General features: G+C 59.4%; 4 protein-coding genes and 3 long non-coding RNA genes across 8 annotated transcripts; 3 read left to right on the plus strand and 4 right to left on the minus strand.

Annotated features, from left to right (window-relative positions):
• The first annotated feature begins 8,135 nt into the window (after positions 1 to 8,135).
• RADIL (Rap associating with DIL domain) lies at positions 8,136 to 45,621 on the plus strand. The gene is given in 14 exon segments (XM_090288672.1): positions 8,136 to 8,727; positions 30,257 to 30,480; positions 31,402 to 31,992; positions 32,898 to 32,935; positions 35,076 to 35,236; positions 37,941 to 38,053; positions 38,339 to 38,576; positions 39,326 to 39,498; positions 41,338 to 41,488; positions 42,410 to 42,751; positions 42,753 to 43,013; positions 43,945 to 44,072; positions 44,425 to 44,564; positions 45,320 to 45,621. Coding segments are annotated over 14 exon segments (3,201 nt in total). The 5' UTR covers positions 8,136 to 8,192; the 3' UTR covers positions 45,426 to 45,621.
• On the plus strand, positions 16,140 to 18,843 carry PAPOLB (poly(A) polymerase beta). The gene has a single exon (XM_090289932.1). It carries the CDS (start codon positions 16,299 to 16,301, stop codon positions 18,210 to 18,212), a length of 1,914 nt encoding a protein of 637 aa, XP_090146058.1. The 5' UTR covers positions 16,140 to 16,298; the 3' UTR covers positions 18,213 to 18,843.
• A 1,855-nt stretch (positions 45,622 to 47,476) lies between the features above and the next one.
• On the minus strand, positions 47,477 to 57,342 carry AP5Z1 (adaptor related protein complex 5 subunit zeta 1). The gene is made up of 17 exons (XM_090288673.1): positions 57,277 to 57,342; positions 54,403 to 54,540; positions 54,035 to 54,221; positions 53,471 to 53,612; positions 53,171 to 53,283; positions 52,607 to 52,775; positions 52,263 to 52,403; positions 51,914 to 51,951; positions 51,668 to 51,830; positions 51,136 to 51,314; positions 50,348 to 50,490; positions 49,870 to 50,010; positions 49,275 to 49,386; positions 49,088 to 49,185; positions 48,608 to 48,740; positions 48,326 to 48,540; positions 47,477 to 48,078 (listed from the first exon to the last, which is right to left on the minus strand). The coding sequence occupies exons 1-17, from the start codon at positions 57,315 to 57,317 to the stop codon at positions 47,754 to 47,756; spliced, it is 2,478 nt and encodes an 825-aa protein (XP_090144799.1). The 5' UTR covers positions 57,318 to 57,342; the 3' UTR covers positions 47,477 to 47,753.
• Positions 57,343 to 65,359: 8,017 nt separating this feature from the next.
• FOXK1 (forkhead box K1) lies at positions 65,360 to 98,132 on the minus strand. Its single transcript, XM_090288674.1, has 9 exons — positions 97,572 to 98,132; positions 78,608 to 78,793; positions 70,083 to 70,239; positions 69,151 to 69,297; positions 68,481 to 68,674; positions 67,757 to 67,923; positions 67,396 to 67,680; positions 66,425 to 66,649; positions 65,360 to 65,883 (listed from the first exon to the last, which is right to left on the minus strand). The coding sequence occupies exons 1-9, from the start codon at positions 98,096 to 98,098 to the stop codon at positions 65,609 to 65,611; spliced, it is 2,163 nt and encodes a 720-aa protein (XP_090144800.1). The 5' UTR covers positions 98,099 to 98,132; the 3' UTR covers positions 65,360 to 65,608.
• A 2,198-nt stretch (positions 98,133 to 100,330) lies between these two features.
• On the minus strand, positions 100,331 to 103,009 carry LOC150001091 (uncharacterized). The gene is made up of 3 exons (XR_016513639.1): positions 102,965 to 103,009; positions 101,690 to 102,009; positions 100,331 to 101,386 (listed from the first exon to the last, which is right to left on the minus strand). It is a non-coding gene; the product is annotated as an uncharacterized LOC150001091 (long non-coding RNA).
• A 3,116-nt stretch (positions 103,010 to 106,125) lies between these two features.
• Positions 106,126 to 108,091, minus strand: LOC150001092 (uncharacterized). 2 transcript variants are annotated; one of them, XR_016513640.1, is made up of 3 exons: positions 107,501 to 108,091; positions 106,641 to 107,270; positions 106,126 to 106,543 (listed from the first exon to the last, which is right to left on the minus strand). It is a non-coding gene; the product is annotated as an uncharacterized LOC150001092 (long non-coding RNA). The 2 variants fall into 2 exon arrangements; XR_016513641.1 differs by having other exon boundaries at positions 106,641 to 107,273.
• Positions 108,092 to 116,921: 8,830 nt separating this feature from the next.
• LOC150001093 (uncharacterized) lies at positions 116,922 to 123,784 on the plus strand. Its single transcript, XR_016513642.1, has 3 exons — positions 116,922 to 117,035; positions 122,436 to 122,607; positions 123,705 to 123,784. It is a non-coding gene; the product is annotated as an uncharacterized LOC150001093 (long non-coding RNA).
• Positions 123,785 to 138,094: the final 14,310 nt, after the last annotated feature.

A 138,094-nucleotide genomic window follows, 5' to 3' on the forward strand; every position in this document is an offset into this window, starting at 1 on the left:
CGCCGTGTTTTCTCACTCTTGATCATTTTTCTCATGCATATACATCATAAACCGAGTGGTATCATCTAACGAATGCTCACAGGCAACAGAGCAAGTAAACAAACAAAGGAATGGTGTTCCTGGACGCGTCAGACCCGGCCAAGCACATCTGGCTCTTTGGCAACGTGGCGTCCTCGGGCACGTGTGCTCATGTTTGTGATTTTATGCTCTGCCCGTCGCGCATGGTCGTGTTTTCAGCCAATGAAGGTGATCCTAACCCCTCCAAGGCTTCCAGTGCAGCTTTTCAAATGTTCCCAGTCCCGAGAGCACGAGACTGTCCACACAAATAGTCTAATGACCACTGCGGAAGGTGATTTCCTCAGTCTCACCCGGCCGGAATTGTTTCTTTTTTATAGAAGTTACGGGGTGACACAGGCTAACAAAATCATACAGGCGGCAGGTGCTCAGTTCCATAACACGTTAACTGCACACGGCACATTGTGTGTCCACCAGCCCAAGTCAAGTCTCCTCCCATCACCAGTTGCCCCCCCACACCCCCTGCCCCTCTCCTTCCCCTGCCCCCAGGAAGCCTAACATTTTTGACAGTTACGTGAACGTAGTTCAACTTTTCTAGAACAGGCCAGACACTCAAGAGCGACGTAATTTGACGTGACCTGTTTGAATGGTATTGCAACCTTCGTCAGCTTGTTTGTTTCAGTGAACGTGGCCACGCGCCGCCCCGGCTCGGTTCCCTGTCTATGTGCGGATGGCTTGGAATCAGCATCTTCCCGTCCGTCCGTGTCTCGCCTGAGCCGCAGCTCCCTGGGCGCCTTGCCTCCCGCCGCAGCAGAATACACAGAGAAACGTCACACGGACTCAACCAACTGTCACGCCTCTGGGGTCCTGCTGGTTTCACTCCGGGCCCCCACCCAAGACCAGTGCCCGGACATACTACATTGTTGACTGAAAGTTGCTCAGGATATGACGTGGGAAGAGAAGGAACGATTGCTGTGTGTGGCTGACGAGTCTAGGGGGGAATGAAGGAACCCAGAGCGCTGCTATTTATAGGTCACGGTGCTGAGTTCCTCCAGAGTGGGACCGGAGAGTTAAATCGTGTGTTTGCCAGCCCCTCTAGTGAGGCGGGCGAAACGGTTTCTGAAAGAGAGGCTGGGACCTACGGCTGTCTCTGTGCCCGCACCCCCCCTTCCTCTCCTCTGGTCCCCAAACCCCGCTCTCTCTGTCCCTGCTCCCGCCATCCCTGGGCACCCAAACTTGGATCTAAACCAGACGCTTTTCCTTTGGGCTCATGTGGGCCTTTCCCAGGGCAGAGTCCCGGGACGCTGCCACCCTCTGGTGGCCCCGGAAGGCAGCTCACCCTTCCTTGTTGCCCAGGGGCTTTCCAAAGATCATCAGCCCTGGAGTTCAAAAACGGGTTTTGCTCCCCTGCACAAGGGCCCAGTGCTGGATACAAAAATGAGTAAAAGTCAGTTCCTGCCCCTGAGAAGCTTCCAGCGGAGGGAGAGGGTGAGAGGTGAGACGGGCGGATATCTATTCATCCCTTTGTTAACTGAGCACCTGCTTTCTGGGGCACAGATCCTAGTGTGTGTTAAATGCACAGATAGTAATGCAGTCCTATAACTAAACAAAGGAGGTGATGAGATGGAGCAGGGGTGACCGTCCAGACAATGGTCAGGGGACAGCGGTGGGGCTGAGCGTTGTCCAGAGGATGGTGCCAGCGTGCAAACCCCACAGGGAGAGCGTTTAGGGGGAGGATGCAGCCAGGGGAAATGTTTTAGAGGAGGGGGTGGGCTTAGGGTTGGAAAGCAGGAGTCCGGGGCTAGAGCCTTGTGGCAGAGAGCAGTTGGGACAGTCAGTGGGGGCCAAGCTCGGGGGGGAGGGGCTTGCAAGCCTAATTTATTCCAAGTGCCATAAGAGAGGATTCTAGGCAAGGAGTGACAACATGTAATTTGCATTTAAGCAACATAGTTTGATAGAATGCTGACTTGGTCAGTAAAGAGATTAAAAATAAAAAAAAGCCTGTGGCAGCCCAGAAGAGGGGCGTGGAGCCAAGCCCTGGGTCGGGGAGTCCTTCCCGGATAAGGTGTATTATCCATTGCTGCAGAACAAACCTCCTCAAAGCACGGGGGCTTAAGTCAACCACGAACATTTATCCCACACATAGTGGCTCATACCAGTAACAAACACTTATCGTCTCCCACAGTTTCTGAGGGTTGGAGATTTGGGCGCCGCGTTGCTAGATGGTTCTGGCACAAGGTGCCTCACTGGATGTGGTCGGGGTGCCGGTCAGGGCTGCATCCTATGAAGTCTCCTGCCTCTTAGATGGCTCACCCACATGGGTGGTGAGTGGTGCTGGCTGTTGATGGGAGGCCCTATTTTCTCTCCAGTGGGGGTGGCTTCCCCAGAGTGAGTAGTCCAAGAGAGAGCAAAGGCAGAAGTCACATCTTTTATAATGTAGCTCCGGAAGTCACACTGCCATTTGGACAATATCAGCCCTATTTAACAAGGCAAGGGACCCCACAGGGGTATGAAAACCAGCAGGCGTGGACTATGCGGGCCATCTTGGAGGTTGGCTACCATGTGAGCAAAACTTCATCTGGGTCTTAGTGAGTAGAAATTGGCCAGGTGATGAAGTTGGTGTGATGGGCTGACCTGTGTCCACCTAAAATCCGTATGTTGAAGTCCTGACCTCCAGCAACTCAGAATGTGACTGTTATGTGGAGATGGGGACTTTAAAGGGAGGATGAGGGTAAACTGAGGTCGTTAGCGGGGGTGCTAACCCAATATGATCGGTGTCCTTATAAGAAGGAGAGATTAGGACGCAGGGACAACCATGCCAGGCCACAGAGAGAGGACAGCTGTCTACCAGCCAGGGAGCGAGGCCTCAGGAGAAACGCACCCTGCTGGCACCTTGACCTTGAACTTTTAGCCTCCAAGACTATGAAGCAGTCAAGTTCCGTTGTTAAAGCCACCTGGTCCCCGGTATTTTGTTATGGCAGCCTGAGCCGACTAACACGGTTGGGAAAGGAGTTTCGGGGCTGAGGGAAAGGCCTGAGCAAGGATGTAGAGGTGTGAAGTGGTGGAGTCATACCAAATAGCTGGCATTACTAGATCCTAAAGGTTGGGGGGGGGGGAGCAAATGTTTTCTGTAAAGGGCCAGATAGTAAATATTTTAAGCTATTTGGCCTGTCAAGTCTGTTGTGTGAAAACAGTTATAGACAACATGTAAACAAATGGATGTAGCTCTGCTCCAATAAAACTTTACTTATAAAAACAGCAGCTCAGGATTGGTCCCCGGGTCATAGTTTGCCAACCCTCGCTTCAGGGTGTGAGGAGGGAGGGCTGGTGAGCCTGAGTCATGGTGAGAAATATTATTCCTTACAAGGAAAACACAGGCCGAAACCCAGCCCCCCGCCCCTGATATTTGCCTCTTCAGGGTCTGGGTGAAGGGAGGTTGTGTATGGATATGGGGAGCCCCATAAAGGTTCCTGTGTGTATGTGTACGTGGGGAGCCCTCTAAAGGGAGTTATTTAAACACACAGTCCCAGGCTCAATTCTTGGCTCTATCTCCAGCTGACCTCTCTGAGCCTCTATTTCCTCAGCAGTGAAGTGGAGTAACCATCTGCCTCACAGGGTTGATGTGAGCTGTATGTAAATGGGATGACCTAGGGGAAGCCCCTAGCATAGGGTCTTTTCCCTCTTTCCACTTTCCCTTAGCCAATATGGGGTTCACACTGCACTAGCCGCCAACACAAAGGGTCAGAATTCTGCATCTTTATATCTGAGGCCACGTGACGCCCCCAGGCATAGTGATACAAAGGGACCTGTCTGTGAGAAGTCTTTCTCCAAGGTGAAACCCCAGCCGGAGGGCTAGTGCCAAAGTGAGCTCTAAGGACACGAGCTTCTTTTAAAACCCGGTCACCCAAAGAGGGTGTTGGGCCAGAGCCTCGGAGCTGACCTGGCCCAGTTTTGCATTGTTTTCAGCACAAGAGTGCCATGATCTGATTTGCCTTTTAACACTCTGGCTGCTGGGTGGGAGGCAGATTGTAGGGGAGGCGGAACCAGCCACCCTCATCCCCTTCTCTAGCCTTAGATGTTTATATATTGGGCTGCCTCTTTCGGTGAGAGCTTGCCTTAGCCTGCTCCCTTCTTTCTTGGCCCCGTCCACTGCAGGACTAATAAACAGGTGGGGATAAAAACACAGCCAGTCCACTTGCCCCCCAGAGCACTTGGCCCCTGAGCTTAGCCCTGGCCCCGCTCCTCCTGCCGAGGCCCCTCCCCTTGAACTGTAGGAGGGGGTGCATTGCACAGCCCCGCCTCTCTAAAACTAGCCCCGCCCCAACCCTAGAGATCCCGCCCCTACCTTCGAGGCCACGCCCACACAATTAATTGGTCGGCAAGTAGCGCGGGTGGTCAGAACAACCTCTCACCGGCTCCGGTCTTTCCCTTGAGGCCCCGCCCCCTGGAGGGCTCGGTTCTGTCCATTGGATGGCTGGCAGCAAGAACCAGCACCGTGCCCTAGTCCTGCGGTCACCGGCCCCGCCCCGAGGAGGCCCCGCCCCAAAGAAGCCCCGCCTCGCGGCCCACCCCCTTGAGGCTCCGCCCCGCCCGTCCGTTGAGCTGCCGGCAGGAGGCGCCGCGCGGGTCACGGCAGGGACCCAGGGTAACGGCGGGTGTGGGCGCCACGCGGGAACGCTGCTGCGCCGGCAGCAGGCTGGGCTGGAGGTGAGTGCTGGGTGCGCGAGGAGAGGTGGTGGACCTGGGGCGCTTCGCGGCAGCCGGGGCTCCGGGACGCAGAGGCCGAGCGGGCAGGGAGGCCGAGGGACGCGCGCTCGGGCAGCGCGGCCCTCACGGGGCATCTCCCGGGCCTCCCAGGCAAGGCTTGTCCTGTTGCCATGGAAACAGGCCAGCTCTAGGCGCCCGCCGGCGCGGCATTTGGGGTCGGGACCCGAAGGCTGGCCACTCGGGTGAGGGCGGCCCAGCGTTTAGGTTCCAGGGGGTCTGCTGCGGCCATTGCCTCCTGGACCTCGGGCCTCCCACGCAGAGGACCCCCGGGCCTTGGAGGGGAGTCTGGCAGCGCGGGCGCCGCGGGGGAGCGGGGCCCAGGGGTCCACACGCTCCCTCCAGGTCTGCGTGACACCCCCCACGCCTCCCTCCCGCAGCCCGTCCTGGTTCTCCTGTTCGCACGCCGCGCGTCCCCCACTCGTGTGCCAGCTGAGAGCGCTGTCTCCCAGCGCCTTCTGTGCCGTCGCCAGCCCCTCCGCGAGCTCTGCATCTAAGCCAGCTGAGCCGGGGCCCCTGGGCCCTCGGGAGGGGCCGGCTTCTTCCCCTCGGCGGGCCGTCGGCCGGGCGGCTCAGGCCCCAGCGCCCCGTCAAGTGTTTGGTTAACCTGAATTGCCGAAAAGAATTTTCCAAGTCCCCGGTGATTACAGGTGTCTCCGGTTAGCCCGGGCCACCGCTCGTGCATTCCAGAGAGGAGCCAGCCCCGAACCCCATTGGTGGAAAGAGAAAAGTCAGTCCCGTCTTAAGAGGCTGGCGTGTCAGAATTAAATCTGATTAAGTTATTTTGTACTGAAAAGCACCGCTCTGGCGGGAGCTGTCGGGACAGGGTTTACGGGCAGTGGAGATAAAGCAGAGCCTGCGCGGCTACCCTCTTCCTTTCCTGTCCTGGTGGAAACGCTAATGGATCCCACATTGCGGGGCCCGGCCTCCACCCATTTCGTCAGCCTCGCGCTGACCTCGCTCGCTGCACCCGCCGGTGTGACTTGAGCTTGTTTTCATCAGAACTTGGACGCTTCTGGGAGAATGAGACCAAAGCCAGCCTCTAGAAGTGACAGCCAGCAACGCCCTCGGCCCGCGTCCCCCCCGAGTATTAACGTGAAAGGCGAGAGAACCGCGTAGGAAAGGGTCAGGCCTCCCCACACGGGATCTGGTTACTGGGGGGTGCGCCCCCCTCTGGAGGGTATTCCTCCACTCTTGGCCTCTCTAAGAACGAGCCTGTCCCATTTTGACAAACCGGCTGCATTTGCCTTTGGTGACTGTGAAGGAAGGTGACCGTCATGGCTGCACGCTGAAAGTGGCCTCGGAGAGTGGCCACGAGAATAAGCTTCCTGATAAAACTGATCAGGGTCTGTGTTTACGGGGACCCCTGGGGCTTACGAAGGGGTTACCCCTCCTCCTGACAGTTTCCGCCCTCTTTCCCCATATGGCTGACTTTGCGTCAGAATCTAGCTCTGGGGGCTGCTGGAAGGAGGGAGTGGCGCTCACTTCCAAGATCCTGCGAGTGTATCTGTAATGTTTTTAATCTCTTTTTTATTCAAGCAGAATTGTATTTGCTTCAGATGTTACAGAACCTAGATCCACCACGGTGCAAAATAGCAGTTCACTTCCCCATTGCATCGGGGGGCCTTTTAAGCCCCCGTGTTTACTTCACGGCTTTTCTGGGATGGTTTCTGCAGTTTTCAGCATCGTATTTAAATTCATATTCAGACACTCTCTCGAAAGGCAGAGGTTTGAGTTCCAAGCTGCTACTTTGGGTTTGGGTTGGGACCCTGGGCTCTGCCTGAAGGAGGAGGCCCGGTCAGGCACGTGCTGGTGGCAGGGGCATCCCGGAGGCAGGTGCCGGCAGTGTCGGAGGCCGGCTCGTGCCTTTCAGAAGGCGGGTCTGAAGCTGCCCCTGCGGTGTGCGAAGCCGTGCGCTGGTCATGCGTCTGCTCTCCGAAACGCGTTGCTGCAAATGAAATCAAAGCCTTTGACAGGCACAGGGGGCAGGGCATTGCCAGCTCTGGCCTCCCCAGGACTGACAGGGGGAGGAGAAAGGAAGCCTTTGACACACTCATTTGTTACAGCCCCTGAGTGCCTTTCGGGCGCGTCCCGCTCAGGGCACTGACTGCTTCATCTTCAGAAGGTGGCTCCCAATAGAAGCTTGGCTGCGGCACAGCGTGGGCCGTAGGCTGTCAGACCGGGGGCATATCCCCGCTCCACCCCCAAAGCCTCTTCCAGCCTGTGGAGACATGAGTGGCTTGGGACTGGGGGTGCTCACCTTCGCTGAGTTTAGTGCTGACATTTGTCAGAGTGGCAGGTGCCCAGTGCTGCCAGGTCCTCCCTGGGACCTGGACACTGTTTCCAGAGGCTTCTAGAAGATGAGCTTTTCTTCTGTGGTCCGTCTGCTCTTGTCACTGGTGGGGAGGGGGCACAGCCGTGGGGGTGCTTGGTCAGGCGGTGTGTGTGCTGTCCGGTCCTCCTCCAACTTGCCGTGGAGCAGAGGCGGCCCCGTGGCCATGCCTCCCGCCCCCAGCGAGCTCAGGGGAGCCTGATAACCCGTCTCTTTAGAACCAGGGCCCTCGGAGCACTGAGTGCGCGGAGGGCGCTGGGTTGGTGATTGCATGACGCACCAAAGCGCCCGGGAGCGGTTTCCTAACCCCCACCGGGACGGCCTCTGGGGCCTGGACGGGCCGGGTACCGGACGGGGTGGGAGGAATGCGTACATTCCAGTCATGCCTTCCCCAGTTCTGGAGGAGCCCTTGTGTGCACCGTGGTCGTACGGACGCCTGAGTGCTGCTGTCCCAGGGACGCGGCCAGGACCGGCCATGGCCCGCTCGCCTCGTCCCACTCGTGTTTGCGATGAGGCTCCTGCCACAGGCTGCGGCGGAGGAGAGGCTGGGGGGAGGGAGGCCGGGCGTTCACGCCCTCCGTTGTTTACAGCTTCTCTTTGGGGGCGATGCGGTGGGTGGGGGGCTGCCTCGGGGAGGGGGGCCGCCCTGCCAGGACTCTGCACATACCGCCCCTGGCCATGGCCACGGCGCACTGTGTCCCGGCTGCACCCTGCGGTCTGCCCGAGCCTAGCACTTGCCAGGGGGATGCTGGGACCCTACAGTGGAGCGTGTCTGCCTCTTGATGACGTCATCATGCTTTCTAGTAGTGGCTTTGCCTGATGGGCTCTTGAGCCCACTCACACCTGCATTGCCCACTGTGGTCCCCACTGTGGGGACTTGGCCGAGGGTAGCACATCTGCTGCTGTGTCGGGGCGCTAGGCCCCGGACGGACTGTGAAGTCTGTTAAGTACACGTGGGCCTCGTTTGCTTTGGCTGCTCCTGGTGATGAGTGCTGACCCGCCTTGTCTCGCCTCTCAGGATACGGCCGCTTTCCCACCGCAGGCAGCGCCTGCAGTCCTCACCCATGAAGGCCAGCCCACCATGTTCTATGGGACCCACTTCATCATGTCTCCGCCCACCAAGAGCAAGCTGAAGCGGCAGGGCCAGCTGCTGTCCAGCGTGCTGTCCCGGACGCTGAGCTACAAGTACCGCGACCTGGACGCCACCTTCGCCAGCCTGGGTGCCAGCGATGACCCCGCGGAGCTGTCCACCCAGCTCTCAGCCCCCGGGGTCTTGAAGGTGTTTGGGGACAGTGTCTGCACAGGCACCCACTACAAGAGTGTTTTGGCCACTGGCACGTCCAGCGCCCAGGAGCTGGTGAAAGAGGCCCTGGAGCGCTACTCCCTGAGCCCTGAGTGCGCCAACCAGTATGTGCTATGTGACGTGGTGGGCCAGGCCGGCGACTCCGGGAGACAGTGGCAGGCTGAATGCTTTCGGGTGTTTGGGGACAACGAGAAGCCCCTCTTAATTCAGGAATTATGGAAACCCCGAGAAGGCCTGTCCCGGAGGTTTGAGCTAAGAAAGAGATCAGACGTGGAAGAGCTGGCAGCCAAGGACGTTGACACCATGACCGCAGGTAAGCAGGAGACGTGGTGGCAGGGGCTGGTCAGGGGAGGGCGGAGAGGCGAAGAGCGGCCGGTGGGGGCGGAGGTGTCTCTTCTCGAATGGGGCCTCCGCCTGCGTTTGAGGACTGCAGCTTACACTCCCCCCTTTCGCGGCGGCCTTCTGGAGGCTGGCGTGCTTGGTGGCAGCAGTACCAAGGGTGTTGCAAGCAGACCGCTCCTCTTGAATAAGGATTGTTGTCCCTGGCCCTGGCTGTCCTGCCATTAGCTGCAGTGACACCGTGTCCACTGTGGTGCAGGCGCGCTACAAGAAGTCCTGTGCCCGAGGCCCTGGGTGGCTCTTAGAGACAGCCCAAAGGGAAGATGGAGAAGCCGGCCCTCCAGGTCTGCGGGGTGCATTTGGGTGTGTGCGGGTCAGTGGGTGCCGGACAGCGGGGCCGGTGCTGGAGGGAGGCCCAGCCTAGAAGCAGTTGGTCATTGTCCACGTGAGGTGCGCAGGCAGCTGCGGCAACTCTGGGCGCGGCCATGGGGGGGGCGGGGTGGGGGGCTCTGTGGTCACAGCCCTGGGTCTGGCTAGTATTCAGTTGGGGGAAAGAGTTGATTATCTTAATAGGTAAATGAAACAAAAAGTAACTTCTCAAACGTCAAAGGCTCTTAGATCATATTTGACTTTTTCTTAGTGTTCCCTAGAAAATGGTGGCTTTATGTGAGTCTTATCTTATGTCGCCCAGAGTGGAGGGACAGTAAATGGCCCCAGGAGATCTGGCATGCGGTTCTGGGGTTCTCTGGGGAGGAAAGGGGCCTTTGAGCTTTTGCGGAGGAGTTGTGCGTGTCCCCGAGCTGTGCGTGTCCCTGAGGGGTGGTGATTGCTCTTTGCTCCAGCTTTGCCTCTGGGGCGGGTGTGGAGCCCTCGTGGCAACTTTGGGCTGTGAAGACGGAGGTGTGGGGGGACTCCCAGGGGCGGGTCCCCCTCGAGCCTGGCCGGGACCGCCGCGTCACACAGCGACAGTGGCGCCACAGTTGCAGGGGCCCTCTGTCACCTTAGGAGGATGGCTTCGCCTCTTTGGGCCTCAGTTCCGCTCCCTGATCCGGGGAATGGGGTTCACGGAGTACTGTGTGCGTGGCACTGGCAGAGCATTCAGCGTGGCGCTCGGGAGAGCCCGGGTGGTGGCGGTGCCATGGCGAGCACTCCCGCGCGTGGGAGCAGGCTCGCGCCCCACAGGCCAAGGGCGCCTCTGGCAGGCAGCAGGGCTTTGTCACCGAGTGCGCAGTGCCGGCCCGCGGGGTAACAGAGCCAGCCTGCAGGATGTCGTTGTTGTTTCAGTCCTGCAGGCCAGGCCTTCTGACTCCCGCCCCCACAGGCCTCGGTGTCTCGTCCTGACCCCCCTCATTCTAGCAGCGGTCCTGTGAGGCCAGCTGTGTGGTGTGGGTGGGGGACCCGGCATTCCGCCTGAGGCCATTATCCTGCCCTGTGTTTTCTCTGCTGCAAAGACATGCGGGCCAGGGGCCAGGCCTGCCTGTCCTGAGGTCGCTGGGCTCTGGGGACCTGGGCAGCGTCTTGGAAAACCTGCTCCATGTCGCACAGCTGATTCTTGGAGGGGAACCCTGGAGGCCAGACACCGCCTGTAGGAAGTGGCACTTGGTCTTCTGCTCACTGACCCCTCAGAGACCCGTTCCTTTCACAGCAGTTGAGGCAAGAGCGGGCCTGTTGCTCACAGCCTGTTCAACGTGGTGGTGGTTTTGCAAAACCTTTCAAATAAAGAGTCTATTGAGCTGGCCTGGTCTCACTGACACACTTCTCGGGCGGGACGCGGGTTGTGTTACCTGCCCGGAGCAGGCCTCCCAGGCCCCGGGGAGGTGGCCTTCCTCGCCAGCCTTCCACGCGGGGTGTAGCCCAGGGCAGTCTGCGCCTCCTGGCCTTGCCAACCCCGTCGCCAGTGACAGTGAAGGGGGTGTGGTGACAGACGGTGTTCCAGGGCAGGCATGCTTGCTCCTGTCATCAGAGACATGGATGGGCCAGCCGGTGCCAGCTGAGGACGGCCCGGGACAGACGCGAACGGCTGGGAGCCCTGCTCCGAAGCCTGACCGGAGTCCAGGACCCCCCAGTTAGCGTCTGTGTTTGGTTACTCCGTGATGCGTGCATAAGCAGACACAGTGATGGGGTGCACACTCCCACGTGTGCACGTGCGGCACGCACACGCCCTGTGCTGCAGCTTCTGTGGCTCTGCCGGCGGCTGTCGTGCCACTCGACCGCACTTCTGAGCCCTTCCGCCGTCTCGCAGAAGTCTGACCCGAGGGAGCTGAGACACCATCTAGCCCCACTGCCTGAGACCCTGAGACCTGCTCGGTGGCAGCTGCGCAGCCCAAGGTCCCCCGTGCCATCCTCACCAACAGTGGGGACCACCGAGAGACTCAGTCACTGTGGAGGCGAGGAAGGAGAGGGTGTCGGTCCAGGCTTGGTGACTGTGTGTTTGATGAGAAGGGATCTCGGGCTCATTCGTCTCCCCTGGGAGGGGCCTTCGTCCCAGCTTCTAACACTTGTGGCCGTGATCCCTCGTGGGGAGGGGAAGGCCTGCCTTGTTCGTGTGCGTGCCTGCACGGGCACGTATGTGCGGCACTGATGCCAGCCTTCCTGAACACTAGTAATTTTCACTATCCCAGTTATTGTCCCCACGGTAAAGGACTCACTGCCTGTTAGTGACTGGGGCTCACTGGTTGTACTGGCTTCCAAGCGGGCCTTCAGCCAGAGCCCCCAGCGCGCATCTGAGGAGCAGCTGCGTGTGGGCGCTGGGAGCTCCCGCAGCCTGGCCTGCTGCACACGGACCGGGATTCCCCAGGAGACTCCACGGGAAAGTGGGTGTGCCAGACACTTCCGCGGGCACTGCCAGCAGAATCCGGCCCATCCCCCCGCACCGTGCACTCAGCCACTCTGGCACTGGTTTTCCATAAATATTACCTTTCCGCAGCTGCCACTTCCCCTGATTTCCAGGGGATCAAAATATTGTGCACTGGCGTGGGAGCCGAGGCTGGTGCAGCCAGGGTTGCAGAGCGGACCTGCCGGCATTTCCCCGCAGGCGGGCACTCAGGGCGGGGAGCTCGGGATCCTGTCCCTGCGATAAAGGCGATCAACTCCTTCGGGGAGGGGTGGCGGCCAGGCCATGTGGTTGTCGTCAGCGGCTTGGGGAGGCCAGAGAAGGGTTTATTGTGCCTCCAGGATGGCAGAGGGGATTAGACTGCAGTTCTCAGCCTTGGCCCCGTTGGCAGTTCGGGTCAGTGGGTCTTTGCCGCGGGGCAAAGGCTGTTTAGCCGCGTCCCCTCCCACCCCCCCCCACCCCCAGCTGCCAGCCGTACGCCTACCAGTTGTGGCAAACAACAGTTTCCGAGGCCAGTGCCCTGAGGGGGAACTCGCCCTGGACTGGGAACCATGGGTTTGGACCCCGGGCCTGGACTCAGTTTGGATGAGCTCAGTTTCAGCCACACCGAGCCCCTCCCCGATGGGGCCAGGGTCACGTGCCCTTTGACCATCTGGCACGCTGCCCCGCTTGCGGCACTTTCTGCGGGGGCCGTGAAAGCCCGGAGTCCCGAGAAGGGTGACGTGTGGTGCTTCTTTTTGTGCCTGTGGGTGCCTCTCTGTGTGGCCTTCCTGGGCCCCGGAGGTGGTGTGTGAGTTGGCTCCTGGGAAGTAGGACTTGCTCGCTTTGGTGCCCTCTTTGGAGAACGGCCAGCTTACAGCGTTTCAAAAGCCACTGCCACTTGAGGTTCTCTCTGCAGGTCCCACAGTTCCAGGGACATCTCTGCTTCAGACACTGAAGGCTGGGACTCGCTGCCCTTTGAATGTCTGTGTGGTGTCTGGCGTACAGTAGGTGCTCATTAAACGCCCGGTGAAGGGCTGATGCTAAGTATAAGAATAAGCTCCTCTTGGATTCCCTGTGCATTCAGGACTCTGGAGCGAGAATTCGTTTTCTTTGCGGTGGGCCAGGGCCAGGGAGCATGGTGGCATGCCAGTGGTATGGCCGTCCACTTTTGCAAATTGTGGCTTCAGTGACCAGGAGTGTGCTGCTCTGGCACCTGGTAGTGTGACCTGCTAGCCTCCCCTCTCTTCCAAGCCCAGCTGAGTGGCTGGTGGAGGCAGAGGTGTCCTCTTTGAGCACCCAACTTTGGGTGTGTGTTTGTCCTCCTACCTTGTCATCCACAGATGGGCAGATGGGGCCTGACCCCTGGTGACAGACAGGGATGTTGAGGCTCCATCTGCTAACGGTGCACCGCAAATCCTATTCTCACATGTCCCCCAGCCTTGCTGCAGTCAGTTGCTTTTGACGTTCGCTATGAATCTGAGTTTTAACCCTTTGAGTGCCAACATCGCTTGAGCGACACTGACAAATTTTCCCCAAAGTGCCAGCGTCACTCCCAGCGACTCTTTCTTCGATGGCTATAAATGTAAATCGCAACAGAATAATTTGTATTTTGTTTTATTCTTTTTTTTTGTACCTCAGGTTATATATTGATATAACTTTTTCTCATGTTGATCCAAATTTCGAATTATGCATGGCACTCAAAGGATTAATAACTCTTATCTCAGGATGGGGGAGGGAATTGGGTTGTTCTCTCCGTTTATTTAGGAATAACTGCCTCTTGAGTGGTGAGTAAGGCTTGTTTTCACCGTATTCTGCATGTGGAGAATGTCTGCTTTATGCAGTTTTGTGAAAAGCAAAACAACCCCCAACTTTTTTTCACCAGTCTAAAACTGGAAAAGTAATTGAATTTAAAAGACATTTAAGGATTTTTAATTCAAAAAGGACATAAAGGTGAATGGTCCGTTGCTCACAGCCAGTTTCATCCTTTGATTCACTGCTTAGAGTTTTAGAAAAATTCACAGCCTTCAGTTTCACATAAGACTGGCAGTGTCAGGAGGAGGCTTAACTGCCTCTTCTCGCGGGCTGGGCGGTGCCCACGTAGGGCCTGGCTGGCAGCATCCACCCTCCTCTGGGAGACTTCCGGCCATGCTCTGTGACGAGCCTCTGAAGGGAGATGCTCAGCGCTTAACACAGAAAATGGGCGATCACGGCGGGACACATTTGCTGGTCTCTGTAGCCATGAAACTTGTTCAGTATTGACAGCTGTGTAAGGAGGAGGCACAGAGTCCTGGGCCTACAGGGGTAGGGAGCTGGAACTGAGGCCCCCAAATACAGCTGGAACCCTTGGAGGGCGGCGCATTGAATGAAAAGATGGAGCAAGAAGAGTCTGTTACCTGGTAAAGGAGATCACAAAGACTTACCTTTCCTGACCTGGGCTCTGGGTGGGGGAGACGAAAGACTCTTCCCTAGAGTTGAAAACTACCCTTCTTCTCATGTGTTTGGGGTTTAAAATCAGACTACTGATGTGGCCTGGATAACCCCTGGATTAGAAATTAAATTGCAGTGCCCGTAGTGTGATAGTATACGAGGACATATGAGAGAAACAAAGCGCATCCTCTTTGGAAGGACACATCCTTCACACAGTCATCCCAAGCCTCGCCAGAGGTGAGCTCATAATCCAAAATTACGAGACCCATGAAGTGATGCTACTCTAAGTGAGTCAGCAGAAAACAAGCTACAAGTCGGATTCTCAAGAACATTAGGAGTTGTGAAAGACAAACACCATATGATCTCACCTAATGAGCAAAACAAACAAATGAGCAAAACAGAACCAGAGGCGTGGAAACAAGGAGCAGACTGACAGCGACCAGAGGGGAGGGGCAGGGGGAGAAGGGGAGAAGGGGAAGGGTCTAGTCAAGGAACAGGTTTAAAGGACCCATGGCCATGGACAACAGGGAGGGGACGGACTGCGGGAGAGGGAGGAGGTGGCGGGGCAGGGGAGAGCAATGGGGGGAAAATGGGGCAACTGTAATAGAACCACGGTAAAAAAATGGAAAAAAATAAAAAAAAAATAAAAAAGAACGTTAGGAATTGGGACCACTACATAACATTGAATAAATAAACCTGTTTAAAATGTTTAAAGAAATAAGAGGTAGAAGAAAAACAGGTGAAAAAGAATGTCATCTAAAAAGGCAGGAAAAGTTTGGAAAAGAACAAAATAACGCTTCTAGTAATAAAAATGTAAGCATTTAAAATGGGTGTTTCCGTGATGGCGTCACCAGCCGACTAAACGCAACTGAGAGAGGCTCGGAGCGCTGAGAGGTGGCTCTGCCATCACCCTGAAGGGACAGGGAAGGACACGGAGAACAGGACGCGAAGGTCTATCACGTCCGTGTCTGCCCGAGGAGAAGCAAGAGCACAGCGGGAAGTACATGTCCCAGGGACACCTAAAGATGTCCCGGAGGTCACGATGAAAAGCATGAACTTCAGGCATCCCAGTGTGTCCTGCGTAAGATAGACAAAAAGGAATTTACCTCGACACCTAGGGGTGGTACCGCACGTGTGGAAGTAAGTAAAGGAAACCACATTGGAAATGGAGTTGGGAAGCCCTGGGGGGAGCTCCCTGGCCCTGCCACTGCCCACATGTTGCACATTCTCCTCCGATAGGAGGAGGCTGCCCTTGCACTTCCGGACAGCAAGCTCACGCTCCTACAGCAGGACGGAAGGTTTTCTCCTCGCCTAGCAACAGGCCCGGCCAATGAGAAACTGCCGCGACTCAGCCAGTGGGCAGTCACTACACTTCCAACGGCCACTCCGGTTTCCTCCAATGGATACTGTGTTTATAACAATCCCTTCCGATCCAAGCCCTCCTTTTTCTCTCGAGGTTCCCTCCTCTGTTCTGCAGACCTGCCTATGGTTTGCTATAGCTTGCGTGTCCGGAGTTGTAATTCCTCTGCCAACGCGAATAAATTCATTTTCTGTGGGCAAAGTAACTACTTTATTTTTAACGTTGACACAGGGCACTAAGGACAGAGAAGGTCTTTACAGCTGCCAGAAATAAAAGGCAAGCGTTAGCCTGATCGCAGACTTCGCAGCAGGAATCGTAGAAACCAGCAGGCACCCGCTGGGGCCTTCAGAGCAGGGAGAGAACAGAACGGCTAGCTGGAGGTGCCAGCCCGGCTGAACACGCATCCAGGCACCAGCCGCAGCGGCTTCAGCCCGGGCTGCTTCCCTCCAGCAGACCCTCACTGCGAAGGGGTTTCTAAAGGATGGGCCTTGGGTGGAAGGCCAGCTGAAGATACCCCCGGAGAGGAAGTAGATCTGAGGTGTAAGAAGAAACGGTGAGCAAGGAAGCAGATGGTAGGTCAAGCTAAACACAAACACAGTAAAAAAGCCAAAAACCAAGGCTCCGCCCCGCCCATCCACCGCCGCAAGCCTTGAGCCTGACGCGCTAATCGGTGGTGGACCCCTGGAAACTACAACTCCCGTGAGGCTCTGCGCGACACGCATGCGCTTTCATGTGCGTCCGTGCGTGGCAGTTCCAGAACGCCGCGTCGAGGGCCTGGGCGCCATGTTGGGGCTCAGGGAACCGCGGAGAGACGCTTGAAGCGGCGGAAGCGGTAGGACCTGGTGGGAGCCCCGCCCCTCCCGCCTCAGCGGATCATGACCCGGGCAGCGGCCGAGGGGGTCGCGGTGGCGGGGGCCGTGGCGTGGCTGGGCCAGCGCTAGAGATGACAACGCCGGGATCACAGCAGGCCCCGCCGTGCCCCAGGCTCTGCGGCATCTCCTCCCCCATCAGCTTGGCTGCCCCCAAGGAGACGGACTGCGTGCTCACCCAGAAATTAATCGAAGCCCTGAAGCCCTTCGGGGTTCTGGAAGAGGAAGAGGAACTGCAGCGCAGGATTTTAATTTTGGAGAAATTAAATAATCTGGTAAAGGAGTGGATACGCGAAATCAGCGAAAGCAAAAGCCTTCCTCCAGCCGTAATCGAAAGCGTCGGCGGCAGGATCTTCACCTTCGGCTCGTACCGGCTGGGCGTGCACACCAGGGGCGCGGACATAGATGCGCTGTGCGTCGCGCCCAGGCATGTCGAGCGCAGCGACTTCTTCACCTCGTTCTATGATAAACTGAAGCTCCATGAAGAAGTCAGAGACTTAAGGGCTGTGGAGGAGGCATTTGTGCCAGTCATCAGGCTGTGTTTTGATGGCATAGAGATAGATATTTTGTTTGCGAGATTAGCACTGCAGACTATTCCAGAAGATTTGGACCTAAGAGATGACAGTCTGCTTAAAAATTTAGATATTAGATGCATAAGAAGCCTTAACGGTTGCCGGGTAACCGATGAAATATTACACCTAGTACCAAACATCGACAACTTCAGGTTGACCCTCAGAGCTATCAAGTTGTGGGCCAAATGCCACAACATCTATTCCAACATATTGGGGTTCCTGGGCGGTGTCTCCTGGGCCATGCTAGTAGCAAGAACTTGCCAGCTTTATCCAAATGCAGTAGCATCAACTCTTGTACGTAAGTTTTTCTTGGTATTTTCTGAGTGGGAGTGGCCAAATCCAGTGCTGCTGAAAGAGCCTGAAGAGCGAAATCTGAACTTGCCTGTATGGGACCCAAGAGTAAACCCCAGTGACAGGTACCATCTTATGCCCATAATCACACCGGCGTACCCACAGCAGAACTCCACCTACAATGTGTCGGTCTCAACAAGGATGGTCATGATTGAGGAGTTCAAACACGGGCTTGCTATCACACATGAGATTTTGCTGAGTAAGGCAGAGTGGTCCAAACTCTTTGAAGCTCCAAGCTTCTTTCAGAAGTACAAGCATTATATCGTACTTCTAGCAAGTGCACCAACAGAAAAACAACATCTAGAGTGGGTGGGCTTGGTGGAGTCAAAAATCCGAATCCTGGTTGGAAGTTTGGAGAAGAATGATTTCATCACACTGGCACATGTTAATCCTCAGTCATTTCCAGCACCCAAAGAGAATCCTGACAAGGAAGAATTTTGTACAATGTGGGTCATTGGGTTAGTGTTAAAAAAGCCAGAGAGTTCTGAAGTGCTCAGTATTGATCTCACCTATGATATCCAGTCTTTCACAGACACAGTGTATAGGCAAGCAGTAAACAGTAAGATGTTTGAGATGGATATGAAAATCGATGCAATGCATTTAAGGAAAAAGGAACTTCATCAGCTACTACCTAATCACGTGCTTCAGAAAAAGAAAACACATTCCATGGAAGATGTCAGATTGACAGCTTTGAATGACAGCAGTCTGGACTTGTCTGCAGGCGGTGAAAACAGCACATCTGTCCCTTCATCTACAAGTGCTATGAAGACTGGCCCAGTAACTGGCACCTGTCAGGGCAGAAACAGCCCCACACTGGCTGTAATGGCATCGTCTGTGACCAACGTACAGGTCACTGAAGTTTCCTTGCAGCAAGTGAGTCCCAGTGAGGGCTCAGGGGCTGCACTGAGCGAAAGCATTCTGCAGACTGCCCCACAGCCAGCCATTTCTCCACCACTGAAGCCCACGATAGCTAGAGTTGTTTCTTCAACACTTTTGGTAAACCATCCATCCAGGCCTTCAGGGAGCACAGCAACAAACATAGCTAATCCTATAGTAGGAGTCTAGAGGACATTCTCCCCTCATAAAGAAGAAAGGACCAAGGAAACCAGAACAGAAGAGGAACGATTTTGAAAAGAGACAGTACAACTCAATTTGGAACTATTCAGACAGCAGCGTCTCTGTTGGGCTGGCAGGAGACATCCCATACAGACCTTTCCAATATCCCTACCCTCCCTGCAAAGCCTATTCCTGTTAGCAAGAATTCAATAAAACAGATTGAACTGATAAAATTAACCTCAAGGATTCATAAATAATGTCTGCCAACTCAATCTGTTGTCTTCAAATGCTGAAGGAGGAGAGTGAAGGGTACGAAACTAGACAAGACTCAAAATAGATTTAGGCTTATTTGGTAACTTCCTTTGCTGGGCTAATCTTGATCAGAAGTCCAGGTTAGTACATGAAGCTAAATGTACTGTTATTAATGTGTAGATTATTAATGTGTCAGCAACAGTTATATTAACTTTTCAAAGGATTACTTCCCTTAAAGAGAAAACAAGAAAAAAACAAACAACCCTCCAGCTATATGTGTACCCATGACTGACATCTGGACTGGATTTATGTTTGTGCACTGTTGGGGGAAACTTGCAATACACATTGGTATCAGATATCCTTATGTTGATGATGTAGTGTATGTGTATTATTAGAGAGTAGAACTAATTTTAGATTTTTAAGCTTGATGAATTTTGTTTTTTTCCTGAAGAGTTTTTCTCCATTATCAATCTCCAAATTGGGTACCCCTGTGCACTGGTGTACTGTACTTCAGAAAAAGCATAAAAATACATCCAGCTCAGTCCCTGGGAGGTAGCTGTAACCCTTTAAAATGAAATATCAGCTCTCAGGATGTAAGTTGACATTGGAACAGTAATTACTGATTCTTTCGTTTTTATGGGACATGGTCAAGAACTACATTTCTCTGTAGAACTGGTTTATAGTGTGTATGGGGATAGAACAGCAGACACTCTTTTGGAGCGAGCAAAGCCCCATGTACTCTTGTCCTCAGTCATTTGTCCTAAAACAAAAGAGCCTTTTGGCTCCCCAGTTCTTCTCTTTGCTTGTACGCACAGGGTATGCTTATATTTCATAAAAACCCAGAATGCTGGTATTTTTTTAACCATGATATAAAAGCAACAATCCTGTGGCCACATGGCACAAGACACTAAATTTTTGTTCCATGGCTAATATTTTAGTAAAAACTGCCTGAAAGTAATGCCCATGAAACATGTTATTCGTCTTGGATGGCCCTTTGATCTCTGCACATGAGAAATTTGGTGTCCTCCACAGAATACCTGTTTATAGGGCAGTCAGCGTCCACTTTAAACAGGTAAGCAGAAAGGTCTTTTCTCCAAGAAGTGTACGCCAGTAGTTGCTTTTAAGTGACTTTTACATCTAGAAAACAAAAGTTTCTAGCAGGCACCTGGCATCTACTTGGCTTTCTACTCTTTTGTTTTATCCTACAAGCTATTAGGAATACCAGTCTTTAAACTAAAAACACTCATGATTAAGCAGCAGAACATCCATGTTTAGGAAACACGAATGACAGCAGGTGTGGGTGAATGAAAGCCACCTTTCTTAGTCTGGACACGGCACCCCCAGCAGGTTCTCCGGTTAGCCTGCTCCTTTGCTCCTTCCTACCACGTGCGCGTTTCTCACATTAAACTGCCGTTCCTTAAACCCCTTCTCGGTCCTTCTGGACTAATTTTTCCAGCTCTGAGCTATAATTTCCCTCCTTTGGGCTCTGCAGTAATGAGACTTTCCAGCACTGCTTTCTGAGGTCTGGTGCACGGTGGTCCCACCTCCCGCAGCTCGTCCTGTGCAGGCGCCTGTCCCGTCCGCTACAGTCCCGAGTCAGGTGCAGTCTGCCCAGTGCCTGGGGATGTGCAGTGGCCATGGCACGGGGCTGAAATGACCAGCTACCAATTTAGTCCTGTCATTATGTTGACATGCAGTTTTACTAAGCTAGAAACTTGGACCTTTTTAATTCTAGTTTTCATTACCTGAATATCAGACTATGTTTTTATGTGATGTATGTAGTGTCTCATGGCTGGAGTTTGCTTTGTCTTATAGTATCTGTTCTCCTTGTATTGTGAAGTGCTATTTTGAAAACAGATGGTGTATTTCTCCATTTAAAACAATAAAATTAACAGCAAGGAAGTTAGTAAAGGGATCTCAATCTGCCATTAACAGTTTGGATGTTCTTACATTGTTTTGGAGGAGGGTAGAGACACTGATGAAGTTTTTTACTTTATTCTAGAATTCATATTATAATATTAGGGGAAATTATGAAAAGGCTAAAGTTTCAAATCAATAAGTGTAAAAAATGGAGTTTAAAAACCTAATTCTAAAGAAGTCAGGAAAGAAAGGGGGGCATAGAAAAACAGTGTAAAGAGAAAATACAATCTTAGATGGTGGAAATGAAACCAAATATATCTGTCACTGTGTATAATAAATGGACCAAACTTCCTGACTAAAAGACATTGTCAGAGTCCATGGAAAAACTAAGCCCAGCTGTATGCTATTTTATTCACAAGAGGCACACCCAGAATGGAAGACGGAAAAGAATGGAAAAAAGAAATGCTGATGAAAAGGAGCTGTTTCGTAACAATATCATCCAAACAGATTTAAAAGCAAAAACAATCAGCAGGGACAAAAGGGACCACCGCGCTCATGACAGAAGAAATACCACACCAGGAAAACGGAGCAGCTGAAGACTGGTTTGCACCTAACCGGCTGCAGCATGAAAGAACAAAGCAAAGACTCACAGAAATTACCGAAGTGTCATTGCCACGGAAGACTGTAAAGCAGCGCTTCCATTAGTGATATCAGGAAGGAAAAGGGGAATAGTCAGGAGCCCAACAGTGGCTGGCAGACTTCTCCTCTGGGGGCCAGGTAGTCCATCCGCGTGCTCTGTGCGGCCGTACGGTCTCTGTCTCAACTACTTCACTGCCTTTGTGGGTGAAAGCAGCCTGGACAACATGTGGACAGATGGCCAGGGCTGAATTTGTCCCCCATCCCTCCCAGCTGGTGCCTGTCATCCCTCCTCCTTCGGACACTTATTGTAGGCCGTCCGCCCAACGACTGGACGTGCGTATTCTCAAATAAGCCCTGGGCATGTACAGAAGGTAACCCTGTACCAGATCAGGAGGTAAGAACGTCATGCAAAGTATCAGATTCATAGAACTCATTCTCCGACTACAGAACGGAGCAGTAAGTTGGAAACCAGTAACAACATAGAGAAGAATTTCCGGAAGAAGTCACGCGAGAAGCTCGCACTACAAGGAAGAGTCGTTGTATGACAGAATGGACACTGAAAGGGGGAAACCGGTCATAAGCGGGAGAAGGGGTTCTAACACATAAATCGACATGATCACTATCCAGATTATAGTAAGGATGCCAAAAAAGGTCTGTTTAAATAGGATCAAGCCCCCAGTAAAAACGGGCAAAAGACGTGCATTTCACAGAAGAAAAGCTAGGGCTGGACAATAAACAGAAGAGCTGCTGAGCCTTTTTAGCAGTAAGCAAACTACAGATTAAGACCACAGAGATAGTTTTTACAAGAATAAAGCCAACGGTGATGGGGGTCGGTGAGGATGAGGAGCACTGGGGGTGGCTGAGACAGCAGCGACCAGAGTGCTGTGGCTTCGACCTCTTCGGGATCTTATCTGGTCCCACTGATGTGCCCACACCCTGTGTCCCATTTATTCTGCGAGCAGGTCGCCTACCATGCTGTGGGGCACTGTGTGCAGCTTCTGATGGGTCCCTTTATAGCTGGAGGTAGCCAGAGTCCATGGGTCCCCTCTGCAGCTGCATCCAGACCTCTCCACACTCCCGTGTGCCATGTAAACATGATTCACTCCCTGCGTCACGGTGCAAGGATGGTCAGGGGAGACTGTGCCGTGGTCCCCGGCGTGTCTGCAGCAGTGTCCTGCAATGGTCTAAAGCTCGAGGTGACCCCCACGTCCGCAAACGCTGGTGGAGAAGCGGTGTGGTCACACAGTAAACCACACAAAGCTAGCAGTCAGATGGCCATATCTCCACGTGCCATCTTAGACTGCGCTCGCACTGCTGAGGGGACATCTTTGCAGAAGGCCACACAGCGTGATATGTTTTGTGTATGGGTCACAGACAGGCAAAGCAGGGCGGTGTAATCTCGGGTAACCGAAGTGTGTGGTGTGAGTGTGACTGGGAAACAAGGGACGAGAAACGGACCCCACCCGGAGCGGCACTTCCCTTGGGTGGGGCAGCAGGTGCAGAGAAGGTGGGGTGCAGCCGCGAGCGCCCAGGGAGACTGCAGGGTCTCCCTGCCGTCAGGTGGTTTGGGGTGAAACAGCGCCCGTTCTCTCCTTACTCAGAGTGACAGCCCTTCATGTGTGTGAAATGCCTTTTATTGGTTAGGAATTGCGTCTGGCCAGACAACGGTAGCCGGACACACTGGATTTCCTTTCTCCCACGTGCAGCTCCGCCATTCTAGTCCATGCCTTCCGTCGTCAAGGTCACCTCAAGGTGCAGGATGATTGTGGGGCCACTGCCATCACGTTGCCAGCTGAGGCAGGAAGAAGGAAGGAAGGGGCATGGGCCCTGGTGTCCCTGCAAACTCTGTCCTCCTTTCAAGGAGCTTTCCCAGGAGCCCCGGCAGTGACACCCGTCACCTTTCACTGGCTGGACCTTCGTCACTGGCTGCGTCTCCCTGCTGGGAGCACGACCTCATCGTCCTTACCATCGTGTCGCTGGGCAGCAGGGGCGGTGGGCACTGGGAGGCAGTGACAGCCTCGCGGGACTCAGCGCTCAGTATTTAAATGTCCAAGCCCTTCCGAACGGGCGCCCTCAATGCTGTGAGTCAGAGCCGAGCGGTCACGGGCCCGCAGTGGGGGTGGGGGGTGTCGCTTCAAGTCACACCTGGACAGCGAGGAGCTGCCTGCCTACATGACTGGGGAAAGAGGAACAGGGTAAATGCACGAGCGTGGGAAGGACACAGTACAGAGCAGAAAGCGCAGGAATGGAAAATAAAGGTGCGTGGAGAGGGCCGGTGAAGTGACAACGAGGCGCTTTTGTTCCTTCTTTTTGAGAGAGAGAGAAACGCCGATTTGTTGTCCCGCGTACTTATGCATCATCGGCCTCCTTGCACGGGCCCTGACTGGGGACCGAGCCCACGGCGTGGCGTACGGGGGCAGCGCCCGCGCCGCTCTGCTGCCCAGCCAGGGCCCAGAGGAGGTCCTTTGGAGAGACCGATAAGATGGTCAGCTGGAAAGGCTGATGAGGAAAAATGAAGACAGTTCACTCACACCATTTTGGGATAGAAAAGGGGATAGAGCTGCAAATACTGTACAGGTTTTTTCAAGGCACCTTACAGAAAGCTTAGGCCAGTGAATCTGAAGAGCAGGAGGAAATGGAAAATCTCCTAGAAGAAGAATCTGCCTGAACTCACTCAGGAATAGAAAACCCCAATAGGCTCGTGACCCCGAAAGTGTGCCCGCCAAAATCACAGTAAACCCACAAAATGTGAGACCTAGAGGGCAGCGCAGGCCAGTGCTTTCTAATCGTCAAGGACACGACTGCTCCCAGGTCTCCGTCGCACTAGTACCGGTAACAGGCAGAAGAGGCAGTTTACCAAACAGACCCAGCGGCGGCAGAAGTGGGTTTACAGCTGTTCCCATGGAAAAAGAAAATACGGGAACTAATAGCAGAAGACTAAGTCCTGTGTCTCCCAACCCTAACCCCACCTGTGCCCGCCCCTGCATAACCTTCGTATCAAAACCAGAGAAGGGAAGTATAACAAAGAAAAGTTCTCAGGAATGTGGGCACGAAAGCCAAACCCACGCCAAGTCCTCAGGGCAGAGTACGTGTCTTCACCACATGGGGCTGACTTCCCCCAGCATGTGCGATCCAAGTGCAAGGCGCAAGCCGCACTGCGTGCCAGGACCTGGCTACGAAAGTCACACGCCATCACCGCACATGTTAACGTGACAGTGGGTACCATGTAGCAGTGGGGAGGAATGAACCCGAGGACCACGTAGCAGATGGGTCACCAGCACCACTAACATGATGCTGATCAAAGCGCAGGCTGGATAAGGATACACACCGTGTGGCACCCCTCCATCAGTTCTTAAAAACTGCAAAATGAAACGAGGCCTTTTTCAGAGACAGTAAAATGTGTGTACATATGACCTTAGTCACACTTAATCTGTGATGAAATATAAACACGTATGTGGAGATGGTGCTCCCAGACAGCATCGCTGTGACTTCTGGGCAGGAGAGAGAATGTTCGTCCGGGTCTATAATTTTCTCCTTTACTTCCTCAGCCTGATTCCTATTTAGCTTGGTTCCTACCCTTCTGTGCGCCTGGAGTGTCTCGTAGCTCCACAGGAGGGCGAGGAGGAGCAGGATCAGAAGTCTGGGGGGACAGCTGTTTCAGGGCGGGGAGAGTGGACTCGCGGGGTGGGCAGGCAGGCCTGGGGACACTGGAGTGTGCTGGGGTGCCAATGGGGAGAGCCCACTGTGCAGGGAAGCAGGGGACAGGTGTGCCACCATGCCGTGGGAATGTTGCTGTCACCCTCCCTCCTGGTTATGTAACAATATTTGTTCATCTTAAAAAAAGTGAGCCACACATAAAAACAGAGAAAAAAGGTCACTGAAATGCCAGAGCCTGTTAGGACACCACGAACCATTTCCCCTTTACAGGAAAGCGCATAAGACGTATACCAGCAGTTGCACAAATAGTGATAAAGGAACCCCCTGAGTAACGTCCACTGGGCCAGGAAACAGCAGCACGGCGGTGCCAGTGCCGAGGTCCCCCTCGGCCATCCCCGTATGTCTGAGGCACAGGTGTCCTGACGGCGGGGACCAGCCTGCTCGCTCCCTCTGGCCGAGGATGCACCCAACCCCCACACAGCTCTCCTCCTCCTCTGGGCTTTCCTCCCAGTGTGAGCAGCGTCTCCAAAGCAGGTGGGCCCAGGCCTGGGATTTCTATCAACACCACCATTTTCCCCTGAAACCAGCAAGTATTTCAGAACAAAAGTGCTCAGAATACTCCTACCTTCAGGCCGCGTCTTCATCTTCATCAGGAGGCGCTGGGGAAGAATCCAGTTCCCAGTGGCCACAGGGCTTGGGCTCCCGCCCCCTGCCGGCGGGCGTCTGGGGGTGCTCTCCCTCCCTCTGAGCCCTGCACCCTCAGGCTCGGCGTGGAGAACTGCTCCCTTGTGCGCCTCTCTGCTCTTAAAGGCTCTGAGTTGCATGAGGTCCACCTGAGTAGTGGCGACCCCAACGTGGGCAGATGGGTAAATGGATCACATCTGCAAAACCCTCTTCTGCTGCAGAGCAGAACATGCTCACAGCGATGGTTCAGGCACCACGGATCCCAGCCACACCTGGGGAGGGGCGGTCCAAGGGCACGGGGTCATCTTGTTCTGGCCACCAGTGTGCCCTCCGGCCCCCCGTGACTCTCATCCACATGCCCCGCCCCCAGGTACCCCATTAGAGTCTTCCCACATTGGAGGGTCCGCTCAGGTCCCAAATCTCATCTAAATACTCTGCCAGGTGTGGAGGGGCCCTGGGGGTCATCCGTTCAGTGCGGCCCCACAGGTGCCCTGTGGACCCATGGGCCTGGGGACCTGAATCCGCCTGGCTCCCAGCACGCAGGTGGGCAGGCACCGGTAACAGCCGGATGTCCTGGTCGGAATGACAGTGAGAAGGTGTCGCTGGTCCGAGGCTGCTTTGAGCTCCAGCCCGGCCCCCTCAGCTGCAGCTCGTCGGTTAGACCCAGCCCTGGGAGCACCCTGGAGCACCCTGGCCGCCCTCCCCTGTCACGCAGCAGCAGATGGGGGCACCGCTCCTTAGGAGCCTGGCGGCTGTGCGTGGACCCAGGGGCACTCACTCCGTGTGAGGACCCGCTGCAGGGCGTCCTCTGTGTTCACTTCTTCCCCCACGTGGTCCAGCTCCTGTTTCCTCCCCAGGCAGCGAGGAGAGACCCGGCGGCTGTGCTGTCAGCCCTTTCCCGGGACTGACCGCAGCCTGCAGGGTGCAGGTTCCCCTCCCACGCGGCAGGGCGCCTCCCCATGCGGCAGCGACCCTCCTCCCGCCACCCCAGCCCTCGCCCCGCCCTTCCTCTGCGCTGCACCCCCCTCTGGCCCTGCGGTCCCGGCAGCCGAGACCCCTACCCTGCTCCTCAAGGTCCATCCAGCCTCCACCGCCACCCAGGCCCAGAGGGAATCACTTGCAGCTGTGAACTGTGTTTTATTTATTTATTTTTTTCTTGGGGGGGGGGGGCGGGCATTTAATTCTACATCTTAAAATAACCAATTTTTTTCCTGCTCTACTTGGTTTTTTAAAATTTTGAGCAAACCCTCGCTGGTGTGGCTCAGTGGATTGAGCGCCAGCCTGTGAACCAAAGGGTCGCTGGATCGATTCCTGGTCAGGGCACAGGCCTGGGCTGCGGGCCAGGTCCCCAGTTGGGGGTGTGGGAGAGGCAACCACACATGGATGTTTCTCTCCCTCGCTCTCTCTTTCCTTTCCCCCTCTAAAAATAAATAAAATCTTTTTTAAAAAAGTGGAATTTGTTTGTGGAAGGATGGAGACAGTTTCAGGTGTAGATATACTTACACCTTAACAGTGATGTAGTGGGCAGTATCTTGATCGCTATTTTTAAAATTTGGGGGGGTACCATGTCCAGTTTGCAGTCTCACCAGCAGTTTCAGAGACTGTCCCTCACTCCTTGTCCTGGGTAGCATGTGACGCTGTCATTAAAAATCTGCCAATTTGACCGGGGAGAAATGTATCTCATTGTTTTAGTTGGTGTTTCCTTTAGTGTTGTGATTTTTTTTTTTAATCCTCATCGAGGACATGCTTATTGATTTTAGAGAGAGGGGCACAGAGCGGGAGAGAGAGAGAAAATTGATCAGTTGCCTCTCATACGCTCCCCGACAGGGGATTGAACCCGCAACCCAGGTGTGTGCTTTGACTGGGAGTCGAAGCCGCGACCTTCACAGCCAGGGCAGGGTGAACAGTTGTGTTTCTCATCCTGCACCTGCCTTTATTCAGTAAAACTTCAGGCACAGGGAAAGGAGGCGCGGAATAATCTTGTGAGCTGCTCGTGCACCGTGGCCCAGCCTCAGAAAGCTGTGCTGTAGATGGAGCGGCTGGGGGGGACTTGGCTCCCCTGAGTTTTCACGCGTCTCCCCCAGTGTCCGTGCAGCTGCCTTACATTCCCCGGGAGGGGAGATCCCAGGGCAGGTCCCGGCTCAGTCAGGCCTGTCAGGAGCACAGGGGCGAGCCACGGCGTGTCAGCCACCACGTCGGATGGGCGGCTTCGAGACCTTCCGTCCTGGGACAGCGGAAGCAAACGGGACCCGGGGAGCCCACAGGTTGGATTTATTGTCCTGTGCTCGGTGACGTACAGGAAAAGGGCTGTTTTCCTTTCCAGTGCTGCTCCGAGGCCAGCACCAAGCCCGGGACGTGGCTCGGATGGCAGCCGCCAGCTGTTTTCAGTGTGGAATTTGCCACCCTCGTTTACACAGAGGCCCTCCCTCCAGCCAGCGGTGGGGGGGTGGCCTCGGCGCCAGCTTCTTGTGGAGGAGGAGGCGGGGCTCCATACCAAGTGCCCTGTGGCCCGGGTGCCACCCTCTTCCAGGACGGTGTGACCCAGCAGAAAAGGAACCGTGGATTCCTGCCCCCGAGCCTCGAGCTGGGCAGCGAGGCAGCGGGGCTGGGAAGGGATGCCTGGGGCCAGGTGGGGCAACCACCGAGGGCCTCTCCCCGTCCCCACCAGTGACACCTCCCGGATCCTGTGTTGGGAGCAGTCAGGCCTGTGTGTAACTCCGATTCCTTCGGTTAAAGTACAAAGAATAATGTGTGTTTATTTAGAGTTTCTAGAAACAAAATGAGTGGAACATACAATACAATCGTCGTCGTCGTCGGCAGACGTCCGTCTCGAGAGACGATGGTGTAGCTTCTTAAGTGTCTATCTGCACCGCCGAGAATGGCTGTGCAGTCCGACTCGGGAGTGACACGGTATCTGTCTCCTCCCGTGTTGAATCGACATCTTGCGATGACGCTGAAGCTACAGAGCCTGGGCAGGGTGATATGGAGGGTCTGCTGTTGCCCATGCAGCAGACCCCCCCTCTCTTCGCAGCTGAAGGGTCCAAGGGAAAGACGGAGTCAATACAGCTTGGCTTCAGGTGCGCCGCAGGAGTTGCCGGTGTTGACTACAACGTCAAACCGCCTTAGGGACTCCGGCTCCGGATTTTCTGTCGGGGTTTACTCCCTTAGCCTTTCCCCTGAAGAGGTATGCCACAAGGCAGCGGAGGTTTTTTGGAGTCAGAGTTTTCCTTCTCTGATGTGCCCTGACTGGAAGATCGAACCAGCGACACTTAGCTCGCAGGCCGACGCTCAATCCACTGAGCCAAACCAGCCAGGGCTAATACAATACAATAAAGTCACATATAAAATACATCCTATTACAGCTCCTCCGCCCCAGCCCTTCAGCGCCAGGGCGGCCACCCCAGGGCCCGTTAAGGAGGCCTGGGAGTGTATCTGAAACTCCCCAGGCCATTCCTTGCACAGATAGGGTGGGAACAATTGCTTTAGGCAGCGAGGTCAGAGAAGCTGGCCCTGGGGCCTGGGAGGGGTTCTCTGCCACGGGGTGTGGGACCCCAAAGGGAGAAGTGGGGTCAAGGGCTGCAGCCGCAGGGCACGCTGGCTTCAGCCAGTCCGGCCTCATCTGGCCGCTGGGAGCCCCAGGACTTCCAGGAGGTGGTTCTGAGGCGCACACTCTCCCACAGTCCCGCCCCAGGTGCAGGAGAAGCGTGGCGCTAGCACCCCATCCTGCCGTGGGCCACTGTCCACAGTGGTGCCGGAGCCCTGGGTCTGCCATTCTTAAGGAGTGGCCGGCTGGGGACACAGCCTGTTCCCCCTGCGCCCCCTGCCCCGCCTGCTCTCCGAACCCATCATCCCCCTCCTGCCTGCTTCCTCCTCCCCTGCCCCGCTGCCCCACCTGGCCCTCCCACCGCTCGCTCCCCCGCCTGCCAGCCCGCGCCCCTCCTGCCGGTCTCTGGCCAGCTCTGCAGTAGGCAGGGAGCAGCAGCTGCGGCCTTGCACTGCGCCCGGCGCCGGGCCCTGCCTCCCGTGGCCCGGCCCCCCGCGGGCTGCGGACCTGCCAGCAGGCTGCCTTCTGGAAGGGCAGGCCGGTCTCCACGCTTGCTGGCTCCATCCAGCTCCCAGCTCGCCTGCCCCGCGCAGGTCCTCTGGCTTTGGTTTTGTTTTGTTTGGGGTGGTTGTAGGGAGGAGGAGCCTGCAGGGTCGGCGGGGGACTGGTGACGGGAGACTGGTGATGCTTTTGGGCTCAGATGGTTTCTCAGCTTTCCGGCAGAATTAGTGCTAAAGGGCACTTCTTGGATGGATAAGACTGTCTTTCACGGGGTGTGTTTGTGCATGCATGTTTGCACACGTGTGTGCACGTGTGGGTTTGCATGTGCATGTGTGTGCATGTACGTGTGCTCGCTGGCCGGGCACGGTGGACACAGCCTCGGGAAGGAGCGGGAGCTGTCCTAGGCGATCAGCTGGCTCAGAGGGCTGCTTCTCAGCGTCCGCCTTGTAAACAGGCGTCTTCAGAGAACGGTTCCTGTCTCATCAATCAGAGCACACACGCACGCACGTGTGAGCGCATGCGCAAGGGGGCTGGCAGGATGGGACAGGTGGGTGGGCAGGGCTTTGGGGTGATGTGGCGCCTGCACGGAGACCCAGCAGCAGTCGACGCGGAGGTGGGTTTGCTGTCCTGAGGGGAGGGCCGTGGGGCTGGCGGGGTGTGCCACGCGGTGCCGGCAGGTGCCTCGGGACAGGACAGCTGGGCTGCCTGGCTCTGGGGGATGGAAGTGCCCGCCTGGAAGGATGAGGCCAGGGGGCGGAGCCTGCCGTCTCCCCGCACCCCCCACCCCGGGCAGGTCAGCCTGCGGCTCCTGAGCTGGTGTTAGGGGGGCTTCGTGCGGCCGGTGTTCAGAAGGGCTCTGGTGGGGGGGGGCGGGCTCCACAGGCTCTGGCTCTTTACCCTGTGCGCCTTGTTTCAGGGATAAACGCCCAAGCCCGGAGGCTGCAGCGGAGCCGTGCCAAGGGAACCCCAGCCCTGGCCTCCGTGGGTGCCCGGAGCCCCCCCGGAACCCAGCTGCGCCGCTCAGCCAGCGAGACCAGCCTGAGCCCCGCCGCTGCCCAGGAGCCCAGCCAGGACACCATGCGCTACTCCCTGTACGAGTCGCCACACCTGCTCCTCCTGCAGGGCTACAGCCAGCAGCACGTGAGCCCCCAGCACCTGCCCCCCACCCCGACACCCCTGGGGGCCTGAGCAGGAGGCCGGCAGGATGTCCTCCGAGTAGAGGCTCCTTGGTCAGCTAGGTCAGCCACGCGCTCCACCGCTCTGGCGTGATGGGAGGCGGAGACCCCGCATTGGGCCTGTCCCAGGCTCTGGGGAAGGGCTCTTCCACCCTCGGCTGCCGGACCACTCTCTGTCCTGCCTGCAGGAGGAGGCCCAGCTCCTCACGGCAGACCCCAGCGTGGTGCCGGGCGCCCTGGCCACTTCCTTCCCTGGCGTTGGGGACCGTGGTACAGGTCTGCCATCCCTTCCTGATGACGGCAGATGCCTGGTGAAGGGCTACGCCTCTCAGGGCACAGAGAAGGCCACCTGTTCTCCACCCCGGAGACGTCTCGGCTGGAAGGGTCTGATCTTAGCAGCAGTGCCTGGTGGCTGCTCCACATACACCTTCTGTCCCCCAGGGTCTCACTCACTCCTGTCCTCGCCAAGTGCCCTCCCTGTGCCAGCCCCAGGGCAGCCTGGAGACCCTGGGGCTCCTGGGCCTCAGGGCTGAGGAGGCCCAGCCTGGCTGTGCAGGGCAGCAAAGGAGGAGCTCCCACACCTGTGTCCGGGAGCGTGTCTGCGTCCAGGTCGGCCTCGCCTGGCTCTTGCCTCTCACGCCGCGGTCCTCCCTGGGTCTCTGGCTGGTCTCCAGGCTGCTCTGGGAAAGCTCCTCCCAGGACAAGGCGGTCGCCCCACGTGGGGCAGGCTGGGGGCTCGCAGTGGGTTGGGAAGGGAGTGTCTCAGGACACGGAGAGTTGGGGACAGCAGTCCTAGGCCACGTGCTTGGGTACCATGGACAGGGACATTGTCACTGCCCCGTGCCAGGGCGGTGTCCTGCTGCTGAGGTCCATGTTTGCCTTCCAGGACAGCCTGGTGTATGTGCTCAACCGGGAGCGGCACACGGTGGGCCAGAGGACACCCTCCAGCAAGCCCAGCATCAGCCTCTCGGCCCCCGACATCCTGCCGCTGCACTGCACCCTGCGGCGGCTCCGGCCCCGGGGCCCGCTGGTGCTGGAGCCAATCCCCGGGGCTCCCGTTGCCGTCAACTTCTCGGAGGTGGGGGGCCAGACGGTGGTGCTCCGCCATGGGGACCTGCTGTCCCTGGGCCTCTACTACCTGCTGCTGTTCAAGGACCCGGTGCAGGCCCAGCCCCTGCCCGCCCAGGCCCTGGCCCGCCTCCGGGCCTTGCCGCAGAGCTGCAGGCTGTGCGGGGCCCAGCTCCGGCCCCTGGGCGCCGGCTGGCCTCGGCAGCTGCACCTGGAGTTCGAGCCCGACGCGGAGGACGCGCTGCTGCAGCGCATCATGACGCTGATCGAGCCGGGCGGCGACGACCACAAGCTGACCCCCGCCTTCCTCCTCTGCCTGTGCATTCAGCACTCGGCTGCGCGCCGCCAGCCGGGCTCCTTCGGGCAGCTGCTGCTCAAGATTGCCAAGATGATCCGTGAGACCGTCTGGGTCAGTCTCAGTCTCAGGCCGGGTCGCTGGGGGGCTGTGGCCACGGTGGGCAGGTTCTGAGTCCTTCCTCTAGCCGTGGGCCAGCCTTTGGGCCTGTCCACACCTCCAGCCCGGGCGCTGCTGTGGCAGTTCACCCTCAGGGGCTCGGCCGTGGCTTTGTGAGCTCTGGTCCTGTGTCCTCCCGTGGCCTAGCCTGGCCCACCATGTGCCTGGGACCACAGTGCCTGGGGCTCCGAATCTCCCTGTGGCCTGGACGCCCCGTGCTTTCCGCTGGGAGCAGGCTGGCCGCTGCCAGCACCCCACTGCAGAGCCCTTGTCAACCTGGTGGCCGGGGCACAGGACTGACGGTTGACTTCTGTACACTGCAAACCTGCCCTGCAGGACCGGGTCCCTAGGCTGCAGCCCCTGGTCACCACAGGGTGCTGAGCATCCCAGGCCCCCACCCATGACATGCCTCTCCCAGAAAAAGGTGGCAAAACCTGAGCCCCTGCCGGGATGTGTAAATACATCTGCAAACACTTAGGCACATAGTCACTGACTTATTTTCACCGTGGCTGACATTTGCCATAAGAGTGTCAGCAGAATCTTCACTCCGGCGTTTAAATGTTGGGCCAATCTTGACTGATCCCGAAAGGGCCGGCTGTTACGTAAGCTAGACTGTTGTGCACTAGTCCTGCGGTAGGAAATGTGCAAATCATGTTCAGAAACGGAATGGAAGACATGCAGTCCCAGGGGACGCTGTCCTTCCCGGCACAGCGATGGGAACTTGGCTCCGAGCACGCGGTCTGGAGCGAGAAGCCGTGTTTCATGTGGGCGGGTCCCACGTGTTTGCTGGTGTTCTCCCTGACAGTACCTGTGGCGTCCTGTTTTTCTCATCCTTGCTTTTCTGTCCTTTATAATTGTAGGAGAAAACGAAAGAACTAGCGGAGAAGCAGGCGCACCTGTGAGTATTTCCGTCACTGTCCCCGCCCCTCACGCGGCTCGTTTCCGGGGGCAGCGCCCATGGGACCCAGACGCCTCTGTGTCAGCACTGTGCTCCGTCACACTGTCCTTCCATCTCCAAGTGGAAGCGCTGGGTTTGGGAGATTTCCTGAGCCTTGTCCATGGAGCGAACGGGCCTCTCGTGCCCTCATTACTCCTGACAGAGAACTGACCCCCCTGGGGTGCCCGCGGCCCCCGCTATGAGCAAGGGCAGCCCCCCATCTGTCTGCACAGAAAGGATGGACTTACCCCTGGGGGCCTGGGAAGCTGTAACAACAAAGCTGTGCGCACCCTGGGACCCAAGCGTCCCCATCTTGAGGGGACACCGTGGAGAAATGCCTCCACATGGAGGGCAGGGACCTGGCCCAGAGGCCTTGGCTGTGAGCACAAAGGTTGTAGGGCACGCATGTGTCCCGTGGCCGACATGCAGGGGACCCCTGGGGACAGGGAAAGCGAGCAGCTGCAGCCCCGGGTGCTGTCCAGGCAGCAGCACCGAGGAGCAGCGCTGAGAAAGAAGTGCCCAGAGAAGTGCCCACTGTGCGATTGCGCACAGGCGTGCCGGTGGGTGCACAGCGCGCCGCCCACCAGGGTGCATCCCTGGGGACGCCCCACAGAGGGCCAGGAGGCAGGGGACAGTCCCTGCCCTCCATGAGGGATGGTCTCGGGGGCCCTGGTCCCACCACGTCCCATGCAGGTTTGCTTCCCTCCCGTGTCTGCCTCCCAGAGAGATGGTCCATGTGTACAGCATGGGGCAGCCATGCAGGCTCATGTCTGTACCCTCCGTGAGGGAGACGGGGGGTGGGGGGCGGGGACCGGAACTGGAGGCATGGAGTCACCCAGTGTCCCTGCTCGTCGGCTGCATGGGCACCATTCGTCCCTCAGTCCTTGGCGCTCAGGCCGGCAGGGATGGCACTGTCCCGGCCACAGACAGTGAGAGTGGAGGACGTGGCCCATTTGCTGGAGGTCTGCCTGGTGTGGCTTTTCTGTGGGAAGGAGTTGGCCTTGGGGCCTGGGGCCGAGGGGAATGAGCAGGTGAGGGGCTGGTTTGTGGGAGCCTCCAGCCTCCCTCCCCCGGGTACAGCCTGCATGCCAGTGCCGCCTGCTAGGGAGCCGCGGGGACAGGAGGCAGCCAGGCCTTCCCTTCAGCAGCTCACGTTCCCTGTGTTCTCCAGAGCTCCTGCCATTAGGGTCCTGTGTCTGTCCCCAGAGAATGCTCTTCCTTAAATTTTGAATCACTTCCAAAACGCGGGAAAGTACAGTGTACCAGTTCCCCGGGAGCCCACACATTATGAAACTTCTGCCCCATTTGCTTCTGATCTCTGCGTCGTGTGCTCCCTGTAGAATGGTGCGTGGCTGCTGGGTGGGACCCCGTGCTTCCTGCGCAACCGTGGGCCGCCCGCATGCAATCCTCCCCCTGGGGTTGGGGGTGCGGGCGCTCCGCCGGGGGCCTCTGAACCCCAGCTGATTCTAGGGGGGAGATCCTTTATGACTAGTGACGCCTCTAGCATGGCAAGACACGATTGGCTGACATTTTCATTAGGATTTTCCCACCTGAATTCATAGGGAAAGCTGGTCTATGAACTTCCTGTTTCGTACTGTCCTTGTCTGGTTTCAACGACAAGGCTCACGGGTGGTGAACTGGGCGTCCCTGTCTGTCCCCCATGTGCGGGTCAGTGCTGCGGCGAGGCCTCGGGTCCGAGGCCACTCAGCAGGGGACAGACGCGGAGCTGGCCGGGGCCCGTCCTCCCAACACCTCCTCCAGGACCCGTTCTCCAGGCCCCAGGTCACTCTGACGTGGGGCCCCTGACCCGGGCACCTCTGCCCCCACCCCCAACACACACACTCGTGCACGAGGTCCAGCATCGACGGTGGGAAATGAGCGGCCTAGCAGAGACCCCGCCGGTGGCTGCGGCTCCAGCGGCCCTTCCCGCGGAGGTCTGGACACGCGTCTGGCTGCAGGCCTCAGACGGCGTCTTCCTCCCGCTTCCCAGCCTCGCTGTCAGGGGGCTGACACGTGTGGCTTTGTTCGCGCCCCGCCGAGATGAGCGTCGCGCGTGAGCACGGTGGGTCCCCGAGTAAATGCCCCCCTCTCTGTCTGGCAGCCAGGAGCCGCTGTCGCCGGCCAGCTTCAGCCTGGCGGGGCTGCTGCCCGACCTGCGGCACGTGCTCGTCTGGATGGCCAACGCCATCGAGCTCCTGTACTTCATCCAGCAGCAGGGCCCCCTCTACGCGCAGAGCCTGGAGCAGGGGCTGGACGCCACAGGTAGGGCACGCGCCGTCCGCGGGGGCCACCACGCCGTCTCGGGGCACAGGCAGATTTAGGTCGGGGCTTCCACTGACCTGTCGGCCCCGGCACATTGGCACTCTGTCCCTGTCACTTCATGGGCTGTGCCACTGTATTGTGCCTGGGGGCCTGGGGGCGCAGGGCACTCGCCCGCCTCATGGAGGAGCGGGGCGCAGTGGCCTTAAGCCATTGTCCCTGACAGGATGCTGCGCCGTTGCAGGGAGAAGGCAGGTCACCAAGGAGGGCTGTGAGCATTACAGTGCGTGTCAAGTTCAGAGACCAAAATGTGGGACCGCGTACATCTTAGGGTTTGTGCAGGGCGCTGGAAATGCTACGCGAGAGAGTGACTGGCGGGGCAGTCTGGGAGGGTCCTGGGATGGAGTCTAGCAGGAGCAGCAGGACCGTCCTGCAGTAGGACAGACAGTGTGACAGCCGGGCACTCAGGGGCTGGGGCCACAGCCTCGTGCAGGCGAGCCTGGCTTTGCCTACCCAGCCTCCTGCTCTGCCTCGGCCAAGACAAAGCGACTCACGTACTCCCTCCCGTCTGTGGGACCTTGGCCCGTTCCAGGGTCCTGAGCACACGGCGCCTGGCGGCCCTGCCCCCAGGCACCCAGGCTGCAGCCATGGGGTGCTCTCAGGGCTGAGAGGGAAGCCGGGGTTTGGCCAGGGCTCCCCGTGGGCTGGGTCAGCTGGACGCCGTGCTGTGTCTGCGCGCGCTCAGCGGTGTCTCCTGGGAGGAGAGAAGCTGATGGAACAGCCTGCAGGCCCGCGGCCCCGGCCCTGGTGCCCCTTGGTGGGCGCCGCGAGAGGGTCGGACCTCCCAGGACCGGGCCGCCGCCCGCCCGGCCCGCAGGCCTGCCCCCGAGGCCGACCTGTGTCCTGGCAGTGACGTGCTCACCGCCAGGCCGAGTCCGCAGAGCCATGGCACCAGGCCTCTTGGCGCCGCCCGCCCCTAACCTGCACGGCCCCCCGGAGGCCTCCGGCTGCCCAGGGCCGACATTGCGGGCGCTGCAGCGGCTCCTGAGGGGCGGCTCTGCTGGCCTCGGCCTCGGCCGGCGAGCACCTGGGCCTCTGGCCCCTCTGCACGTGCGCGCCATCCTGCGCGGTGTCGGGCTGGGGCGGGCTCTCAGGGAGCCCCATTTGTTCTGGCTCCGGCAGAGTCAGCTGGGAGACACCCCGTGACCTCTAGGCCCGGTGTACACGGGCGGGCAGTCTGGGCCCCTCTGCGCCGGCCTCCGCAGGCCCGCGACATGCTGCGCAGGGACCCGCCCACGTCTGCTGACTTTCCTGGGAAAGCTGCTTGGGGTGACGAGGTGTGGCCCCTGAGCTGCTGCCTCTGACCTTGGGAGGAGGTTTTTTCTGCTTGGGGCGCCCAGATGCCACGGGGCCCAGTGGATGCTGGGAGAGGGGCCCGCCCCGAGCCGCCCCCGGGACCAGGCCGCCTGGCAGGGCCCTAGCGGCCCGCGGCCGAGCCCGAGCCCATGTGGTGCAGGCGCTGGAGAGCTCAGAGGAAAAACCGCGTCAGCCGGAGGGCGGAGGGGAGGTTAGGGCCGGCGCGTGGCCTCCTGCCCCTCAGCAGGAAACGTCTGTGGGAAGAATTCTAAAAACAGAGATGTCACGTCCTGAGAGCGGGAAAAACCCCTTTCTCGTGCCCCAGTCCTTCTGTCTGAAGCTCCCACCCAGGAGCCCCCACTCCCGAGCGCTGAGGAAAGCTCAGCTGGCGGAGGGGCGTGTTTATTGACCCACTTAAAGTCCTCCTGTACCTCTGAGCTCTGTCCCAGCGCCTGCGGATTCAGGGGGTCCTCAGGTGCCCAGGGGCAGGGAGGGAGGGAGGCTGCAGGCCGGCGCTCCTCAGAAAGGCTCACCAAGGCTCGGCGGGGGTCGGCTGAGTCGGAAGCCCCCAGCGGCGCAGGCGAGGTATCTCCGGTGGTTTTAAATGATGTCAGAGGCCCACGCTGCATCCTCCGGGAGCCTGGCATGCGCTTGGGGGAACCCCGCTGCCCCGCTCTTTGCCGTCTCCTCCCCCAGAGCCCCAGGCCCACGGCGAGTGTGGGTCAGCTTGCAGACAAGCCGGCAGCGTCGCAGGCCTGCAGGCTGCCCCCGCCCCGCGCACCGGCCCGCTTTGCAGCTGGGCTTCCCGGCCACACCCCACTCCTGGTCTGTGAGTTCTGGGCAGCGTGTCTGTGGCCTGGAGCCTCTGGAAGACAGGCGTGTCGCAGCTGGTGCCCTAAGAGCCTCTTGCTCCCCCAGATCTGGGGCCCATCAGCTGCTTGGCGGGGGAGCGGGGAGCATCCAGACCCGATAGGGTCCCAAGCGAGACCCTGAAGGTCAGGCTCTGGGAGGCCCCTGGGGCTGGGGAGGCAGGCGCCCGGCTTCCTGGTCCAGGCAGTTCCTGAGGAGCGAGCCCGCTGGGGGCTGAGGGCAGGAGTCGCACCGGAGCGCGGGAGGGGGGCGTGCCCTGACCGGCAAGACAGCGACTGTCCGACTGTCCCGGTGTCGTGGGCAGGGCCCCTGCGCTCCTGGGAGGCCCCGCGGACCCAGGTCCGCCCTCCAGCCCTGAGCGCAGCTTCCCGGACAGCCAGCATCGGCACAGGACAGCAGCGGGGGGCCAGCAGGCCGGCGTCCGTACCCCGCTCCCAGGCAGCCCGGCCACCCCTCGCTGAGTCCGCGCCTCTGTCTGCAGGCTCGAAGGAGTCCCTGTTCTCCTGTGCGCTGTCGGCCAGCGAGGAGGCCATGGCGGAGCTGGAGGAGGTGGTGCTGCACGCCTTCCAGCAGTGCGTGTACTACGTCTCCAAGGTGCGCGCGGGCTGCCGCTCCTCTGAGGGGCTCGGGGGCCTGGCGGGAGCCACACGCTTTCCCGACCTGCCCATCCCCAGAGGAGGGCAGCACCGGCTTCCGGTCCTCTCTGCCCCCTCAAGATGCTCAGGGCATCTGTAGGGCCCTTTGCTCGGTCCCCTGTGGGCCCCCCGGGTCACCTCACCCTTCACAGGAGCTGGTACTGGCCCCCACGCCCCCAGGCAGCTCATGCGTCCACAGGGGCCCCAGGCCTGCCAACGCGCTGTTTTCTTCTTTGCCCCCCAGTCCCTGTACGTCTGCCTCCCGGCCCTGCTGGAGTGTCCCCCTTTCCCGACGGAGCCCCGGGAAAGCTGGTGCCTGGCCCCCCAGCTGCCCGAGGAGCTGCGCCGCGTCGTTTCTGTCTACCAGACCGCCCTGGACCTCCTGCGGCAGTCCCAGGTGCACCCCGAGGTCGCCTCCCAGGTGCTGGCCTACCTCTTCTTCTTCTCCGGCACGCTGCTCTTCAACCAGCTCCTGGACAAGGGTGAGGGCTGGGGCCGGACCACTCCCCCGCGGGGGCGCGGGCGTCCTCACTGGCGGCGGCGGCTGAGCCCCTGAGATGGCTCCCGAGGAGGGGGTGCTGGGCCGTGGCCTGGGGAGCCTACCCGTGGGGATCCGTGCTGGCGCTGTGAGGGGCTGCAGGGAGCAGGAAATGTCACAGAGCTGCCCCTGTAGGAGCAGGAGCCCTGTCAGTGTCGGCACAGGGCTCCTCAGGCCTCTTCCGGTTCCCTGGCCCCACAGCCCCTGGGAGAGAGGAGGGAACAGGCTCAGAGCGTGACGTGACCTTCGGCCCCACCCCCCTGCTCCCCCAGCTTCTCACTGCAGACATTCCTCCACTGCCATGCGCAGGGCTCAGGGGCGCTGCTGGCCCTGGGGACGTAAACGCAGGGATGACCCCCAGCATGCGCACGTCTCTGCCATGGACCTCCCAGGCTGGGCGGGGTCCACAGGGCAGGGTTAGGGCGGGAACAAGGGCCTCGGCCGTAGACTTGGACCATGTCCTCTTCCACTTGGGGCTCAGTGGCTGTCATAACCCGTCCCTGCCGTCTTCACCCCCACCTCCCAGGGAGGAGCCCACAGCCCGTGAGCACCTTAGAACCGATGTGAGGCCTGGAGTAGGAGGAGGGCGGCTCCGGGAGGGCTTGGGCCTGGCTCCCTCTGGGGGAGGGCGGGGAGCAGACCTGCCCCAGATGAGCAGCCTGGGCCTCACGGCCCCTCCTTGCCCCTCGCCAGGCCCCTCCTTGAGTTGCTTCCACTGGCCCCGCGGCGTCCAGGCCTGCGCCCGCCTGCAGCAGCTCCTGGAGTGGGCGCAGGATGCCGGCTTCGGGGAGGCCGGAGAGCGCTTCTTCCGGAAGCTCTCCTGCGCGCTCCACCTGCTGGCCACGCCCCGCGCCCAGCTCATCCAGGTAGGAGGGCGCAGGGGCCTGCGAGGGCAGTGCCTCACGGGAGGGGCGGGGGCCCTGCGTGGTCACTCTCGGGTCACCAGCCTGCAGACCGGGCGGGGAGCGGTGGGCCTTGCTTGCTGGAGGCAGGAACATGGCCCCAGAACGGCTGAGTACGTGCCCAGCATGCCAGCAGTCCTACAGGGGCGCTGAGGGTTGAGACCCCTGAGACCGGGAGGCTGCCCTGGGTTAGCCCGTGGGCTCAACTGGATCACACGAGTCCTTCAAAGTGGAAGAGGATCAGAGAGACAGGACAGAAGGAAAAGAGGGACCCGACTTGCCATTGCTGCTCTGAAGATGGAGGGCGGGGCCGCGGGCCAAGGACTGTAGTGGCCTCTGGAATGGCCTCAGCTGAAGGCTGGCACGGAGAAGTGAGCTCCGCCCTACCCCCACCAGGGGCTGAATTCTGACGACCCAGATGGCCCAGGGGACGGGCCCTGTCTGGAGCCTCGAGGACGGCGTGGCCCTGCCAGCCCCTGGGTTCCAGCCCAGTGTGTCCCCGGACTGTGAGAGCGCATGTTTCTGTTGCTGTGTGTTGTCACCCGTGACGACAGCAACAGGAGGCGCACACACCGCCTCACCTTCCTCCCTCACCAGCTGCCTGACACCGTGGCCACAGGGCATCAGTGAAACCAGACCGGTGGTGGTCCCTCCTGCTTGGCCTACACCCCGAACGTGCCCAGGAGCGACAGGGAGGATGCTTACAGGGCAGCCTGGGGGGGCGTCCGAACCGAGTCGGCAATGGGGCCTCACTCCAGCGTAGCCAGCATGGTGAGAGGGTCATGGGGGGACAGTGGCCCCCTCAGCTTGGTATAAAAAAGCAGAGCAACCCAGGATCGACACCCAGGAGCCTCATGCGTGCACCTCCCACACCGTGACCAGTGGCAGCCCAGCTGCCCCGCGTGGACGGCTTTGCACGAGCCCCTCTGCCGCACGGTGCGCCGCCGCCGGAGACCTGGGTGTGACCTCTGCGTGTCTGGGGCCACAAGCCAGCGCATCGCGGAGCCACGATTCCAGGCCGGCCTGGGAGCCGCTGGTCACACAGCAGACACTGACCCGACCACGTGCTAGGGTCTTAAGTCTTGCTCAGGTGTCTTTTTAAAAGTGAAACAGATTCACTTGAGAAAGTGGGGAGTGTAGGTATGGATCACAGATTGAACACATGAATTTAGTTCATTTCCTCCCCAAATATTACTAAACCAAAGCAAAGAGTGCTTTAAACCCCTGAGGCTAAGGACAGAGAAGACGCAGAGAGAGAAAACTGCATTTTGGAAGCTGGAGAGCAGGAACGGCCTCTGCAGGCCTGAGAAAGCCGCCTCCCAAGAGGCAAGCCGGTTTACCAGGCAGCCGCGGGGAGGCCCTGGAAGCTGCCAACGCCGGGCCAAGGCGGGCAGAGCGCCGTGGGCCTCCGGGGGGTGCGGTAGCTCAGGGGGAGCCTGCCTTGGGCTGAGAACAGTGCACACAGTCATGTGTCCCAAGGCACCAGAGAGCTCCGGGAGCAACGGGGGCCAAGGGGCCGCAGGTCTGCAGGGGGAACCACGAAGCTGTTCTGTGGCTGCTTTTCCTTGGGGGGCGTCGGCCTCACCTGGAGGCGGGGTCTGCGTGAGACTGAAAGCCCAGGCTTCGCCCAGACAGTTGATTCTTTGAGAAATGTAACAAAAGCAGGGAAACAACCTGCCAATATAAAAAATGAAGAAGAGGACCTCGCTCAGGTCACACATTAAAAGTGAATAGTAACCGTTGTATCTCCATAAAACTCGGGGAAACTAACCAATAACAGTAAGCGCACCTCCCCGTCACCAGATGAGCTGGGCCGGCCTGCGGAGCACCTTCCCTGCCCTGAGCCCTGCGCAGATGCACCGGCTCCTGACGCAGTACCAGCTGGCCTCGGCCATGGGCCCCATGAGCACTTGGGAGCCGGGCGCCCAGGACCGCGCCGACGCCTGCAGGTCAGGTAAGCCCCTCCTTGGGCAGGACCATTGGGGGCAGGGGTGGTCCCCCTGGGGGCCTTCCTTGGGGGAGCCTGCAGAGCATCCAGTACCTCCATCCTAGGCTGTCTTCCTTCTCGGGTGCCCTGCCCTGTCCCCTACCCGGGGACAGCCACAGTTGGGGGTCTAGGAGCCCACAGTCCAAGCTCTAAGCTCTGGGCTCAGGTCAAAGGCACACCCTGCCCCTCATGGAGCCTGAGGAGGGGGCCTCACCCCGTGCACAGCCCACCAGGAAGAGAGCGGAGTCAGCCTGCTGGGCACCAGTGTGCTGTCCACAGGAAACATTCCTAACACATGCCCCACGCATTTTCTCTCTCTCACACACACATGCACACGCACACGCACACCCCATACGTGTGGCTGTGGATGCACATATATGTGCACCTTCATTACAAGTACGTGCAGTGTATCATGACACAGACAACGGTGGACGTGAACAGGGCAGAGGACACGGACACGGTGGGGCTGCTCACCTAGGGGCCCGGCGGGGACGTGGAACCCCCGGGCAGGACCACCGGCCCCACGGACGGTGGCCGCCTTCCCATTTTCCGGTCACTGCCGAGGCCGTGCTGGGAGCAGAGCTTCCCGCGGCTGGAAGGTGCTCGTGTTCACGTACAGAGACGAGAATGCCCACGGGCGGTCCGGTCCCAGGGGCCGTGGGGGTGGTGGTCAGCCCGGCCGGGAGCCGGGCGTCAGCTCCGGGCTGCAGACCTGGGGTGCGAGAGGCAGGGCCCAGGGGGGACCGCAGTGCGGTTTGGGCGGTCACCCTGGTCTGGGTCCCCGCCGTTGCCCTTGGCAGGTCAGTCGGCTTGGTCCCTGGTCCCCGGTGTCGGGAGGGGCGGGTGACCCTCCGGCCAGGAGGCCAAGCCGCCCTCGCCCGCCCGCAGACGACGTGCTGGAGTCCTACGAGAGCCCGCCGCCCATCGTGCTGCCCAGCGGGGGCTTCCAGGTGGACCTGGAGGCCGACTGCCCGGACGACGGCATCTACCAGCACCTGCTCTACGTGCGCCACTTCCTGTGGGGCCTGCGGGGCGAGCCCAGCCCCGGCGGTGGGGACCCCCAGCCCCAGGGCCTCGAGGTACCCGAGCTGCTGGTCTGTGGCTCCGACTTGGGCAGCGGGTGGGCTCGGCCGGGCTCGCCCTGGGGAGGAGCAGGAAGGACAGCGGGGGCCCTGCCCCCTCCCCGGGACCGGAGCTCGAGCCTGAGCCCCTTCTCTCCTGCAGGGTCTGTACCGTCCGGCCCCGGAGCGGCACCCCGAGGGCCCGGCACACCCCGCCCCCTCACCCAGGACTCCCCGGGCACAGGGTCCTCTAGAGAGGCAGCCGGGCCATGGGGGCCGTGGGAGCCCCCAGAGCTGGCCCCCACACACGGACCCCTGCCTGCTCACGCCCCCCAGCACCCCACTCGAGCCTGCGGTCCCTGACGGGCCCGCTGCCGGCGGCTCCTGCGGGAGGAACGGACCAGGCGGCCTCCGAGGGGCGACTCCGGAAGGTGCGACCTGCGCCCTGGCTCACGGCTGCGCTGCGGCCCCGGGCTTTCGGGTCCTGCCCATGAGCGCCTGCGGCACCGACGCCGGGAGGGCTCTGGGGCAGCTGGACCACGCGGGGTCCTGGTGTGAAGAGTCACGCCTCCCCCAGGGGGCGAGGGGGAGGCGCAGCGCAGGGGAGGTGCGCTCAGCGTCAGAGACAGGAGGGCCAGGGAGCGGGAGCAGGAGGGAGGGGCAGCGCAGGGAGGCCGTGGCGGTGGTCCCCACACACCTTGGCCCGGCCTGGCCCCAGGCTGGGGCTCAGCGGGGCGTCCTGGCCAAGTCCTCGGAGCTCCTGTGGGGCCTGGAGCACGTTCTGGGGGCAGCGGTCACCTGGTGTGTGGCGGTGGGGGGGTACTGCAGCTGACCTCACGGGGAAGCACAGGGCCCTTGGGTGGGGCGTGGGGGCCTCAGAGATGAGAGAACCGCCGTCTGTAGGGGGCAGGCTCCCCGGACGCCTGGGACTTCCCGCCAGCTGGGTCAGACCCTCGGGGGAGAGGCCGGAGTGCAGGCGCCCCTTAGAGAGCGACGGGGGTGGGGGCCTCTGGAGGGCTCTGTGGGTGGAAAAGGGGGGGCTGGGTAAGGGGGCGGAGGCTGGGTATGACCTCAGCAGAGCCCCTTACTGCCCCCTGAAACAGCCGGTCTCTGAGAGGGGCTGGTGTCCTGGGGCAGCCAGCGGGGGACCCAGGAGGCCTTTCCAGGCACACAGGGGTGTCACCCACAAATAGGCCCCGATCTCCACCCTGATGGACATCCACAGGTCCGCCCAGCGGGCACCCTGCCTGAGTGCCGTGAGCACGTTCCTGGCGACGTGGCCGACCCACGTCCCCGGGTCCTGGACTGGGCACAGGTACGGGCTGCCACAGGCCCCTCCCTGCCCCTTCTCTGCCCACCCAGGAGACTGTGTGGCTGCCGAGGACGAGCCCCCTCCTACCCCCTCCGGCCCCCACGACTTCTGCTCCGTCTTCCTGGTGGAGCTGGAGCGAGGCCCCTCTGGGCTGGGCATGGGCCTGATCGATGGGCTGGTGAGTGGCCCGGGCTGCTGCCCCCTGGCGGGGTCCCGCGTCCCAAAGCCAGCCCCGGGTGACCAGCCGAGGAGGCAGGGGCCTGGTGGGGCATCTCCGTGGAGAGTGGAAGGAGGGACAGGGCCCCGTGCAGGAGCCACTGCCCCGGCCTGCTGCCGCCTCTGTCCTTAGCCCTTGGTGTCTGTCCTGGGCCTGAGGACGGTGACAGTGTCCAGAACTGAGCTTGCAGACACATCAGTGGCCTGGGCTGGGCAGTCTTCTCCACTGGGGGGGAGGGGGGCGCTGAGGTGGCCTCATTGGGGCCACCCTCCTGTGGGGCCCACGGAGCCCTGAGGCCTTTGTGTCCCCACAGCACACGCCCCTAGGTGCCCCCGGCCTCTACATCCAGACCCTGCTCCCAGGCAGCCCTGCTGCAGCTGATGGCCGGCTGTCGCTGGGAGACCGCATCCTGGAGGTGAACGGCAGCAGCCTGACGGGCGTCAGCTACCTGAGGTACCCCCGCCAGGCACTCACTCAGCTACCTGAGGTCCCCCCGGCACTCACTCGGCTACCTGAGGTCCCCCCGGCACTCACTCGGCTACCTGAGGTCCCCCCGGCACTCGCTCGGCTACCTGAGGTCCCCCCGGCACTCGCTCGGCTACCTGAGGTCCCCCCGGCACTCGCTCGGCTACCTGAGGTCCCCCCGGCACTCGCTCGGCTACCTGAGGTCCCCCCGGCACTCGCTCGGCTACCTGAGGTCCCCCCGGCACTCGCTCGGCTACCTGAGGTCCCCCCGGCACTCGCTCGGCTACCTGAGGTCCCCCCGGCACTCGCTCGGCTACCTGAGGTCCCCCCGGCACTCGCTCGGCTACCTGAGGTCCCCCCGGCACTCGGCTACCTGAGGTCCCCCCGGCACTCGGCTACCTGAGGTCCCCGCACACACCGTGGCCCAGGGCCAGGCCCACCTGCAGGACAGGCCACTCGCTCTGATCCTGAGGGTGGTCCTGTCCTGACTGCATTTGGGAGATGAAGACGGAGGCCAAGTCCCTCAGTCCAGTTCTGTGGCCACTTCCCACCCTCCTCTCCCCTCATTCCCATCAGGGGTCAAGCCCCCTGGGGTGGGGGTGGGCCCTCACCCAGCCCCATGCCCTGGGGACCCCTGGGGTGGAGGCATGGGTCCCCCGCCCCGCCTCTGGGCACCCGCAGGGGGCGCTGCCGCCTGTCCCTGGGAGCTGGTGCACATGTCCCCGACCCCTCCCTGGTTTCAGGGCGGTGGACCTGATCCGACACGGGGGAAAGAAGATGCGGTTCCTGGTGGCCAAGTCTGATGTGGACACAGCCAAGAAGATCCGCTTCCGCTCGCCCCTGCCCTAGGGGCCTGCAGTGCCGTGGTTTGCTCCCGAGCGGGCGCGGCCCCTTCAGGACCCTGGCCGCCCCGTCCTGTGGATATGTACATCTTGGTGTATATTTTATTTATGGCAGATAACACTAAGTTGTGATGTTTGGTCCAGAACTTTCGTGTTGCAGAATTTTAATGGAGACGAATAGATTCAATAAACTATCTTTCGTACCCTTGGAGAGCAGCGGTGCGCGGGGCCCAGGTGGGTGCCATGCGGGGCTCCCCCAGGCACCAGACCTAATCCCCTGCCGACGGCGCGGGAGAGGCCTTGGGGGGACGCGGGGTGAGGCGCGGGCAGACGGCTCCGACTGGCTGTCCACCTCGCCCTGCCCGGAAACAAGGCGCAGCAGGCGCGGGGGCGGCGCGCAGCACCAGGCCGTGTGCAGGCAGCTCCGGGGCCCGTGCTCGGCATAGCGCCCCAGGAAAGAAGTGGCCTGGAGCCCCCAGGGGGTTAGAAAGCGAGGGCCTGCCCCGCCGTGGTGCCTGGGCCTCCTCCCCCGCCGCCCCTCCCCCACCCGCGGAGCGGAGGGTGCTGAGTGCGGAGGGAGCAGGGTCGGCGGTGGGGCTGGTTGGGTGACAGTGGGCGTGGTCACCTGCCTCCACGTGGGCTGTGCGTCTTCTCCAGGCTCCGCAGCTGGTGGCCCTGGTTCTGGCCCAGGGTTCTCCTCTGTGACAGGATCAGAGACCCTGGGGACGGGGGGCGCGGCCAGTCAGCTGCAGAGGCAGCCCTCGCATGGCAAGGGGGTTGGGGGAGGCGCCGCCCCAGCAGCGTCGTGGGGGGTCCCACGCCCTGCCCCCTCTGGGGGGGCACAGAAGAGAGGCGCACCTGCGGCTGCGTGTCCGTATTTGGCCCCGGGACCCCCTGCCTGGTCCAGCTTCCCACCGTGCAAATGCTGGATCCATGTGTTGAGTCACTTTAAGTGTGTGACTGAACCGAAGAGAAAAATGCTACAGCCCCAGACTGAGCTCAGAGGCTGGCGGCTGGAGTCCTTGGTCTCCTCCCACACCGGCCCCCACGGAGCTGCCCACGCTGCGGAGCCGAATGGAGGCCCCACGGGACGCCGACAAACACATCCTCACCCCCGGCCCCGGACGCTAGTCCCGGGCCGAGCAGGGTGCGGTGGGCTGCGGGCGGGCCCTTGCCTGCCCTGGGGGAGTCAGGGTGTCCTAGGCGCTCTCGTGGGAGGGGCGCACTGGGCGGCGGCGGGACGCTGCGAAGGGCGGACGGACGGAGGTTCGCGGAGCAGCGGCACCACCTGGCGGCCGGGGAGCTCACCTGCAAGCCCGCCGCGGACTTGAACGGAACGGGTGGGAAGAGCTGGGGCTGAGGGCCCTTCCTGGCCCCACCACGCGGCACAAGGGAGTGTCTCCCCGCTTAGGGTAACCCCAGAGCAGACCCCGATCTGTTCTGAGTAAAGCCCCCGGCGACAGGTACCGCGGTCACTGGGAGCCTTGCCCAGGGGAGCCCCCTGCTTGGTTGGGGCAGGCCAGCCAAGGTGACCGCAGCTGCGACCGCCCGGCAGAGCCCGGAGGCCAGCCCGTGCGTCCGAGCACAGGAAGGTGCCATGAAGAAGCGCACTGACCAGACGCATCTCCCCGGGCACCTTCCTGACCGCGTGCATCACAGACCTGTCACTCCCGGAACACGCACACACAGCCGAATCCTGTTCACCCTTATACACGTGGGGGCTGGGTGAGGAGGAGGGTCCTCAGGTCCCAGGGCCAGCTCTCCCGGCAGCACTCAAGGGCCCGGGGGGCTGTCTGCTGCCACCCCCCGCCACCCCTCTGGCCCTCTCCCCCGGAGGGCGGGGCGGAAGGGAAAAAGACAGACGCGTCCACACAGACGCTCAGAGCAGATGTACAGTCTTCCCTCACTTATTGCAGGTATTACGTTCCAGACACTCCCACCCCCCGCGAAGTAGGAACCTTACATGTATTCTAAACTCTTAAACCTACGTAACTTTACATATACAGTACCGCAAAATCCCGTGATATAGCAAAAAATCCGCGATAAATAAATATATTTTTAAAAATCCCGCGATACAGTGAGCCCGCGATAAGTGGACCGTGATACAGCGAGGGACGGCTGTATTTGGGTGGGTTCTCTTCCTGCAGCTCTCACCCACCCCATGCAGCTGCGGCCACAATTCGGGGCTGTTTCTCTGCAGAGCTCATCGTGACCACCAGGGAGAGGGGTTAGAGACACAGGCACCCACAGGGTGAGATGTGACAGGCCGGACCGGCACCGAGGGACTGACACCCACCGGGCCTCCTCCCTGGTGTCCCCTCTGGCCATTACAGCTCTAGCGTGGCCCTAACCCTTTGGCCTCGGCTGGCACCAGTCTGGCCACTGTCGCTCCCCCCGGCAGGAGGCCCGCCCCCTTCTCCACCAGCTGGCTGGCTGTGCGCAGGGCCAGTGGCAGGGCTGTGGTGGTGTCGCGGTGGTAGCGGGGCTGGCACACCCCCCCGCCGGGTGTGAGAACAAACTGGGCCACGCTGGGCATCTTCAGCAGGTTCAGCAGCTCGGTGGCCCGCGTGCCGATGACTCCTGCGTCCTCCCTGCTGTGCGGGAAGCCCACGGCCGGGCTCTGAGCCAGCGTCCTTATCTTTGACAGGAACAGAGAGACCCTGGGGAAGAGGGGTCCCAGCAGTCAGTGGCAGACGTAGCCCCAGTGGGGCGAGGGGTCCCATGGAGGGCGCCCGGCCACCCCTGGCACCCAGCTAGCGTGGCTTTAGCTTGGAGAAACGGGGTGGGGCGCACACGGCCCATACCGCCTGTGCGTGTCCAGAACCCCGTGTGCTCAGGCCGTGTCCCGGCCTCTGGGACGGGATGCCTCCCAAACCACTTTCCTTCCTCCCCACCCCTAACCTGTACCTGGGGATCAGGTCTTGGCTCCGGGAGGCCAGCTTGGTGAGCGTGGTCATCAGTGTGGTGATGAGCTGTGGGGGACACTTGGGAAGGGTGGCTGAGGGGCGGGACTGGGTGACCTCGAACAGCAGAGCTTCCAGGGCTTCAAAGAACTTGTTGATCTGCTCCACGGTGCAGCGCCGGTCCCAGCTCACAGCCACGTACTCGCCGATGGCCCACACCTGTGGGAGCAGCACCTCAGCCCTGGCCGGCAGGGCGCGCCAGGAGGGGGCCGGCGGCCGCGCTTACCACCGCCGTGAGCACGCTCCCGCCGCTGCGCACGCCGCGCCCGCCGCCCACGAACTCCAGCAGCTCCTTCGCCAGCTCCACTACCAGGGACGGGTGCCGCTTGCAGAGGGCCAGGAACTGGGAGCTCAGCACCCTGCCGGAGGGGACACTGGTGGGCTGCAGGCAGCGCCCGGCAGGGCCCAGCCCCTCGGTCCCAACCAGGACAAGAGCCAGGAGGCATGAGGAGCGGGAACATGTCTGAGCACCGGGTGGCCGGAACCAAGGGAGCCCCGCCCCCCGGAGAGGAGGCTGGGACAGCACCGTCCTTGGTCCTCGGAGTGCAAGGGCCAGGCCTTCAGAGAGGGGGACAGACGGTCTGTGGGGGGAAGGGAGGGGACACCCTGGGTCTGACACGGAGGGGCCTGGGCAGCGCCTAGAACGCTGGGGTGGCAGCACCGTCGCAGTAAGGGGTCAGTGGGGCCGGGCGGGGGAGCCACTCACCTGTGCACACGGGCTTCGTGCCCCGGGACCTGGTAGAGCGAGTCGCTTCTCTCCAGGAGCAGCCGCGCCAGCTGCTTGGCCAGGGCCCCGTCGGCGAACTGGGGTCAAGGGCGAGACAGACTCAGCGCCGCAGCGGACACCTGCCGCCCGCTGCCTGGTCCCGGCGGGCCCTGCCTGGGCGGCTCACCTGCGCCGCCGCCGAGAAGAAGGCCTGCAGCAGGACGGGCACGGCCTCCGCGCACTGGAGCACGCGGGCGCAGCCGGCCATGGGCTGCAGCAGCTGGTGGAGGGGCGCCAACCTGGGGGCGCCGGGAGCAGGCTCTCAGGGCCCACCGCGCCCCGCCCCGCCCCGCCCGGTGCCCAGGGACACGCTCTGAACACGCGGACCTGTCACCCCACGGGCCGCTGCCTGCGGGAGGACGGCTCCGAGTGCCACGGCCTGGGCCAAGCTCTGAAACTGCTGGCACGCCCCCCTCAGAGGGGGTCGCCCGTCACCAAGCCCGTGCGCTCCCCAGACCGGGCGGAGCTGGCGTGGGGCCGAGGCGGGGCACCTGCCCCGGGAGCTGAGCTGCGGCTTCTGCATCTGCAGCCCGGAGGCCCCAGAACGTCTACTGCGCAGGGCAGAGGGCTGACTCGTGGGACCAAGGGCCGAGCACGGGGCACCGTGGGGCCGGGTGACAGCAGCTGTCTCTTCAGACAAGAAGGCGTTAGGCCCGAGGGGGGGACACCGGGGCCCTGCCCACAGCCCAGTCCAGGGGTGCTCTAGCCTGGGGGAACCCTACCGCTCCACAGTCCCGCTGGCCTTGGCACGCAGCAGGTGCTGGAAGAGAGGCTGGAACTGCGGGTCCCGGAAGGCCTCCAGGCAGCCGGGGACCCTGAGGGAGGTGTCCCAGAGTGGCCGCTCCGATGCCGCAGGTGACAGCCTGTGAGTGACCGGGCGCCCGAGACGGGGCTCAGACGTGGCTCCAGCACAGCCCCTGCCCCCCTCCGAGCACCCGCTGGCCAGGGAAGGACACGAGCAGACAGCACCGTGACGTCACAGTGCCCTGGCCCGGGGAAGGGCCTCGGGGTGACCTAAAGGGCCTGGGGCCCGGCACCTGCCGGGTGGGGGGAGCCCCTGCGGCTGATACGAGGCAGGCTGAGGGCTCACCCCGCAGCACACGAGGCAGCCGGGGAGGGAGGAGGCGGCTCCTGTGCTGGGGGCGGCAGGGACACGGCCAGGCGGCGAGGACAGGGCCGGGCCCCGGCGGGCGGCCTCACCTGAGCTGCAGGTCCAAGGCCGCGGTCAGGCACGGCAGGTCCAGCAGCGCGTGCAGCATCTCCACGGCCGTGCCGGCGTCGGCCAGCGACGGCAGCAGCGCCACGAACTCGGCAGCCAGGGCCGGGCTGTCCCAGGCCAGGAGCTGTGGGGACCCCGGGAGGCTGTCCGTGCGTCCCGGAGCTCGGGAGTAGGGCTATGGCAGCCGCGGCAGGAGCCAGCGGGTCATGCCTGCAGCCCTGCTGTCACCGGGGGTTGGCCTGCTCCCTGCCCTGTCACGCTTCATGGGGACCCAGGGCCCTGAAAGGCGGCCTTCCAGTTTGTGTCGTACTAGTCTGTCTGCTGCTGCATTCACTTCCATAATGGCAGTGACATCGCTTCCCTCGCGTCACCACGGTCATTTCTCTGATGGACTAAGTCTCCAACGATCCTGAGAGTGTCGTGCGGTGACTGCCAGTCACAGGCGACATCCCAAAGGCAAAGGCACCCCGGGGCCGAGTACAGGCGGAGCTGCAGGAGGCCACTCTGGATGGGCTCAGGGAGCACGGAAGCCAGAGTCCGGCCTTCCCGCGATCAGCACTGGGCTGCACTGCAGCGAACTGCGGGTCTGAGACGTGGGACACCGCGGCCCGCGGCCCCCACCCCCCGCCTGCCCTCCAGGCCACCTGACCCGAGGCCTGGGAGCGACTGGGCCCGAGCCCCAGAACTAGAGGGACAGGAGAGCGTGGGGACACTGCACCCCACCCCAGCACCCCCGCCCCCATTCTGGCCCAGGGACAAATGTGCATGCCTTAAAGAGGTTGGGGAAGCTCAGTTTGAGAAGGCCAAGGTTTCTGCCAAACAGGGGAAGGCTGTCCCTGCAAAACTGGATGAACTCGAAGGCCAGCATCGGGCTGTGGAAGAATTCGGAAGGGACCCTGGCGAACACGTGCTGGCAGATGGCCTCCGCGTCCACAGCAGCTGCCTCCCCTGAAAGGCGAGGGTCACCGTGAGGACACCTGCTGCTGGTCAGGGCCGCTCGGGCCCACTTCCATGACCCACACGTCCCTAGGACCCCAGAGGCTCTGACACGCCCACCGGGCACCAGCAACGGGAACTGAGCAGGGTCCCACGTCCCCAGCGGCGCTGGCCACAGGCCACCCCTCGGAGGAGCCCGGATGTCCTCCAGGAGCTGACGCGCTCCGACAGCAAAGCCGTCGTGAGGACGCTGTGGGCAGGGTACCTCTCTAACCTGCCACGTGACTCTGTCTTCAAACCGCCGCCGCCCAGGGCTAACCCTCCGTCAGAGCAACGCCCCCGGGGGGAGCCGCGCCCGGGCTCACCGTGGCTCAGGAAGAACCGGGCGACGGGCAGCAGCGCCCGCGCGCAGGTGGGGGCGGCGCGCAGCCGCGCGTGCAGCGCCTTCAGGCAGGAGAGGCTGCGGCACAGGAAGGCGGGGTCCCGCCGGCACAGCACGTCCAGCAGCAGCACGGCCTCCACCAGGCACTGCGGGGACACCGAGGCCACACTCACGCGGAGGCGGCGGGGCCCGGCTGCCCCTCCTGGCGCCGCCGCCGCCCGGCACGCACGGCTTTCTGCAGGTCTGCGTCCCCCCTCCTCAGGGCTCCTGGGGGCGGAAGGAAGGCACCGGGTCCGTGCGCGAGCTTCGCAGCAGCCACCTGACGGTGCGCTGTGGTCCCCAAGCTTGCGGGACGGGCGGTGGGCCACCCCCTGGGAGCGGAGGGACAGGACAGGGTGTGGCCGCAATCGTCCCCAGGGGCGGTGTGACTGGTGCAGGGGAGGGGCCCTGGAGAGCCTGGGACCGGTTCTGTCCAGTGCGGAGCCCCGAGGGAAGCGCTGCTGGGCCCGGCCTCCCGTGAGCGCCCAGAGCACAGCCCCGCGGCGGTGGGGGGCGGGGTGGGGGGCGCCAGCACTCACGCCGGGTGCTCTGCTCCAGGAGCCGCTGGCAGTACTCGAAGGCCTTCTCCCGCAGCTGCTCCCGGGGCGGCAGCAGGCGGCCGGCGGCCGAGGTGGCAGACAGCACAGACAGGGCAGAGCCCCCCAGCTCCGGCTCGTCACCTGCAGGGCAGAGCGGCCCAATGGGACACGGGTCCAGAGAATGCCAGGAGAGCCACCACACAGACACCCGGCCGCCCGGCCCCCTCGGTGTCGCTGAGGCGTCCGCCCCAGTAAGCCCGGAGGAGGAAGAGCCCCGTGAGCGCGTCGGAATCTGCTGCCCTGAATGGCCCCTGACGGCTCGGCCCAAGGCAGCCGGGTCCCACCTGCGTCCGGGGTGCCTGGGCCCTCGGGGCTGCTGTGTGACAGCCAGGCCCGCAGCATGGAGAAGGCCTGCACGTTCAGCCACTGGTCCTCCGTGAAGCGTGGGCCCTTGGACAGCACCGTGAAGAAATCTGTGGCCACGGCCCCATCAACCTCGGTGACAGGACCTGGCTGCGGGAGGAAAGGGGGCATGGGTGGCACTGGGGAGGGGCAGAGCTGAGACTGGAAAGGCCAAGGGGCTCACCCACCCTCTTGTTCCAGCGCTAGGGGCACCCATCCTTGGTAAGATGCGTCAGCGCTGGCATCCGTCAGACAAGTGACCCTCACCGGCAGGTCTGGGGGTCAGCAGATGCACAGAGTCATGGGCTGAGGGGCTGTGACCCTCTGCGACCCCAAGCTCTCCCCCCAACCCGCGCTGAGTGGAGACAGGAAAGAAGGATCATTCTGGAACCAGTGCCAGTGGAAGGACAGGACAGGGAGAGTCAACAGGACCGTACAGGCCAAGCGGGCTGGGGGGGCCCAGGGACACCCAGGGACAGCAGGCTCCGAGAGTCCCCTGCCCTCACCTGCCGGGCCCTGGGCGTGGAGAAGAAGCCTCCGGAGGAGTGTGCTGGCCCCTGCTGGACGCTGGCGTAGCGGAGCCAGTCGACCAGCCTCCTGTCCAGCAGGCTGACCTGGTCTGCGGAGGGGCGGGGACAGCGCGCGGGGAAACCGGGTCAGCCCCGGCTCCAGCTGCCCAGGCTCCTAGGTCTTCTTGGAAAACAGGCAGCTCCCGCCAGGACAGGGCTCCCGACACCCACTCCGACAAAAGGCCCCGGTCCCACTGCCCTCCCCACGTGGGCTCAGGCCCCTCAGGAAGGCGGTACCTTCGTGGAGGGTGCCTGGGGCGAGGCCGACGACCTTGGACACCACCGGGAGGAGGGGCCTCAGGCTGGGCCCCTCGGGCTGTCGGTGCTCGAGGACCCTGAAGACGCGCTGGCCGACACTGCTGACCCGCGTTCTGTCACCCTGCAAATAGCACACGCGAGGGAAGGGCTCACTCGCCCACGTGCCTGAGTGACATGGCAGTCACCGGGTCTGGGAACATCTGGAAGGGGGACCCATCGACATCATTAATGCTATGATGCCACCTCTTACGGACGTCTAGCAGCGTCCCCTGAGCAGCTGGGCCCTGTGGCCGGCATTAGCCTTCGCCGCGCCCCAGCCACTTTCCTAGGAACCCGGGGAAAGGCAGACGGAAGGACGAGGGGCGGGTGTCTCTGCTCAGTCCAGATGAATCCAAGGCCAGGTCCCGCCCAGACAGCTGTGCGGGCCGGGGAGCAGAGGGGAGCCCGCCTGTGTGGGGACCGCGCACCGGGGTGCCGCTTCTCCCAGGGCCCCGGGACCACCAAGGGCAGGGCAGCCAGCCGGGGTGGTAACAGTCACGTTACCTGGGCCAGCAGCACAGAGGCCACCAGGCTCAGCTGCCGCGTGTTCTGGACGTGGTCCCAGGGCAGGCTCTGGCTGCCGCAGGGAGCCATCTCTCTCAGGATGGCAGCACAGAGAAGCTGGGGCTGCTCAGGGCACGTGGGCCGGCACAGCGTGGTCTGCAGCAGGTCCACACACGTCTTCTCCAGCCTGGACGACAGAGCGCGCATGCCACGTCACACCGCAGCAGAAGCGCCTGGGCCCCAGCAAAGTGGCCAGGTGCCTCGGGCAGGTGGAGAGGACTTCTGTACTGAGAACTGCTCACACTGCTCTAAGTTAACACAGACTCAAACGCCACCTGCCAAGCACACCCGAAGGTGCCCGCACTCACTTTCTGCTGTACTTGGTGGCCGAGATGATGAGGAAAAGCCTCCGCAGGGCATCGGTGGCGTCAGGCCCCAAGTCCTCCTTCTGTAGCAGCTGGCTGACGCGGGCACAGAACTTCTCCAGCTCCTCATCCTGGATCTCCCTGGACCAAGAAGATGCTGTCAGCAACCTGGCATCAAGGGACCATGCCAAGGGACCCAGGGATGCCGTCCCGAGCTACGACAGGGGGACTCGCAGACGCAGGGCAAGTCCCGGAGCAAAGGCAGACCTGGGTCTCATGGGAAGGCAGCTCCACCATCCACACGTCTCTCATGACAAATCAGCTGACCAGTCCCCCACCTAGCTCCTCTCCCTGGGACTCAGCTGCCCGTGGGCCACTCCATCCCCTGCGGGACAGGGCTGTCGGGGACACCATCACCCCCATTTACAATGACAACAAACCTTGATGGTGACTCCACACATTCAAATTTCGTCCTTCCAGGAGCAGAACTAAGACTTATTGAATTTAGGAGTCAAAACTAAAGGGAAATTTAACCTGAAATAAGTTGCTTTTCAACAGATTCCTTCGGTGAGCCTGTAGCTTCTGGGAACAGGAGTGAAATCTAACGGCCCAAAGGGCAGGCGTGACAACGCGGTGTAAGGCAGGCCTGTCGCGGTGCCCGACCGTAGCACTTAATTTGCTGATTAATTAAAACTGCCTTTGTGTTGAGCCTTGACAACAGGTAAGACGCTGAAGAGTCTCCAAGTCACACGCCCATGAGTTGGTATAACGGGGACTCCTGGCTGATGGTGCCCACCCCCTGAGCCACAGCTGAAGTCCACTCAGTCCCTTTTGAACTGATCAGATGATTGAGCTCAGGAATCTCGAACTGAGACAGACAGGGGACCCCTGCCTCTGACGCTGGCAAGGTAAGAGAAACATCTGGAGGCGGGGTCCCAGGGCGGCTCCTTGCATTCTCTGCTCTTACTGTAGGGCTGGCAGACAAACCCCCGCGGATTCGCCTCCACCCCTCACCTCCCTCCGTCCCTTCCTCCGGCAGCCGGCCCAGGTCCGTTTCTAACGAGGGTAAGACTGAGCGAGAAGCTACCAGGCTGTCTCGCAATGAGAACGGAGAATCTTTCCCAGAACAGGGGTACTCCTCATCCCAGATCGATCCCTTCAGGTACAGCCTCCAAAGCCCAGGATTCCTTCTAAAAGGCCAGGCCGCTCAAACCCTTCCACAGCTCCCCAGGGCTTCCAAACCCACTCCTGCAGCCGCCAATGAGGCTCGCAGGGCCCTGGCCCCACCAGACTTCCCTGGGCACCACCAAGCGCTTCCCTCCCGCTTCTGACCCTGCGTACTGGTCCTCCATCTGAAATACTCGTGCTGAGCTTTTGATTGGCTCTCGTCCTTTCGGGAAGCCCCCAGACCCCGCAGGACACCCCTGTCCCTCCCCACCCGGGCCCCGCCCTCTTCTTCGCTTACAGGAGAGGTCTTTGGTCACTTTGCCCACCCTTGCTTTCCATCTTTGAAACATTTGGAAATTAAAATTCACTCCAAATCCTACCCCCCCCCAACTGTAGCAGATCAAGTGCTACCAAAAACCACAGGCTTAATTAAAGTACAACCTAGAGTGAAAGCTAGTAAGACCCGATCGTTAATAACTTTCCCCAAACCCTGGGCGGGAGCAAGGGTAACTCATCCCCTCAGGCCAGGCAGACAGAAGGGCAGGAACTCAGACAGGGAGGGAGGGCCATTCCTTCCGCCTCTCAGTCCACAAACCTCCGGCCCCAAGCAGGCGCGTCGGGAGCCGACACTCGGCGGCGCTCCGAGTGGTTCTCCATCCCCACGTGTCTGCCTGCGAGGCCTTGGGGCGAGCGTGGCGCACGCTGAGTGAAGTGCTAGTATTTACAGGTATCTACCGACGGTTTCACTCAGCACAGCCCCTAAGTTCAAGCGACCTTGGGTCAGGATATGGGAACGTGAACTGCCACGTTGGGACTTGAACTTGGAACACCGGTCCAACGCTCAGGGACAGGCTCCGCAGGACCTACTGGGACAAGGGCTGCAAGTGCACGGGCCCCCTGCAGATCCCAAGGGTGATGCGACCGCAGATTTTCACCCTCTTCACGGCCCTTAGAACCGCACCTGCGTCCGAGACCATCGCCCCACCGTGGGCACGGCAGCCTCAACCACCCGCACCCGTTCCACCAACCAGTCCGGCTCAGAATCCCATTTTCTTTCCTTTTTTAAAGAGTTTACCACGGGCTTGTGGTTCTGGTTGCATTTTCCTCCTTTAAACAAGTGGCACCGAGGCTCGGATCGCCCGAGGGACCGCGGGGTTTTAGTCCTCCCGTCGCCGGCTGGTCGGCGAGAAGGGGGCTCGCGACCGGTCAGCGGGAGGCCGGAGCCAGCGCCGCGCAGGGGGCGCAGGGCCGCTCCTCGACCATCCGGGGCGCCCGGGCGCAGGGGAGCCGCCTTCCTAGGTGCCGAAGCCCACGGCTCCCCAAAGGCCTCCGCCGGCACCGCACCCCGCGCGCGGCACCCTGAGCTCGCCGCGGCGCCGTCCCCAGGGGCTCTCCGGCCGCCCCCGGCTCCGCGCCCCGGTGCTGGGGCCGCTGGGTCGCAGCTGACAGCTGCTGGCTACCCCGCCCCTGGCTAACCGATCCCGGGGACCCGGCCCCACCTCATTCCCATTCCCCCTCAGGCCCCTGCTCAGGCGCCACCGCCTCCGGGGACCAGCTCCCCCTCCCGCACCTCGCCTTCCCGGGCCCGGCCGGCGAGGCCTCCCGGTCCCCGGGTCTCTAAAGCGGGGGCCAGACGGGCTCCCCCGAGTGGCCGCGCCCGGGCTCCCCTCTGAGACCCCACCGGGCGCCCCGAGGGAAAGGCGCGGGCACCTGGCCTGGCGGAGCAGACTCTCCGCCCCCGCCGTGAACATGCCGCCGCCGCGACCACGGCCCGCACACGCGGCCCCGGCGCCCCAGCCGCTGGCGACCCGGCACGCCTGGCTCGCAGCACCCCCCGTTTCCGGGTGGCCGCACGTGTCACGTGACGTCAGCAGGACGGACAGGCCGCCGACCAATGGGATTTGGCAGAGCCTCGCGGGGCGGGGCCTCTGCGCCCCGGGCGCCGGTCCTGGTCGGCTTCCGGGCGCCTTCCGTGCTGGGAGGGCCGGAACCTTCGCAGCCCGGAACCTTCGCAGCCCGGCACCTCGGTGCGGCGGAAGCCCGGAACCTCGGCACCCGGGCGCGCGGGGCGTCAAAGGGCACAGCGGGGTCTGGTCATCAGGGGCCGCCAGTCGCCCGACGTCGGGGCAGGAGCGCAGGGGCGTCTGCGGGGTCACCACTCGACGAGCAGCGGGGACCGAGTCCCGGGCTGCCCCGGGCAGGGGTGTTGGTTCCGGGGAGACAGTGCACGGCGGAGGCCCCGTCCTTGCCCCCACGGAGCTCACGGCCGACAAAGACGACGGGCCGGTGGGCGAAGGTGCGCGCAGGCCCGGGAGCGAGCAACCCCGGGAGGGCAGGGCCGCCGCGGCGCCGCGGGGAGCTGCGTGCCCCTTGCAGGAGGCGTCCGAGGACGGGCTGCGCTCCCCCCGCGGGACTCTGGACTCCGGTTTCGGGACAACCTTATGGAGCCCAGGGACACGTTCGGGGCGACTGGCGCTGAGGGGGAGGAGGGGGAGCCCGCAGCGTGAGCGCGGAGAGAGGCGGGCGCCCCGGCAGCAGGGGAAGGCGGCGGGCGAAGCCTCTCGCCAGGGGCAGCTCAGGGGGTGTTCACCAGCGTTGGGAGGCCGCACCGCGTGGGGCCGGCAGTGGTCAAGGAGGCCGAGGTCACCCCGGTGAGGGGAGGGGCCGACGCAGCAGCTGAGGGGTCACTGCGGCCGCCCTGCCTGCTGCCCACCGAGGACCGGGCCGGGGAGGCGGGCAGCGGCCTGAGAGACTGCGGCGTTTCGGATCGGAGGCCAAGTCTGAAGTGCTGCTGAGAAGCCTGATGACACGTATTGGCGACAAACGCTCGCTTTCGTTACACCCCAAGTCCGAGGCGGGGTGCAGGAGAGATGCCCGAGCGTCTTCTTACGATGATTCAGTTGTGAAAAAGGCAGGCGCTGTGAAGAGAGGCTGATTTCACCGCAGCCGACGTCACCGAACCCGCAGGACATTCTCTGAGGCCGGATGCCCTCTCTGCACATGAAGAAATGAGGCTTTTTGCAGGTTCAAGTCCCCCAGCTGCCCTTGCACCCCAACCTGTCTGATTGCAGAGTCCTTGTCCGGCCACCTCTGTACCCGGGACAGTATGCACGGAGGGACAGGGAGGCCCACATCTGCTCAGGTCTGCTTCTGGCGGGTGCCAGGACCCATCAGGGCAGCCGTGGGCGTCTGGGAGCAGGGAGGCTCCCTGGTTTGTCCACATCCCTGGAGCTGCAGATTGATCTTCAGGGAACTCCTGTGAGTCCAGGAGCTCACAGGCACCTCCACAGATCACGTCTTTTGTTAGTGCGCTTCTTTCCTGGAGGGAGCCACTGGTTGGGGAGCAGATGGGGGCCATCTGCCCGCCCATCCATCTGTCCCCTCACCCACAAGGACCATACCGAGCCCTGTTGTCATTGCTTTAATATATAATTTTATTTCTGGTTATAGAAACAAATGCTAAGAGGAGAAACGAAACTTCCCCATCCACATACAACAATTTAATAGATAAAAGAACAGTTAAAATAAATGAAAAAGTAGAAATTTTAAACTTTGTTATACCTTTAAAACATTAATGTCTGATACAATTAGAAATCACATTCATATCTCAAACTTTAAAAAAAAAGTATGGCTCCTTATTAAAAAAATACTGTATCCCATTAGAAATGGAAATGCAGGCTGGCCCAGCTGCTGTGGGTCTCCCTGCCTTTCTGATGGTGGCGCTGCCTCCCTGCCACCAGAGCAGGGGGTCTGCACGCCTTCCTGGGTTTCCCAGACCAGATTTTACTTACAGGCGGTGAAACATTGCAACGTGACCTCAACTTCACATCCGAGGCTCTAGAACCTAAATTTCCACTTTATAGGATACGACTGATATTTTTAAAGCAATGATTATTAAACGTATTGTAAAAAACACTTTAGACAGCCACTGTAAAAAAAATTACACACACTCGCACACACATACATACACACAGCCCTAACACACCCCCCCGCCCAAATTATCTTTACAGGAGAATTATCGGTCAGCTAAGAGAAAAAAGAAATCTCAGTATTGGGTTTGATCCTCCCTCACGTGCACCAAGCTGCTGGGCCCAAACTTGGCTGATCTGAGACAGAATTTGGGGCACGCTTTGTCTCCCCTGCTGCCCCCGCCCCATCCAGACAGAACATGAGCCGAGTAAATTAACACATGCCAGGAAGGGGGCAAGGGCCAAGCTTAAAATGTTTTGAGTATAAATCCCATTCTTACTAATTAAAAGAAAAACAAACCTGGACCAGTTAACTGAAAACGTAGAGGCTAAGAGCTTGAGGCCACAGGCTCAGTTTAACACCCATCAGCCCGTTCAAGGGAAAAATTCATTTCAGAGTCAGACCTCATTCCAGCCCAGCCCTGTGCAGGGGTAGGGGCACGAAGCTCCTCGGGCTGCGGCAATCGGCTTGGACGAGCAAGGCCTGTTTACTGCAGGTAAGAAAAATCTTCCCATAAAAAGCATATTTAAAAAACAAAAAAAAAATTGCTTCTGTTAGCCATTAAAAAACAAAACAAAACTATTTTTAGAGAGGGAGACATCAGTGTGGTTGCCTCTTGAGCGCCCCCAGCTGGGGACCTGGCCCGCAGCCCAGGCCTGTGCCCTGACTGGGAATCGAACCGGTGACTCTTTGGCTTGCAGGCTGGCGCTCAGTCCACTGAGCCACGCCGGCCAGGGCACAAAAGCAGCGTACTCTTTAATATGCCGAAGCCCTGCAGCATTACGCCGGTCTCCCCTGCACTTCACTGTTACGATTTCTAACACAAAGTCTACCATCAATAAGTATTTGGAGGAATCAAATTAGCAAACTATTCCAAAATGAAGAGCCAGAATTATTCCAATTCAATTTTGACTCTTAAAACAACTGGGTTGGGGCAGAAAAGTGAGAATAGCTCACGTTACCCTTGCAGGCGACTGGGTGACTAGAACCTGGGGAAGGCAGCCTGAAGCCACCTGCTCATGGGGACCCATGGGGTCCTGCGCAGGCAGCAGCACCTGGTTGACCAGGGTAAGGAAACATGTCTGCTGCCTCCCACTGGCCCTGGAATTTTTCTTCCCATTTTCCCAGTAGCCACCAGAATGACAAGCAGGTGGGTCTCCTGGGGAGAAAGAGGTCTAGAAACTCTTCTAAAGGAATGAGCAGCCAAAACCAGCATTAGGATGACCCCCAAGGCTCAGGAACTCAGAGGAGAGATTTTCATTCATCCTGCGTGAAAACGCAGACGCTCGTCCCTGGCGGCAGCAGAGCCTCCGCGAACCCCTAGCCCTTTGCCCAGCAAAGCCCACCTGCAGGAGGGCGTCCGGTCACGCAGCAGCTGGGGCTGAACACGCTGGGGCCGGGCCTGCCTCTCAGAGCAGCGGGCGCGGCTCTGCAAGCCGGAGCGGGACCTGCCGCGGCAGCCGGTGCCGGCAGCCTGAGCCGTGACAGCAGCTCAGGGAGGCTCCCCAGCCCCGGAGAAGCGAGTCCTGGTCCCTCTACTCTGTTTAACTGCCTTGTGCCCCCGGAACCTTCTCACGACCCCGGGGGAAGCCAGTGCAGCCCCTCCCAGCCCAGCCGACCTGCTTGCAGACGTGGCCCCGCAGGCAGGGAGAAGGGGGGCCCGCCGGCCAGAGTTGAGCTGCAGCCAGGCCAGGAAAGGGTGGCTGAGACTGGGCCGGAGCAGACCCTCCACAGAGACACCCCCAAACAGGCCTGCAAAGCCTGTGGGGTGAAAGACAGCTCAGCTCAGCAAGTGACCTTTCTCCCTTTTTAACTTAAAACTCTTTCAACAGCCAGTGAAATGGGCTTATTTCTTACTTCAGTTCTGAGGAAGTGCTTGGGGCTGCAGCCCCGGACCCCACTCCTGAAGCAGCCGTAGCGCGGGGCCGGGTGGCAGGGAGGACAGGGGAGGCAGCAGCGGTTCTGGAGAGGGCGGTGCTCTGGGGCCCCCGGTGGCCGGGGCCAACTCAGCCATGGGCCGGGGCGGGGACAGTGCTGCCCCTGAGACAGGCCACAGGCACCCATGCAGACCCTCCCTCGACACCAAAGGGAGCAGCTTTTGGTATGAAAAGGCAAGGCGGGGAGCAGAAGTCTCGTGCCAAACCCCAGAGCTGTGAGCGCGGGGCGAGGGGCTGCATCCCGAGCGCTTTAAAGCCCTGCCGTGGAAAACAAGGCCTCAGAGAGGGGCTTTCCGAATGAGAGGAATCTGTAAAACACAGGGAAACAGTCCGAGAGGAAAGACGGACCCCAAGGCCCGCCCTCGCCGGCGCCACCACGCTTCTGGGGCGTCTGCAGGCCAGCCCCCCTCCGTAGCAGCACGTCTGAAGGACTTAAATTATTCTCAGCGAAGAGGACCACTCCCAGGCAGAGGTATCGTGAAGGAGGCTGCAGGAAACACTCGGCCATAAGCCCCACAGGGGCCCCGAGCGGCCCAGATGCGTGTCTGCGCCCCGACCTGTGGCCGTGGGGCCACCTCGAGGGGCCGGGGCCCCAGGGAGCCTGGCAGAGCCTCACAATCATTTTTGGTAACTTATTCTAGAACAAGTAGTGCACTGTTTATCCAGCATCGGAACGGAGGCAGCATCTGTGCGCGGCGCCCTGAGGCCCACTCGGGGGAGCTGCTCTCGGGGGTCGGGTGTGTGAATCCCGAGACGGTGACAGTCCTTCACCCCCGGTGTCCCTCAAGGGCAAAGCAGAATTTGAGGCTTTTGGAGAAAACTCAGGTCACTCGCCTGCATCAACTGCACTAATTTACTTACTTCTTTCACTGAAGCTCCGGGAAAGTCCCGTCTCCTCTGACCCGTTCTTACATTCGGCTAAGTTCTCATTTTTCAAGTAAAGTTTGCACTTTGTCTATAAAGTAAGAAACTAACCCTCAAACCAAAGAAAACCTTTCTTCTCCTTCTGGACTCTGGTTACCAACGAAGGGCTCTGTCCACAGAGAGCGCAGCCCCCGCAGCGGAGGGGGTCCTTGTCAGAGGAAACGACAGCATCAGGCGAGCGGCCCGTGGCCTCAGACCGACCTTTCGCCGGGCCCAGGGAAGGGCAGAAAAGGGGCCCGCACGCCCGTCCCCTCCCAGCCGACAACCACCGACCCTCAGGAATCCCTTCCACCTTTTCCCACTTGACTTGCTTCTTAAACAGAGAAAACAGACAACACAAACAGCAACCCCACAGGAGCGGAGCGGACCCTGGGAGGGAGAGCGGGGTGGAGGGTGTGACGGGGGCGGGGGGCCGTCTGGGTCCCTCCCAGGGTCAACTGTTCCCGGGAGAGCTTCCATGTGGGAGGAGGAGCTCATGACGATGACAGCTGTGCTCTCGGGGACGACCCTGTCACCCCCAACATTCCCCCAGATTGTCTCAGTGGGAAGCATTCGACTACTTAAATGCGCGGTTCCGTGGCTTCCTCCCCACAGCGAGTGCGTTTTTCTGCATCTGCTGCTGGTCGGCATGCCGGCGGTCAGCAGGACCCGATGGTGGGGCGGGGCGGGGGCAGCTGCGGGGGCCCAGAGCCAGGCCGGCGCCCTTCGGCCAGCTCATCTCTTCACGCAGACTCGAGCCCCTGGGAGACCAACGAGAAGGTTCTCGGACCCCTGAAACTACAGTGACTCACGGTCATGCCAGAACTGACTCTGTTTCCCCAACCTTAGCTGGGGTCGGCCCGCCCTCTACCACCCACGCCCATGGCAGGTCACAGGCCGCCAGACTCGCAGGGCACCGGGCAGCCTTCCGGCTGTGACAGGCAGCACCTCCTTGGGTGCTGGCCGTTCCGGGGCCTCCGGTAACCAGTCTTAGGACACGTGCTGGCATGACCCAGGCATGCTATATGGTCGGAGAACCAACAATGTCTGGGCCTCAGGGTCTGTGGACCAGAGTGGCAGCTCCCCCAAGGCCCCGGCCTCCTGTCCTTGCCCCCCGGTGTCTGTGCTGACCCCACAGAGTCCCGTCTCAGTTCCAGCAGAAGTGAAAAGGCACTAGTTCTCCACGGTGCAGAATGTCACCCAGTGGAACCTTGTCCTTGCCCCCGGTTCCATTCGCCCACCTCTCTGCACTTCCCACTGAGCCTCTGGTCTCATAGTAGGGTCATCGCTGAACAGGGACGGAAAAAACATCTCAAAAGCCTGGAAACAAAGGGCCAGAGCCACACCCTGGCATCTGCTCAGGGACAACCCGACAGCGGTCTGCGGCCAACGGTCCCGTCCGTCTGCAGGGACAAGGTGGCGTCCCAAGGAGGCACACCTGTGGCAGTCCTGGTGGCCCATGAGCGAACGCATCCCCCGCGTTAAAGGATAATGAAGCAGCAGGACCCCTCGTTACAGACCCTGGGGGAGGCCCCGGCAGGAGACAGGAAACCCCCCAGCCCTGCCCACTCCCACTCACTCCCACGCACGCACCCGCCAGACACTTGGTAAAGAAGGAGTTTTCAGATACCGACGGGAAGTGTCAGCGCGGGACGGAGTGCGTTCTGCTCACCCGAGGCCGGCGCCCGGCCGCCTGCCTGCTGCCCCTGCTTCTCTGAAATCGCCCGAGCGCAACAGGTGGAACTTCACAGAAGAGCTTATTCCCACGGAAGGTTAGTGCCATAGAAACGGCTGGTTTGGGACGCGAAGAACACAGAACAGGAGCTTCCCCAGTCCGGGCAGAGGACACGGGCCGGAGGACACTCCGCACTCGTCCCCAGTGACTGGCGCGAGACGGAACCAGTCACCCCCACGCTGCCGTCCGCCCGGCTCTGCTGGGGCCGGTCCCACGCGGCACGTCCGCCCGTGCCCTCCTTCTGAGCAGCCCCTGCCCACCGGGCCCCAGACGGGGAGACCGCCGCTCTTCCTCCTGGGGGGCTGCGAGGCCGCACTGCCGAGGCTCGGGTGAGGGCCGCGGCTGAGGACGGGCAGCCTTCACTGGGAAGCACATCGTGCCTCCGGGGCCCCGGGGCCCCGAGGCCCTGCGCCAACGCGGCAGAACCGGGCGCCCTCAGAGCCCACTTCCCGATTCCTGAGAGCGTCCTCCACGGGCCGCTGAAGGACGGGGCTGGCTGCGCCCGGGCTGTGAGCCAGACGCACCAGGCGGCCCAGGCTTGCCTCCTGCTCGGGGGAGCCCCCGGCCTGGACGGTGCTGCCCTCGGCTCTCGCCTCGCTGCAGGCGAGGAGGCCAGGTCGGCAGGAGCCGCGCCAGGGCCCTTGGGGGCTGAGGCGACTTGGTGGAGCAGCGGAGCGCGGCTCTGCTCGGGGCCGAGGCGGCCGGACCACGGGGCCCGCAGGGGTGGGCGCTGCAGCTCTGATGGGCGTCCACACAGCCTTCTGCTTTGAATGCCGGCCCAGGAAGCCGCTGACCGCCCCTGAGGTGAGCAGACCAGGCGGACGCGTTGCCTTGCCAGGAGCCAGGGCCAGCAAGGCCCACAGGCCCCAGGGCCGCCCACTCCAGACGGAAGCCTCAGCGGCCGACGACCCCTCTGTGTGTCTCAGATGCAGGATGGAGCCCGATGCCACGCTGCAACCAAACCAGAACTACTTGGGGTCCAAAGCCAAACCGACCCCCCCCCTCCCCCATTAATGCCGATCTGATACTTTCTGGGTCACTATTTTAGAAGCAGACGCCACGAACGATCAGAAATCCAGCCATGCTTGCCCCTCTTGCGCTGGTTCTGATCTACAGAGACGGAACGGAGCGCCCTGTCCTGCCCCCCAGGAGGCCTCTGTCTGTGCGGTCCCAGGCGCAGGCTGCTCACGGCCCGGCGGGCGGGGGGACGCGACGGCGCCCAGGCAGAAGGAAAACAAAGAAGCCCCAGAACCATACAATCAGCTGTCTGAACGTGTTTTTGTGTTTTTGTTTCGGCCACAGCAGGGGCGGGAGGCAGACGGTGGACGGCAGGCGGACGAGGGCAGGAGCAGGCGGATGGGCCGTCCCGTCCGAGTGGCACTGTGCTTCGGTAGCCTGGGGCTTCCTCGTCACGGTCCCACGCGGCAGAGATGTCGGCCGTCATGGTCCAGTCCACAGCGCCTGTGGCGAGCGTCCCACTGTACCTCCACCGGTGACATCACTCCCCGGTCCCGGGCCCCTGCGGGCCGGCCGCTGTGATCACCCCGGCTTGCGCGGTCACAGTCCCACTGGGCTCTTCCAGCCGGGGCCTTTTGACTTCGGGCTCCCCAGTGGAGGAGGCAGAGGTGGTGGCGGTGGTGGTGGCGGTGGAGGTGACAGTGGCGGTGGCAGTGGCTGCTGGCTCCTCGGGCCCCACCTCGCACACCCGGGTGACCACCACCGGTGTGGACGAACTCGCCTGGGCCGCAAGGAGCTGCAGAGGGCTTGTGAGGGCTGGCAGGGGAGGAAGGAGGCTTGTGTTGGGAACTGGCCGGGGCCACCACCCCTGGCTCTGAGCACGGGCCCCAGTCGCTCCAGGAGCCCACTCCCTCGCAGCCCTGGCGCCTCCGGCAAAGCCACCACGGCCCTGGGGTGCCAGCCCCTCCAGCCCCACCTCCGCCTCCCTCCCCCTGGCTGGGCTCCTGTGGGCGGTCCCTCCCTGGGCTGCTCTGGCGGCCCCTCTCGCCCTTGCATCTCTGGGGGGCCTAACCTGCGCAGGTCACGAACAAACGCCGCCCGGCCTGGACCATCCAGCTGAACGCCGAGCCCTGCCCGCCCGCCAGCCCCAGTGCGCGCCACGTGTGGTCTGACGTGCCCCTTGGACTCGTGGGTCCAGCCTGCCAGCTGTGAGCTCTGTGACGAGGGACTTTGCTCCCAGTGCCACCCCAGGGCCCAGCTGCGCTGACCGGCTGGCTGGGTTCACTGGGAAACGCTGCAGGGACTACGGGTCGAACCCCAAGCTGCAGACGAGCGTGTGGGAGTCACGGGGTCTCACCGTAAGTGCTGCCAGCTAGACTGTTCGTGGGGACAGCGTGCTTTCCATTCTGGGTGACGGCGCGGACGGGAAGGTGGTGCTGCCCGATGCTCACTGGGGTCGCGGGCTGCAGGATGGTGACCGTGTGTCCGGGGACCCCTGGGGCCATCTGGCCGGCCACTGTCTGTATGACCCGGCCGGCTGCTGGGATGGTGGCAAACGCAATGGTGGGCTTCTCCTCTGCACCTGCGGGAGGGGTGAGCGTCAGCGCCCCGCGCGGCCTCGGCAGGAAGGCCGCTGGCGGGGACGGGGAGCTGTGGCCGTCCAGCCCTGGCACGGGAAGAAGACCCCCCGCGAAGGGTTCAGATGAAGGGCTGAGTGCCGTAACTTTATCCAGCCCCGACGGGATTTGAGAGAGAAAATGTGTCCACTTCAGTGAAACGATGTGCATCTGGAGCCACACTGCTTTCACCCAAACGCGCCTGTCACTTGATGGCATCGGAAGTGACGCCGAGATCTGCCAGCAGTGGCGGGGGAGGCGGGGGCGCTGCTTCCGCACGGGGTCCTGCCTCGGCCTGTTGCCGCGGTGGCTGCGCCGTCGGGATTTACCCCATTAACTGCCTGACGACCAGGTTTCTGGTTTAGGGCTTTAAAATGGTTTTTCACTTTAAATGACTTCTAAGGACTTCTCACTGAGGGACTGAGGGGGCTCATGCTCTGGACCCCAGTTCTATGGAGCTCCGGCCGAAGTCAGCGTGACCTCGGGGCTCTGAGCGCCTGACTGCTGTTCATGAGGAGAAATGCATTTCGGAGGGTGACCAGTGTCAACTTCAAAGGACAAACTCCCCCAAAACAAGCAGCTGGGCTGAGGCCGAGAGCCATCGGCTCTGGAGACAGCCTGGGCCCCGAAACCTGGGCTCACAACCCCTGACACCCAGGCTGACAGCTCTGCCTTCCGGTGGCCCAGCCGGGTGACCACGTGGCTACCTTACCTCTTGCCTCACTGCCCAGGTCCAACACAGCTGTGCCCGCTGCTTCGTGGGCACCCCCTGCCGATGCCTGGCTGGCGAGGATGTACCCATTGGCGGAGCTGGCGGAAGAGGTGACCACCCTGAGCATGGTGACGGGGGGCGCCTGCTGCACGACATGGATCGCGTGGCCGGAGGGCTGCTGTGCCGTCACTATGGACGCCGGCATGTAGGCCATGGGCTTGGCCACTAAACTAGGAGGCCGGGGCGGCACGGCCATGATGACGGGCTGGGCGCTGACGGGAGAGCCTGCGCGGAGAAGGGCACACAGTAAGCGGGCACCCTGGCCACCCCCCAGCAGACAGAGGGACAAAACCGCTCTTACCGGGTGCGCTCTGGGAATACCGATACTCTGGAACAGAAGCTAACTTTGACCCAAAGTCCGGGTCGTGTGGGATGGGGGAGCCCTCCCGAGACAGGCACTCTGGAGTCTGCAGGCCGCTGGAGCGAGGGGACATCAGCCCAGGGTGGGTGGGTGAGGCTGGAGCACTCCTGAATACGGGGGAGAAGGGACCACGGCAGTGAGTACGCAGGATGAGGTGTGGAAGGCTACCTAATGGCGCACGAGACACGTGCGGCCTGGGCCCAGCTCCCCGATGTCTCGCTGTCCTACAGGGGCTCCCAGCACCAACGCTGCTGCGGTGACACCCTGACCCCGACAATCCTAACAGCAGCCCAGCAAGGACAGCTTAGCCCTGGGAGGACACGCATGGTGTGGCTACAGACAAAGCCACGGTTCCGAGCGTTTTCTCCCTGAAGGGACCAGCTGTTGCCTGGGGAAGCGGCTGCATCTTCGTGTAACAACATAGGCTTTCGTGGGACGAGCACAAACTTCCCACCACGACAGCCTGCAGCAAAGACACCCAACGCACCCTCCACGGAGTAACCGCCATTGGGACGCGGGCGCTGTTCCCGGCGCCCCCACCCTCCGCCCAAAAGCCGTTCCCACACAGCTCGGCCCCCAGGAACGGCCACGTCGCAGGGGCAGCCACAGATTGCGTACCCAAAATACGAGTGTGGACGTGGCCCCCTGGGGAAGCTGGGCTCACCTGGACGACAGAGGCCCGAAGGGGGTGCGGAAGCAGGAGACGCCCCGCTGCCTCCGTTTCCGGAAGGCCTGCTCCACGAGCTTGGCTTCGGAGGCGGGGTCTATGCGCCAGAAGGACCCCTTCCCGGGCTCCTCCTGGGAACGGGGCACTTTGATAAAATAGCGGTTGAGGGAGAGGTTGTGCCGAATGGAATTCTGCGGGGAAGCAGAGAGGGTCTCCGGTCATCAGCGAGTCAGAGGACGGCCCTGGCCCGTCCCTCGCCGGAACAGCACGGATGCGCGCGGGGTGGCGGGAGGCCGCGGGCCGGCCAGGCTAACAGTCTTACGGGCAGCGCCGGGGCGCAGGAAGCTCAGGCCGGCATCGCCCCCCTTCTTTATACAGGGAGAGCGAGGCAGAGAGAGGCCGCGGCCGAGGGGTGCGCCCCGGTCAAAGCCTGCACGAGTCCGCTGGCAGACGGAGGTGCAGCCACAGGGACCGGAGGAGGTGGGGCCAGCTGCTCGCACCCAGTGAGGACAAAGGTCTTACGTACGATGCGCAAAGCAGCGCGCCCCCAGTCTGCACGTGGGCGACCGAGAGCCACGTGATCACCGCGCAGAGCACGTCACGGGGCGGGGCGCACGCTCGGCGGGTCCCGACGACGCGCCCCCGCGGAAGCCGCCGCGGGGCTCACCTGCCAGCCCTTGTCGGCGGTCCTGTAGTAGGGGTAATGCTTGGTGATGTGGGCGTAGATCCCGCTTAGTGTCAGCTGCCGGTCCGGGGCCGAGGAGACCGCCTGCACGATCAGCTGGGCGTAGGAGTACGGCGGCTTCGACTCGTCCTGCGGGAGGCGGGCAGCACATGGAGCTCGGCCCGCGCCCCGCCCGCCCGCGCGCCCCTCCCAGCGGGGCCGACGTCCAGTGCGGACAGGAGAGCAAGAGCGCGTGGGCCGAAGCCGGGCCGGCAGTGCGCCTGCTGAACCCGGGAAGAGCCGCGGCTGCCTCGGAGACGGAAAGCGAGGGTCCCACCGAGACGTATTCGGAAACCCCTCGCCTCCTCTAACATCCACTTTAGAGCTCACCACACGGTTCCACTCCTGTGTGGTGTCTACTGAACAGAGGAACGGGGAGGAAAGAGACTCACGGAGCACGACTGAAAGGCGTCCGAGGGGTGGGGGCGGGGCCGAGTGAAGAAGGTGGGGAGATTAGGCAAAAATAGGAAAATAAACCGAAGTTAGATTTCTCACTGCGCAGGGGCTCAGGGCCCCGACCGACCCCCGTGTCGCTCAAGGGTCAACTGTACACACAACGAGTGCACTGGATTGTACGTAAGTTATAACTTTAAAAGTCAATCATAATAAACTTCACTGAAATACATTTTTAGAAAGTTATCAGCTGGGAATGAACGAGAGACAAGGTTGTGGGCAAAACCTGCCACTCCTCTCAAAGGCTGTAATGAAAACTCCGACACCGTCTGGGCAGCTGCAGCCGAGACGAGGAGGGGGGACGGCCGGGAAGCAGCACAGGCCGCGGGGCGCAAATGCCGTCAGCACGGGAGCCCCGCGCGCACTGGAGCCCCACCCCGTGCCCGGCAACCGCGCGGCCCCTGGGCCGGGAGGGCTGAGACCTTGGGGCTGTCCCCTCCGGACGTGTCTGCCTGCTGCTCCGAGGCGGCCTTCGCGGCGAACTCTGCGGCCAGCTGCAGGTCCGAGGTCACGTTCTGGACGAACCGGTAGCCGGAGGACCCGGCTCCGCGTGGACTGGCCGGACAGGAGTTGGGGACACTGCAGAGAGAAAGGACACGTCCTAAGTCACAATGCGGAGGGGGAGGACCTGGTGTGGGAGACAGGACCTCCGTGGATGACACGGGGGACAGAGGCTGACGACACCCTCCTGTCCTCTACATTGCCATGGCATCGCACTGGCCCTTGATAAGGGCCGACCAGTCCCCGCCCACGACCGAGGGGTAGCCCAGCGCCCGCGGGCCTGACAGGCAGGGGGCTCGGCAGCAGGGCCGGCTGCGGTCCTGTGCCCGCTTGTCCACACGGGGGCACCCTCAGCAAAGGTCGGAACCGCCGCCCGATGAAAACCTGGGGGGCGGGGAGGGAGCAGCTGGGGGGGGGGCCCCCAGACACCGTGTCCCCGCGCTCTCCTGGGCTGCAGAGATCACTCGAGGCTGAAACGCCTCCGGCTCGGCCTCCGAGGCCGCTTCCCCGACGCCCAAGCCTCCGTGGGCACCAGGCCTGCAGGCCCGTTTCCTCTCAGTACACGGTGGACTGCTCACCAAACCACATCAAAGTACTGACTCTAAAATTAGTTCTGTTACAAAATATTCAGAGAAAACCAACAGAAGCACTAGACGGGGGTGACAAACCCAGGGAAAAAGTGCCCGGCCAGGAGCTGCCCAGACCCCCGCGGTCACTTGCCTGCGCGGAGCCACGTCCCCCCGCCCCCCGCCCCCCGCTGGCGGGAGGAACCTCCACGGCAGCCCCTCCCCGACACAGAGCCGTCTGCACATGTCTGTCCTTCCCCTGGTGCCCAAATAACAAGACACCTCCCTCCACACCCCCGCAGCGGCAGCTCAAATGGGACCCCTGTCCCCGTCCTGCACCCCGGCACACCAGAGCCTTCCGCGTGCCGGGGCCCAGTGGGTCGCCTGTGCCTCCCTCTGCGGGGTGGGCCGCGGCCCCTCGGGCGGGCGTGGGCTACTGAGGGAGGACAGCGAACAACAGCATGAACCCTGTGACCGAGAACGACTTGGCGGTGGGTGGGAACGAAAAATTCAGCCATGGTCCGGACGCCTCTCCGGTAAGGAACCCGCTGTGTAAGCCGAAGAGTTTTAAGGACCCTTATTTGAGAGTTCCCGTTCTCTCCTCCTCTGGAGTCCCAAACATGGCAGAGGGGTACGTGCCGTGGGGGCAGAAGCGTCCAGCACCCGCAATGGTCTGGCTTGTCAGGTGGGCAGCAGTAAAACCAGCCTTTCCTGAGTTTACTGCTGAACCAAACACACAGAATGCAGGTTTCTGAAGCAAGGCGGGCGGGAGACGAGGGAGGGGCAGGCGGGACAGGACAGGCGGGGCAGGAGGGACGGGGCAGGAGGGGCAGGAGGGACGGGGCAGGCGGGGCAGGAGGCTGCATGGCCACAGTCAGGCTTTGGCAGAGCGCCCACCTGGGAACCAAATGCCACCAGGAAGGACACGAGGCTGCGGTCCGTGGACACGCAGCCTGGGGCGGGGCTCTCCCTGAAGATTCTCTGTGAGGCCCTGCCGACCACTCAACCTGCTCCAGCCAAGCAGTCAGTGCCCGTCCGGGCCTGAACGCCAGGCCTTCCTCTGGAACACGTGGTTGAGGACCGTCCCCCAGAAACACACCACCTCCTGGAGGTGGACTCATGTCCACCCAGGTGGCCTGTGGGTCTTAGCCTGGCGTGGGCAGCAGGGCCCCAGGCGGGGAGAAGACACAGCGGCTCCCGGCTCAGGCCCGTGGGTTTGCCGCCCGTCAGCAGGGGTCCTCCCCACAGCAGGACGGCACAGGCCTCGGGGCTGGCTCCTCTGAGGACAGAGGCAGGGCGGCTGCCGACACAGCCTCCGTGGCGAAGCTCCGGCGGGCACCGGGCACGCGGGGCCGCCCCGGGGAAGGGCCTCTGCACACATGCCGCCCCGCCTCAGAGCAGCCTGCCTCTCAATAGCCCCATTCAGCGTCCCTGTGGGCCGGCCCCGCGGGGCCGAGTCCGGTTCCCGCTGCCCTGACCCCACACCTTCAGGTCAGGGGAAGGAGGCAGGACCGTGCTGCGTGGGCTGAGCGTCCGGGGCTGCCCGTGCTCACTTCAGAGCAGGCCTTGGGCTTGGAGGGGCTGTCTCCGGCTGCACGCAGCAGCACGCAGAAAATCTTGGCGTGTAAACACATACATGTGTCCCTTGAGGGGATGTGAGTGCAAATATGTGGGCCCTCCTGGGATGCCAGGTTTGGGCAAAGAACCGCTCAGCTCAGGAGGCTCCCTAAGTGCCCAGGCGTGTGGCAAGTCTGAATTCGGGGTGCGGTAAAGCAGCACCGGGTGTCATGTGACTCAGACACCCTCCCTGACTTCAGGTTCAGGTGGACGTGAAGGGGAACACGACATTAAACTGGCAGTCGCTGACCCCCCTTCTATGGAAACCGACCTGAAGTCGATCTGTTTGAGGTCACGAGTGGCAACTCCTGGAGGTTGGCCTGTCCTGCCAGCAGCTGCTCTGGATGTGGGCCACTGTCTTGCCAGGACAAACCCACGCTGGCCCTGTGACAGCCCAGACCTAGAGCGTGACTTCTGTGACCATCCAAGACCCACCTGGCAATGTTTGTCCACTATGTTTACAACACAGCAGTCCCTCTCTATATCGCGGTTCACTTACCGCGGCCTCACTGTATTGCAAGATTTTAAAAAATATTATATTTAATTATTAACGCGGGTTTTTCGCTCTATTGCGGGATTTTGTGGCACTGTATACATTATGTTGTCAAAGTGACGTAGGCTTCAGAGTGTAGAGTATGTTTAAGAACATAAGTAGTGTTTATAAAAGTGTGGGAAAGGTTAATAAGGGACTGGGAATGGTTTGTAAGTGTGTGGGAAGGGTTTATAAAGCCTTAAGTTTTATATAAATACTAAAATAAATGTAAGGTTTCTACTTCGCGGGTTTTCACCTCTCGCGGGGGGTCTGGAACGTAACACCCGCAGTCAGTGAGGGAAAACTGTATTGGAAAAAGTAACAGCGGACGGGGTGACAATGGCCCCTTGTAAGCCACTGCCGAGGTGCCAGGCGCTGCAGACACACGGGAGCCGGCTCGTCCAGGGGACATCGCGTCCGCAGGGTCAGGGCTCAGAGCGCTCACTTTGTAACAGCAGCACTCGAAGCCAGAACACAGTGTAAATTACAAGGGCAATTTCCCACCTTGAACGCTCTGCACAGTAAAACCACCTGTCTGGTGTGAAGGGAGAGTAATAATTTCCACGCATGGAATATGTACATTTTTCACTTACCTCTCTGGTCCTGTCTCCCAGGAAATAACTGGGGGTGTTCTCCAATAAAACAAAGGGGGAGAGGGGGGAGGAAAACTCTGGAGTCAGGGAGGAGGGAATTCCCGGGGCCCGCGGTGCCCACACCGGGGTCAGGGCGACGGGGTGGCCTGGACTCCAGAGGAAGGTCTTTCAGTGACAGTGCGGCTGACGGGCATTCACTCGGGCAGGGGTGGGGTGGGCCAGCCCTAGGGACATGCACATCTCACCAGGCACAAAGCGGTCACACAACTCTGGGGAGCACAAGCCAGTGCACCAGCCAGGAAAAGGCTGGTAGACACTGGGACTGCTGCAAGGTCACACAGAGGCATCGCGACAGTAGCCAAACCGACAGCCACGCAGAGGAATGGCAACAGTAACCAAACCTGCTCAGTCACACCAAGAAATCACAACAGTAACCAGGCCAACAGTTAGCGCGCCAGCCGCTTCGCTGAGGAAAGTGCCGTGCCAATGACGCCCCTGAAGTTCCGCAGTGGAAGTCACGCTAGAACACACGGAACCCTGAGAAAGCAGGAGAGGTGCGCACGCGTGACGCAGAGGGGAGAGGCTGGAGCGGCTGCGGGGACCGGCGGGGCACGGCCAGGGGGCTGCTGTTCTATGGTCAGAATCCTGGAGAAGTCACCTGGATTCTGACTCCTTGTGCACAAATTACTCTGATAAAATCAAAACAGACCTTTTAAAACCAGGACTGAAATCAGTCGGTATGCGCTGTCCCCATGGCCCCGGCCACCAGCGCTCAGCTGCCCCGCGCCTTGGTCTCCTGCCCTGTGAGGCGGGGTCCCCGTGGAGACGAGAGGGTGTGCTGTGCGTCCAGCCCCAGCCTGACGTTGGGGCAATTTCCACTTTATTACTGATCTTAATCCCGTGTGGCTCCTGACCCAAAAGAGCACATTTTTAACAAAAGAACCAAATACGGGAGTTCTAGAGCCTTGGTGTAAAACGCCCAGACATTTCTGAGGGGCAATTTCAGACGACTGACGGGCTGTGGTTGTGCATGAAAGACGAGGACCAGGGTGTGGCCCGCATGGCCCTCGGCAGGGCCCGCATACGGGACATCCACAGGATGGGCCGCTATGCGGCCGCTGACGTGCAGCGGCAGGGAAGGGCGCCAGAGCACGGAGGACACGTGGAGCCGCGGGGGTCGGGCACCGCACAGGTCCTCCAGGCAGGGGTGGCAGGAAAGGACCCTGCTGCTGAGCTCCAGGCACCACCGGCGGACTCGGCGGGGAACGCTGCCCGTTCCGACCCGGCTGAAGTTTGTATGATGCACACACAGTATCTGCGATGCTGCAGCCGGGACCAAACCCAGCGCGCACTCTGTGGTGTGGGCCCACCCTCATGCAGAGCTGGGGGGCGCCTCCGAGATCCCGAGGGGCAGCCCGGGAGGGGCTCTCTGGGCAGCCCTGTGCCCACACAGGCCCGGAGCTGTGCCCAGAACCAGGAACCCGCCCCAGCAGCACCGCAGCAGACGGGAACTTATAAGGCTCCACGCAGCTTCCTTCCAACGGTTCAGAGCCGAGTAACGCACTGGCAGGCTCCGGGCAGGAGGGACAATGTCAAGGACGTGGCAGATGGGGAAAGGGACCAGGTAGGCAGGTGTGGGTGGGGCTGGGCGCGGAGGTCCACAGGTGCATGGGAGGAGAGGAAAAGGGCCCCCAGGGGACCCCCGCTGCGGGGGTGCCCAGACTAGTCGGCAGGGAGGCCTGCTGTGTGAGGGTTCGCCCGAGAGCCACGCTCCTCCGGAGGCCGAGGACGAGGCAGGCTGCGGCCGGCAGGAAGAGTCCGGACAGAGCGCGCCAGGGGAACAAAAGCGCTTCTGCCGCGGCCCTGATAACCTCCGAACTCGCGAGCCAGCTGCCGGCGCGGAGCCGGGGCTGACTTTTCTCGGCCACCAGCGGGGCTGGGTCGAAGGTCATGGTTACAAGTGGCTGAGATACTGGCGTCAGTGGCTTTGTGTTTTATCGGGCGTCCTGCTAACCTCCGCCACGTTTCAGTAAACAGATGACTTTCATTTTTGGTCTCTAAGTTAGAAATACCAAGAAAAGCTTTCTCAGACAGCTTCTAGCGTCCTGCTCTCGTGAGTAAAGCTTAGCTACTCCCTTTCTGAGATGTTCCTTTTCTCTGGTTGAACTGCAACAGTTTTCTTAAAACCAGCTCAGAGGAGCGCTTTGTAGACTGGTCTCTGTCTGCAATACCCATAAAACGATTAACCACTTTCTTCTTCCCTATCAACACCACTTCTTTGCAAAATGAAAAAAAAATAAAGTCAACGAAACACAGCTTAGGACAGCAGAGTCTATTTCAGAGAGTTCATTCATTTTCTGGGTGGAGCACTTCATGGTGAAAAAAGGAAGAAGAAAAAAACCCAACCCAACCACAGAGGCACACACCACGGCCTGGTGACGCAGGGGAAGGCGGACAGGGCGGAAGGCAGCTGGGTCCGGAGGGGCAGAGGGGGCGTTTATCGGGGACACTTCCTACAGGTACAGCCACTCCCAAAACCTTGGCGAAGGCAGAGGCTCAGAGCGAGGTGCAGGCAGGAAGGGCTCCAGGGAGGAGACCCACCCACACAAAGGACTCCGAACTGCAGGGACGGAGCTGGCCAATGGGGCCCGCCGGGCGCAGTCACACCAAATTAGGAGACGGGGAGGAGGGGCCGAGGCCTGCGTTCTTAGAAAGGGACCCGGCTGCTGGGGCGCCGGGCGGCTCCCCCAGGGCCGCTGGGCTTGGGAACCCAGCTCTGGCCGTGCAACTCCGGAAGGGGCACCGCCTGCCTTGGCCTTGGGGAGGGCCCCAGGGAGGGGGAAGGGCAGGCCCGGTTGTTTGTAAATACTCAGGCCCCTCCCTACAGCGAGGAGGGCCTTGGCAAGCAAAACCCCGAGGTTTCCAGCGCACTCAGCGGAATTCCGAGGTGCTAAGATAAGTGGACGTCAGCAGGAACCCTCCTCTGTGACACGTAATTAAAGGCCCCACAGTGAGAAAGCCTGTCCCAAAGTGACTGCCTTCTCCGCAAGTATCTTACCAGTGAAAACAAGAAGCCAGTCCCTCTGGGGTGGAGTGGGGACCAGCAGGACGGGGACAGTGCCGCCCTCTGACCAGCACCCAGAGCTTGGGGTCACACTGTTTTCAGGGTCACAGTTGCGGGGACACCTGCTCGACTCTGCTCGGCAAGGACAGCCCTTCCGGCCTGAGACCCCTGCTCCCCCCTAGCACAGGGCGACTTCACTACCAGAGCTCAGCTTGAGCATCTTAACCAGTCGGTCCCGTTTTTATTTGGAACATGACCGGGAAGTATATTTACTTTGGGACAAGCTTTCCCAGTACAAACCCAAACACTCTTCCCCCTTAAAAAACATCGCTGTGGCTGGACTACAAACGCGCTGTTCACGACCCTGTCCCTGCCTGTGGCGCGTGTCCCGGGACGTGGACAGCAGCCGGCCACGCTCTGTGCCTGTCCCCGTAGCTCCTCTCAGGTGCTGCTGGGTTAAGGGTCAGTGCGAGGTCTCCTCCTCGGCGTCACTGGGGTCTGATTACACATGTCACACGCTTCGAGTGACAGCCCAGTGGCTTCAGCGCCTTTACAGAGCTGTGGGGACACCGCGACTGTCTAATTCCAGGACGTCGTCATCACGCAGAAGGGAAGCCCACGCCCGTCAGCCGGGGCTCCCTGCGGCCCCGCAGCCCCGGCCACCCCTCACCTGCTTTGTCCCTACAGATCTGTCTGTTCTGCACATTTCACACCAACAGTCGTGACGTGGGTCCCCGTGCCTGGCCTCCTCCCCGCAGAAACGATCACAAGGACCGTCCACACGGAGCGCTGCTTTTACGGCCGAACCCCATTCCCCTGTGCGGACGGCCACGTTCCGGGGGCTGCTCGCAGCCGAGAGACACGGAAGCTGTCTCCACTTCGGGGCTCTTACGGGTAACGTGGCCAGGAGCCCCGGGCCCACGCTTTCACACGGGCCGCAGGACCCGCGAGGGGCGGGCGCGCCGTGGGTGAGCCTCTGTGTAACGCTTTGCGGACCTGCCGGGCTGGTCTCCAAAGGGGCTGCACCCTTCCATGACACACCGTTTTTACCACGTGTGTTACACACATGCAGGTAACTGTGAGAGCGTTCCCACAGCACGTGATCACGCTTTACATGAGACTCACGTCAGACGTCTGAGAAAACAGCGAGAACACATGGAAACAGAGGCACAGGTGACGCGCTGTCACCAGGAGTCCCAGCCCCAGGTTCCACATGTGCCCCTTGGGGGGGGGACACAGGGGCCACCGAGGGGGGGCTGCGAGCACAGCTGTGCCCTGAGACCCCTGCAGAGGCCTGGGCCTTCCCCATGGGGCTGGCCCGCCCCGGATGCACCAGACCCGCTGGAGATGCCTGGGGCCCCGGCAGGAACCAGGTGCCATCACTGAGCACACGCGTGGTCACGCGGTGTCAGGGCTGCACACGCGGTAAAGGAAAGAAAGCCAGTTTCGCTTTAAAATGTCCCCAGTGAAGCAATAAACTAGTTTAAAATGCATTCACTCTTGACCCGCGAACACACGCCTTCAGGGTACGAGCAAGGGGAGACGGCGTGGGGCCCTGCGGAGGCAGGACACGGTCGTCAGACGCCAGCGCCCCCACAGCCGCCCCGTGGCTGTCACTGCACAGGCCCCTGGGGGTCCGTCCCGCCGGAGCCGCCCCAGGCAACGGCAGTGTGCCGAGGAAGAGAAGCTTAGGGACCTTCCGTTCTTCAAAATCTCCATTAATTTCTAAAACTTCACAAAGGACCTCCGCAAAGCTCAGCAAATCCTGGTGTACAAATATCACTTTAAAATGCCTTCACTGTCCTAAAAAAGTGCCTGTGCTTGCTTTCAAAGGCCATAACATACGCACTATCTCACTGGCAGTGACGAATGAGGTAGTGACCCCTTGACAGAGAATTCTCAGAGACTTAGTTAAGGAGTCAGGCCCTCTGACGCTCTTCAGACAGTTTCAGGATTTCCACCCACGTGCGATATTCCGGAGACACACCAAACCCCGCACAGGGCCCCGAGCACCTGCATCGCGTTCCCCTCCCGTGAGCTGCTCGGTCCCAGGGCCGGGGCCAGGGCTGCTCACCTGATGGTGCCGGTCGGCGACGGGACAGGGCTGACCAGGCTGCGGAGGTCGGGCTCCGGGATGTGGATCCTCAGCGGGGAGATCTGCGGGTAGAGCGGCCGCAGGGGCGAGGCCGGGGCCTCCTCCTGCTGGAACAGCGCCGTGAACTGGATCTTGATGGCCGTGCTGGGGAAGCGGAAGGTGCACCTGCGGGGAGAGCGCGGGGTGAGGCACAGAGGAGAAGGCGGCCCGCAGGCTGCCGCCCTGGCCCGTGGTGGCCACGCGAACCACGTGCGTGACGCGCGCGGCAGCTCTGGAGCCCGCTGCGCCGGCGCCGTGTTGGCTCCGCTTTCCTTAGGGCCCTGGCTGGCGCTGACGTCAGTTTCCTCTGTGCACGGGGATGGACACGAATGTCCTCAAACACCTGTGCTGTCACCTCCAGCGGGGGCCCAGGCGGAGCCACGCCCTGTCATGCTGCGCGGGCCTCACTGCCCCCCAGAGCACGCTCACGGGAACCCGAGGGCCAGGAGCAGGCTGGCGGGGCCGCGGGGGCGGGAGCCGGAGCGGGGGCCGGCCGACCGGCTCCATGTCAGCGCTGGGCTCGCAGGGAGCCTGGTGTGCTCTAGGGGAGGGGGCCACATGCTGCCGTGTCACGCGTGTGTGTGAGACCCTAAGGGCGCCGCGCTCTGAGGCACCAGCCCCGTCACGCCTTCTGTGTGCCAAGCTGACCAGTTACCAACCACTTGCTCACTGCACGACTCAGCGACAAACAAGAACCTGAGTAACCGCAGGCTGCCCACAGGGGCCAGTGGCACGGTGCACCCGCGGCAACTGCCTAGGAAAGGCTCCCCGTGAAAAGCAGGGGTGGGGCTTAGAAGTAACATACATGGATGCCCACCCTCGGCGCACTTCCAGTCGTTCCGGAAAGGCACTCAGTCACGCCATTTACCAGCTGGGACGCCCATGGGACGCCCGCCCGTGGCCTTCCGCAGCGCAGCGCGCACGCAGCCTCCGCCCGAGCGGCCGGCCCTCTGGCCTCCCATGGGCAGGGCAAACACCCCCTTCCCTTGAATTCCCTCTTGCTCTTAGAAAAATAGTCTTTTTTAAAAGTATATTTTATTGATTATGTGGTTACAGTTGTCCCAAGTTTCCCCCTTTTGCTCCCCTCTGCCCAGTACCCCCCTTCCCTCCAGCAATCCCACCCCCCCTTAGTTCATGTCCATGGGTCGTGCATGTAAGTTCTTTGGCTTCACCCTTTCCTACATTATTCTTAACTTCCCCCTGTATATTTTGTACCAAGCAATTATGCTTCTTAGTCCCCGAACCATTTCTCCATTTCTCCCCCTCCCCCCTCCCAGCTGATAAACCTCCAAATGATCCCCATACCTATGATTCTATTCCTATTCTGGTTTGCTTAGTTGGGTTTTGTTTTTATTTTTCAGATTCAGTTGTTGATAGTTGTGAGTTTATTGTCATTTTAATGTTCATAGTTTTGATCTTCTTTTTCTTAAGTAAGTCCCTTTAACATTTCTTATAATAATGGCTTAGTGATGATGAACTCCTTTAGCTTCACCTTGTCTGGGAAGCACTTCACCTGCCCTTCCATTCCAAATGATAGCTTTGCTGGATAGAGTAATCTTGGTTGTAAGTCCTTGCTTTTCATCACCTTGAATACTGCTTGCCAGGTTCTTCTTGCCTGAAAAGTTTCTTTTGAGAAAGCAGATGATAGTCTCATGGGAACTCCCCTGTAGGTAACTAATTGCTTTTCTTTTGCTGCTTTTAAGATTCTCTCTTTATTTTGAACTTTTGGTATTTTAATGACGATGTGTCTTGGTGTGGTCCTCTTTGGGTCTAGCTTGTTTGGGACTCTCTTTGCTTCCTGGACTTGTATGTCTATTTCCTTCACCAAATTTGGGAAGTTTTCCTTCATTATTTTCTCAAATAGATTTACAATTTCTTGCTCTTCTTCTTCTCCATCAGGCACCCCGATGATGTGAATGTTGGACCTCTTAAGGTTGTCCCAGAGGCTGCTTACACTACCGTCATGTTTTTGGATTCTTTTTTTCCCCCTTTTTGTTCTGATTGGTTGCTTTTTTACTTCTTTGTGTTCCAAATCATAGATTTAAATCTTGACTTCATCCATTCTGCTGTTGTTTCCCTGTAAATTGTCCTTTATTTCAATTAGCGTGTCTTTTGTTTCTGACTGGATCTTTTTTATGCTGCTGAGGTCCTCACTGAGTTCCTTGAGCATCCTTATAACCAGTGTTTTGAACTCTGCATCTGATAAGTGGCTTATTTCCATTTCGTTTAGCTCTTTTTCTGGGGTTTTGATCTGTTCTTTCATATGGACCATGTTTCTTTGCCTTCTCAATTTGACTGCTTCCCCATATTTGTTTCTATGTATAAAATAGAGCTGCTTTGACTCCCTGTCTTGGTACTGTGGCCTAATGTAGTGGGTGTCCTGTAGGGTCCAGTGATACAGCCTCCCCTATCACCCAAGCTGGGTACTTGAGGTGCACCCTTCATGTGGGCTGAGTACACCCTCCTCTTGTAGTTGAGCCTTGGTTGCTGTTGGCAGGTCAATGGGAGGGACTTACCCAGGCCAGTCAGCTGCAAGAACTGGCTATGACCACTGACCTCCACCCTCCGTGGAGGATCAGCTGTGCAGGGGCGGGGTGCTGGTGCTCCATTGTGGTCTGTAGCTGTCCACTGGGCATGAAGGCTCTGGGGTTTCCTGGGTGGTGGAGACCAATGCCAGCCCCCACCTGTGTCTTGCCTGGGGCCATCCTGCCTGAGCTATAAAGCTATCTTAGATGGCTGCTACCTGTGCTGGGCTTGGAGATTCCCAGGTGAAGCCAAGCTGTGAATCTAGGCCGGCTGCTGCTGGTGCTAGGCCTGGGGCTCACTGAGGCCGGCTGTTGCTTGTTTGGGAGGATTTAGGAAGTTGTGCGGCCTGAGCCAAGACCAGTCATTCACATGGGAAAGCAGCCTGGGTGGGCCCATAAGTTGGGTGGGGTGCAGTCTCTATGGATCTCCAGGGTGGCTCAAACAATGTTAGCCAGGTTGACAGTCTCAGATACGGCACCAGCTTGCTGGCTCTGTGGCTCTGTAGGGGGACGGTTCTGAAAAAGGACAGTGGCCCCTGCTCGCCTTCACGCCAGACACCTCAGTCCCTGCCTTATGCCACTGGTGCTGTTCAAGCTGCTCCCCCGGTGCTGGGGCTCAGAGGGAGCGAGTCTGCGCAGGTGAGGCCATGGGTGGGCTCTTTGAGAGGAACTGCTTGGGGCTCCTGCAGTTTCTTCCACTGACTCAGTCCCCGCTGGTTTCTGCAGCCGGAAGTTGTGGGGATGTATCTTCCTGGCCCTGGGACCCTGGGCTGGGACTCCTCCTGAATTTTATCCCCCACACGTGAGAAAGGAACGGCCTGGTCCGTGTTGCTGCCCCTCCGACCCGTCTGGGTGGGTGTGGGGTCTGTAATTCCGTGGTTGTCAGACAGCCATTCACCTCGATTTCTGACGGTTCTGAGTGACAGCGGTTCTGCATTTCAGCTGTGATCTTGAGGAGGCCGTGCGAGGGGGTGGCCGTGTCTGCCGAGGCCGCCGTCTTGCCTGGAAGTTTTCTTTACAATGTAATTGTAAGGAGTTACTTCTCCTGCCTGTTCTTCCTTGGGCATCAAATGACACTGGCCCCCCCTACAGAGTCACGGGGTGCTGAACCCCAGGAGCCCACATGTGCTGCCGTGCGAGGCGGGAGGAGTCGCCGTGCCCACCGTCCCGGTGAGCTGTGGAGGGCACGAGGGCAGCCCCAGGCGGTCCCACACTGGGAGGCGCTGCTACAGGTGGGACTTCACTGCCTGATGTTCAAGCCGAAGGCATAATATGCCATTTGAAATGTTTTAAATCGTGAATTAAAATTTATTGTGGCAAAATCATTTCACCATTTACCACGTTTAAGTTCTGAAACTTCCCGGTTTGGGTGCCCGGCAGACCCCGCGGCGCCTGGCCGCTGCGGCCCCACCGTGCCCCGGCTTTGCAGGAGACGACGGTGTTCTGGGTGAAGGCAGAGCCCTCAGGGCAGGGCGGCAGTGGTGCAGCAGGTCAAGTTTGCGAAAGGCCTCCCTGGCCGCCCCCCCGCCCCCCCAGCGCGGCTGCCTGGAGACGGCCTGGACGCTCTGCGCGCTCAGGCTCTAACTCGCCAGCACACGGTCACTAAGCACTGGTAGGTGCCTGGCCCTCGCAGGCCCCAGGGGCAAAAATAAATGACAGTGCTCCCGGCCGAGGCGGCAAATGAACTCAGCGATGGGCTCACTGCTGCAAAGGAGAAACGGACGTGACGGGGCCGCCGGCGAGGACCACAGGAGCGCGGCACAGCCGGGGCGGGACAGGCTGGGGGGGGCACCCAGGGGGCGGGAGGAGCGCGGGGCATCCAGGGCCGGCATCAATAGGCACCAGAGGATGCAAGGACCTGGGCGCCAGTGTCACCAGCCACCGAGTGCTCCTCTGGTGACTTCTGGGAGTATTTTCCACTGGCCTCCCTTCTAGAAGCTGCATTTGACCACTACCCACACCAAACGCACCGAGTGGGAGAGGCCAGGAGGAGCAGCACCCCCCGGCCCCCCATTCCCCCTGCAGCCGGCACACACGCCCATGGGCTGGGAGGCAGGAGGGTGGGCCACACCTCACTGTCAGCTGACGCTGGCCGCCATGGCTTCACCACAGAAATATTCAGGAGAAAATTCTTCCCCAGATCACACAAAAGTTGAAGTTAATACCATCTGGAGCAAATTCCCATATTTTTATGACACCCTCGTTGTCCTTCTGTCACGTAAAATCCATACTCAACAGGAAAAACTACTGTGGGCAACTCAAGGTCAAGTTCCATTCTGACCTGTCCAGCCTTGCCAGGAGAGCGGGCTTTCCCACCTGCATTTGCTGATCTCCCCCAGTCAGCAGCCACTGATAAAACAAGCCGGCCTGGAGTCAGGAAGTCCGCCAGTTCCCAGGGAGCCTGCGATCATCGCTGGCAACCAGAGAATGTTTACACAGCAACGGGGCATCACTTAGAGACCTCGCTGCCTTCCCGGCTCAAGCCCCAAACAAAACACAGGACAGCCGCATCAGCACCAGGCGGAGTTTGAAAAGGCCTTTATTTGGCTTAAGACGCAGGCCTTCAAAGACCCAGCGCTCAGATGCAGGAAAGCAGGGCCTGGGCGGAGGAAAGGCCCCCGGGCAGCTCCCACTGTCCCCCACTCACCAGGGCTGGGAGGACGTGGGGAAAGGGAGCCTCCGCCCTCCGAGGGGAAACGGGCCCTCCCAACACAGCTCAGCGCCCTGCGGCGCAGCCTTTCCCACGCAAGCAGCCGGGGAGGCAGAGGAAGGAATTCCAGGGGCCGCTCCTCAAACTCCTGAAACCACGGCTCCTACGCGTTCCCAAGTCTGAGTGTATTTTAGTATCAAGGAGAAGAAATTATCCATTTGGGAAAACTGGGTCATAAAACTGCTTAAGGACGCTGAACAATGGCGGAGGCAGAGGGCGGGCTCCAGCGGCCCGGGGCTCTAAAGTGGCCTCATTGTTATGCAGATCGCACGGTCGGTCCCAGGATTTCTCCACAGCCTGCGGCCTATTCATCCCTCCTGACAGTTTTCTCAGAAACAGCAACAAAAAAAACGAGCCAGACCCTCTGCTGCTGGGTCCCCGCCCTCCCCCACAGCCAGCCCAGGGCCCTAAGTTCCCAGCGACCTCTCTCCCCCGAGGGTTTGTGTAGCCTGCCAGCGTGCTGGATAAAACCAGCAAATGCAAACACCCTGCACGCCCATCACAGGGAACGGGGTGAGGGAAACGGTCACCCCCTCCCTGGGCCGGGGCCACCTCCCCCAGCTCCCCGGTCTGCGCCTGGGCCCGCACGGCATCTGCTCCCCATCACGGACTCAGGCAGAAGACGCTCAGGTCCACCTCTCAGCTCTCTGAAGAAACTGCAGCGGAGGTCAATGACGCCGTAAAGCAGCCACGTTATTTCCTGGAGGAAACAGCCTCCTGGAGAGGTTCCTTCCGAGAAGAGCAGCGGGAACTAGCCACGAGGCCCTGAGCGGCAGGAGCCAGGAGCCAGCCTGCCAGGGACAGCGGTTCGTGAGCCCGGCTGCGTCCCGACCCTTCTGCTAAGCTCTCGGCGGCGGGCAGCGCCCAAGCTGAGCCCCCACCTCCTCATCTAAACAGACAGTGGGGAGCGAGGGGATGAGGGGACGAGGCACCCGCAGCTGGGAAGTCCCAGAGGCCCAGTTTCAGCGCCGGCTTCCTCTTTCTTTTTTGGGAGCAGACACAGGAAAGCGCGGGACAGCAACGGTGGTCACCGCTGGGGGACAGGGGCGTTGGCGCTTCTCTGCACACACGCCTGTGTTTCCCACATTTTCTGCGCACGTGGGTTTGGATATATAAAGGCTACACAGATAAATAGCACGAAAGCTAACGTGCGCTTTTTCTTTTGTTTTCTCTTAAAAATGGGCTCCTCTGAAAACAAATGGCACTGAAGAATTTTGACTTTTAAGAAAACTAGAGAGAGCAGACCGACACAAATAAGCTCCCAAATAAGCTTTAGATTTCAAGACTTCTGACTTTCCACTGGAACCCTCCGGGGGAGCCGCCACGTTGCTGCTGCCGCTGCTTTAAAGGCCCGTTGTTTACGGCGGTCCCCCCGTACTCTGGTCACCTGTCCCGGAGCTCAGGGCGAGCGGGGCAGCGTCTGCTCCCACCGGGACCCCCCCAAGTCCCAGCAGGCGCGACAGGTGCCGAGCCAGCGCCCGGCGCCGAAACATTTTTTTCTTGTCAAAACGTGACGAGTAGAGAGGTCTGCCTGTATCTATTTTTAGAGCGAGGGGAAGGGAGGGAGAAAGGAGGGGAGACCATCGAGGGCCTGCCCCTCGCACGCGCCCCAACCTGGGACTGAACCCGGGGATCGAACTGGCGACCTCTTGCTTTGTGGGGTGACGCCCAGCCCACTGAGCTTCACTGGCCAGGGCTCACTCTGTGTAGATAAATTCTCCAAAGAAAAGTTACTGAGTTTTAAATTTTTACCCACTTTTTAAGTTATCTTGTTAAAAACACATCCACCTCTCCTGGCTTCTCAGATGCCAGTGAGGAAAGCGCAATTATGATTCTGAAAAATGTTAGCAGACGAAGGTGAACAGGTGTTACAATAACACCCGATAAACTATTGATCAGAAAACGCAGCACCGGAAGGCAGCACGGAACCCCCAAATGCTGGAACGGCCGTTCAGTCCCTGGGAGGTCAGAGGTCTAGTAGCAGGAAGAGCCCTGAAGAATGAGTGGTCCCAGACACGGCTGAGGGCGTGAGAGGGTCCCGGGACGGGCACACAGGAGGAGGGCAGGTGACAGCAGCAGGCAGCGCAGACGCTGGGCCGACACACGGGGACGGGCGCCCAGCCCTTCTGGGGGAGCCGGCCTGCTGCTGGCTCTTCAGGGAGGCCCGGGTCTGGTCCACGTTCTGAGAACCTGGCCCCACTTCACCTCTGCGCCCGCAAGGCTGGGGTGGGCACTTGGGTCCTGTGTTACTTAGCCAGGAGCTCAGGAAAGGCGGCCGGAGACGAGGCCTGTGCCCCCATGGTGGGGTGGGGGAGCGCGGAGCGGGCAGTGATGTTCCACCAGAGACCCGGACGGGCTTCCTGCTGGCCCGGCGCACGCTGGAGGTCAGCAAGGCCACGGAGGAGCGAGGGAGCCACCGGTCAGAACGGGGGGACGGAGGCTGTGCAGCAGGGAAGGGCCGGGTTCCAGTTACTGTGTCTGACAGCATCACCCAGGAAGTCACTTGGAGAGGTGGGGACCACACACTGGGTAACGAAGGGATGGCTGACACCGTTGGCGTAAGTCTCACACACACACACACAGACGCACACACACACACACGTGTATGCACAGACAATGCGACATATCCCCGGACATCTGTGTGTGTGGGAAGTAGGAGGAAGGACCAGAGGAGGGAGAGAACGGGCGGGGAGGGTGGGGAGGAGACACAGGAGACCATAGGGGCATGTGCAGTGCCACTGTTCCTGTCTGTCTGTCTGTCTGTCTGTCTCTCTTGTAAAGACTTAAAACATACGACAAGATGTAAGCAAGTGCTCATTCTCCGCGGGTACACAAATACGTGTTAAGTTATCCTTTGTGCTTCCCTGCTTCTTTTCAACACCGTGAAACACCCGTGAATTATTTAACCAGTTCCGGGTTTGCTTCTCCAATTCACAACTTCTCCTTTGGAAAATGCCCGCGCCCCAGTGCGCAGCAGTGAGGGCCACCGGGGGGCCGCAGGGGCTCCGAGGCCGGAGGTCAGAGCCCTCTGTCCTGCCCCTGCAGAGGTCACTCAGACCGACTCCGGGTCCGGGACTCTGAGCTCCCAGTCTTCGGAGAGGCGGCCCGGAGAAATGGGAAACGAACCCACTATTCCGCTCTGACGGGACCACCATAAGGGCCGAGGGGGATCCGGATGATGCCCGGCCCGTTCTCCCACCAGCACCACCGTGTGACCCCCATGGCCCCTGGTGTTGAGGGGGCCCATCTGCTCCACTGCAATCAGTTCAAGGCCCCCCCCCAGTGTCCATGCCAGCCACTCAGATCTCACTTCGGATACCAGCTGCCTTGGGGAGCGACCACAGTCCCTCTCCGGCAAGGTCACAATGACAGCAGCACTGACAATGATGGCGTGGCCACATGGTGAAGACACGTGTGCGCCAGCACCGGGGTGAGGCCTGTGACATGCCACCTTTGCTCCATCAATTTCTCATAATCACCCCAGAAGCAGGCCGTGTGCCCACACTGCAGACGAGGGGACAGGAGCCTGAGACTCGGTCACCTGCCCAAGGGCACGGGCTGGGAGGTCAAGCCACCCCTGTCGAAAGCTAAGCTGCCATAACGATGGGTCACTTCCTTTGGCCAGAGGTGTCTGCATCCAGATCTGTCCTGTTTGTTTATTCACTTTTCCAGCAAATTACAGGGCGCCCTCGATGTGCCAAGCATGGTGGCAGGTACGGGGGCTACAGGAGTGACCCTGGAAGGCAGAGTCCTGCCCCCACAGCTCTCGGGTGCAGCAGCCACACACACAACCACCAACCCCACAGAACAACGGGACGGCACTGCCCATGGGACGCCAGCTCCGGAGGCACCGGGAGGTCGCTTCAAGGAAGCGGCTTCCACACAGCAAAGCGTGCTTGCTGGGAATGCCTCGGCTGCGTTTCTGCTCAGGCTGGACACAAGAAGCGTCCGTTCCGACACCTACCCGGTGGCATTTGGGGGTTCCAGGCGGCTCGACAAGACAACAAAAGGACATCAGTCACGCACGAGTGGAAGGGAGACAAAGGCACTTCTATTTGCAGCCGAAGATCAGGACCTAGAAAACTCACGGGCGGACTGAATTAAGAAACTTACGAAAAAACAATGTGACTGGATACAAAATTAGTATTTCATTCCAGGACTGAATCTCAAAAATAACGATTTAATTACAGAGGAAGAACAGCAACTATTTGTTGCAGAAGCCTGACACCCCTGAAGCAAGCCCCCCATGGTGCCTCCCCCGAAGGCACTGGTGTCTAAGTGGTGCCACGAGGCCCCTCCCTCGCGATTCAAAGGTGCTCAACCCAAATCTAACCAGGATTTGGTCAAATGAGGTGAATCTACACGGAGACACACCCGATAAAATAACTGCCCTGCTTTCTTTTAAAAATGTCAAGGTCACTCTAGAAGAAGGGAGGCAGGGAGTTGCTCCCGGGTTAGGAGACAGGAGCCCCGAAGGCCAGGCTGAGTTCTGGGCTGGGCCCTGGGTGGGTGGGAAGGCCACAGGGATGCTGTCGGGACAAGTGACAAAGCAGGGCTGCGGGGGAGATGAGAATTTCGTAGCCACGTGCAATGTCCCGAGTTTAACGACAGCACTATGGACACAGAAACGTGCTTCTGCTTAGGAAACACGCGGTAGCACCGAGGGCCAGGGGCGTGGCAGACAGCGCCCGCCCCCGGGCACCCCACGTGCGGGGAGGACTGGCGCCTGCGTGTGGCGGGAGGCCGGGAATCGACGCACCTGGGCAGGGGAGGTCTGGGAAGTATTTGTCCTAGTCTTCCAATGGGAAGTTAAGGAGTTAAATTAGTATTATAAAGCCCATACCAAAGAATGGAAAAGAAACAGACACACACACACGGAGGCCCCCTTTGCCGTGTGGAAGCCCTGACCCTTCAGAAAACAGGAAAGAAGAAAAGAAGGCCCTAGTCACATTAACCACCCCTCAAACAAGTGCAGAAATCTCCGAGGGCTGAACAGAACTTACTGAAAATACAGGGCTCTAACGGAGAAGACCAGCCAGAGGAAGGTCTGGACTGATCTCAGCAGGACGTGCTGACGTGGGTGAAGTCGGATGGTCTGAGTCGGGGTGTGCACACCGTTTCTGTGAATATTTTAGTTTATGGGCCACACGGTCTGTCTCAGCTAAGCAGCCAGACAGCAGAGAAATGTGGCTGTTCTGATAAAACTTTATTTGTAACAGCAAGAGTCCGGCAGGACTTGGCTCACAGACTGTGGTCACAGACTGTGGTTTGCCGACCAGGTCTAACTGGGGCCGAGCTGGGTTGGTTGTTCCCCACGTTTCCCTTTCCCGGCCCACGGCCCTCTCCTGGGGGGCCCTGCACCCAGTTCTGGTAACTGGCACTCAAGCAGGGTGAGAGCTGCCACCTGCGGGCCTGCCTGTCGACAGTGCCCCCACGGCCCCCTAGAGCGGCTGACGAGGCAGGGGAGGGGGCCCCGGGTGTCCCGGGCCAGCCCAGCCCTGATCCTTGGTGTGGGGGAGGTGTTTTCTGACCGCTCATTGGAAACAGCCATTTTGGAACTTTCCGTGAGCAAGACGTTGGCATTTGTCTAAGAGAACAGCCAGCAGCAGACGGGAGATCGGACACATGAGTAAACCGTTATCCAAGGGATCCACGGTGAGCGTCTCCCGTGCCCGGCACTGTGCTTGTACCAGGCAGTGAGACTGTGTCCTCCCGGAGCTCCCAGCTCCCAGAGGGGACGCACACGACTCAGCAGTCACACCGTACAGGGATCAGCCACGCTGATAAGTGCCCCCGGTAATGAAGAGGCGTCCATGCAGGCAGCAGACAGGGACAGGCAGGCACACGTGACACGCACATATCTGTTTATAAAGGACTGGACACATTGGCAAGGACAGGACGACAACGCTGCTAGCCAGGAGCGGGGCTCACACGCAGCCCACCAATGCCCACTACGTGCAGTACGCCCAGGGCTGCCAAGGCCCACAGAGACTTTTTGAACCGCCCCCCCCCCCACCATCCGCCACAGCAAATCTGGGTCCTCCCTTCGTCCACCACCCACGGGGACCATCCCTCAGGTCCCCGCACTTCCCCCTGGGCTTTAGTCATCAGGTGATGATGGGACGGGGAGCCATGTGTCCTAACTGGTCTGTGTCCTCCCAAGTGGCACAAACCAGAGACACCGGTCAACTGACTCAGCGACAAGAGCCGTCCAGCCAGAGCCGGGCTGCCGGTGCCCCCTGCACACCTGTGACTGCGGACAGCTTTGGCTTTGTTTGTGGGGTCGCCTGAGGCCCCCAGGCCAGACCACACCTGCTTCGCCTCGCGCACCTGGAAGCCAGTTGCAGAAACGGTGCTTGTGCCCGGAGGACAATGGGGCCCACTGAGGCAGCGGCCACACCCAGGAGCCTGGGACTCCACAGACCTGCCACCTCTTCAGGGACAGTGGCACCTGTGGCCATTTACCTTTAAATTAATTTGAAAACTAAACAAAATTCAGTTCTTCAGTCACATTAGCCGCCCATGACTAGTGACAGAGAGAGATCTGATCAGACCACCGGGGAGCAGGGAGAGGCCGTGGGAGAGGTTTGCCGAGGCAGCGGAGAGCAGTCCAGGCCGGGCCGGGCCGAGATGCTGACGCCTCCGGAGCCCGTGGGACTGTGGGCGAGAAGTGCGGAAACACACGCGGGCCCTGGGGGGCTCGGGGCTCCTTCCTGGAGGACGCCCGGGTGGTGGGGCCGCAGCTGCCTGTGTTTCCCAACAGAGGGCATTTCAGGTGGGCAGGCACTCGGGGCGCCGCCTCGGGCCGGGTTGGCCTGGCCGAGGGGGGCAGCCTTACGCTCTGGGTGTGCTAGAGGGGACGAGCCCCGAGGCAGAAGCCTGCCTTTCTTCCGATTGTGCAGCTTCCCTACCTTACATTGTTTTAGTTTATAAACGAAGCCTATAGAAAAAAGATAACTGAGAAGAACAGGGGGATGGGGAGGGGAACTTGGGACTTAAAAAGTTTAGCCTTAGTTGGTAGGCTTAAGTGATACTGAGTGCGGACAGCTGTTCTTCCAAAATCACGAGGCTTTTGAGTGAAGACTTCTTCCCTGTATCACCAAACCTTTGTTTCTGGAATTCTGCCTGGAGGGCGGCCGTGGGCAGCGGGACCCCTCTTGCTATTTGGGAACACCAGCCGTCCCTACTGGGTGGTGCGGACACAGAACACTGTTCCCCTGCAGAAAGTTCTGGCCTCTCCCCGGGGTCCCTGCTGGTGAACCCCAGGTTGAGCAGGCCTGGAAAATCTGTTCTCACCGCAGTTTACAGAGCAAAACCTCATTGCTAAGAAAGCTGAATACTCATGCCGGTGGGGAGCTGAGTCAGGGCGTGAATGTTCCTGGTGTGTATGGAGCCCAGGCAGAGGGAGGTGACATCCTACAGGCATGACGTTTCCTTGGCAGTCATGAGTCACTGTTCCCAGCTTCAGGGACATACCTGCCAAACAGATGGGTCAGCGATGTCCCCAAGGGTGGGGGGAGGAACACAGGCCTCTGCAGATTTCCTATCCACAGCACCTCATGGCCTCCAGCCCGGCCGCTCTGCTGTGAGTTTCATCAGATTTCACTTTAACATTCTTTCCAAATGGGTTCGGAATTATTTTTCACTGACTATTTCCAGCCCTAGCTCCCTGGTAGCCTCTAGGAGGCTCGTTAACTGCATCGGCCAACTGGAGCCAAAGCATTTCCGGAAGGCTCCCTCACGACCGGCCGCCCGGGCACGTGCGGCCCCGAGCCTGAGCCCCACGCGGCTCCCGGGCCCGGGCGCGCCCGCTCCAGCCGCCGTCCTCCCGCAGCCGGCTACGCGACTGGGCGTCTCGGGCTCCCCGCAGCAGGCCCCCCCGCCCAGCTCACTCAGAGACGTGGCTCAAGCCTCCAGCAGGAGGCTGTGTGATGATTCCTGAGCCCTCTAACTGCCCCCAAGCCCGAAATGCCCGTGAGGCAGGGCCTTGTGGTCTGTGGGGGGGTGGGGGGTGGGAGGCACCGTGAGACCCCTTGTTTTTGACAAATCACAGAAAGTAAAGCTTTTTCAGCATAGACAAAAGGTCGTTTATCCTCTGTGACACTAATTTACTGTGAGGAGGGAGAGAGGAAGCTACTCACCGAGAAAAAGACCAGACTGGGGGGTGGGGGGGAGAGGGGATGTCTATCAAGTGGCACCGTCTGTTAGACGTGTGCCCAGAACAGGTTCAGGAAAGATCCCAGACGAGAGACCTTCCCATAAAGTCACATGTCATGGGCATCCTTGAGGACAGGCCTAGTTCCACGTCCACCCCCACCCTGCCTTTCTCCCGGTGGCCCCACACCTGTGGCCACCGTACCCCACTTGGTTCTGGGGAAACAACAAATAATTGACAAGATGGATAGTCCCATCTGAAATAATCAAGAATCGACACACACAAAATACTAAATGTAAGCCAGATCGTATCGCAAGATGCTAATAAGGCCAATAACTATATTATATGACTTTTACTTCTACAAAAAATGTGTCACTCAACTTTTAAAGCAAGTTTATCAACTAAAAACTATATCAAAAAGCCTGACCCTTTAGGTGAAAGATGTCTTCAAAATGCAGCCAGAGCAATGGGTTTCAGCGTGACAGTACAGAAGGCCACGGGTGAAGTTAGGTGGCACATGGCTGTGCCCTGTAAGACCACCAGCTGAGGAGTCTGGGAGGGGTATCAAAGGTCCTGACTCTCCTCGCGGGGCAGCAGCCCCCGCGCAGGCGGGGCTTCCTCTGTGCCCTGGAAGCAGAAGCAGCAACGGGGGGACGTGAAAATGCTCACAAAAGCCAAACACCTCCTCCTAAACTTCTTTTGTTTTGGTAAATAGTTATTTCTCGTAAAATGTTTTGTAAATGTTGTTTTTGAATAGGTTTACAATAGCTATTTTTGAATAGGTTAATTTCTCACATGGTGAGGGTGACAGATCCCACATCACTAAAGCTGGGGTCCTAGCCCGAACAGCTGAGACCCGCGGGAATAAACACAGGTGTGGGGTACCCAGGGGAACAGAGTACCTTGAAATGCAGGTGGCATGTTAGGGCAGACCCCCAGAAACACTGGGGCCTTTGCGGAGGCCCAGGGCCTGGCGCCGCGGACACTGGGTGGCCCCTTAGGTCGCGAGCAGGGCGGCCCGCGCTCTGCACACGCCTGTTGGGAGCGAGTGGCCTCCGAGGAAACACGTGGAGACCGCGTGCTGAAAAATGCTGCGGGCGACGGAGGCAACACATGTCTTCATCCCTCCCCTTGCCACGCATTTCCTTGGAGAGAGAAGCCACACGGCTGGGGCTCACGCCCGGATGTTGGAAGTGTTCCCTCTAAGTAACACGCACCCCACACCGGCCCATCCTCCTGCGTCCAGGGGAAGCCCATGTGGTCCATGGTCTACAAGGGGGTCCCGCGAGGCCCGCCCATGGGGCCAGTCCCAGCAGACCAGCCAGCACAGTGCCCTCATGGCCTCAGGTCCCACCCGCGGACAACACCCAGCATGCCCGCCTGGGCCCCGTCACACACGGATCCCGTTGTCCTTCCTTTTTTAATCACCCAGCGACACTTGACTAGGACACTAGAAACTCCTGAAAAATGGGAGGAGCAATGAAAACAAACTGCCAAGTCTCTCAGTCAGTTACCACGCAAGGGTCTATTTCCAGGAAATCAGAGTCAAAGCATTTTATGTAATCCTCTCATTTTAATATGAAATGCTTTAAACGCAGGGTAATTATGGAAATGAGGTGTTGCTGTAATTGGAGTTGTCATTAATTTAGCAAATCTATCCCCTGACACTCACAAGACTTGCCAGCAGCCGGGAGTGAATCGCTGTACAGCGGGTCCCTTCCCTCCCCGCACGTGACTTAGACGGGGCTGGTCCTGCCCAGAGCGGGGACACAGCCCCGTGGGAACTCTGCCTCACACCCTCTCAGCAGGGACGCGTCCCGGCCCCTCGGCTTCCGTAAATGAACTATAAAGCCAGCCACACATACACTGCGTGACCTTCCCATGGACTGACTTCTAAAATACGATATACATTTTTCTGTGTGGGTGATAAGTCCCAAACTCTCCGGGTGAACTACAGGCTCTGGAGCCGGTTTTATTACCAGATTCCACGGGCTGGCTTCCAATTCGCTACATTCCCAGAAACCTTGTTATAGGAAGTTTTGAACACGACCACAGCCTAACTTTGAGCAGATACACAGGATACAAAGTAACTTCTAACTGGCAGCAAAGCGGCTGTTTAGAGAGTGGCCCCATTTTGCGTCTCCACCAACAGCGCAGACTGGCCTCGGGGCCTGAGCGGCTCCTGCAGACGGTACCGCTGCTCTGGGCCAACTCAGGCCGTCTCCTGTCTGGGCACAGCTTCTGCTTGGGCTCACGCTCTCCCCCTCCACCCCCAGGCCCTCCCGTCCAGGTCCCAGCGGGCCAGGCCTGAGCACCCGTCTCCCACGTGGTCTCCATGGCCCTTGGGTCTGCACACATCACATCATGCTGACCGTCCTCCCTCGTCACAGCTCTTTTCTCCCCATGGAAACAGCCTGCACGGCTCCCAGTTTGGGGCACTGGAGACAGACCGATCTGACACCCTCTCTTGTCCAAGTCCAAACCCAGCTCCGCACACGTGCCCACTCCTGGACCAAACACCCGGAGCGCAGCGTCGGGTCGTGTGAGGGCCTGGGGGAGGCAGGGGCCAGCGGGGAAGGAGGAAAGGAACCCAGTTTCCGTTTCCCAGGTTGCCGGGTAGTGAGCATTTGGTTAATCCCGGCTGCCTTCACTAGGTCTAGGGCACTTTCCAATCAGTTTCAAAAGAATTTCAATCTAATAACTACTTGTATGAAGGTTAGTAACTAACTCGACCGTCTCTGAGTGACCGGTTGACACAGTAATGAGAAACTATGCTCTGTATGTTTTCATAGGGCCTAAACCAATTATTTATGTAGTAAAAAGCTTTGGTGGTTACAATTAATTACTATTTATCACGGTACATGTGCAGAAGCCGTGATCCGTAACAGCTGCCATTCACAGCGTGTCTTTCAGAGGGTGGAGCGTGTTAGCACAGCAGAGCAGGAGCCAAAGGGAACTACAACGGTTCAGGGGGCAAGGCACAGGCTGAGGCAAGGACCAAAAAGCCACTCGGGGAGACTTTGCTTCCCAACAGACACACGCACCGCCCACAGCCTATGAGCCGTTCTGGAAGACAAACCATCACACCTGAGTCTGATCAGCTCTCTCGGTCCCATCACCAAGTTACAGGAGTGACCCGGGAGAGGATGTGTTCAAGGATGTGATGGGGGGCTGTCTGTAGAAGCAAACTGTGGGGCACCTGCAGGGCCATGGCCTGGCTTCCTCGGCTGGAGGGGAAGAGGGACGGATGGGGCACGCAGATCGGAAGAGACGTGCGGACACTCCAGCCAATGGCAGGGTCTGCACCTGACCCGCCCGGCTCCCAGTTCAAACACCTACCCCTAAAACTCCCAAGCAACAGGAAGGGAAATCCAGACACTGACTGGGGGGCTGACAATAGTAAGAAATTGTTATTAATTTTTTAGGTGTGATAATGACACTGTGGTTAGGTTTAAAAAAAACAATCTTTATCTTTTATGGGAGTATTTACAGGCAGAGTGACACAACTGTGATTTGCTCCCAAATGTCTTGGGCAGGAGAGATGGGTGGGGACAGAGATAAAGCCAGCCGGGCCTTAACCCAATAGCTGGGGAAGCGGGTGACGAGCATGGGGAGAGGGTGTGCAGATCAAAAAGCCAAGCCTCACGCCACTGCACCCACTAAATCCAGGCCTCGTCAACTAGACCCCCAGACAGCAGGGCTTTCAAATCTGTGGTCAAGAAACTCATTACATCGACTATTAATGGCAAAACTGTACCAAAGCCTGAGGGGAAAGATGATAATTACTGCCACTCCTGGAAAGTCAGTCACCTTTCACAGAGCGACAAAAATGTACACATTCGACTTCCTTGCTCTGAATGCATTAAAATCTTGACTACTTTCCACGTGAGAGGCCAAACACCCTTGACCTAACTCAGAAGGGAAGTTTAAAACGGCCCACACCACATACGCAAGTCCTTGAGTGTAAGTTTCAGAAAGCGTGTAAGATGCTCCCCCCGCTAACACGCTCGTCACCAGGCTGTGGCAGTTTTCAGAAGCAAACAGCCCTTTCCAGGAGGGCACATGTGGACATCCACCTAACGCTCCCGCTCTTGTAAATTCAACATCACTGTCCACGTGGACGCTGCCCCGAAGCACCGCCACAGCCGTATGGTCCGAGAGGCGCAGGGGGCAAAGCCCCGCAGGACGGGGCTAGCGGGGCTAGCGGGGCTGTCCCGGCTGCCAGCGCCGCCCGGGGGCTCCGGGATGCGTCAGCCGAGACGTCCAGCTCCAAGCGAGTCAACCTGCAAAGCCCAATAAACACCAAACCGTTTCGCAGACCACAGACATGGTGTGGCCTGTCCAGCCAACGATCGGAGGGCCCCTCTGGCGAACATTTCTACCCCTCCAGTTAGAGAAAATACTGGCGCATTCCAGATGCAGGCAGGCCCTGGGCGGGCGCGCACCTACCCGACAGCCAGGCGGGGCCCGCTGCGCGCGGCACCAGCAGAACCTGAGTCACAAAAAGCGCACGGGCAGAACCCGGCCTCTAACAGCCGCCGGGCAGGGAGGGGCGGGCGCTGTTTACTCGGGCTTGCTCACCGCGGCAGAGGCCGGTCCCCAGAATGGGGAAGGCGTGAAGGTTATGGAGAAGACGGGACCCGGTAATTACAACCGTGAGGGAGGACAAATTTAATTATTCATCAAGGGCTGATTTTCCTAAATACATACCTTTCATGTCTGCAACACGGAGTGAGTCATTGTTGATGTTGCCCTTGAAGATTATTCAATACACTATTTACAAGCCAACAAGCCAAGACCCTGGAAAAGGGGAGGTCTAAAGAAGCGGCCTTGGGCCCTGGGGTTCACCCCCGCAAAGGTCCCCGGGCTCAGGGAGCGCCTAAGAGTCACCAGGCGGTCACCAGGCCTCCGGAACGCGAAGCGCGCTGAGAAATGTAAACATCAGTGCGGAGCGAAAAGCAATCACTCCGTAGAAAAAGAAAGTGCCCGAGAGGAAGTGAGCAGTTACGTGGGCTTTCTCCTGGGCCCGAGAAAGCTGAGATCTCGGGGGACAAGCGCGCGCGTGGGAACCGGAAGAGGCGAAAGTAAGGGAAGAGCGGAAGGAACGCGGGGATGTTGCTCAAGCTCCCGGCGTCAGCGGCCCCGCCGCCCCGCGGCGCCCTGCGCGGCCCCCGGCCCTGCGGTTTTCCCTTCCTGCTCCGGCCGCGCCGGCCCCCGGCCCGAGTGTCCACACCCGCGCCCCGTCCCCGCGCCCTCCCTCGGAACGGGGGGTCCCCTCCCCGCCCCAGCCGCCCAGGGTTCAGGCCGGGCCCTCCCGCCCGGGGCTCGCGCCTTCCGGTGGAGCCCGCAGCGCTCCTGGCGACGCCACCGGACGCGACCCGTTTCGCGAGCGCGTGCGGGGGCGACCCCGCGGTCCAGGGCGCGGCGGGGCCCAGGCCGGGCGGAGTCCCACGCGGCCCCGCGGCCACGCTGGACGAGCACCGGGCCGGGGCCGGGGGCGCGCGCCGCACTCACTGTTTGGGCAGCTGCAGGGCGGGCGCCCCGCGCCGCTGGAAGGCCCCGTCCACGAAGACGCCGTTCTTGCCGAGGCAGCGAAGGTAGAAGTGCGGCTCCTGGAAGGTGAGCTGCAGGTGGCGCCGCGAGATGAAGCTCGACAGGCCCATGCTCAGGTCCACGGAGCCCTGCGACGAGTTGCGGCCGATGGTGACGCTCGGCTGCCGCATGAGGAACTCGACCTCGCGGCCCTCCAGGCGCGCCAGCGCGGGCCCCGGGCTCCGGCGCACGGAGGCGGCCGCCGCGGCCACCGCGGCCTCGCCCGCCGCGCCCGCGCCCCCCGCGCCCCCCGCGATCGCGCCCGGCGGCGGCGGCGGCGGCGGGGGCTGGGCGGGCGGCGGCGGCGGCGGCGACGGGGTGGCGGGTCCCGGGGCCGCCGGGGCCGCGGCGGCGGGGAAGGCGGCGGCGGCGCACAGCACCGGGCTGCAGGGCGCCGAGCGCAGCGCCAGCAGGGCGCGAGCCCCGCTGTCCTCGCCGACTTCGGCCATGTTCGCGCAGCTCCGAGCGGCCTCCGGCGGCGGCGCGGCGACAGGGGGCGGGGCTCCGCGGGGCCCGGGCGGGCGCGGAATCCCGGGCTGGATCACGACGCCTCGGAGCGGAGCCGGCCCCCGAGGCGGACCGCTCTCCCGCTGCCCCGGGTCTTGGGCTGCCCTTTCCTCTCTGTTCTAGGGGGACTGGAGAGGAGAACCCCCCGAAATGTCAAACTGGAAAGTTTTGGTCCTGGAACAAAGGACCTCAGTTTCCTGGGCCCGAACTATTCCATCCTCCAACCCAAAAGTAGAAACGTGCTTGAGCACCCAAGTCAAGGGTTTTCATACTGTAAATGAAGTTCACCTAAAGGCGCTTGCGCCCCCCTGGGGCCCTGTGTTTCTTTTTGGAATCATCCATTTACGCAACCAATAGCTCCATCAAATATCCGGAGCAGAGCTGGGCACCAGGATAGAGGAGGCAGACACTCCTGCTCTTCAAACCCTCCCAGTCCGGATCAGGGGCAGCAGGTGAGCAGGGGCGGCAGGTGAGCAGGGGCGGCAGGTGAGCAGGGGCGGCAGGTGCCCCCAGAGACATCTTAGCTGCAAACACGGAACTGGCCCATTTGAGCATCGCTCAGATCCTATTAGTACTTCAGTATCGTGGTCATGCCTTCCTGACTCAGCCAGGCTCCCCTAAAAAGGGTGGCAGTGTTTCCACACTTGCATCGTTGAATAATTATCGAGCCTGAGGATGCTGACCCTCCCTGGTGGAGCTGAGCGTCCGGGGAGAGTTGCAGACACGAATGAAGGTCTCAGACTAACAATTGTAAAACGACCGCTGTCCCAAGCCCTGGGAGGCCCTGCGCGTGGTGGCATGTGAGTGGGGGGGGGGGCGGGGGATGTGGCCCGCGGGAAGCCTGTGTGTTACCCCCCTTCCAGCCTGGATCTAGAACGACTGCTGACCCCACCGCCGTGGTTGAGTGTAGAGATACGTCAGAGGTCAGTGTGTGGGAGGCAGGGAGCACAGTTTGTGAGAGGCCGGAACAGAGAACGGGGCGTGCCAAGTTTCCCGCGCTCGACGCGGCTGCCTGGGACGCGGCCCTCCGAGGGCCCGCTCAGCGGTATCATTGCCGTGTGGGGGCCCCGGCCGACACGACGCGCCCGTGGCCTGTGAGGCACCTACTCTGGCCGGCGGCAGGAGCCCCAGGTGGAGCCCTCGGATCCCGCTCCGCGGCTCGGCGGCCACCGAAAGGCGTCATGAATGCACCTAGAAATGCCTGGGGATAGGTCAGAGCCCCTGCGTGCCTGCGTGGTGGCCAGTGGCCATGTGTGGCCATATGGCTGGTCCAGACCGAGATGGGCTGTGAGTATAAAATGCACAAAACAATGGATTTGAAAGACTTAATTTAAAAGAACCAAATCTCATTAATAGTTTTCTTTTTATAAAGATTTTATTTATTTTTAGAGAGGAGGGAAGGACGGGAGAGGGGGACAGAAACATCCATGAGCAAGATACACATCGATCAATTGCCTTCCCCACGCACCCAACCAGGGACCTGGCCCACAGCCCAGGCACGTGTCCTGACTGGGAATTGAACCGGCGACCTTTGGGTTCGCAGGCTGGCGCTCAGTCCACTGAGCCACACCAGCCAAGGCTCATTAATAGTTTTCATATTGGTTGCAGCTTGAAATGATAATATTTTGGATCTATTGGGTTAAATGCGATGCGTTACTAAAATTAAGTTGACCTACTTCTTTTTCCTGCTTTAACGCAGCTACTAGAAAGAGTACAACCACATTTGTGCTTCACATTCTGCCCATCGGTCTGCGCTGTTAGGGGCTGCTGATGGAGCTTTCTTTTTCCCGGCAGATGCTTCTGTCTTCACGATGATACTTTGTGTTTTGGGGGCTCCTGGCTGTCAGTCTGACGAATCAGGTGCGTTCCTTTCTCTTTCAGCCATCAGTCATGTCGCCTCCTGTAGGTTTCATGTCCGAGGCTGAATCAGCCTGAGGGAGGGCTCCCAGGCCATCTGCGGGGCTGCGCTGTCTCTGCCACGGGGCGCTTTGGTTTCGGCCACGGAAACCCACTCTGGCCAACTTAAACAAAGAGGGAATGTACTGGCGTGATGCTAGGAAGTTCCCAGAACCGAAGACAGCCGGGATCCAGGTTTCAGCGAGGGCTGGTCAGAGCTGCCGACAGGATCAAGCAGAAAACCTTCCCGTGGTGGCTCAGGATGCACCCCCCCCATTAATCAGCTCCAGCTTTCCTCCCCCCGCATCCTTCTCCGCGAGGCTGTAGTCCCCAGGAGGGAGCAGAGGACGGCGTCGTGGCGGCTCTGCCGAGCCGGGGCCAAGGTGGGCAGCCCAGGAAGACGGCTGCAGAGGCCTGGCAGGGGCTCCACGCCGAGTCTGGTTGCTGTTAGCGGGAGGGGGCGGGGCCGCGCAGGCAGAAGCGATAGCTGTCCGCCGGCTCATTCCAACCCGATTCCGTCAGACCCGCCGAGGGCTCAGCCAGTTCAGCTTTTTCAAAACGGCTCTGAAGTTCATTAAAAAAAGCACACACACACAAAACTTTACGTTATGGAAAGATTGAAAACATACACAAAAGAAGACGGAATTAAAACAAAACCTCCACGTTCCCATCGCCCAGCTTGAACGATGATCGGTTCTTCTGAAGCAAATCTCAGGTGTTCCCTCATTTCCTATAAGTCAGCTCGTATCTCCAAAGATAAGGCTCTTCTTAAAACACAACCCCACAATATTATCACCTGTAAGAGAACCCTAATAGTGCCTGACTATTCCGATTTCTGGCCAGTGTTTAGATATTTATTTTTAACTTCATTGGGGTGTAATTTACATATGACAACATTCCCACAACGTGAGTGTCCACTTTTAGTAGATTTATACAGTCGTTCCATAATCGCCACACTCCCGTTCAAGAACATTTTAGAATATTTCTGTCACCCCCAAAGCTTGTGTCCGTCCAGTCAGCCCTCCCTTGGGAGAATGGTCCGGTAACTGCTTAGTGAGGTCAGCTTGTCCTCGGCGTGTAACCCAGCAGCTGCAACCCTCGGATGCCACTCGAGAGAAATGAGAACACGTCGAGGACGAGCCTGGGAACGTTCCCGGCAGAATCATCCATAAAACCCAACTGGAAACAGTCCTCATGCCTGTCCATCAGTCGGATCCACTTCTAAAGCCTGTGTACAGTCATCCAGTCGGGCGCGCGCAGGAGCTGCTGATAAGGAGCGACACGGATGAGCCGCAGGTCCCTGCTCAGTGACCCCCATGGCCATGCGTCTGGTCCTGGGTGTGAGAAAGGGGTGGAAAGGCCAAAACCACAAAGGAGAAAGCAGATCAGGGTTGCCTGGGTGGCCCCCTTCTGGAAAGTTCTCTCCCTCTCCCCTGCCAGAGGCCCTGGCATCACCCCCTCACTGAAGATGTACGGACTCAGTCCTGCAGCCAAAGCTGCCCTAAGCCCAGGGCACGCGAGGCCCAGCCCCTTCCTGAAATACACGCAGAGAGAACAGAGCACACACTGACGCAGCAGGAGACATCATGCCACATCCATTTCACGGAGTGTGTCTTCATGTTTTATAATAAGAATACCTTGATTTTCAGATCTTCAAAGGTTTATTCAAGGTGGTTAGAGAGAGTGTAGTTATCCCGGTTCAGACATTCAGAGGCTGCTGGTGAAAAATGAACCCATCCTGTCCCCGCAGGAGGCCCCCGCCCAGCCCCCCGCTCTTCTTTGCAGGGTGCTGTGTCATTCTTTATGGGGGCTCACGTCTACCGAGCACGGGCCACGCTGTGCGTGGGAAGGGCCTGGCGCAGGCAGACCTCTGCTGCCCAGGGTGAGGCTGGCTCAGCCTGCTGCCAGTCACAGGGGGCCAAATGCAGTCAATGTCACGGAGGTCATGTCGGCCTGCCTGAAATTACAACCAAAATCTAAGTTAAAGAAGTAGACCTGAGTAGGAGCTCCGCCAGAAATCTTTGTAGCTTTGAACAGGGAATGGAGTAAATTAAGCGAGGATGATGGGAGGCCACGCAATGGGTCTTCAGCAAGTTACAAGGTGCAGGCGGGAAGCGTGTGTTAACACAGGCCCCGTTTCCACGGTGGGAGAAGAACGGGCAGATGCGGCTTCCCACAGGTATGGGGGGGTCCGTACCCTGGAGGAGGAGACGGGACCAGGAAGCAGGCTGCAGCCTGCCTCTCAGCGGTGTGGGGGCTGTGGCTCACTGCACCCCTGGGGGCAGCTCGAGGGAGCAGCAGCCTGCGCCCCCAGCAGTGACGGGGGCGGGGAGGCTGAGAAGCGCCCATGACCCGTGCACGGCCCAGCCCCCCTCCGCGCCCCATGCCTGCTGACTGCTGCCGCATGAGCCCGCCGAGGCAGAAGCTCGCGGGCTAAGAGTTACAAACTAAGTTAGTCAGAAGGATTGAATCTAGACATCATTTTGCCTCCCCCCTTTTATGTTATTATTTCCATAAAGGACGAGCAGCTAGCTGATGAAATTCAAGTGAGCCTGCACACCAACTTACTAGGTTTGAAGTCCTCCCTAGCAGGCGTTTTCCTATCAAGCCAACAGTAGTAAATGCAGACACCAAAGGGTGTTCAGAATAAGCCTAGAGCAGTGATCGTGTCTGAGAAAGCACCAAATAAATACAGGGGAAGAAATAAATAAAAAAAAGAGTACAGGACCCGAGAAGATTCCTGAGCCCTCTCAAAACTAAGACCTTAAACCCCGATCCCATTCAGACAGAGCCATGCTTGATGTAAACAGGGAAGTCATGGAGCCTCTGTGACGATGGCCATGCTTCCCAGGGTCACTGCTGTCCCTCAGCAACCCCCCGCCACAGGGAAGGTTTCCTGCCCGACCCTTCACCTGCAGAATCTAACTGGCCACTGAAGATCGCCAACGATGGGGGGGGGGGTGTAGTTCTGTCTAGGATGCCAGGAATGAATCATTGTTCAAGTGGGGGAACAGGCAGGCGTCCTACAGGAGGTGACCAGCAGACCTGGCTCTGGTCCCCACTCTGGTGGCATTCCGTGATCTCAGGCGATGTGCAGGGCCGTTTGTGGGTACAGTCTGGAGGTAAAGAAGCAGAACTGCCGGCAGCCTCCGCTCTGCCCACCCCACGCACCCCCTTATTCACACAGCCTTGGTTTTCCCTGGGATGGCGTGAGTCTGAAACGACATTTCTAAAACACGGTATTTCGCAGCCTTCCCCGAAGCCGGGGGTGTCCGCACAACAGAACCATGGTCACGTGTTTAAGCGGCGGTCACAAGGCTGAGGGTGGCCGACCCATCCGGGTTTGCCTAGACTTTCTCTGCCAGGAAAGTCCTGTATCCTGGTAGACGCTCTACTCCCAAAGAAGCTGGGGCCCTTGGTCACGCTGGAGGAGGGCTCCCTGGGAGGGGCAGGCGCAGCTGGCAAGGCCGTGGCGTGCGGGCTCAACACTAGAGGTGCCCAGGAGACACGCACGGAGACAAGAGCCACCAGCGTCTTTGAACAGAGAGGACTTACAGGAAGAACCGTGAACACGGTGGCTGGAAGGGGCAGCAACTCCGGGAATGGGCTCGGGCCCTGGGGCTGGGGTGGGGACACAGTGAGGAGGCTGGCCCGTTTCACCAGCTGGGGAGACGGAGGAGCTGGGAGTCCGGCCGAGGAGGGGGGGCCGGCGGGCGGGCGGTTTCTGCGTGAGCGCGGCAGCTGTCAGCCAGGAAGCCGCTGCGACCCAGGCGCAGGTGCGGCAGGGGCTGGGCGGGCGGCGCTGGCCAGCGCCCGGCAGTGGGGCCCCGCAGGGCAGACGCCCGCGAGCCCCCTCCCTCCCTCTCCCACCCCGCGCGCTCGGCCTAGCGCCGCCTGCGGGTGGGCCCTGAGTCCCAGCCGCAACCCACCGAGCCGACCTGCAGGGCGCTGCCGGAGCCCAGGCTGGGACCCCTAAGGGGCGCCTGTCCCTGCTCGCCTGGCTCTCCTGCCCCGCGGAGGCCGCCGCGCCCACGCTCCTGCGTTCCCTTGCCTTTCCTCAGAGTTTTATCACATACGCACGCAACCCCGAATGATACGGTTTGATTTTACCTGCTTTTCAAGTTTCTCTGGTTGGAATGATACTGCATATGGTCTATTGTGTCTGGCTGTTTTTTTTAAAGAGGATAATAATATGTTTAAGTGTAGTAGACGGTGTTACCTTTTTTGTTTTTATCCTCACCCGAGGACATGCTTTTAGAGAGGGGAAGGGAGGGAAGGAGAGAGAGGGACGGAGGGAGGGAGAGCGGGGAGGGGGACAGAGAGAGAGAGAGACATCGATTGGTTGCCGCCCATACGTGCCCCAACCTGGGACCGACCCCCAACCCGGGCATGTGCCCTGACCGGGGACTGAACCCGCAACCTTTCGGTTTACAGGAAGACGCTCCACCCAGCTGAGCCACCCCAGCCAGGGTGTGTCTGGATTTTTACCTTCAAAGCCTTTGGGAGATGCATGCCTGTTTTGCAGGTGGTGGCATTTCATGCATGTCCAATGCTTTATAGCCTGACTGTTTCATAACATGAAGGTGCCACTCTTCGCTCACAGTCTGATGGACATTTTTACCCACCGCTCTGAGAACGTTTCCTGTGCAGGTATCCTGGAGCACATCAGTTGCTCTAGGTGGCTCTCCAAGAGTGGTCCCCGGTCATCAGCATAACCTGGGAACTTGCTAGAGGTGCCGGGCTGGGGTCCCGCCCAAACCCCCTGACTCACACTCTGGGTGGGGCCCAGCAGCCCTGCAGGGGACTCCGAGGCCCGCTGAAGACCGTGTGAGGTTATACATCTAGGCGGCTTATGAGTCATAGGATATGCAAAGTTCAGCCCCGGCTCAGGGAGGCTTTGATGGCAAAGAACAGGAAACCCAACTCCACGTGGCTCCAGCAACGGACGAGATTTATGACCTTACCTACGGGAACTAGGGGAAAGGGCGGCCCAGGACAGTTTCTGTCCAGCATTTGGCGTCTCTGTCCTTGATGGACTGTCTCTCATGACATCGTGGTGGCTGTAGGGGTCCTAGCACTGCCCCGCCCCCCATCTTCACAGACCAGATTTGAAGACCATTTTTGCTTCATGTCTCACTTTTTAGGAACAAAGCCACTTTTCTCAGGATTTCCTCCCCTCCCCCAGCCCACTTCCCCTCATGTCTCACTGGCCAGAACCACACATATGTCTTGTCCTGCCTATGGGGTTGGAGACCACCATGGTTTCTCGCCCAGTGATAACGCTCTCAGAGCTGGGGCCCACCTCTCCCGAGCTGATGGCAATTGGGTATCTGGGCAAAAACTGGTTCTCTTGGCAAAGAAAGGTGAGGAGTAGGGAGAAGCTTGCTGGGTGGGCAACCAGAATACGCCGGCTATGACAGGCAGAGCTCTGAGACCAGCAATACACAAGGCACAGGCAGAGAGAGAGGTTCCCGCTGGATGTGGAAGCAAAAGCTAGGAATCACAAATCCTGAAGGGGCCTTTCTTTCTAGGACCTTTATGAAACGTCATGTTTTGGGAAGTTGGGGGCAGTACCTGCATCTCACAAGGTGGCAGGTGTGATCACTGAGGTCAGACAGTTCCGTTTGCTGCCCTAGCCTGAAGTTATTTTGCACCGACTGCTCTAGTGTGGCCTTCCTAAAGGGCACGATGGGAGAAAGACAATCGTTGAAAATGAGTGCTGTCACCCTGGCTGGTGCGGCTCAGTGGATTGAGCGCTGGCCTGCGAACCTAAAGGTCGCCGGTTCGATTCCTACTCGGGGCACGTGCCTGGATTGTAGGCCAGGTTCCCAGTTGGGGGTGTGTGAGAGGCAACTGAGCCATGTTTCTCGTTCACACTGATGCTTCTCTCCCGCTCTGCCTCCCTCCTTTCCCCTCTCTCTTAAAAAAAAAAAAAGAAAAAAGATTGTTATCAAGCAATGAGCTAGCAGAGCAGGGACTGAATAAAAGGAACTTAAATGGACCACAAAATGCCGCATGGGAGAAAAAGAATATCAGAGATTTGTTCTAATTTCTATTAAATTTCATTCTGAAAACTACCCTTTTGATTAGATGCAACATACATTCATGGTAGAAAATCAGGGACAATTATATATATTTGAACCTAATTGTGGACACACTGTCCCCACTGATTCCTTTTGTCTGGTGCATGTCCTTCAGGTCCCACACGCGCTGTCTCATGCCTGGCTTTTCCCACTTCCCTCGATACGGTGCTGCCCCATGTTATTACAAATCCTTAGTGGATCCCACTTTAATGAACTGTATGGCACATGCACCGCTCAATTCTTCTTTGCAATACACTATGTGTGCTCTGGGGGGACCCTCCCAGGGAAAAGGGGGCAAGGTGACTGCCGAGTGCCCCCTCCCTTCCCGCTCTCGTTTGTTGAATTCTGAGGGCAGCTCACAGGTTCAGCACCCTTCTCCCCTCTTCTTCAGTGTGGGAAAATTGGAACCTATGTTGAGGACAGGGTGGGAGGAATAACTGTGAATTTTTTATTTTTGGACCCTGTGCATTAATTTGTGCTGCAAAATACAAAGCAAAAGACAAACCTTTCCAATTATTAGTGGCCCCATCGAGGGCCCGACACTTCCGGGGGTCGGAGTCGGCCGCACCTTCAGTTCCCCACTGAAACGGGAGTGACGGGCCCTTAGGCAGCACAGAAGAGCTAGTACTGGAATCTGCTCTTGTGTTAGGGTGTCCCTTTAATTTTTAAAAATCTCACGACAGCAAAGCTCGAGAATATTTAACTGCCCCCAGCCCCGCCCCACGCCACCTGAGTACAGTCATGCCCAGCTAGCCTCTGTCCCTCATGTGACGAGTTCCAGTCACTGAGTGCAGCTGACCTTTAAGGGATGACCAGGCACTGCCTAGCACACAAGTCAGGAGTCTGCTCCTCAGGTGAGATTCCTTCGGGAGAAGAGCGTCTGCCCGCTTGGGGTGAAGCAGCGCACTGACGGGGTGAGGGGGTGCTCCCTGGCCCCCGTGTCTGCACCGTGGCCGTTTCAGTCACCAGGCTGGCACTCTATCCAGCGTGGGTTAAGTCTGCGCCCCGCTGGGCCCGGCACGGTGCCTTCAGGCTGAACTGCTGAGTCCTCAGTCACCTGCTTTTCCGAGCCAGCGCTCTGCCCAGATGGACCCGCGCTCGCGAACGTGAAGACGGAATGCGAATGCTCCTGAGCCTGCTTTTCGAAAAAATTAAATTTTAATGAAAAAGAATGTGCTTCCACTCAGAGGCGGAACAACCTAGCACTGCTGCGCCTTCTGGCTAAAAAGGCCATTTCTCCCGGTGACAGGGCAATCCGGACAGACCCTCGGTAACAGACCTGGGGCGGGGCAGAGGTTTGCGCGGGAAATGGCGGCTTGGGGACTCGGCCTGCGCCTTCTGCTCGGAGAGAGAAGCCGGACTTACAGACGAGGGAGAACGCGACCCCGCTGGGTGGTGGATGCGCAGGAGCAACGCCGGGGTACGAGCCACAGGGGCTGAGGCTCAAGGTCGTGTCTGAGGAGGAGAAGCAGGCTCTTCGTTTTCTCCTCCATCCTCCTGGGCTGTGTCTACTTTTAAAACTCATTTAATTAGGTGTCTGGTTTGGAAAATTAATGAAACGAGTTAGGACCGCAGGTGGGCGAGCCCCGCGCTTAGCACCCCGCCCCCGGCACGGAGCCTTCGGGCCGCGCGCCAAACGCCCCCCAGGCGGCGGGCGGGGATCCTGGGAGCCGGGGCCCAGCGTCTTGCCAGCGTTATGCTGGTGAGGGGGCGCGGGGGGCTCTGCCTGCCCAGGCCCGGGACCGCTTCCTGCTCAGAAAAGGGGTTCGTTTGGCTCCCTTTCCGGCCCCAGAGGCACCAAAGGGAGTGATTAACAGGGAACCATCCCGACGTTTCAATAGAACAGCGGCGGGAGCTGCCAGGCCGGCCAGGCCTTTGTTCCGCAGAAACCGGCTCGGAAGGGCGGCGCGCTGCTGGCGGGGGACCGGTCCCCACGCCTGCCCCGCTCGTCTGTGCCAGGCCGTCCCCGCGCCCTGCGCAGGGCGGGGACACTCCTCCTGGGGGCTGCGGGGCCCGCGGCCCGGAGACCCTTGTTCTCCCGTGTGAAGGCCCGCGGGTAGAGGCGAGGCGCCAGGGGGGAGTGGGGGGCTGTGCGCTTCCCGGACCCGGGACGGGGCGGGCGCCTCCCTGCGGGGCCCGGCCTCTGCGGGCGCGAGGAGGGTGCGGGCCTGTGATCGCCCCGTTCGGCCAGCCGTGGGCCGGCCCAGCAGAAGCGAGGGCAGCTCGGGGTGTGAGAAGCGGGTGACAGGCACCGAGGAGCCAGCCGGGAAGGGAGTCGCTGTCACCGTCACCGGTGAATCAAGGTCCTTCTCTCCGGTTACGTTCCCTGGGGAAGTGGGGGCTGGGAGGCGGCGCGCCCTGCGGGGCGCAGTGAAAGCCCAGCCACGGGCCGGCTGTGCAGGCGCGTCTGGGTCCCGTCATGTTCTCGCGGGGGCGGCGCATGCTTTCTCCCGTCCGGCCTGTGACACACGTGTGTCCACACGCGGCCGCGGACCGCGCGCCGTCAGCCCGGTGCTGAGCGTGCTCCCGGGCTTCTCTGACAACGCAGTCACTGCACGGTCTCCGGTTAGCGGGACAGGACCCCAGCCCGGGCCCGGGGCAGCTCCCGGGAGCGCGAACCCCACGCGCCTGCGAGCCTTTGCGGGAAGTGAGCCAAGAGCCGGGGCGACGGCGGTCTGCTCTCTAATGCGTCAGCCCCGTCGGAGCTTTTCAGACGGAACGGCGTAAGGTCAGGGGGCAAAGGCAACAGCCATGAAGCCACCACCCCGGTGTCCGCCCGCGGGCCCAGCACGCTGTCCACGCAGAATCCCCGAGACCTACGGCAGGGGGTGCCAGGGGACCCCGGAAACGCCGCTCCCGGACGTGAGAGCCCCACCGCCCGCCGTGCGCTCACACACCAGACGCGCGCGGACCGGGGACAGGAAGTCGGTCGCCGGCCGGGAGGGGGCCCGGCCCCCCCGCCCGGCCGGCGAGAGCGGGTTCGTTCCCCGTCCGTCCCAGTCCCGTCCACGGGGCACGTCCAGCCCCGGGACCCACGCGGACGGCTGGGAGCCCCTCCGCGGGCTCCTGAGGTCGCCCCGCCCCGCTGGGACCCCGGACCCGGCTGACGCGCCGCAGTCACGAGGGCACCGCCCCCCGCGCCCCGCTCCGGCTCGGACCGGAAGGCGCATCGCGGCTCTTTGTGCGCAGGCGCGCCGTGCAGCGGGGTGCGCCGGCGGCCGCCAGGGGGCGCTGCGGGCCGCCAACGCCGTGGGGGAGGGGAGGCAGCCGCGCCGGAGCGGACCACGTGCGTACCACGTGGCGCCCCGGCAGTCCCGGGCCGCGGTAGGGCACCTGGGTCGGCCACGCCGCACAGTCAGCAGCCCCAGGGAGTGAAGGCATAGGTCTCCTCCCGCTGGGGTCCCCGGTGACCCCTGACCTCCGACCCCACTACCTTTAGGGTTACCGCTCGCCGGCGACCTCTCGGTGTGTTTATAAACAGAACCCCTGGCGGGGCCCAAACCCTGGAGAGCGGACTCACGCCCGGAGGGAGCGGAGCCTTCCGCAACAGGCTCTTTCCGCGCACGCGCCCCGCGCGGTGTCGCGCGGCTCCTCTTGCGCTTGCGCGCTCGGGCCGGGGCAGGGAGTGCGGCCGGGAACCGGTAGGTGGACGAGAAGCGTGGGACCCGGGCGGCGGCTGCCGGGCAGCGTGGCACCGGCCCGACTGTGTGACCCGGGCAGGCCGCCCGGCTGTTCGGAGCCCGGGGTTCCCGCCTGTGAAGTTGGGCTGAGGTCGTGGCCGCCGATCTAGGACTGAGCCCTGCCTGCAGTCCCGGGTCCACGGTGGCCCTGGGGACTCCCCACTCCTGTCCCCCAGCGGCCGCCGCGCTCAGGAGCGGGCGAGCACAGGGTGGCGCTCACACAGCGTGGGCACTCCCGGCCGCACGCAGCAGCAGGGCCCATTCCGTGCCAGGCGTATCTGTCACAACCCGGCGCGCGCTGTGCGCGCAGGGACCCGGCAGACGTGGTGCAGGCGGAGGCGTCCGCACGGGAGGAAGCCCGTTGTCTGCTTCCACGGACGGGAGGCCCCTGCAATATCTTCTCCGTGTCCTACAAGGCCCCGCCTCTCGCGCCCCTGCCCGTGGCACCTTGAACCCCACCCCCGCCCCCAGTCCCAACGAGCTGCCTCTCGGACCTGGAACGCCCCCGCCTCGCAGCCCCTCCTCGCGGTTCCCCCCGACAGAAGTGCTTTCCCCTCTCGTTTCCTCCTGCTGCTTCCTTCTCGCGTGTTTGATAAACGCGTGTCCCAGCCTGCCTCTCGCCAGGCTTGTACCAGGAGCAGGGGGTGATCAAAACAGGGCCGGGCTCTCCTCTCCCGGCGTTAAATTCTGACGGGCAGAGTCAGTGGACAGAAGTGCGCCAGGTGGCGGCGGTGCTGTAAACACAGTGACAGGGGACCAGGACCTAATCGAGACCAGGGGCTTCTGAAGAACTCCGAGGGGGTGGCCATTGAGCTGAGACCTACAAGATAAGGAGACAGCTAAGGAAGCTTGGGGTGTGTGTGTGTGGATTTCTGGGGAGAGAGAGGTAACCAGTGCAAAAAGCCCTGGAGTCAGAGCCATTTGAGTGCGTCTGAGGAACAATAACAAAAAAGACCAGGTGGCAAGGTCACGTGAGTCAGGGAGAGGTTTAAGAACCAAGGGCAGCCCTGGCTGGTGGGGCTCAGTGGATTGAGCGCTGGCCCGCGAACCGAAGGGTCACTGGTTCGATTCCCAGTCAGGGCACGTGCCTGGGTTGTGCGCCAGGTCCCCAGCTGGGGGCGCGCAAGAGGCAACCACGCAGTGATGTTTCTTTTCCTTTCTCCTTCCCTCCCTTTCCCTCGAAAAATAAAAAAATAAAATCTTAAAAAAAAATAGTGCGAAGGATACTTCCCTTTAAAAAAACAAAAACAAAAACAAAAAGAACGGCGGGTAGAGAGTGTGCAGAGCAAGTTACTCTCAAAAGCACTGGAGTAAAAACAATCACGTGGCTTGGAAGCCAATGGATGAGGCGTTCCTTTAGGGCTCAGAGACGCAGTTCTTGCTTGGGGTCTCATGTGGGACTTGCAGATGTTGGTGGGGGCTGTGGGCACCTGGAGGCGGGCTGGGGATGACCTCCAAGTTGGCTCCCTCCACTTGGCCGCCAGGTGATGCTGGCTGTCAGCTAGGGGCTCAGATGGGGCTGCCTTCAGGAGTGCCCACCTGTGGCTTCTTGAGCACAGTGCTTGGACTTTTTGCCTGGCAAGGCTCCCAAGAGAAGCAGGCAGAAACTACATGGTCCTTATTGGGTCCCTACAGGGTCCTGGACTCACTCGGAGGCAACTGTAGCAGCGTTGCCATGTCTGTACATCCTCTCTAGCCCTCGTTATTTCCGTTTCTAAAATTGTATCCATCCGAGTGGGCGTGAGGCGGGGCTCATTGTGGTTCTGATTTGCATTTCCCTAATGACGAATGATGCTGAACTCATTGGCTGTTTGTATATCTTCCCTGGAGAAAAAAAATTCTAATACATATTAATAAAAATATGAGTAAAACAATAAAATATTGATGAGTATTCTAACATAAAGCAAACTCTCGAACTTTTATATTAGAATCACCTGGGGAGTTTAAAAACACCCCTCATCTGCAGGTCGCACCCAATACAGATGAAATCTGGATCTCTAGGGATTCCCATGTCAGCAAATTTAAAAAGCCCCGCAGGGCCCTGGCTGGTGTGGCTCAGTGGACTGAGAGCCAGCCTACGAACCAAAGGGCCGTGGGTTCGATTCCCAGTCAGGGCACAGGCCTGGGCTGAGGGCCAGGTCCCCAGTTGGGGGCCCATGAGAGGCAACCACACATTGATGCTTCTCTCCCTCTCTCTCTCTCTCTCCCTTCCCCTCTCTCTAAAAAGTAAATAAAATCAAAGAAGAAAAAAAAAAAAAGCCTCGCAGGTGGTTTCGACATGTGGATGGGCTGGGGGACCAACCACCCTTTACTGTGTCTGTGAGCCATCCCCTGGGGAACTGGTTCAAATACAGGTCCTGACCCAGAAGGGCTGGGGTGAGGCCGGAGACTGCGTTTTTAACCGGCTCCCAGGTGACGCCGAGGCTGCCCGAATGAGCATCGCGCGTAGCAAAACTTCGGGGAGAGGCTGGTGCCGATGCTGCTGTCCTCGGACCGCATTCGGAACATCAAAGATGGGCCAGCATAGCACTGGGCCAGCAGCATTGGCATCTGGGGTTCGCTAGAAACGCGGACGCCCAGGCCCCACCCCGGCCTCCGGGGGGCCGGCCGGCCACTTAGCCTGGGGTCAGCACTGTCGTGGCCGCGCGGTCCGGCCGCCCCCAGCACAGGAGATGAGCAGCGGCTGTCGTCCCTGCAGGTGAAGGGAACGCGATGATGAGTGAGCTTCTCAAGTGCTCTGACCTTGTTGGGACCCAAAGCCCAGATAACCAGGGCGGTCCTGTGTTTGCAGCCCAGGCCGCCGCGCGCCCGGTCACCCTGCAGAGCGCCGCGTGTCCAGGAGGCGGCAGTGCAGGACGGCACTTGAACCAGGGGCCGCTGAGAGGCTCCTCCCTGACTTGGCGTCCTCCGCCCCTCGTCGCCTGGGCTGGCCCCGGGGTGCCCCCGGGCTCCTACCCTGAGCTCAGGTTTCCCGGGTAAGTCAGGAGCGTGAGCCAGCCCAGCCCCCTCCCTGAGCCGTCCCCTGACCGAGAGCTTTCACTCAGTCGTTCAATCAGCATTTATTATCGCCTGCGGTGTGACAGGCAGCCTGCCGGGGGTGGGGACCCAGACCCCGTGCAGAGAAAATAACTGCTGATGAAGCCTCGCCCAGACGCCCGTGAACCACGAGTAAGGCCGGCTGCGAGAGCCTCCTGCTGCCCAGAACCGACCTCAGAAGGGGTTTGACCTCGTCTGGGAGGCGAGAGCCAAGGAGCGAGCAAGTGGCCGGGCAGGGAGCGTGCTTAGTGGCTTTAAGATGACAACATAGTCATGCCTGTCTTCGTGAATGACATTTTCCCCTTCGGCCTGGTGACAAACTAGCTCGGGTTTACGGGACACCGTGTCCCTCAGAAAGGGCCCCAAGCGTCTCTGCAGGGATGGCCCCAGACTACGGGGAAACGCCTGCCCCCCAAGTCCTCAGCCAGTGTTCTCTGGGTGTGCGCCACGCGCGGGTGTGGCTTTGGGTCACTCCAAGAAGCCATAGGCAGGCTCTCGCCTGCAGAGAACCACTGATTTTATTGGAAAGATTGATCACCATCCACAGTGTGGCTTGCAAGATGGGAAGTGAGAGCCAGAGGGGAGGGGAGGGGTAGGAGTCAGAGGGCAGAGGGTGGGGTGCTGGGGAAAAAGGGGGTGGTCTAGCGAGGTGGGGAGGGGTGGGAGCCAGGTCTCCCCAGCTTGTCCACCTCCGTACCCGAGGGGCAAGAGGAGGAAGGCTTCCAGGGCCCACCATCCAGCTGAAACCCAGCCTTACCTTAACTCTGCTGTTACGGTTTGCGTTCTACTCCGAGAGGCATGTTTAGTATAAGAATAAAGTTGTGGACTGCTAGCTAAATCATCTCAGCCCTTCAAGACAAACGGAGGCTTTAGGAGGAGGCAGGCATTTCAGGCATGTGCAGACCATACTCCTCCGCTGCACAGGTGGGCTGGGCAGTGGTTTCTTCCCTGGGGGCGCCAGGGCCCACCTGCCTGGGCTCAAACCCTGGGAGACTTTCCCGTGTGGCCTGGTGGGGGATCCTTCTCCTGTCTGTGCCTGAGCTCTCTGAAGGGGGAAGAGTCACAGGACCCCGCAGGTTTGGGTACCGAGTGACTGAGTCACAGTGAATAGTCAAGCAACGTTAGACGTTATGACAGTACGTTCGTCAGTAAATGTTAGATACGGTGATTACCAGCATCATTAATAGATCATGGAGGGTCTTGAATGTTCACACTTCAAAAAGTGTGTCCAGGTCCGGATGGTGGGGGGGTGGGGCGGGGTCCTAAGATTAAATGGTTGTGGATTTGGGGACTGGCTGGGTGGAGGGGCTCAGTGTGCATTGTGAGGACCTGGTTGCTGGTGGCCCTTGAAGACACATTCAGGGGCAGCCAGGCCGCCAGCTGGAAGGACCAGGGAGGGAAGGACCCGGGAAGGAGGCCACGGGGGTGGCAGCTGGGTCACGAGCTGTGGAAACTGGTGTGGGCATGGTGAGCGGTAGATACCCGTCTGTCCTACACTGAGCCTTTGTGTCCCTCTGAAATTCCCATGTGGATCCCTCACCCTCTGTGTGGCTGTATTTGGAGATGGGGGTCTCTGAAGAGGTAATTAAGGATAAATGAGGCCCCAAGGGTGGGGCCCTGATCCAACAGGATTAGTGTCCTTATGAGAGAGCTGGCTGCCCCCACCCCAGCAACCCAGGCAGAGAGCTCGCAACAGGGACAGATTCTGCCGGGCTTGGCCTGGGATGTCCAGCCTCCAGGACTGTGAGAAAATGACTTTTGTTGTTTAAGCCCCCCCATCTGTGACCCTTTGTCACAGCACTCGGAGCAGCCGACACACCAGGCAGATGGAGCAGGGCTGGTGGCAGGCACAGGGTCGTCACCTCTCAGATGTGCAGCGTGTCCAGGCCCGAGAGGCCCTGCATGATGCTTTTCTTTCTTTTTTTTTTTTTTTTTAGCTGAGAGGCGTGTTCCAACTGTCCTCGTCCCCAGACCTCTCCTTCCCTTTGTAATTGCATGTTCTCTGGCTCATCCACCCACTTTATTTTAAAAAATATTTTGTGTATTTATTTTTAGAGAAAGGGGAAAGGAGGGAGAAAGAGAGAAGCGTCAACGCGCGAGAGAAAGACCATTGGTTGCCTCTTGCACGCCCCCAACTGGGGACCCGGCCCGCAGCCCAGGCGCGTCGGTGCCCAGGCGGCGCTCAGTCCAAGGAGCCACAGCAGCCAGCGCTCAGGTGTAACCTGACGGGTCTGCCACGCTGGCGGCTGCTCGGCGGGGCTGTGCAGAGGGCCTTGCGGTGCCAAGGATCTGAGGGCTGGGACGGGTCCTAGAGGACCGCAGCACCGGGGGTCACAGGACTCCGTGTCGGGGTGCGCCTGCGGCCACCCTCAGAGCTCTGACTTGGCCTGGAGGTGAAGTGTGTTTGAGGGTGTTTTCACACACACACACGGTGGGTCGTGGGCGAGACTCACACACACACACACGGTGGGTCGTGGGCGAGACTCACACGCAGATACACATGGTGGGTCGTGGGCGAGACTCACACACACACACACACGGGTCGTGGGCGAGACTCACACACACACACGGTGGGTCGTGGGCGAGACTCACACACAAACACACAAGGTGGGTCGTGGGCGAGACTCACACGCAGACACACACGGTGGGCCAGAGGGCCACTGGCTTTCTCCTGTGAGGAAGTCCCTGGGGTGCCCTCCCGCCCACCAGCCTGTCCACACTGGTCCCCCCACATCCCTGGGCCACACAGCACTGGCGTTTCCGAGGCCCCTGCCCTGGCGGTCATGTCTCTTGATCTCTATTCACTGCATTGGCGACCCTGGCACATTCCAAACGGAGGTCTGTCCAGCTGGAGGGCCGTCCACAGCAGCGCCCGAGACCACCCGCTGAGAGCCTGCCCAGGTCCCCTCCAGGACACCTTCACGCCTGCACCTGGCCCAGGTCTTCTCCTGTGTCACTGTCACACCCGTCCCCACCAAGCTCTGCCCTCCGGGACACTTCCAGGCCTGTCTGCTCCTACCTGCGGCCCCTCCATGACACTTCCACACCCCCCTGGGCCCAGGGCTCCCCGCGTCGCTGCCACGCTGTCCGCTCTTCACCTGTGCCCAGGGCCCGCCCCGCGCACGGCCCCCCCCCCCCCCCCCCCCCCCCCCCGGCAGTCCTTGCCTCACATTCACGCCTTTCTCAGCCGTTGGGTGCCCGCCCACCCCTGCAGCAGAGAGTTCGCCAGGGGTCCAGGGGGGGCCAGTCTGGTCCAAAATCCAAGATCAAGGCAGAGCTGCCCCTTTGGGCCACATTCAAGCCAGGCCAGGCCACCCTGAGCCAAGCGGAAGCGAACAAAGACACTTCCTGCAGGTCAGACCCAGTGACAACGTCTTAACGTGCCCCGCCTGCGGGGTCTGTTAAGATCTACCGGTTTTATTTTAAACACTTCTCACAGCAGCGTGTTTAATGTAGAAAAGCTCCTTGTTCAGTTTATATATAATTCAAAAAAGTAAACTAAAAAGTAGGCCCCACAGATTCAAGAATACCGTACCAGCTGTCCGAGACAAAGGCAGACGCATCCGCACCTCCCCTGACTTCATCTTCTAACTGCGAATGGTTCATACTCAGTGCAGAAAACGGAAGAACAAAGCAAAACACAGAAAACAAAAAGGAAGATGGAATATCTCCCCGGCATCCTGCTCCCTGGAGTTAAGTAACCGCTGCTAATATTTTGTAACGATCTGCGGTTCTCAGAATATGTAGACACCCACACATACATAAATTATAAACACTTATAGGTTGTCAGTGATTTATGGATACCCATAAAATTATACAGTTGTATAAAATTACAGAACGCACGAATTCACAAAATTAGTGGCATCCTCATCAGCATAATTGGGTCTCCTTTTCTCTCTGCAATATACTGGAATTTTCTCACAAAATAAATCCTCTTCCTCCACATTAATTTGTACAGCTGTATCTGGTGTATGAATTACCCACTTTCCTGTGTGCGGGGACCGTTTCCCGGTCGCCCTTCCCCTCCTCGGGCCTGTTCCCAGTTCCCACTGCATTCAGGTCTCATAGCGACGGCCCGCGGAGGCTGGAGGTGCTGTTTCTTGTGCCTGGAATTAGGGTGCCGACCCAGGTCCTGCGACTTTAACACACCCCTTTATTGTATCCCGGCCGCCTTCAGTGCACTGGTAAGTTAGAACTCTCCGAGAGCTCTCTCTCAGGCTATTTCTGCTTCTAAAATGATCTCTTGATGACCTTGAGGAGCCCAGGCCGTCTCTTCAGACTCCACATACATTTCCTGGCAGGGAAGGCGCGGTCCTCGGCGGAGCCCGAGCGGGACGGGAGCCGCCCCAGAGGTCGTGGGCTCTGGGCGGGCGGAGCGGCCTCTGCACCGGAGCGGAGCTCAGCTTCCGTCTCGTCTCCCTCTGCTCTCCGTTTGCTTCGCTTTTCAGATCGATGTCCTTATGTTTTTAATTAATTTAGAGCTTGATTAGTTTGATGTCTAAAGGGTGTGCCGCTGTTCCAAAGGGCCTCTCGGGACGAAGACAAGGGGAGGATCAACCGAATAAAACTCTGCGTTTCACGGCGGCTGAGCCCAAGGAGAGCGGTGGGGTGGGGTGGGGTGGGGGGCGCTCCCTGGGGAGGCCAGGGGGCGGGGGTACCCTGGTCCATAAAACCAGAGACCCGAGACCCAGTTCCGGCAGAGGCCTTCTCCCTGCGTCCCCGGGTGTCTCACTTACGAGAACACCAGTCCCATTGCTACCGAGCAAAGCGGGGCCCGTTCATGGGGCGCCTTGGTGTGAGGCCCCACAATTCGTGTTGAGGAAATCAGGTCTTTATTTACAATAATCCAACCTGGGGGGAGGGGCTGGGAGCACGTCAGCTCGGAGCCCTGTTCTCCCCCGGGGCCCAGTGCTTCCCTTGCTCCCCAAAGGGCTAGAAGCCCAAACCAAGCCCAGCAGCCCCCCACCCCCTCTCTGTCAGCTCCCTCCTCCAGGACCTGGGGGACGTTGTCCTCAGCCCAGGAAAGCATGTGCCGTGTTGCGCTGGACCCTGGTGACGTCCAGGAAAGGCGCGAGTCCTAAGAGAGTGTCCTCTCCGTATGTCCTGAGTCCAAGGGTCCGGTAGCGTCCGGGCCTGCAAGGCAGAGACCCCAGTGGCTTCGGCGGCAGCGGGAGCGGGCACGGTCACAGCGGCAGCCCTGGCCCTACCCGCCCGGGCCGCACGGCCGAGTCCTGACGGCGACATGGCTGCTGCTTCTCACATGGCGGCGGCGACCTGCCGCTCCGTCACAGTTCTCCGACGCGCCCCTGCTCGCACGGCCCCGCTTCATGCCCGCTCGGATTTTAAACGCCGAGCGCCATATGTCATTGTTATGAAAATGATCTCCAGCCGCATCGTCTGTCCTTTTTCCCAGGCAGCAGCACAGCTGTTCCCTAGCTACCGGCGGCCACAGATACGCAAAGCACCTTAAAAGCTGTACTATCTCCTTCCCCCTCCCCCAGCCGTGGCCTGTGGGCCTTTGGGGACCCCTCCCCGCTCTGCCCCGTTTCTCCATTGCAGAGTGCTATTTTATAGGACACTCCACCCTCGTGACCTAAGCGCCTCCAAAGGTCCCTCCTCCTAATGCCATCATTGTCGGGGGTCAGGGTTTCAACGCAGGCATCCCGGGGGCCACAGCCAGCCCACAGCTGGGCTCGTCTCCTTCTGCGTCACCCTCCCGCCATCAAGGCACGCGGCGTGGAAGGAAATACCAGGCCTGAGAAAAACGCCGGTTCGGCTCAGGAACTGGGTAGAGATGGTGGTCGTGCAATGTTGGGAGGACACCAAGGGCCGGGGCGTCACACACTGTAATGAAGTGCAGGCATGTGGATTTCACCCCAATAAGCAAAAAGACAAAAACGTCGTCACCCTTCCTGACAGCCCCATCTTGGGGCCGGGTGGGGAGTGTGAGCTCAGCACCCTGAACTCTATCCGAGCCGACTGCGGCGAGCGCAGGTTCCTGGCTGCAGCCCACGGAATCGGTGTGATTCACTTAGCAAATGTCACGGTCAAGAGGACACGCTGCAGAGCAACCTGACAAGGGTCTGAGGCCTGGCTCCACCCCTCAGGAGGTGTGTGACCTTGGCAAGATTTTTAATTAAAAAATTTGTCCACTTATTATAAGCAGCCCAAGAGGAAACGTGGGATGATTACCCAGTATTTTGTGTTTAACTTTTAATGTCTTCTGAAATTTCACTGCAGGAAATGTCAATTTCAGCCAAGAAATGTCCAAGAAGGAAGAGGGTAATCACAAGTCATAATGTCTCCAAATGTTTCCAAATGTTAAAAAAATTAATCACTGACTAAAAGCCCGTCTGGGAGTCAGAGTCGCTTAAGTTCTTTGTGCTCCGGTTTCTCTATGGGTGAATCGGGAATAATAACACAGCCCATCTCGGGGAGAGCGCGGAGGATTAAAGACCGTTTACCGCCCGACTCAGCAGGTGTGAACTTTGCCACTGTGATTATTATTGATATTTTTATTAGTTCTAAAGTGAGGGCAGCCCGGGCTCCCACACGGAGGCTCGGCTTGGAGGACTGACGCTCGCGAAACAGGTTAATGAGCAGTGGGCAGAACTATGTTAATATTCACCGTCCAGAGAGTCCCGGCGGTATCTTTGCAGTGTGAGGTTGAATCGTGACCTTCCCGCAGTCTGCGGCAGTGCAAGCCTGCGCGCCCAGCAAAGGGCACCCCGCAGACGCTCCCTCGGGCTCTTTGAATGCAGAAGACGGACCAGCATGACTGCCGGGGTCGGAGGGCAATACTTTCTAGAAGCTGAGCCTGGCCGGTTGGCCCCAGAGAACCTTGGGGCCAGTGGGACCCGGCCAGACAGAGGGGGACCCACATAAAGCACAGGACAGCAGACTGAAAGAGGGTTAGTCCCTGGGAACCCTCCTACTGACTGTCTCCATCTTGCAGGGCGACAGTTGCCTAGAGACAGGGTTACAGGTGGCAGGGACTAAGTAGGAGGGCCCAGGGTTCCCCGTGCAAAGACATCACGCCTGGGGTTCTCTGAGATAACGTCTTCGGCAAAGGCGAGCTTACTTCCCACAAACCTCGACTTGGTGAGGGGGAAGGGGAGCGGACGACGCAGGGTCTCTACTTTGCATTAAAATGTGAAGTTAATAGCTGTGCTCCCATCGGGGGCAAAAGGGGTAAGTGGCCGAGGGTGTATAGTGTCTCGTGACAGAGCCAGGGGAGGTGGACGCCCAGCCCGGTGTCCTGCGTCACAGGGGACCCTTGCCCTGACTTGCTGTGGCAGCCAAGAGAAGGTCACACACAAGTGAGAACTGGCCAGAGTCGCACATTGTAGGAGGGGCCAGATATGAGGCCACAGAGGACGTTGGGGCTGGGCGGGCTGACAGGGAAGGGGACTCGGCTGTGCCCCTCCGAGAACACGTGCCTGTGTGTAGTAACAGGAGCCACGTGGGCCGAGTGAGAGGGAGCGGCCCTGCGCGCGGAAGGGGTGGCAGGACAGAGCCGAGGGAGCTGTGCGGGGACCTGCCTCGGGCTGGACTGTGACCGGGAGTGCAGATGTCTGCTTCTCTGAAGGACGAAGGAGGGCGCCTCTCCCGGGACGTGTGCCTCGCTGGACTCCACCATGACCCAGTGGGACACGGCACACGTTTCCCTGAACTGCCACACGGAGGCCGAGGACAGCGCCCCCCAGATCCGGAAGGGGAGAGCGGCTGCGAGAGGACAGTGACTGACACCCACGGGTGCCCCTTCCAGAGGGGATGGAGGCCCGTTTGCACAGTGAGGACATGGGGACTGCTGGGCACGGTTCTGGCTTATAGCCCCGTGTGGAGCGGGGAGGGGCCGGGCCTCACGGAGAACAGGGCTCCCCCGAGGCTGGAACCCCGTAAATAAAAACCTGCGTCCTCCAACTCTAACTGTTGGGTCATGTGTCTGGGCACCACGGGGCCAGGCCCTGGTTTGCTCGGTTACAGCACAGAGCACCTCCTAAGCTTGGACCCTGGACCGGGTTCCCGGGGGACCCAGGGGATCCCTCTGCTGAGCACCCCAAGGCAAGAATGAATGGTACCCATGAAGGCAGCGGAGGGGAAGGGTGGAGAGACTGAAAGGCTTAAGATGAAGCAAGAAGAACTGGAAGCCAAGGTGCAGGCCCAGGAGGACTTGGACTCGAGAAAGAACTGACCTCCCACGGCGCCCCAGCCCTCGCACGCCCGCAGCCACGGTGGCTGAGCCCTCGAAAAGGCCGTGGCGAAGCCCCCGCAGATGATTCAGAGGCAGGCAGCACCCCCCAAAACCGCCACCTGTACCCCGAAGAAGAGCCCCGGGGAGAGCGGGAGAGCCTGGATGTCACAGAGCCAGAGGAGGAGGCTGAGGACCGCCGGGAGCAACCGACCAGCCCACCGTTACTGGCCCGTGGACGCCCCAAAGTGCTAGACACGCTGAATGTAGGCTCAGCCCGGGGTCTGCGCAGCCAGCAGCCCACTGGCCGAAGGCGGGCCGGCTCCCTGCGGCTGGAGGAAGCCCCCCGGTGCCTGCAGCCAGGAGGAAGACTTGGACCGTGGGCAGGTCACCTCAGGGAAACAGCTGGGGTCCTTCCCGAAGGCGAACATCCTGGTCTCGCCGCGGCCAGCTCCTCTTCGCTTGGCTGGTTGGCTTTTTCTTCGGTAGTCCTCGTATGGCTGCTTCTTGTATAAACAGCTTTAACTCCATTAAAAGGAAACACTGAGGCACAGTCTTTTGTGACAAATCGTGTTCGTTCTAACTCTGTTCACTGGCAAGTCACACAGGCCCGACCCTCAGGCAGGGACGTGCCGTTAGAACACGGTCAGGTGGGTGCTTTCCATTCAAGTGCTGTGGGACTGTAGGGGACAGAGGAACACCCCCTCCTTGGAGAGCCTCTCCTGACGTCCTCCTCCTGAGTTTCGGGTGGCATTTCATGAATGTGCCTATGGTGACCCTTGTCACACTGATGGTACAATAATTACGCTTCTGTCTCTCCTGTTAGACTGTGAGATCCTTCTGGGCAGGAACCAGGACGTACCCATTCCTCTGTTCCTGGGACTGAGTGTGCCCCAGGGGGCATGATCCTTTCAAATGAGCCCATGAACGAAGCGACCACCTTCATCTGTTCGACCACCTTCTACATGTGGGAAGATGGTGTCATGGTCTAAATGTTCGTGTGTCCCCCAAATTCATATGTTGTGATGCTACCCTCCATGTGATGGTACTAGGAGGTGGGGCCTTCGGAAGGCCATCGGGATCAGTGCCCTTATGAAGGAGACCGCAGGGAGCTCCCTTGTTCCTTCAGCCAGGGGTGGTGACAGCGAGAAGATGGTCAGGAAGTCCTCACCAGAGCCCGAATCTGCTGGTGCCGTGATCTTGGACTTCCAGATATTCCTTTCTTTCCTCTCTTTTTTCTGGCCAGGGAGTCGTTTGTTTTATTAGTCTTTCCAAAGACACAGCTTTTGGCTTTTTGATCCTGCCTAGGATATATTTGTTTTTTATTTTTAATTTCTGCTCTTTCAGTTTCCTTGGTGCTTTCTTTTGTTTAACCTGCAGTTTTTCCTTGAAGGTTTTGAGGGGGATGCTGAGCTCGCCGGTTTTCGGTCTCTCGTTGGTCCTTTCTGCGCTGCCTTGAATCACCTGTGAAATGAAATTATGCCAAATTAAGCTGTGAAGCGGAGGGACCTTCAGCTTCCTGCGCGCCGTCTTCAGCAGCAGAGGAACTCCGTGCTCGTCTAAAGGTTAGCCAGAAGTCAGTTCCCTGTCATTTCTTCATTTTCAAACTTTCTGTGTCGTTTTGTTTCAGGTAATTAGTTTTCAGGATGTGTGGCTGAATGCTGTCTAATAGAGTCGGCATTATTTTCTCTCTTACCGGGACCGTTTAACCAGTTCTTATTTACGTGATCATCCACATGTTTTACCATATCCCCTTGTCTGGCTTTATCTTTTATTTCCTCTCGTTCGAGAATTGCTCATTTCATCGGTGTATTATGCTTCTCCTCCAGTAGGCTGCGATTAAGAAGTTACACATCTATTTGTATTTTTCCAGCAATTGCCCTTAATTTTTTTCACTGTCTAGAATTAATCATTACTTTTATTTCCTCCTGAAGAAGATAACACCGTCTATGTAACTTCATTCCCCTCATTTCTCACCAGGCTTCCTTCCCCGTCTTCACCCCAGCACGCCTCCCAGGTTGACATCAACCGGTTATTTTAGCTTGAAGTTTCCAGTCACACATTTTTAAATATTCTGCATCCTGAATTATTCAGACACACAATTTTCTCCCCTCCATGCTCTCGATTTTCTACACGTGCAACTTGTGAGATGATTTTATTTTATTTCCTGTTTTTTTCTCATTACGGCCGCCTGCATTTTGTACTGTCCACTTGGGTTTGCTATTTTTGTTTGTTTTGGTGGAATAAATCGTTAACAGATTTGTCCAAGAGAGACGGAGAGATGGTAAGCGCTGGGAGTCCTCATGTGGCAGAAAGTGTCTTCATTTGGATCCCGAGCTTAAATATTACTTTTTAACTCTGCACAAAATTCGACACTCAAACTTACCTCCAGCATCACGGCTGCCAGGAAGAAGGGGGACCCTGTCGGTTTTTGTTCCTTTGTAGGCACCTGCTTTCTTCCCTTTCTCTCTCTCTCTCTCTACTTTGCGATCGTTTAGAATTTCCCCTTCATCCTTGTTCTGAAATCCCCCGGGTGTCTGAGGTGCTTTTCCACTTTTCACTCATTTTGACCAACGCCCAGTGAGCTCACTCCGCCCACCACTTGTGTCTCTATCTCACTCCAAATAATTTCATTACGAGGTTCTCTCTTTTATTTTCTCAGGCCTCTGCATATGAAATTCATACCAGACGGGACTGGTGCGACGATTCAGGGAAGACCTCGTTTTCAGCCGCCCCCGTCTATCGATCGATCTGCTGCGTCTCCGTGTCAGCCCCATAATTTAAATCTCTCAGCACCTTCCTGGGTCCCCTGCCTTCTGCCAGCTCTCTGGGTGTCGCTTTATCTGCGGCAGCAAAACGCTCCATGAGAAGAGAAGCCAGGAGCCTTGTCAGTGCTACTTAGTATTTCAAAGCGGGTGAAAGTCATGCAGTCACAGCTGGCCTTGACCTTGGGGAAGAAAGTAACATGGCCAGGAGGGACACTGTTAAATCATAACGCCTGTCAGAGGGACAGCTACCAATCTGGAGGTTTGCTTTAGGTTGAAGCAACAGGGGACTTAGTTGAGCCCCCCGAAGAGGGCAGGTGCGCCACAGGGACCCCTCGGAGACGCTGCAGGTGCCTCGCGCGGCCACTCGGACGGGGCCCAGCTGTCAGCGCACCTAAACTCAGACTGCGCCTTGTTAGGAAACCAGGACGTTCATTTTTGTTCAAAAAGAGATGGCCCAGAAGTCAGTTCAGCTGCTTTTGCCTCACAGAACAGAATTAAATGTAGCTGAGAACCAAAGATGCTGATTGAAGTATTATTTATACGCGCAGAAGATGGGAACAACCCAAACAGCCAAAGAGGAGGGGAAGGACCTCAGTCCTGGTGCGTTCGGTCAGAGCGCGCTGTGCAGGCCCCACACACTGTGGTCGCCAAGCAGGGCCGGGGTGGGTGGGGACACTGGTACGTGAGGGTGACGGAGACCAGGACAGAACATTGTACCTATGCCACTATCACAACTGTGCAGACACGGATGGACGACGCCCTTGGAAATGTAAAAATAGAAAAGAAATGTTACTGGTGGTAATGAACTGAGATACTTTTTACCAGGGGGATTATTTTGTTTGCTTTTCAAAGACAGATTTTTGTAATGTGAGGTTACTTTTAAACAGTTACATTATTTAAAAAAAAGCTCAGCGGTCAGAGGCGGGGGCTCTGGGCTGTGGCGAGGCCCATCACTGAGCAGTTTCGGCCTCCGCGTGTGTTTTGGGCTTTGTGGCTGTGTCTCCCTCTGCAGATCATATCCAGGGTGCTCTTTACACGTCAGAGAATCTTCTGTACTCACCCGGCAGGGGAGGGGCCTGTCCATCGCCCTCCGGATGCGCCGACCCCTGCAGTCTCCCTGGGTGTGGGAAATGCCACGTGGTGTCTGTGGTCATGGGGGGCTGCGTTTACGTGCTCCCCTAGAAGAAAAAAAGAGAGATGACAAAGCCTTTCCCCACATTTTCAGTCTGGTACTATGACGGGTTTATTCTCTTAAACATTCTAATCGCTGCCATTTTACGGGATTTAGAGTCAGAGGAAAGCGATGTTTTATACATCATTTTGTTACATGTCATTCATTTTTTGTTAACGAATCAACCATTATAAAGGCCTTGCTTATCCACACCTTTACTCTCCCCATATTATTTCTCCCGTAAATCTTTTATTTTTAACTTAAACTTATTGGGGTGATGTTGGGTCCTGTGATTAGACAGGTCTCAAAAGCACACAGCTATGACCCATGATCTGTGTGTCACGTGTGTGCCCACAGCCCAAGGTCAGAACCTTCTCCTGCCGCCATCACATGTCCCACCCCTTCACCCTCCGCTGCCACACTCTTGGTATCTGCGTCTATGCGTTTTTAGTCGTTCTGCTGGTTGTGCGTTTGTTGCTTGCAGTTTTACATCCCCCTATGAGGGAAAGCATATGGGTCTTAACTTCTTCTGTCTGACTCATTTTGCTGAGCACAATGTGTCTTCCCCAGTTGTATTTAGGAACTTAGCCCGTGAGGCTGGGCATAGAATATCGTATGTTATTTCTTATTTCTAACTAAACTTTATTTGCAGATTTATTTCAGTCTTTAACTATTTCCTGCCTCCTAGAGTTAAGTAAACTTGACATTACTCATGGGATTGACTGTGGATCTAGAATCTTGTTCTTTGCTCTGCACAGGCCGGGTCAGAGGGACTGCGCAACACTGATTACAGCACATCGTACCGGAAGTCGTAACTCGTGGGCTCCGCTTCCGGCCGGGGCTCCAGCTCACAGATGCACTTAATCCGTTTTACTTTATCTGACACGTGTTTCGTGGTGGACCACCTCCGCGCCGGCCAGCCCAGATCCATTTACTATAAAAACATGGCGGTGGGGAGTGTTCACGGAGGGCTAAATCAGGGGGCACTATGTGGGTCGTCCAATAGCTGCCCACCTTTTAAAATGTGGCTACTGGGAAATTAAAAATGACATGTGCAGCTTACATTTATAGCTTGTGCTCGACCAGAAAGTGCAGAAATAGGTCCGTACACAGATGGTTAATTAACTTTTGACAAAGATGCTAAGGCAGACCGGTGGGGAAAAGCTTTGTCTCCCCTCTGCTGCTTGAAGCAAAGCATATGTTCCTGGCTCTTTGGGGTCCTTCGTTCACAAAAGTCCCCCGGACGCCCAGCCCTGGCTGAGCCGATGGCTGGCAGTGCGCACTTGACCACCGGCCTCAGCACTGGTGCGCAGGGCTGGGCACGGCCTGGCCGCTCCCCTCTGCGGGGGGCACGGAGACGCAGACAAGGGCACCCCCCTTGGGGCTGTGACCTGTGGTAACACATCACGACCGCTCACTGCACTGGGTCACTCGTGTAGAGGGCGTGACAGAGGCCGGGACCCAGGAGGGGCGGCAACCAGGGTGCGCTCACGGGGCGCGGGCCGTGCTCTCTGATGAGCCCCGCGGGAAGCCCGCAGCTGACGCGCCCTGAGGTCCGCCTTCCGATTCTCACAAACGGGCGGCGCTGAGCCTCGGGCTGTGCCCTCCGTGCACGAGGGGGCGGCGCGGGCCCAGAGCGGAGCGCTTGGCCTGGAGGCTCTGAGGACTTAGCGTGTACAGGTGCTGATAACTGACTTCCAAATCGGGGAGCGGGGCTCCCCTTTCCTGATCCTCTGTGCAGAGGGCTCCAGAATATCTCCCTAAAATCCAGAGCATCCGGCTCACGTTTTATGATGCCGTTTCTACCTTAGAAGCTCTAGTTTTCTCCAGCAGCAGGCCCATCGCTCTTCACGCAGAAACCCTTACTGAGCCGGTGCTGTGCCGGGCGCTGTCCTCGGTGCTGAATGGGCCGGCGTCGCCGAACGGAGCACCTTCCGTCGGCGTGTCAGGGCCAGGGCCCGAGAGAGAGAGCAGAGACGCATGCCTGGGACACGGTGGCAGGCAGTGACGGGGCGGGGAGCGGGGCAATAAGGGAAGCCTCTCGGATGCAAGGACGTTGAGCAAAGATCAGAAGGAAGTGATTAATATCAGGGATCAATACATCTTGGTCCGTGACTTCATATGATCTGTATTATGTACAGAGAATTTGCACTTAGAGCGGCACATGTGCATGGGATAACACACCTGGCTCTTGTGTTCCACACACCTGGCCCCAGCCACCTGCCACTGATGGAAGCACGCATTTGGTGTGACCCCAGACCCCGACTGGACCCGTGAACAGCAGGGCTTGTTCTAACCGCCGGGGCACACGCCTACGGCTCATTCTGCTCTTTCCACAACCATGGTTGTCAGCCTGAAGGATCAAGCCCCAGGGTCCCCCTCCAGAGCTGAGGCCTTGCACGTGCTCAGTGCGGTTCTTCATGGGCACACGCCCCTTTGTGCTCAAATAGACTCAGCTACCCAGTGGCCTGCTTGGAGACACGGGTGGGCGAGCATGTTCCGGGGGCTACAGCACCTCTGTCTGCAGCTGAGTGGGGTCTGGGCAGCGTGAGAGTCTGGGCCGCTTCTCTCCAGCCAAGCGCAGCCTCAGACGTCTGCTCCATGGCTTCACTTCTCATGCAGCATCCGCGGCAAGACCTGGCTTTGACTTTGGAGACCCACAGAACTGGAAAGTCTGGGCACAGGCCTGGCTCCGGGCCTTCCCGGGATGTCACCTGGGCCTCGTGTTTTCCATGTTCTCCCGGTTCCACTCGCCTACAGGGGAGCCTGCTGGAACCGGCGATGTGGGGGTGGGCTCACCGGTCCACACGCCCCCTTTTCCTGTGGTGCCCCCGGCTGCCTCCCCTCCCCGCCGATGCTGGGCATTTGCACTGGCCAGTGGGTTGTTGGTAGACATGGCACGAGGATGGCATTGAGGTATATGACTGGGCATGTACCTTTGACCTCGACCCTTTACCCCTGACAGGAGACCCTCTTCTGAATAGCTTTTCCCCGTCACCCTGGGCCCCAAGTGAACACCCAGGCGCAGACCAGAGCCTGAGTCCTAGAGGCAGATGGGGCGAGGCCAGCGGGCCACCAGCCTGAAGAAGCAGAGGCCCCCAGGTGAGCCCCAGCCAGGTCAGCAGATGAAGGGCATCTTTGCTGCTGACACTTCGTGGTTACTCGTTACCCAGCAACGGCTGACTGACGCAGGTGGCAAAGGCCCTGGAGAGGAGGTCGGGGAGGCAGCATGTCACGTCACCGCCTTCTTAGGTTTGCCTGGACTGGCCTGGCCCCTCTCAGAAACCCCAGGCCCCAGCATAGCTTTTTCAAACACCAGATTCATTTTCACCTCCCTTGTTATGATTTGAGGGATAATGATGTCATTAAACAGCTTTTAAAAGTCTCACACCAGCCAAGAGATGGGATCGTAACCCACACTTTGGCAGGATTTCAAAACTGAAGGGGAGTTTGCAGGCTGGTTCATTTATAATAAAAGGAAATGACTTGAAGGTTTTAGTTTTCAATTACGAAAGTTCTAGTGCGATTTAGGCCTTAGCTGTTTCCCTGACACCCCCTCAGGGCCCGACATCTCAATGCCCGCTCAGCGCCATAACGGGGCTCCCGGTACCTGCGGGGCCGCGCGCGGCGCTGCAGGGAGGGAAAGGAGCAAAAAATAATGCTCTCTGCTCTGTGGGAACGCACAATGGAGACTAAACAGATCAGTCATTTAAATGCAGAAAGAACTTCATCAACGGACTCTTTAAGAACATTATTTTTATAAGTTATTGTAATAATTGTGTTTATTTCAACGAACTTATAAAATACAAAATGCCCAGCACAAATTAGATTGCCCATAATTCTAGCATTTAAATAACAATCGTTAACATTTTGATGAATAACTTTGAGGACGTTGTTTTCAAGGCTCACGTGGTTTTGTACACACGTGTGTTTTTTAAAGAAAAATAGTATCGCATTACATTTTCCCTTAATATAAGGCGGCCATCATCCCATATCAATAATTATTGATTTACAACGTAATTGTAATGGCTGCACAGTGTTCCTTTATGTGACTCTGCCATGAGTTGTTGCATCAGCTTTCCGTCAGTGGTCATTTGGCTATTTTCCGATTTTCTCTATTACAAAGAGTAAGCAGGTAATATTCTCACATATCCTTCTGTGTCCAATGGGCCCTTATGCCCATAAGTCAAGTTCCTATGAGTAGGAAGAACCTTTCGGTCAAAGGTCGTAGAGAGCATCTGATATACTTGGGTAAACTGACTTCCCAAGGGTCCATTTTAAACGTCTCCTCTGAAAGGTGTAAGTATTTTGATTAGATGGCATGTCACAATGGAAAAGTGTACCTGAGGCTCTCTCAAGGTCAAAGACGCTCCTTTTCAAGTCCGTAAGTTGGTTCTAGAAGCCTGATGTCCTTGTGACTCAATCAGAGACAGAACTGGGGTCCTTCTAGCCAGCGTTCGGAAGCCCCTCTCTGCCTGCGTGGAGCTCCGGCCCAGCAGAGCAACACCTACACACGCGCAGGAGGAAACCGGAGCAAAGGCAGCAGCAGCGGCAGGTTTTAGTGAGTCAACACCGGGTATTGAATGAGGTGTCTTGTAACAGAAACACACATAAACAAGGTTACGTACTGACCGGTTGACCAGAGGCAGCAACGTACCCTGAAATTCCCCCGGGGGCTGAGGTCCAGGCTTTGCTGGCTCCGAGTCCCAGGTGACTTTCCCAAACCCAGGCGCGCGTGACAGGGACACGTGCAGTTGCTAATAGTGGTCGCTTTCCAGTCCCGACCCCGCCCGTGAGTACAGCCCCCTCTCCATCCGCCACGGGGCTCCTCTGGGCTTTCTCTCTCTCTTTTCTGGATCCATCTCACCAGAAACGGCACCGTATCGCTTTGTTGGGGTTTTTCCTGAAGAATCAATTTCCGGCTTTTTTTAAACGTCCATTAAGACTTCTCCGGGGACCCACAAGTTCCTCGGTCACATGCTACCTTCCCAGCGAGGGAGTCTCTTCTTTTCAGTTGTCTTCCTGTCTTAGCTTCTGACTTCGTAGGGGTGTGAGCGGAGGGCAGGGGCTGTATGAGGTGTGTCAGGCGAGAATTGTTCTAAAAAATTTACTTACAGATTTCTAGAGAGAGGGGAAGGGAGGGAGAGAAACATCCATGCACGAGGGATACATCAATCAGTTGCCTCTCACACGCCCCAAACTAGAGACAGAACTCCCAGCTGACAGCGCTCTCTCTGAGGCCCGACCAAGGGCCGTCACCGTCTCCCACGCCCACGAGTGCCAGGCAGCACGCCGGCACCACCATGCTCACAGGACACTGGGAACAGCAAAAAGCACACGTATGCGGGCGATATGACATGAAATAGGCTGCCGTGAAGACACGGTGTCCGGGGTGGGAGCTGCGCAGGAACGCGGATAATCACAGGAGCTCCGTGAGGGTGGGTCCGGGGTGCGGGCAGATCAGACCCACGGACTCCGACTGAGGACGACAAACGGGGCCAGCAATGCTTTGGAAGACACAGTTTTGAGAGTGGTTTTAGGGTGACGATGGATGGAGAGGAGAGGACGCTGCAGAGGCCCCCCGTCCCCACACCCGCACAGCCTCCCGCTGCCAGCATCCCTCGCCAGGCGGCGCCTTGCGGCCCAGGAGGGAGCGACATCGTCACAGGCCCCCAAGGACCACGGCTCCCTACAGGGTTCGCTCCGTGTGTTCCTTCCGTGGGTTTGCGCAAACGTAGGACGGCCTGCGTCCCTCCCCACAGCATCGTGCAGAGTAGTCGCTGCCCTAACAAGTCTCCGTGTTCCACCTGCTCATCCCCGGCCCCCGACCCGGCAGCCACGGGTCTTCCTGCTGTGCCCACAGTTCTGTCTTCTCCCGAATGTCACGGAGGTGCGGCCGTAGAGTGTGCAGTCTTTTCCGATTGGCTTCTTTCACTGAAAGGTCACACACTCAGGTCTCCTCCACGTCTTCTCCTGACGGGGTCGCTCATTTCTTTTCAGCGCTGGATATGCGTTCCCTGTGTGCGTGGCCCACGGCCTGTGACCCGCCACCTGCAGAAGGACGCTGGGGCTGCTTCGGAGCCGTGGCAGCGAGGGCCGCACCCGCGGCACGCGTCTGTGTGCAGGTTTCGTGTGGACAGCTTTCCCTTCCTCGGGGAGACGCCAGCGGTCTTGATTGCGGGGCCATACGGTAGCAGAATGTTTAGTTTTGGAAGAAACCGTCCAACCGTCTGCCAAGTGGCGGCCCATCTGCGTTCCCAGCCACAGTGACCAAGGGCCCCGCTGCCCCGCGTCCCCACCAGCACTGATGTCACCGGTGCTCTGGATCTTGGCCGTCCTGGCAGGAGCCGTTGTTTTCATTCCGATTCCCTGACGGCGTACGACGCGGGGCCCCTTTTATAGGCTGATCTGCCACCTGTCCAGCTTCTTTGGGGAGGTGTCTGTTGAATTTTCGGCCAAGGACAGCTTAATGAGGGCAAGTGTGTGCGTTCAGTCCCCGCTGACGCTCCAGCGCGGAGGACAGCGTCCCCGCACGGCAGGGCCCTGGGTTTGCTGAGGGAATCCTGGTCACTAAGGCGGCACTTGCATGCGTGTGTTCCGGGTCAGCAGGGGTGGCTTGTGGGCGATGCCGGCCCTCAGTCTGTTCGTATGAATAAAGTTTTATCGGCACACAGACGCGCCCATTTATTTACCGCTGTCTGCTCCTGCTTCCGTACTGCGTCGGCAGAGGGCGTTGGTGCAAATGGACCATCTGGCCTGAAAAGCGGAGAGCTGTGTCCTCTCCGGCCCCGACAGAGAAAGGTCGGCGGGCTGGTCACACTGGCCAGGGGCCCCGAGGAGGACGGCATTTCGGGAAAGGCGTGCGCGTATGTTTTGATTCTCCATCACTTCCTTGCGCTTCATCATTTACTCTGTCAGGCGTCACACCGAGGCCTCAGCTCTCACGCGTGGCCAGGTGCCAGCCTGTGCGCTCCTGGGGTCAGGCCTGGGGTAGCGAGAGGGGGAGTATGTATCCTCTCCCAGAGGGTCCATGATTCTCACACGCAGCTGCTACAGTCAAAAGTTCTGCACAGCGAAAGTTTCGGGAACTCTTTTGGCTGCAAAGCCTGCCCTGCTGCAGGGCTATTTATAATCGTTATTTCCCCCCGTCCTGAATATTCATGTGTTTTCCTGCAGAAATATTAATGGGTTTGATTACAGGAAGCTGCCCCAGCTCCTTCGGGGTTTTGAATGGGGTCTGAGCATATGGGCTGCATTAGCTCCTGGAAGCGGCCGAGTCCTGAATTCCAAAGCACATCTGGCCCCAAGGGCTGCGGAGGCGGTGCAGGATCCCTCGTGACCGCGGCCCGACGTGGTAATAACTCCGCTGCGAGCACAGTGCGGGGCCTGGGGCAGGGGAAGGCAGGTAGGCCCTGAAAAGGTGAGGGCTGGGGGGCGGGGATGGGCAGTGGTTCCGCCCAGGCCTGGGCGCACATCTGGAGCTCAGGGCCGTTTGGGAAGATACGCAGGAGCGACTTTTCCGGGGACTGACTCTACCTGAGACCCCTTCTGCTAGGAGTTGAACTCACTTGCCTCCAAGGAAAACTGTGACCTTGATATGACCTTGGTGTCCTGCCCGCCCCTCCCTGCTGCCTTCTCCTCGATATCTGGTTACCTCAAGTTGAAGAAGGGCCCCTCGCCATGCTCAGGCCTGGTCCTGGGGAGGACTTGGCCCCCAGCATGATGGAGAGCACCCCCGTCTGGCATCACCAGCTCAGGGCTGTGCTGATAGCCGCCCTCCCCCTGCCAAGGCGGTGGGGACCTGGTCCCACGCTCAGGGAGGCCACGCTGCTGGCTGTGCAAAATAGACGACCGGCTGGGAGTGTGTCGGGGACGGGGACTAACCGGAACAGGGACGGAACTGGAAAACCAGTGAGGTCACGGAGACCCCTGAAGGCTCTGTCATCCGTGTGAGCTTTTCCTTCCCGGGGATGCCAGTCTTTGCTTGCTGGGAGTGAGGTCATGCTCAGCAGCAAGTCATTTTTTACAGACCGACTGAGTGACTTCATTGATTTGAAAGACCTTTCTGCCAACCGCCTTTAATTGCCTTTTTAAAAAACTTTAAATCCAAGGTGCTTACGCTCAGCCCTGGGCCGGCTCCAAATTAAGCAATTCTGTGTTGCTATTGCCCCTGGACGTGCCTCGGATTCTCCAGAGGAAACGGACTGTTCACCGCGCTGCCTGGACGTGATGGCCCACCTGCGGGGGCGCGTCTTCACGGTGGGCAGCCCCCTCAGGAGGCTAAGAGAAAGGGCCATGCTTGGAGGCAGGAAAAGTCAGGGAAAACTGGCTGCCGGGACAACGGGTGACGAAGGACGGTGACCATGACGGAGCTGCCGGCCCTTCTCTGGCTCTCACGCGCTGACGCACCGGACCCCGGTCCTGCGTGGGGCGTTTCTGCGGGAGCCGGCAGGACAGACCCTCCGGCAGAGGGAAGGCAGGCGGCGCAGGCAGGGGTGCAGCTCCAGCAAGGACACGGGGTGGCAGTCACAGAAGGTGTGGGCGGCTGTGATGAGGACGTCTCAGGGGCCCCCGTCAGGTCTGTGGACCCCAGCAGTTCCCCCCAGCTTCTGTAGGAAGAGCGTCTCGTGGGACCGGCCCCGCCAGAGAGCTGGTTCCTGGGGCCTGAAGCGCAAAGACGCACGTTGCTAGCGTGAAATGCTATCTGGTGAAAACGAACTGCCCAGGCGTGAAGGGGAACGAGCTGCAGGGACGCCGCGGGCGGGCGAGCGCCATCTGCTCCACGGTCGGGGTGGGGGTGGCTGGAAATGACCTGCCAGCCGTCTCGGCGTCGTGTGGGAGAGAAATACATCCCCCGACCCACCTGCTGGGTTTTGGTTCACTTTTGAGTCTCGGTTCCATTTAAATGAGGGGAATTCAGAACGAATGGACGGAGCGCAGGGACTGGCGCCTGCCTGCGTGCCTGCTGAGGAAGGTCGCCCCAAAGGCTGGCCTGAGGGGGGCCTCTCATAACCGGGACGAAGGATGAAGGGCTCCCTGAAGGTCCGGAGGGAGGAAGAAAGGAGGGAAATCAAGCGCCCTCCTGTGACAGCCACGGTCCACGTCAGGTCATGTCCACTCCTTCCCACATCGCCTCTGGAATGGCCTGTGTTTTCTCTCTCCTTGGTTGTGGCCGTGACCAGGGGACTGACCTGGGACGGCAGCGCTTTTGCTAACCTTCTGTCCGCTGCTGAGCCGCGAGGTCTCCCAGACCTCACCGCCGCCGCCCTCGCTGAGCACGTTCTTGCGTGTTTATTGGCCCTCAGGTAGTTCCTTCCGTGAAGTGCCCAGATCTGCTGCCCGTCGCTCCACTGGGTCATCTTTCTCCTCCTGTGACCCCTTTGTCAGAGACACGCACTGAAAGCCACGCACCCCCGTCCTGGGCTTTCTGCTGAATGGACGCGTCTGGGGGTTTTCTTTCACGGTAGGCACTGGATGGGCTCGTGTTAAGAAATTGCCACCTGCTCCAACGTCCTGAAAATCGCTGCTTTCCCCTGGGAGCCTGTCGTGGCGCCTGTCACGTTCAGGTCAAACGGGATTATGTTCTGTGTGCTGCGAGGCAGTTGCCGGATTCGGGTTTTCTCCACGGGGACGCCCATCAGCTCCGGCACCATTTCTGAAAACGTCCCCCTTCTCCGACGAGCCTCAGTGGTGCCGCTGTCATTCACAGGGTGACCGCTGTGCGCAGAGCTGCGGTGGACGCGGGGCGGCGCCACGGTCAGCTCGCCTGTCCTCGAGCGGGCGGCACGTGTCTGAGTCCAGTCTCACCGCCTCCAGCCAGCCTTGCCCTTCCGGGGATCACGGCCCAGTCTGTCCGGGCCGCCTTGTTTGCCTTTTTGTTTTGTCTTTAAAAAGAACAAGAAATTCTGTGACCGTCCACGCGTCACTGCCCAACACTGGCCCGTTCCGGCGGGGGCTGGGGTGAAGGACAGGGGTTGAAGGCACCCACTTAAAGCTTCCAGGTCAGAGGAGGAGCGAGAGGAGAGTGTGAGCTAGCTGCAAGTGCCTCCTGTAATGACGGACTGCCACCGGGTTACCACGGAAACTGCAGGCTGTGACACAGACCAACACTAGGAAAGCGCCTTCCGTAGGTGTCAAGGCCCTTCCCTCGAGCCAGTGCCTGGGGGTGGGGAGGGGCCCGGGAGTCCGGGTGGGCCTGCCATGCAGAGCAGAGCTTGTTCTGGGCAGGCAAAGGCACCTGCAAAGGTCCCCAGGCAGGTCACCCCTGGCCATGTTCTAACAACGAGGCAGGAGCAAAGACACTGGGGACGCTTCTTAAGTGACACCTTCTCCTAGAGGTGACTTATTCTGTACGTCCCCTGAGGGTCAGGCCCGGGTGCAGCACGTTGGGTGCCTTCCTTAGATAACGTGCTGTAGCCAAAGCGGGGAGAAGGAGGCATCACGGGAGGGCGTGGCCGACACTCAATGCCTCCGTAGCCGGTCCCTCCGTTCATAAGGGGGTGACTTCGTTACCACGCCTCATGGACTGTGTGGCTCTTGGTGGCGTGTTGGGGCCTGGGGGCCGTTTGTCCGTGAGCTAAGAGTGGTTTTACTTTTTTTTTCTTTTTCCTCTTTTTTTAAAATCCTCACCTGAGGACAGGCTCAGCGATTTCAGAGAGAGGGGAAGAGAGGGAGGGAAGCCTCAGTCAGTTGCCTCTTGCACACGCCCTGACCTGGGACCGAACCTGCAACCCAGGCCTGTGCCCTGACTGGGACTTGAACCCATGACCTTTCAGTTTCTGGGAAAACGGTCCCACCAACTGAGCCACACCGGCCAGGGTGGTTTTTACAGTTTTAAATCATTGAAAAAAAACCAAAATGAAAACCCCCCACCATCTTCCTCCTCCTTCTCGCTCCCTCTGCCCCAGGCCTCACCTCAGGGAGTAGCAGCCGCAGCGGGGGTGGGGGGGTGGGGTGGGGATGAGGCGCTGAAGGAGGGGGGGGCTGTGTGGGACTGGCCCGAGTGTGCACACAGGTGTGGGCCAGCGAGGGGGGCATGTGAACGGGAAGGAACTGTGCTGTTATTATCTATAATCTTAGTAGACTGGTGGTTCAAGTCCTTCCCCCTTTCCTATATTATTCTTAACGTCCCCCTGTCTATTTCGTACCAACCGACTATGCTTCTTAGTTCCTGCACCAGTTCCCCATTTCTCCCCCTCCTTCTCCTGGCTGATAACCCTTCATGTGATCCCCGTACCTATAATTCTGCTCCTCTTCTGTTTGCTTGCTTAGTTTGTTTTTTATTTTATTTTTAAATTTAATCTTCATAGTATTTTTCCATCACCACCTGGTCCCCTCATACCCCCTCCCCCAGCAGTAACCACACTGTTGCCCACGTCCCTGAGCCCTTTGCTCAGTCCCTCCACCCCCGACCCCCCCCCCCCCAGCTGTCACCTGCCCTCCATCTGTGAGCCTGTCCCCGTTTCCTTGTTAGTCAGTTTGTTCATTAGATTCCACACGAGTGAGCTCACACGGTGTCTGCCTTTCTCTGCCTGGCTTCTCTCACTCAGCGTCATGTTCTCCAGGCCCTTCCGTGCCGTGGCAGAGGGTAAGGTTTTCCTCTCTGTCACGGCCCAGTGGTGTCCCTTTGTGTGAATGTCCCGGAGCTGTTCTAGCTGCTTCCAAATCTCGATGATTGTAAATGACACTGCATGCACCCAGGGGCGCTCATGTCCTTCCAAATCAGTGTTTGTTTTTTAGATTCCGTCGTTGACAGTTGTGAGGCCTGACCCCTGGATAAGATATGGGGCACATCTAACAAGCAGGCGGCAGCAGGGGCTGGACGTGGCAGCCTCAGACGCGAGTCCAGAGGGCCCAGGGCCGCCGCTCCTCCCGGCCTTCCCTCCCTGGGACATCTCGGCCTCCGCTGTGGTTCCGCTCCAGGCCCAGGAGAGCAGAGAAACCAGGTGGGCGACGCCAGGACCTGCCGCAATGACGGACGTCAACAACTGTTTCCAAGAAATAAACACGAATTCCCCCAAATCCATGTGCAGTAAAGGTCAAACAATTCTACGTTCCTTATGTTGGCGACCCGAGCGCCGGGTCACAGCGCGGGAGGGGTAACTGCTTACGTTTCCCCAGGGTTCGTGTTCTCAATCCCGCGTCGCCGGTGTGCTCCCAGAAAACCAAGTTTCTCACGACTGCTCTTTTTATTTTTCAGAAAATCGCCTGCGGTCTTCTTCAAAGCAGTTTTTATGATTAATGAATTTGAAATCATTGACACTCTTGATCGATTCTTCTCAGCCAGCCATAATATTTTAAATGGCAAAAGCATCTCTCTCTCCAGGCGCTGAGGTGTCTGGGAGCTCAGAACAATTCTAATAAATGCAGGTTATTATTGATTCTATTATTTTGGTGTTAAAACACGTAAACATTTCAGTCCAAATTTTTACAGATCCTCTTTTTGCTTCCATTCAGAACACTTTCTGTTGACAAATATTTTTATGACTCAAAATTAGCGAATCTGTTTACGATTCTTTTGAGTGTCTCGCTAATCAAAAACGCTGGGACATTTTAAGTACCGAGTATCAACTTACAAAACTAAAAATAGAAGCTCCATCAGAGATTCTTCCTGCAAGTCTAGAAACTCCCAAACACAATTTTAGGGTTTTTAAAAACAAAATCTTGTGCCTGATTTGAGCCCACATCATTTAGGCTGTTTACTTCCATGCTTGCGTCTGCGGGGACAAATTCCGACACCTTTCTGATTGCAGACTTTAGTTTTAATAATTGCCTTCTGCTAACACCCTCAAGGACTGAAGCTCTTTTGCTACTTCATGATTACTTTAATTAAAATTTCCAAGTGATTTTGAAAAAACATGATGTTTTCTTCTGTTGCATGGGAATACGTGAAAAAGATCTGGAAGCGTCCCCGGGGCATGGCGGGGCCACTGTGACCCCGTCTTCTTTTCCTTGGGGCTTGGTGGTAACTGCTGGCAGTCTGGGGCAAAAGGCCAGGTGAGGGCAGGGTTAAGTGGGGGGTGACGTGGGGGCTCCCAGAGCCTCTCGCGTTCAGCAGGTATTTCAGAAGCAGAGGGAGAACGAGGGAAGGAGGAGTGTGCAGGGGGCCTAGGC

This window comes from Furipterus horrens, unplaced genomic scaffold (assembly GCF_987537825.1).
Source record: "Furipterus horrens unplaced genomic scaffold, mFurHor1.1.pri manual_scaffold_10, whole genome shotgun sequence".
Lineage (NCBI taxonomy): Eukaryota > Metazoa > Chordata > Mammalia > Chiroptera > Furipteridae > Furipterus > Furipterus horrens.

Bases quoted from the DNA above. Each gene is read 5' to 3' on its own strand.
- PAPOLB (XM_090289932.1), top strand. From the start codon at position 16,299: ATGACAACGCCGGGATCACAGCAGGCCCCGCCGTGCCCCAGGCTCTGC.
- AP5Z1 (XM_090288673.1), bottom strand. From the start codon at position 57,317: ATGTTCACGGCGGGGGCGGAGAGTCTGCTCCGCCAGGCCAG. The intron at 51,952-52,262 runs GTGAGTGCTGGC...TTCCGCCCCCAG, and splicing joins CCTGGAGCAGAGCACCCGGC to GAGCCCTGAGGAGGGGGGAC. The intron at 51,315-51,667 runs GTGAGCCCGGGC...CTCGCCTTTCAG, and splicing joins CCGGTTCTTCCTGAGCCACG to GGGAGGCAGCTGCTGTGGAC.
- FOXK1 (XM_090288674.1), bottom strand. From the start codon at position 98,098: ATGGCCGAAGTCGGCGAGGACAGCGGGGCTCGCGCCCTGCTGGCGCTG. The intron at 69,298-70,082 runs GTCTCAGCCCTC...CGCCTCCCGCAG, and splicing joins CCGGAGGGGACAGCCCCAAG to GACGAGTCGAAGCCGCCGTA. The intron at 66,650-67,395 runs GTAAGGTAGCCA...CCCCTCCCGCAG, and splicing joins CCTGGGCAGTGAGGCAAGAG to GTGCAGAGGAGAAGCCCACC.